Source organism: Chenopodium album, chromosome 21, assembly GCF_948465745.1.
Source record: "Chenopodium album chromosome 21, dcCheAlbu1.1, whole genome shotgun sequence".
NCBI lineage: Eukaryota > Viridiplantae > Streptophyta > Magnoliopsida > Caryophyllales > Amaranthaceae > Chenopodium > Chenopodium album.
Window position 1 is genome coordinate 6742709 of NC_137854.1, and position 142890 is coordinate 6885598.

The 142890-nt window shown below is 33.9% G+C and overlaps 14 protein-coding genes and 2 pseudogenes across 20 annotated transcripts; 4 read left to right on the plus strand and 12 right to left on the minus strand.

Annotated features, from left to right (window-relative positions):
- Positions 1-4524: 4524 nt before the first annotated feature.
- On the minus strand, positions 4525-14380 carry LOC145600259 (phytyl ester synthase 2, chloroplastic-like). The gene is made up of 14 exons (XM_081656185.1): positions 13954-14380; positions 11932-11983; positions 11680-11735; positions 11236-11394; positions 10575-10682; positions 9370-9476; positions 8591-8712; positions 7893-8043; positions 7598-7728; positions 6833-7199; positions 6186-6299; positions 5775-5857; positions 5487-5596; positions 4525-5220 (listed from the first exon to the last, which is right to left on the minus strand). The coding sequence occupies exons 1-14, from the start codon at positions 14378-14380 to the stop codon at positions 5030-5032; spliced, it is 2178 nt and encodes a 725-aa protein (XP_081512311.1). The 3' UTR covers positions 4525-5029.
- Positions 14381-15167: 787 nt separating this feature from the next.
- Positions 15168-22692, minus strand: LOC145601712 (phytyl ester synthase 2, chloroplastic-like). The gene is made up of 14 exons (XM_081657774.1): positions 22306-22692; positions 19978-20029; positions 19727-19782; positions 19208-19366; positions 18900-19007; positions 18658-18767; positions 18282-18403; positions 17962-18112; positions 17666-17796; positions 16929-17295; positions 16476-16589; positions 16116-16198; positions 15829-15938; positions 15168-15560 (listed from the first exon to the last, which is right to left on the minus strand). Exons 1-14 carry the CDS (start codon positions 22682-22684, stop codon positions 15370-15372), a joined length of 2133 nt encoding a protein of 710 aa, XP_081513900.1. The 5' UTR covers positions 22685-22692; the 3' UTR covers positions 15168-15369.
- A 2345-nt stretch (positions 22693-25037) lies between these two features.
- Positions 25038-35588, minus strand: LOC145600221 (phytyl ester synthase 2, chloroplastic-like). Its single transcript, XM_081656125.1, has 14 exons — positions 35100-35588; positions 33776-33827; positions 33610-33665; positions 33151-33309; positions 32342-32449; positions 31354-31460; positions 30539-30660; positions 30105-30255; positions 28749-28879; positions 27949-28315; positions 26262-26375; positions 25860-25942; positions 25608-25717; positions 25038-25470 (listed from the first exon to the last, which is right to left on the minus strand). The coding sequence occupies exons 1-14, from the start codon at positions 35578-35580 to the stop codon at positions 25280-25282; spliced, it is 2232 nt and encodes a 743-aa protein (XP_081512251.1). The 5' UTR covers positions 35581-35588; the 3' UTR covers positions 25038-25279.
- A 3321-nt stretch (positions 35589-38909) lies between these two features.
- On the minus strand, positions 38910-42825 carry LOC145601115 (putative serine/threonine-protein kinase PIX13). Its single transcript, XM_081657057.1, has 6 exons — positions 42534-42825; positions 42003-42340; positions 40589-40724; positions 40376-40515; positions 39882-40005; positions 38910-39761 (listed from the first exon to the last, which is right to left on the minus strand). The coding sequence occupies exons 1-6, from the start codon at positions 42613-42615 to the stop codon at positions 39313-39315; spliced, it is 1269 nt and encodes a 422-aa protein (XP_081513183.1). The 5' UTR covers positions 42616-42825; the 3' UTR covers positions 38910-39312.
- A 2532-nt stretch (positions 42826-45357) lies between these two features.
- LOC145601514 (uncharacterized) lies at positions 45358-47155 on the minus strand. Of its 2 annotated transcripts, none has more exons than XM_081657546.1 (2): positions 46996-47155; positions 45358-46265 (listed from the first exon to the last, which is right to left on the minus strand). In XM_081657546.1, exons 1-2 carry the CDS (start codon positions 47018-47020, stop codon positions 45580-45582), a joined length of 711 nt encoding a protein of 236 aa, XP_081513672.1. In that variant the 5' UTR covers positions 47021-47155; the 3' UTR covers positions 45358-45579. The 2 variants fall into 2 exon arrangements, with proteins under 2 accessions (XP_081513672.1, XP_081513671.1); XM_081657545.1 differs by having other exon boundaries at positions 45362-46354; positions 46996-47154.
- A 1963-nt stretch (positions 47156-49118) lies between these two features.
- On the plus strand, positions 49119-61355 carry LOC145600232 (protein GRIP-like). Its single transcript, XM_081656145.1, has 22 exons — positions 49119-49287; positions 50333-50815; positions 51061-51176; positions 52040-52209; positions 52795-52888; positions 53462-53548; positions 53684-53764; positions 55531-55656; positions 56346-56454; positions 56564-56643; positions 57335-57463; positions 57664-57764; positions 58220-58353; positions 58423-58520; positions 58600-58713; positions 58829-58856; positions 58937-58989; positions 59425-59496; positions 59570-59617; positions 60143-60248; positions 60409-60467; positions 61008-61355. Exons 2-22 carry the CDS (start codon positions 50344-50346, stop codon positions 61110-61112), a joined length of 2382 nt encoding a protein of 793 aa, XP_081512271.1. The 5' UTR covers positions 49119-49287; positions 50333-50343; the 3' UTR covers positions 61113-61355.
- Positions 61356-61958: 603 nt separating this feature from the next.
- Positions 61959-66013, minus strand: LOC145602108 (formiminotransferase cyclodeaminase-like protein). 5 transcript variants are annotated; one of them, XM_081658262.1, is made up of 4 exons: positions 65885-66013; positions 64801-65386; positions 63472-63887; positions 61959-62592 (listed from the first exon to the last, which is right to left on the minus strand). In XM_081658262.1, exons 3-4 carry the CDS (start codon positions 63857-63859, stop codon positions 62078-62080), a joined length of 903 nt encoding a protein of 300 aa, XP_081514388.1. In that variant the 5' UTR covers positions 63860-63887; positions 64801-65386; positions 65885-66013; the 3' UTR covers positions 61959-62077. The 5 variants fall into 5 exon arrangements, with proteins under 5 accessions (XP_081514388.1, XP_081514386.1, XP_081514385.1 ...); XM_081658260.1 differs by having other exon boundaries at positions 65365-65386; positions 65885-66007; XM_081658259.1 differs by having other exon boundaries at positions 65365-65386; positions 65849-66003.
- On the minus strand, positions 64819-65307 carry LOC145600260 (uncharacterized). The gene has a single exon (XM_081656186.1). The coding sequence runs from the start codon at positions 65305-65307 to the stop codon at positions 64819-64821; it is 489 nt and encodes a 162-aa protein (XP_081512312.1).
- Positions 66014-68309: 2296 nt separating the features above from the next.
- Positions 68310-69993, minus strand: LOC145601507 (phosphoserine aminotransferase, chloroplastic-like). Its single transcript, XM_081657537.1, has one exon. The coding sequence runs from the start codon at positions 69919-69921 to the stop codon at positions 68638-68640; it is 1284 nt and encodes a 427-aa protein (XP_081513663.1). The 5' UTR covers positions 69922-69993; the 3' UTR covers positions 68310-68637.
- A 1914-nt stretch (positions 69994-71907) lies between these two features.
- LOC145601688 (G2/mitotic-specific cyclin-2-like) lies at positions 71908-74937 on the minus strand. Its single transcript, XM_081657746.1, has 9 exons — positions 74547-74937; positions 74331-74448; positions 74130-74186; positions 73826-73994; positions 73604-73729; positions 73130-73219; positions 72778-72999; positions 72412-72689; positions 71908-72246 (listed from the first exon to the last, which is right to left on the minus strand). The coding sequence occupies exons 1-9, from the start codon at positions 74584-74586 to the stop codon at positions 72108-72110; spliced, it is 1239 nt and encodes a 412-aa protein (XP_081513872.1). The 5' UTR covers positions 74587-74937; the 3' UTR covers positions 71908-72107.
- Positions 74938-77417: 2480 nt separating this feature from the next.
- Positions 77418-88759, minus strand: LOC145602275 (uncharacterized). Its single transcript, XM_081658459.1, has 15 exons — positions 88587-88759; positions 88395-88476; positions 87498-87608; positions 86288-86385; positions 86117-86200; positions 85863-85999; positions 83985-84057; positions 83853-83898; positions 83658-83767; positions 83098-83205; positions 82964-83014; positions 80978-81039; positions 79359-79671; positions 77929-78961; positions 77418-77692 (listed from the first exon to the last, which is right to left on the minus strand). Exons 1-14 carry the CDS (start codon positions 88647-88649, stop codon positions 78008-78010), a joined length of 2292 nt encoding a protein of 763 aa, XP_081514585.1. The 5' UTR covers positions 88650-88759; the 3' UTR covers positions 77418-77692; positions 77929-78007.
- Positions 88760-92344: 3585 nt separating this feature from the next.
- LOC145600880 (protein FAR1-RELATED SEQUENCE 5-like) lies at positions 92345-95304 on the plus strand (annotated as a pseudogene).
- Positions 95305-95917: 613 nt separating this feature from the next.
- LOC145600261 (uncharacterized) lies at positions 95918-104943 on the minus strand. The gene is made up of 8 exons (XM_081656187.1): positions 103822-104943; positions 101439-103065; positions 98924-100428; positions 98215-98395; positions 98015-98134; positions 97708-97920; positions 96806-96997; positions 95918-96717 (listed from the first exon to the last, which is right to left on the minus strand). The coding sequence occupies exons 1-8, from the start codon at positions 104163-104165 to the stop codon at positions 96292-96294; spliced, it is 4608 nt and encodes a 1535-aa protein (XP_081512313.1). The 5' UTR covers positions 104166-104943; the 3' UTR covers positions 95918-96291.
- Positions 104944-105541: 598 nt separating this feature from the next.
- On the plus strand, positions 105542-111509 carry LOC145602508 (protein transport protein SEC23 G-like). The gene is made up of 3 exons (XM_081658701.1): positions 105542-106443; positions 108034-110224; positions 111141-111509. Exons 1-2 carry the CDS (start codon positions 105784-105786, stop codon positions 109690-109692), a joined length of 2319 nt encoding a protein of 772 aa, XP_081514827.1. The 5' UTR covers positions 105542-105783; the 3' UTR covers positions 109693-110224; positions 111141-111509.
- Positions 111510-112340: 831 nt separating this feature from the next.
- On the plus strand, positions 112341-118547 carry LOC145601921 (protein ANTHESIS PROMOTING FACTOR 1-like). Of its 2 annotated transcripts, XR_014104469.1 has the most exons (12): positions 112341-112524; positions 112659-112732; positions 113117-113217; positions 114206-114306; positions 114380-114446; positions 114526-114625; positions 114723-114836; positions 114932-115069; positions 115322-115406; positions 117507-117556; positions 117844-118060; positions 118160-118547. XR_014104469.1 is itself a non-coding variant. In XM_081658010.1 (11 exons), exons 1-11 carry the CDS (start codon positions 112518-112520, stop codon positions 117985-117987), a joined length of 981 nt encoding a protein of 326 aa, XP_081514136.1. In that variant the 5' UTR covers positions 112341-112517; the 3' UTR covers positions 117988-118547. The 2 variants fall into 2 exon arrangements, 1 of the variants encoding a protein (XP_081514136.1); XM_081658010.1 differs by having other exon boundaries at positions 117844-118547.
- A 5414-nt stretch (positions 118548-123961) lies between these two features.
- LOC145600262 (protein WUSCHEL-like) lies at positions 123962-125490 on the minus strand (annotated as a pseudogene).
- Positions 125491-142890: the final 17400 nt, after the last annotated feature.

The window sequence follows — 142890 nt, forward strand, 5'->3', positions numbered from 1 at the left end:
CCGTGCACGTGATCAGCAACAACAACAACAACAAACCTAAGAAGATGAAGATCAAGAAGCCTGCTGCTAATAAATTATCTTTCGTTGATCATGATAATGATGCTACTAAAGCCTCAATTGTCGAGCATGTGACGCGTATTTTGGGATACAATAAAGAAGAGATTAGCGAAGTGAAAGTAATAATGGAAAAGAAAATGACTCCATCTGATATGGCACCTCAACAAGCACGACTAGCCCTCCCGGCAGGTTCAGATAAAAAACTTGATGCGTCGTTCCTAACAAATCATGAGAAAGAGCTTCTTAAAACGGCGGATATCGAAGTCAACGTCATCATGGGATCGATCGTGTACAAGATGCCCCTAAGTAGATGGAATTATAAAGATAAGAAGAAGAACAACGACGACAACAACAACAACAACAACGAGGATGATCCCAAATTTAAGTATGTTTTGAAGTCGGGGAAAGGACGCGAGTGGCCTAAACTGAAGAAGGATAATGGACTAAAAGAAGATGATTGCATTCTTGTTGCAACGTTTCGACACAACGCCGCTCTTCACTTCATCATCATCAAAGAAAAACCCGTCATGCTGTTTGGAACCGCAATAGGCCATAAATATTATTGATCAATCTCTTGAATCAAGTGTTGTTGTTTGATTATTATTTGTTAGGGTTTAAAATTAAACAATTTATTAGGGTTTTATATTATTTCAGACAATGTTGTTGTTATTAGTATAATTAATTTCTATTAGGTACGCTTGTTGGTTGCATTTAGAGGTTTTCAGTTATGATACTTTTTATCAATTAATTAAGGTTTAGCTTTAGCTTATTATTCGCGAGTAATTAATAGGGGTTTCTTTATTTTTACTAGAAAGTTTGATTAAGGTGTTGTTAATAAAAAATTGCTTCTCAACCAAAAACCCAAGTCTTCTTGTCAATTTTTAAGGGGCTTTCATCGGATTTCACCGGTGAAAAACCCTGATTTTATTTTCTTTTAAACTTTTTGTTTTTAGCTTATAATAATGTCTCCCTCAAAAGAAAAGGGTTTATCTCCTTGAAATAAAAGGTTTTTCCGATCTTGGATGGCTCAGATTCGGGTCACTCAAAAAGGAATTAAGAATGTGCCGAATTGTTATATTTACATTTTTGGATTCTTAGCCCTTCCTTGATTAATTCTTTTTTTTTTTTTTTTTTTGACAAAATTCGTTTTCTCTATCATTAATTGTCAATTATAGATGTTGTATGACTTTAATTAATGAACTTTTAGGACTTCTTTTTTTTAAAAAAAAGGTTTCTTTATTATTATTATTATTATTATTATTATTATTATTATTATTATTATTATTATTATTATTATTATTATTATTTCTAGTATTGTATTTATTTTTTTATGATTCTGACTTTTGTTAAGAGAAAATCCTTGATCGATGTTTTGGTTTCACAATTTTATGCTTGCACAATTTTATGCGTGGAGCTCCATCTCTTATGTCCTCATCCCACTCACAATGATAGTCATTAATGATTGAAGTTATTACAGTGTATACGGAAAATTTCTTAGTACGTAATTGATACTTGATTCCCGGATATTTCAAGATTTTAACCAACTTAAAAAATTATCACCGAGTATTCACTTTTTCTTGGCTAGTTTTGTACGAGTAGTAATAGAGAATAGAGGTTGAAAAGGTCATTTCAATGTGACTCATCAACCTTGGTTTATGGAATGAATTATTATCTGATCTTGGTTTCTTTTATCTAAAATTAATAACGTAGTAACCTTTTCTGTTCAAGTATTGATAGTTAAAAATCTTGAAACTACTATGAAGCTCTATAAAGAATGACTCTCTTGACTCTCTTATACTATGAAGTGCTTGTAATGAACTTTATGGACATTCTTATCGGTGTCTTATGGTTTCAAACCTCCTTATATGACCCTAGGAGTCATCCAATATATTCAGTTCATTTTTTGAAAAAATGTCAAAAACTAACCCAAAATCATATATTATAGCCTACAATTTTGGCCAATTTACCACTTATTTTGACCCGGAAATAAAATTGTCGAGATGCTTACCATGGACCCTAATACACCCCGCGAGTCTATTTAGGTGGGTGCAACCATCCAATACGCCTTTAAACGGTCAATTTACCCGTTCGCAACTTGCACCGAATTCGTGAATTCAAACCTACCACGGACATTTATAACAACATATAATGTTTATATATTGTTCCAAACGGCATTATATGACCCAGAGATGTATCCCCTGAAATCTCAATACTTTTCGCCACCGGGCCCCGTAACCTCCAAAATTCCTCAAAAAGCGTGGATAATAGCCTTCAATTTTGGATATTTTTGACCTTTTTTCGCTCGTAAATAAAAATTGCCGAGATGTTTACCATGGTCCCTAATACCCTCTGGTAGCCCATTTGTGTAGGTAAAACCATCCAATATGCCTTTAAACAGTCAATTTACCGGATTACAACTTGCACTGATTTCAGCAAATCAAACTACACCACGGACATTTATGACAACATATAATGTCATATGTGGTTCCAAACGTCATTATATGACCCCGATATGTGTCCCCTAGAAACTCAACACTTTTCGCCACCGGGCCCCGTAACCTCCAAAATTCCTCAAAAAGCGTGGATAATAGCCTTCAATTTTGGATTTTTTTGACCTTTTTTTCGCCTGTAAATAAAAATTGTCGAGATGTTTACTATGGTCCCTAATACCCTCTAGGAGCATATATGAGTAGGTAAAACCATCCAATATGCATTTAAACAATAAATTTACCGGATTACAACTTGCATTGATTTCATTAAATCAAGCTACACCACGGACATTTATGATAACATATAATTGTCATATATGGTTCCAAAAGTCATTATATGACCCCGAGATGTGTCCCCTACCATCTCAAGACTTTCCGATACCAGGTTTCGAAACCTCCGAAGTTGATAAATAAAACGTGGATAAATAGCCTTCAATTTTGACAAATTTGGGCCAGAAAAAAAATTTGCCGAGATGATTACCATGGACCCTAATACCCTCCGGTATATGGTATAGCTAAATCCGCTAATAATATTTGCAATCGCTTAATCATCAAAGAATAATATCATAATTGCACATATGGCTGAATTTCCATACTTGTCTAGATTAACACTTTAATGGCCTTAAATGTCAAGTCATTAGGATTTTACAGTTTGATCAATTTTGAAATAGAAATTGTGTCAAACCTTTATTTATTTATTTTTTTTATTTGGAGGGAAAATCATGTCAAACCTCAAAATACCAAAGTAGAAAATTTTCTAATCCACATTTGATATATCTATTCAATGTAATAAGTATATATGCATTGCAGTTTCCACGTCTTTTGATTTTTAACAATTGTGATGTACAAGTATAATCTATAGCTCGGCTTTAATCTCTATTTTGAATAAGACCTGTCTCTATTGGGCCTATCATTGTCCCAATTTCTATGCACTACCCTAATTGATTGCTAATATAAGCCTATTTCATTATCTTATCTTCAAATGTTAAAATAGTAATTTTATCTTTTTGGTGTTTTTTTCTTTAGAGAGCCACAAGATGGGGTGAAAACCGATCACGGGATCTCCTAAAATCGGAAGAAATGTGTTAACCACTTGAGCTTACCTCACTCTCTTGGTTTAGAAATGTTATTGCTTGATCATGTAGGAATGACCAGAAAAACTATGTAGGTTCATTTCATTCTAAGGTCCTGTAATAACATTTGGCTTATAGCTTAAGTACTAGTGTACTTCGTAAACACATAACCAAGTTTAACAACAAATTTACGGAGTGCACTAGTAAACCTTAAACCTTAGCTTGTTACCTGCACACTAGACCTGGCAATCCTGACTCGACCCAAATGATCTGACTCGTGATCCGAACCCAAACTAACCCGACCTAAAATGGAGTTGACCCAAATGTGACCCGATGTCCAAAATGACCCGACCCGATTTTAACGCGAATTGATTAACCCGAAGTGACACGATTTCTGTAGTGAATATGGTGAAATAGTTAATTACTTAGTTTAAGGCTTTTTTCTTTCCTTAATAAGTAATAGGTACTCACTTTTTTTTTTTTTTTTTTTAACGATTTTACTTTATTTTTCTAACTATTTTTTGTAAGTGAAATTATTTTGGTGTCTCGACACAAACTTAGCTCGACCCAAACTGACCCAACTGGAATGGACTCGACCCGAATATTGGTCCTAAAAAATTGGCCCAACCCAAAATAACCCGACCCGAACCTGACCCGAATGACATGTTTGCAAGGTCTACTGCACACTACTGTAATTTAAGCATATAAAACAGTTACTTCTATTATGAATGTATATACTACGAAGTAATGAAGTATGACTTAATCTAAGCTCAATATATAGCAGGATTCGAGGACACGAAGGAAGTACAAGAGAACAGAAGATTTGTACAAGTATATCTTTATGGTCTCGTTGCACATGATTTCAGTTTCATTAAGAAAACTAACATAGTGCTTCCAAGTTTCCAACTCCTAAAAACAGTCTACAAAGCCAGACAGCAGAAAAGTAAGAAAACTTTCAAGCTACATTCATACTAAGAGCTCGTATAGAAGGCTGAGTTTCCTTTGGACGATGTAGTTAGCGGCCTTAAAATCACCACAGTCATCGATCAGCAGGAGCTCCCAAATAGTTACTCCTCGACTGAATCTGGCTTGTAAGAGTTATAACTGTCTCCTGTGATGAATGAAACTTGTCGTGGCACCTGAGGCTTGGCATCGTGGTTGACAACATAAAGATAGAAATGAAAAATATTCCTTCATGAAAATGACGGTTCAGGAAGCAAATAAGATACCAATGAATCGTTATTAACCGTTTGTCTGATTTTACATACAATGATACAAGTAGTAAAGGTCCCTTAGCTATTTATTTATTTATTTATTGTGTTGGAGTATACAGGACTGGACCATTGTATGCAGTTCTGTAGATAACATGAATTCTTGTAGTTAAGGAACTTCCATGTATGTAAATAATAACTAATGCTCAAATGTAGGAATTTCAGCCTCGGAACCATGCATGGTTTGGTACAATGCTCGGGCAGCAAGACTCCGGTAGGGATCTTTTTCTCTTCTCTCCTTTAAATATGAGATGCAACGCTCAACATCCGACTTTACTTGTAAATATACTTGGTGTGCTTTCTCTTTGTCTCTCAACTCCTGCTTCATCCCTGTAATACACAGCAAAATTCACATCATTGTATGTAGCAGGATGACTAACAAACAAACCATTAGAAGAAAAGTTGATTAGATAAAGATATAGAGAAGTCAGGAACATAGAGTACACGAATTAAACAACTACTAATTGCATTGATAAATTTCTCTAGTTTCCATGTTATACATTAGCAATCTAAAAACTCGAAAAACAAATTGTAAGGCGCATAAGTCTGTACTGGACATGAGACAGAATCTTTGCATACACTAATCAGAAAGATACCTGCTGTGTCAATTGGTTTGCCAAACATATAATAGAATCGGCCTGGAAGTTTTGGTACAGCTCCTGGAAAATACATAATTTGATTTGCTACTTCCCCTTCCAAGTCAGTCCTATCACAATTAACAAAGGTTAGCTCATGGATGGAGGTTTTTTCAGATATTAAGCCTTTATTTGAGGGCTCATATGTTAGGTAAAAACCGGAGCAAGCTAAGAGAATACAATACCTGTTAGCAGAAGAATTATAAGAAAATTTAATTATTATCAAACCATGATGCGAACCAAGATTACCTTAATTGGATCTGACTAGTTCGTTTCTCTATGGCTTCCCTGAGGTAAGGAAATTTCATCTGGTCTTCAGAGTCTAAAAGAATCTGCAGATATACAACAAACAAAATTCATTCGTAAAGAATATAATACGTGAATTTTATAGATGTAATAGTGAGATAAACATGTTTATGTTGTATAGGTACATCCATATAAAAATCAGGTTGTTGACAAAATGCATACCTTAGTATGCCAGGGAATATGTCATATATCAATATATGTTGAGTGCATATGAATGAAGAATGGATTTGGTGTGAAGAATCATGCATGTATGCTTATTGTTTCAGACTTGATGAACAAATGGATAATCATAAGGTAAATTAGTAAAATTCCAAATGGACTAAGTATTAAGAGTTAAGACAGACGCGAACTAACCTCACAAATATCATCTTCTCCAATAACCCCGAAAGGTATAATCTTTGCTCCAAATCTAGCAGCCATTCTCACAAATTCAGACCTTTCTGGCCAAAATAATTGATATTCCTCACCCTGCATAGTTAATTGTTTAATCGAATTTTATTTATAAAATATCAACCGATACATTCCATTGCCATACAGTCACATGACTACAAAATTCTCTGACTTTGACTCTCTCTCTCAGCAGTGGAACTACAAAAGGTGTTAGTATTACCATTACACTTAGTAATTTAGTATTTATATTGGAGTTGTCTGTCTTCTTATTAAAATAATAAAAAAAAAAAAAAAAAAAAAAAAAAAAAAAAAATCCTTGAGTTATACTCCCTCCGTCTCTTTATTATTGTCCACTTTCTCTTTATTATGTGAGTAATAAATGATAGAAAGTGGACATTAATAAAGAGACGGAGGGAGTATTACTTATAATTCTCTGCTGCCTGCTGGTCTCTACATAAAAGGACAGCTAGTCAGCTATACAAAATTAGCCAAGTATATAAATGGGAAAGCTGCACACTTCTGACATCCATCTAGAGTTTGCAACCTTAAACTTCCACCAAAATGAGCTAGAATTGAGAAAGACGCAATTTTTTATAGAGTAGATACATAACCTTGTCATGAAGAGCTTCACGCACTCCTCCCGGATACAACAGAATGTGAGAACCTGATGAAAGTAACTTGTAGATGTTACTGGCTGAGACCGGAATTGCACCCATGATCCTAAATGAATCGAACAAAGATAAATCCAATACATCTTCTTGCAGCTTTACAAAAAACAAAGGATGTGAAAGAACTCTCAAGAGAATATTTCTTTTTTCCATAAAGTTTCGTACTATAGAAAATGTATCCAAAGCCAGTAACATGTGATTTCCAACTAATACTACAGGACCTTCACTAGGAATTCCTGCAAGGCCTCGCACAATTTTACCATTCTCCAAAGTAGAGAGCATCACCAGTCCAGTAGCAATGTCAAGCCATCTGTGATCAATGATATGATGATAAAAGCAACTATAATCAAGATCCACACAAAATTTTTAAAATCTGAATTCTGAACCATGTAAGCTAGTGTTCCTCATTTGCCCCTTCATTTTATGATACAAGGAAGTATAGCTACTTACACACTCATAGAATTCAGTTAATATCACATATAATTGTGTTGATGTATAGTGACATTGGTGTTCTATAGTGACAACTAATGCTGCACTGATATATTAGGATTTGAAATGTAGTATACTTTGAATTTTTGAAATGAAGAGATTATATGGTAATATCACCTCAAGAGCTTTTCTTTTCTCCCTTCTTGAATTTTTCATATCTGGTGCCATTAGTCATTACTACGTTCACACAGATGATATATACTAAAAAAGATTATTTACCTGAATGAATCAGATAGTTTTTTATATTCAGCGTCAGTGGGAGGCAAGTAGTCGGAAAGATAGTCATGGAATTTACCACAACGATATAGACTTGTACCCTTTATAATGGTCACAACATCAACACCATCTTCCTGTGAATTAAAGCATATTAAAAAGTAAATGTCAAGACTAAACAGAAAAAATAAAAAGGAAGAAAATAATCTTGCTAAGACAAGAGTATCATATCAAGAAGAATAGAATGTGCCATATCAGAATCCAGTCTCAGAACTTCTAAGAAGGGCAAAGTTCAACTAACCAGGAAGAGAAAATGACCAGAATCCTGGATGTTACGAATCTCACACTTTGGCATTTTACCAGTGTTTTTCAGCACACGAATCTCTTGTTTTGGCAAAGCTTCACGAATCTTTTCTGCTTCCTCCAAGCTTGGTAGAAGTTGATCCCTTTCACTGTGATAAATTACAAATAATAAAGCTGAAAAACAGAAAGTGAAAGTAGTATATCACTGTATGACTTTTTAAAAGTACAGTCAAAGTACCATCTTGGCTTATTTGACATCATCTTATTTCTAATTCTCTGCTTCCTAGTATTATTTGCAATTTTGCACATTTGCACAAATACTGAAGTATAGAAAGGTGTGCTATATGCTTGTATATGCATTTGTGAGATATTTGATTTACATACTATACATTTACCAAAAAAAATAAACAAGCTATTGTGGCGTACATCAGGTCAAAAACCAAATTGGTACCATCGCCTCACAAATCTAAATGTGACCAGCACTCCATGTGGTCTGGCGAGGAACGCTCACATTTTAATCAATCTTAACAAGTATTCAAGGACGTTAATTTGAAATCCTCAAACTAAAGATTAGCAAGATTAAAGATATATTCATTCCTTAACTTGGGATTATAGCAAACCAGAACTGCAAATTAAGGAAATCTTTTTAGTTTTTACAGTAACTGATTAAGCTTATGAGATGAAAGTAATGACCACCTGGCAAGAATTAAAATCTGGGCTTTGACAGCATGTAAACGCGAATTAGCAAATGAGCAAGCTGATTTCATCATCTGCAGCTTCCACAAAAGTGTCTCTCTAGGAAGAATATCAGCCAAGACCTACGACTTTAATCATGAATTTCTTACAAGTAGATAAAATGCAAAGTAAAAAATAGATTGGGTATAAAACTCTAAAATATCAATGACAAAACAAAAGGCTTAATTAATCGAAGGACAAATATGTTCAGTTTACAACTCAGACATATGCTCACAATAATTCATTTAAAATTCCAGCCAATAACTGTGACCTCATTCAAGAACTCATTGCTTAGTAAGTATTCACTTGTATAATGATAAACAATAGCATTCTGATACTGTACATAAATGGTACAAATTTCATAAGTAATAAGCCATATAGAAAGACTGAAGAGAATTGAAAATCTAAGGAAAAAAGGTTACAATGATACTTTGTATATAATACGGCGTAACAAGAAAGAAGACATGATAAATGAATAAAGGAGGTTTTGAATTATTATTTTTTTCTCTCCCTTAGTATTCCCAAGTTCCAACACTTTTATTATCCCAGCAGATCAGAAAGGAAGAGAAAGCCTTCAAGCAGAGACACACTGACATGCATAAAAGCTCAAAAGCCTTGATACAACACAGCTCAAAACAAAACAAAACACTAATATATGGATAATATACTGTACATACCTGGCTATCATAAATGTAAAATAAGTTGTGCAATGGAGATTCAATAAGAGTATTGGGACTTACAGATAAGTAGGATAACAGATCACCAAGACCTTGAGAACGTTGTTCCAATGTTGCTTGTCGTTCAAGACCTTTCTCTACACTAGATGAGATCAAATAAAAGGGTTCACCTGGGGAAATTGAAAGGAAATTGTCAGCTGCTTAATTTTTTTGCTAGCCAGATACAATTAGTCTTCTCCTCGTTGAAACAAACATGGATTAGTGATGAAAAATTCTCATGGCTCAGAAAATTTGCTGCACTACACATCATTATTGATATGTGAGTGGTGACAAAGTTATAAACACAATGTTCAAGGAGGGTTATCACAAGTTTTATTAGCAATTCAACTTCTAACCTATGTCCAGCTTGCTATGTTTTATGGAAGTCCAGCTCTCCTCTATTTATATCACTCCTTATAAAACTGTATCATAGCATTTGTTATTCGACATTGCAATGGTAGCCTTTCACAGTTATGAGTTTAGGTCTCATATTTCAGGGAGTGGTACATACCCAGATACCCTGCATTGGAATCCAACAGTTTAGTTTGCAAATGTGAAGGTCAAACTTTAGAGTATCTCTATTTCGGAAACTTGTTGATATAGTCTTTACTAATTATAGTTTTGAGTCTCAATATGTTTCTATACAGATCTACTCCTTTAAGTAAAAATCGTGAGAGAAATATATATTCCTACAACTATTACTCTACACCTCATTTTTTGATGATCTCTCTCTCAAAAAAAAAAAAAAAAAAAAAAAAAAAGAAAAAAAATCAAGAAAAAATCTCCAATGCAAAATCAGGTAACATGGGCACGCTACAATCACTTGATAGATAAATTATTATCACAGAAGCACATATTTAAACTGATACAGCTGCACTGTCCGTTTTGCTGATGATAGAGATTGAATATGTAAAGCTCTACAGTCATCAATCAAAGGTGGACATTTCATTTTCACCCTCAAAATCATATCCATGGAGTAGGACCATTTATATGAGTAACTTAAAGTTGGATTCATATAAAATTACATAGAAAACTAAAGCAAAGGACCATGAACACAATTTATTTAGGACCCTACATACACCTGCTTTACTAAAGAGGTATCAATGGTCCTCTGATTAAAAGAAATAAACAAGGAAGATTAGGAAATAGTATTCAATCTTCAGCACGCATAAACTGTTGGCTTAGATATAAAGCAATAAAAAATCAGATAGACGAAAAGGAAACTAAACCTGTCATAAGGCCGAGGGTGTTTCGTATACTGATCAGAGAAAGCTCATTGGGGATGACTTTCAATAAAGGAAATAGAAGTTGCAGGTTTGATTTGCTATAACATGTAGCTGCAAGACCAATATTAACAATATATTATAACTAGTTCAAGCAAGTAACTGAATAAGCATGGGAGTTTAATTTTCTTTCACCGCAGTAAAATTTGGACTCTATGGAGTGGCAAAATAACAAGTGATTGTAGACTAAAAACGTTGAATACAATTTTGATAATCAAATAACCAGAGAAAACAAAATCAATGTTCTAATCTCCAGGATTTGAGAGATGTTCATAATGTTAATGTAGCTTACATATGCTCCCCAATATTCCTCATTAACCAATGGTCTTTGTTCTAGTCATTTCACTTCAACAATAGAGAATTTCTGCAAATCATGGCACCATACAGGCAGATTTTTTTAATTGATTAAGATTCTAAACATCGACTGAGATTCACATAATGCATCACATTTAGCCAAAGTTTAGCAGATACAATTTAGTGGTATATTTTCTATACAAACTTAATTGAGATCACAAGATTGATGGTAGTTCAGCTCAAGAAAATACATGGGAAATCATTAAGAAAAATTTACAAGTACAGGGCTGGTTGCACAAACAATAATTATTACCAGGATTAGCCAAAATGAGTACAAGATCAATATCAGGATTTCGAGCTGCCACAGCTAATGCAAGACATCCTCCAATCGATTCTCCAACAAGGTAAATGGGTTTCTCAGGGGACCGATGATTCTCTGACCTTACAGTTTCCTCAACCAGCAATACCAGTTCTAAATGAAGAAAGAAAAATAACAGTAGTAAGACAATATTGTCTATGATAACAAACATTAGGGACTTAGGGTTATTACTACAACACATTAAATTAATGTAAAATGGGTTCGACATGAACATATGCTACATTTGTTGAATAGATGTGCATACATAATCATGTAATTTTTTACAAAGTAAAATACACAACAGGATAACAGGTTACAAAACATAAAAAACAGACAATGTACTTGGCATATGTATATAACTAATATACATTCATGGTGCAAAATTGAAAAGAGGTAGACCTTGGAATGGAGTTCGATCCTTGACAGGTATGTGCAAGCACCATACATCAAATATCCTTGACATTTGACAAAGAAGACAATATCCCATTAGTTCGGCGTAATGAACACTTTCTTTAATTTGGATACCAAGATAGACAGGAATGTAGTTAAGCCAAAATAGAATATTTTTGTTGTTACAAAAACAGGTTTGCCAATGAATAAACAGTAAAGTAAAAGGATTGGCAATGAAGTAATGAAGCATGTAATACTCACTTGCCTAGTTTCTGGTGTTGTAAAACAAGTCCACACCCAAGACCATCAATTCCTGTAAATTATATATTTGATCAAAACCAACTTTGAATAAGTAATGAAACATCTAACATAGCAATTGTACTACTAGTAAAGTACCAAACACTATCATTTGACGGATTTCATCCACTTCTCTATTTACCTCTTCACCACCATAACCAAAGTACCAAACTCAAACCCCCCATTTTTCAGTTTTTAACTCTCCCCCAATTTCCCATATAAGGAAACAATTTGAGCATATCTTTCGTCTGGAAAACTTTACCGCGAACTGGGTTTCCCCGTGGTAGATCAACAAACTCGTCGCCAAAGACCCCTAGCACGGGGAAACCCAGTTCGCGGTAGAGTTTGGCGACGAGTTTGTTGAGCTTTGCCAATCCAAAATGTCATCAATTTTTCATCCACCCAACCTATTAAAACCCATTACCACCCGAAAAAATTGAAATTCACATGAATTTTTTCATTCCTCCCCAAAAAACTACCTCAAATTCATGGTTGCATCATAACTGATGAAGACAGTAACTTTCTGCTGCATAATAGTAATCTGGTATGTGAATGAATTGAGGATGTATTCACAAAAATATAATTTGAACACTTTTTTTTATTGATTTGTGTAATTTGTTATTTGTAAGAGTGTTGTGGAAGAGGGGAAGTTTTTGGCGCACTAAATTTCTTGTGATAAAATTGAAATGGGAGGGAAATTACGCTGGGATAATAAGATAAAAGGTGATCTGGGTCCATTGAACCAGATGAACTCATAGAAGTTTTTTTTGGATGGGGTGTTTGGATGGTGGGAATCCGAGTTTAGGGATTAAAAGGTGGGATTGGGATTGAGAATTAATGGATGGAAATTGGAAATATATGAAAATATATCAACACCTTGTTTGGATAGTGGGTGGGAATTTTTGGGGAATAAATAACAATTTTACAAAAATGCCCTTAATAAGATTATTATTTCATTATTTTCATTAATGGCAAAAATGTCATTTTTCCCTAGGAATTCAGTGCAATTCACCCATAAATAATTCCATTCCCAAATTCCTTTTTATTCTCATTCCCACCAAACAAACTAGGCTTATTTTTTCAATTGAGATTAAAATTCCCAATACCACCCTCAATTCTTACTTGCCAAACCCCCCCCCCCCCCCCGAAGGGAAATGAAGTCATGAAAGATGAAAGTATGGATTCATGAAAGTCATTTTTTTTTTTTTTTTTTTTGTAAAAATTAAAGGAAAAATTGAAAATAATAATCTCAACTTTGTTAATTCTACTCAAAGACTTTACCTTCCATTTGCTCATAACAATTTAATTTAACCTCATATTTTAGGAGTTTAATTTGATGTATTTCTTAAAAATATATAAAAGTTTAATTTAATGTAGAGGTGATCAAGGGTCGGGTTTCTCAAAAAAAAAAAAAAAAAAAAAAAAGTGTTTGTTTGAGCCAAGCTTTCGAGCAGAAAGTTATACTTATACGGTTATACCCAAACCTGGTATTTTGAGCTATCTAAACTTTTTTTTGTAAAATTGGGCTGGGTTGAAATTTTGGGCCCAAAAACCCAGCCCACACCCAGGTAATTTTAGGGCGAGGCCAAGCTTGGTTTGATAAGCTTGGATCATGTCTAATTTAATGTGAATTACGGACCAAATTTTTATTTTGTTATTTACCCTCAAAACTAATCAATTAAGGTGGGTAAGATACTAGGGAAGAAATGTTCCTTTGTTAAAGATAATAAATTAAACGTCAATAAAAGGAAGACTTTTAATAAGTACAAAATAATGTAATTACCGTAATCATTTTTAACCCTTAAAATATTATAGATTTATAGACCAACCTCTACATGCGCATGTTTAACTTTATTTTATTGTCCAAAAAAAAAAAACTTTAATTTCACCTTAACAAATACTTCGTAGTACAAATATATAGTTGTGAGACGTTAGTAAAAAAATTGTTACAATATTTATAAAACGGAGAAAGTATTAATTATATACCGGGAAGGTAGAGAAGGAGAGGGGAGTTGTGCATTCTACTCCCCGTCTCCAACGGTGAAAACCAACGAGGCGGTCCATGGCCACGGCCACCTCCACCATCGGATTTGATGAAGAGATTAGCCAATTCAAAATATTCTCTCCAACTCCTCTTATTTTTCTCATCCTCTTCCGTTATTGCACTTACAATCCTGGCTTTTCCATTGATATGATTATTGTTCTTCTTAGCTACCTCTACTTTTACAGTTGGCGTTACAGTTTTTATTGTGGTGGATGTGATCGGCCATGAACTAAACTTACGCTCTGCATTATAGACTGCAGAAACGGCTGCCGGCTGCCGCGGCAAAGCACTACCAAACAACCTCATCACCGGTGTCGATAATAATCCTACACCGGTGACGGGGACGTAGCCTTTGCCGGTAACCGCCATCAATATAAGATAGAGAGAGAAGTAATAAGCTAAGGTAGTGTACCACAGTACTAGTGTAATAGAGTATTACTGCTCTTTATAATTTTTAGTATAAATATTATAGATATAGTAGTGGTGATTGGGAATTAGGGACTACACTTAGTAGAGAGGACCCATATTCGATCCCCCGCAACAATAATTGGGAGGGAACTGGAATCTAACCACCTCCCGAATTCGGATTAGCCCAAAGGGTGACCAGTAAGTGATATATTTGTTCAGAACTGGTGGATAATTTGAAGTACACGACTACTACTCCTAATAATTATGTACATCTGGTATTGGTTGTAACTTGTAAGTAAGAAAGGACATTTTCAATTAATGATTAATGTATCAATATGATTCCTACATTTGCCATAATATTATTTGCAGCCATGTGATTGGAGATGCTTGCGAGCACACGGGTTTTGGCCATTATTATGAAAATTAAATATTTTGAAAATTTACTCAACGACTTTTTTTCTCCATAAATTCAAAGAAGATCAAGAGAAAATAATGAACATTTAGTTACTTCGATTGAGAGTCTCACAAGAGAGCGAGTTGTTTCTGAATTTGTTCTAAAATCTCAACAACCAAAACGTACTCAAGATAAACTCTATCATAATTTTTATAGCTTATATATAACACAACTTAACATAAAAAATTATCAGTGTATGTAAGATAAAAACTATACATAATTGTACTATAAAAGTATAAAGCAAAGATTGAAAACTCAAAAAATTTACTGTTATATGTATATACTTCGTATGACCAATTTTGGAGCTTTTATTGAGAAAAAATTAAAGAATCTATTCACCAATTGTTTGTCTGAATTTACGTAGTAAAGGTCTCCTTATTTCTTGTGTTGGGAATATACAGGATGAATGGACCATTATATTATATACAGTTCTGTACATAATAATACTTGAATTCCTGTAAGTAAGTGAACTTCCATGTATGTAAAATTACAATAACTAATGCTCAAATGTGGGAACATCAGCCGTCGAACCATGCATGATTTGGTACAATGTTCGGGCAGCAAGACTTCGGTAGGGATCTTTTTCTCTTTTCTCCTTTAAATATGAGATGCAACGCTCAACCTCTGACTTTACTTGCAAATATACTTCGTGTGCTTTCTCTTTGTCTCTCAACTCCTGCTTCATACCTGTCATACACAGCAAAATTCGTATCATTGTATGTAGCAGCGATTGACTAACAAACAAACCGTTAGAAGAAAAGTTGATCAGATGAAAAATAGAGAAGTCTGCAGGAACATAGATAGTACATGAATTACACAACCAATAGTTGCATTGATAAAGTTCTCTACTTTCCAAGTTATACTAGAATTCATAAGCAATTTGAAAACTCGAAAAAAAAAGACTGTAAGGCGTGTAAGTTTGTACTTGACAGGAGAACACAAATCAGAAAGATACCTGCTGTGTCAATTGGTTTGCTAAACATAAAATAAAATCGGCCTGGAATTTTTGGTAGAACTCCTGGAATATATGCAACTTGGCTTGCTACTTCCCCTTCCAAATCAGTCCTATCATAGATTTAACAGAGGCTTAGCTCATGGATATTCTTTCGAATTTCAAGCCTTCCTTTATTTGAGGGCTCAAATATTTCAGGTAAAAACCGGAGCAAAATTGATACCATACTTTTAGCAGAAGGATTAAGGAATGTTAAATCTTGTCAAATCAGGATACGGAACTAGGATTACCTTAATTGAATCTGACTAGTCCGTTTCTCTATGGCTTCCCTGAGGTAAGGAATCTTCATCTGGTCTTCAGAGTCTAGAAGAAACTGCAGAAATGCAAAATATAAAAAATAAATAAAAAAAAGTCATTCGTAATGAATACATTCAAGTTATGGATGTAATAGCAAGACAAACATGTTTATGTTGCATAGGTACATCCACCGAAAAGGAGGTTATGCCATATATATGAGTGCATATGAATGAATTTGAGTAAAGAATCATGTATGCTAATTGTTTTAGACTTTTTTGTACAAAATGGATAATTATATAAGGCAAACAAGTAAATTTCTAATGGACTAAGTATTAAGACATACACGAACTAACCTCACAAACATCATCTTCTCCAATAGCCCCAAAAGGTATAATTTTTGCTCCAAATCTAGCAGCCATTCTCACAAATTCAGACCTTTCTGGCCAAAATAATTGATATTCCTCACGCTGCATAGCTTATTATGTAATCGAATGTTAATTACAAAATGTCCACAGAACATTCCATTGCCATACAGTTACTAGACTGCAAAATTCTGACTTATAATTCTCTGCTGATCTCTACATAAAAGGACAACTATACAAGTATAAAAAAAACTGTGCTTGAGTTACTTATAATTCTCTGCTGATCTCTACATAAAAGGCCAGGACAACGAACTATACAAGAATAACCAAGTATATGGGGAAGCTGTATGTTTGTGACAATCGTATGGAGTTTGCAATTTTAAGTCTCCACAAAAAAGAGCTAAAATTGAGATAGACAACAATAATAGAGATACAGACTAGAACCTTGTTATGAAGAGCTTCACGCATTCCTCCCGGATACAAAAAAATGTGAGAACCTGATGAAAGTGACTTGTAAAAGTTGCTGGCTGAGACAGGAATTGCACCCAACATCCTAAAGGGATCGAACAGAGATATATCCAATACGTCTTCTTCCAGCTTTACAAAAAATAAAGGATGTGCAAGACCTCTCAGGATAATATTTCTCTTTGTCATAAAGTTTAGTACTATAGGATATAAATCCAAACCCAGTAACATGTGATTTCCAACTAATACTACAGGACCTTCTCTAGGAATTCCTTCAAGGCCTCGCACAATTTTACCATTCTCCAAAGTAGAGAGCATCACCAGTCCAGTAACGTCATGTAACCATCTGTGATCAATGATATGATGATCAAGGCTACATTCAAGCTCTACACTGTGTTTAATCTAAACCATGTAAAGTAGTGATCAAGGCAATATAATCACTTTACTATACATATATATTTGGAATTCTGTTAGTATCACATAATATAAAATAGTGTTGATGATGTACAATGACATCTAATGTGGCATTGACATTTTATAATGACAAGTACTTGAATCAAAAACTTTTGCTAAAATGTCGTATACTTTGAAATGGATGGTTTATATCACAAGTTCACAACAAAAACTATTCTTTTCTTCCTCACTTCTTTGATTTTTCCTCATCTTTATCTTTAATCTGATCATACAGATATTATATACTGAAAATGATTATTTACCTGAATGATTCATATGTTTTTTTAAATTCAGCGTCAGTGAGAGGCAAGAAGTCAGAAATATAGTCATGGAATTTACCACGACGATAGAGACTTGTACCCTTTATAATGGTCACTAGATCAACACCATCTTCCTGTGAATTAAAGTATAAAAAGGAAATGTCAAGACAATACCAGAACAAAAAAAACTAAACAGAGAACATATCATGACAAGACAAGAGTATCTATATATCAGGAAGAATTGAATATGCCATAAACATGCAGTCCCGAGTTCTTAAAAAGGACAAAGTTCAACTAACCAGGAACAGAAAGTGACCAGAATCCTTGAAGTTACGGGTCTCACACTTTGGCATTTTACCAGTGTTATTCAACACACGAATCTCTTGTTTTGGTAAAGCTCCACGAATCCTTTCTGCTTCCTCCGAGCTTGGTAGTAGTGGATCCCTTCCACTGAGATAATATACAAATAAGAGAGCCGAAAATCAGTATAAGCAGACATGTATAAAGTCTGAAAGTCCCCAAACTAATGATTAGAAATATATTCATTCTTAACTTGGGGTTGAAGCAAACCAGAACTGGAAATTTAGAATATCTATAAATAGACAAAGTGAATGACCACCTGGCAAGAATTAGAATCTGTGCTTTGACAACATGTAAACGGGAACTAGCAAATGAGCTAGCTGATTTCATCATCTGCAGCTTCCACAGAAGTGTGTCTCTAGGAAGAATATCAGCCAAGACCTGCGATTAATCATAATTTTCTTTCAGATAATCTGCAGGTAATATGTAATGTAAAAACTAAACAGGTACAATTTTAAAGGACGAAAGGCTAAGGTTCATTTATGCACAACAATGTTTAGTTAACAACTTAGACATTTAACTGTTGCACATTCTGCAAATTAGATTGAGCATTAATACATGGAAATTTTGTAAAGGACCACCCTTCAAAACACACTATCATAATGCCAAACAAGTAGTTTAGTATTGAGCCTTACAGAAAAGTAGGATGATAGCTCACCAAGACCTTGAGAAAGTTGTTCCAATATTGTTGCTTGTCGTCCAAGCCCTTTCTCCACGATAGATGGGACTAAATTAAAGGGCTCGCCTGGAAGAATTGTCATGAAGTTAATTAGTTATTTGATTTCTTTGCTAGCCAGAAGCTAATTAGTTAACTCTTAGTAGTTAAAACCAACATGGATTAGCAATGAGATAGTTAAAGCTTAAAAGGAAACAACACCTGTCATTAGGCCAAGGGTGTATCGTATACTCATCAGAGAAATCTCATTGGGGATGACTTCCGATAGAGGTAACAGAGATTGTAGGTGTGACTTGTGGTAACTTGTAGCTGCAAGACCAATAAGGCAATAACAACAATAAGTTACTAAAATTCATGCAGGGTAACAGAATAAACGTGAGAAGCTTAAATTCTGTTTCAAAACTTGAGATCACAAGATTTATGCTAATTCAGCTCAATAATTTTTCACATGGGTAATTATGAGAAAAATTCTACAAGCAGAAGCTAATCATACAAACAATAATTCTAACCAGGATTAGCCAAAATGAGTACAAGATCAATGTCCGGATTTCGAGCTGCCACAGCTAATGCAAGACATCCTCCAATTGATTCTCCAACAAGATATATGGGTCTCTCAGGGAACTGATGATTCTCTGCTCTTACAGTTTCCTCAACCAGCAATACCAGTTCTAAATGAAGAGAAAAAAGGTAAGTAGTAAACAACATTGTCTATGATCACAAACCTTACAAAAAGAGTAACATTAATTCCATAAAGACCATAATCATGTTTATGATGAAGTACTCCATCAAAGTTATTCTTAAGCACATAATATTTTTGGGACAAACAATAACAGAGAAATAAAAAGCTTTTATGGGACAGAGGTAGTATAAAACAAACACGATAATAGGCAATATCAAAACAAACAATAACAGAGAAAAAAGAAGCTTTATGGGACAGAGGTAGTATAAAACATAACACGACAATAGGTAATAACAAATTAAACAGAAGTACTGTGCATATGTATAACAAAATAGAAAAAAGGTAAGACCTTGAAATGGAGTTCGATCCTTGATGGGAATGTGCATGCACCATACATCAAAAATCCTTGATAAGGAAGAAAATACCTCATTAGTTCTGCTTTGTGTAATCAACACAATTTATGGAGCAGTACATACATGTTTTGAATTACATATGTATGTGGGATATAGCTACAAGCCTACAACATACTCGCCAATTGAGATGCAAATATTGAAACAATGAAGTAATGAGAATGGTAATTACGAATATTATTATACTCACTTGCAAAGTTTCTGGTGTTGTAGAGCAAGTCCACATCCAAGACCATCAATTCCTAAAAATGATATTTGATGTAAATATTACAAGCATAATTTTAAAAAGGTTATTAAGTAATGTAAGATTAAACATAGCAAATTCTAGGTACAAGTAGTTAAAAGTATTTCCAATTGTATATATAATGGATTTGCAAAATTTTAAGTAGATGATGAAAGGTGGGATAAATACTTGTGGAACAAGCAAGCTGCTCAAATATGCTACACTGCTAATAGAATTTTGAGTATATAAACACAATAACATCATTTATTAAATTGTGTACGCAAGCTTGCTACAAACTTCCCATTAGAGATGATCTATAATAAGAAGATGAGTTTGCCGGTGAGCAAAAAAAATTTATGGATTGAGGTATCTATCATATACGATATGTATATATTGCAAGCAACTAAGCAAGTCCTTATAAGATGTATGGCTTGACGGTAATGCTATTGACTCTCAAGATGCACTATTTTTGAACAATTAATTAACGGCTATTTCACCAAATGCCACTGAGCAATTTAAAAATTCACCAAATGCCATCGGACTTTTCAGAATTCACCAAATGCCACCCAGTTTTTAAAAAATTCATCCAGTGCCATTAATGACCAACGGCCGTTAACTCCGTTAGTAATTAGGGGATAATCATGACACGTGTCATGATATAATTGGACCATTTATCTTAATTCATAATTATAAAAAAAATACAAAAAAAGTTTAAAAAAATACAAAAAATAAAAAAAAATTAAAAAAAAAAACCCAAAATTTTCCCAGCCACCCCCACCACCGCCAAACCCTAGCCCCTCCCCTCATCTCGCCGGAAAACGGCCAGTCACCACCGGAACCACCTTCACCACCGAAACCACCTTCACCACCATTCCCTATCCCTCTGCCCCTCCCTTCACGCAACTCACCTCTCCCCAGCCCAGAAACCGACTTGCCGGAGTCGGGATCACCCGCTATCGCCGACCCCCACCCATTGTTACTCTGACCCCTCCCCTACCTGATGCGCCACCCATCCAATCTAACCTTAACCCGCGAAAACCACAACCAACCTCCACCTTCACGAGCAACGGTTCTGATTCAACCCCTTCCCGACCACCACAGCCTCGAAACCACCCCCTCCCCTGTTTTCCGGCTCCTATAAACCCCATTCCCTCACCTTAAACCACCAAAAATCGACTTAACCCAGAAAACCCGATACCCTAGAAAATGGGATTTCTGGGTTGAACCCGAAACCCAAATGGGTTCTGTAATGTGGCGGTGAAGTGGCGGTGCATCGGGGGTTGAGGATTTAGACAAATTGGCGCGCGTGGGAGCAACGAAGAGAGCTGGGTGGTGCTAATCGTGGCTGATGTGGTGGTGCGTGTGGGTGTAGCAAAGGGGGCAGTGTGGTGCTTGGAGGTGGAGTTGTTGTGGTGGCAGTGAGGGAGCAGGGTTTTTGGGGTCGGGACGAGCAGCCTGGGTGGTTTTGGGGGTCGGCGATGGGTCAGGTGGGGAGCTACATGGTCGGCCGGCCGATTGTTGGTGGTTTCGGTGGTGACCGGCCGTTTTCCGGCGAGATGGGGGGAGGGGCTAGGGTTTGGCGGTGGTGGGGGTGGCTGGGAAAATTTTGGGTCTTTTTTTAAAATTTTTTTTGTTTTTTGTATTTTTTTTTAGCTTTTTTTGTTTTTTTTTAAAATTTTTATGAATTAAGATAAATGGTCCAATTATATCATGACACGTGTCATGATTAACCCCTAACTACTAACGGAGTTAACGGCCGTTGGTCATTAATGGCACTGGATGAATTTTTTAAAAATTGGGTGGCATTTGGTGAATTCTGAAAAGTCCGATGGCATTTGGTGAATTTTTAAATTGCTCAGTGGCATTTGGTGAAATAGCCGATTAATTAATTCAGGGCCTGCAACTTAAGAAGTACTTCAATTATGTAGTATATTGAGGTTTGATTCCTAGACCTCAGGGACATGAGGTGGGGAGTAATGCCACTACAACACTACTCCACCACCTCAACCTTGCATGTATGGCTATATTAGATATATATGTAACGTGAACAGTTTTTTTTCTTTCTTTACACGTTCAAATGAGATAAGATAATAAGACGTAAAAATCAGCTGAATAGAAGACACAATTAAAACATAAATATATGTACATGATACAAACTCTTAAATGGACCTAGTTCACACTAATTTAGTGTGTAGTACTAACATCAGAGACACTACAATTGTTTTTATTAATAATAAAAAAGTCACGTAATAAAAGTCATTTTGGTATTATAAAGGCTAGATCACAATCACATACCAGGCAAGTAGAGAAGAAGAGGAGAGTTGTCCATTCTCTCTCCACTCTCCAATGGCGAAAACCAACGAGGCGGACCACCGTCAGATCCGACGAATAGCTTAGCCAATTCAAAGTAATCTCTCCAACTCCTCTTAACTTCCTGCTCTTCTTCCATCGCACCAGAAATCACGGCTTTTCCATTGATATGATTATCTTCCGGACTTACCGCCACTCCTTTTTTCGACTTCGTGGTGGTTGTTGCGGCGGAAGTCGACCGTGAATTAAGCTTGCGCTCCGCATTGACAGCAACAAGGGCCGCCGGACACCGCCGTTCTGGGGCGGTGCCGGAAAAAGTTAGTGGTGTCGATGATAATCCGGCGACGGCGACGGTAGTAGCCATTGATTTAACATGAGAGAATAAATTAAACTCATTAAGCAGTAGAGAATGCAGATATATACTACGTATATAGTTAAATAATACACTTATACACGGCAAAGTCTACAACACTTTAATTGTGAACTGTAGAGTGTAGAACAGTAGAACATCATTTGTTTGTCAAGTGGTCTTACTAACGAAATTTTCAAATTTCTCTTCAATTCCTTTGATGTCATTAAAAAATTACAACCTCTATACGTTTGGTGCAATTAATTACAGTAATGAATTGTTCACAATTTCTTACACTTGTATGTGACATTGTGACTATAAAAGTATAAATGTTATATTGAGCAGACTAAGGGCCTGTTCTCATTGACTGAACTCAGCTGAACTGAACTGAACTGAAATGAATATTTTATAAGAGAAGGAAATTAGGAGCTGAACTGAACTGAACTGAACTGAACTCAGCTGAACTGAACTGAACTGAATTGAGCTGAACTGAATTGAACTGATTGGAGCTGAACTGAACTGAACTGATTGGAGCTGAACTGAATTGAATAGAGCTGAAATGAATATTTTATGAGAGAGGGAAATTAAGAGCTGAACTGAACTGAACTGAACTGAACTGATTGGAGCTGAACTGAACTGAACTGAACTGAAATTAAGTAAATATGAACAGACCCTTAAGTACGAATTAATGAACCATACCTACTCATGTTATCTAATTTCCGGAAAAATACAAGATCTTCATGATAATCAACAATTTTTTATATAGTGACAAATATTGTAAACAAATGCACAATTTTTTTTAATTGTAATTGATTCATGACTTCATGAGGAAAGCACTAAAATTGCTACTTCAAGTAGCTGTTTGGTAAACCATAACTTCAAATAGTGGTTTTGTCTATAATCTACAAACATATGTTAGTGTCAATAGATCACTACATCGTGTCAAAATAATTGACACCATTTAACTTTTTACACGTACAATTCATTTGTTAGCTTTAATCGGATTTTTTCCTCACTTTGTTTCATAATAATTAACACAATTTGACTTTATTTTTTTTCCATGATTTATACTGTATATTGAATTTGACAATAAGTTTTGAGTAATTCTTGAAAAATCAATTAGTATCATATGTAATATTTTAAATTTGTAATAAAATGAACCTTGTTTTCACGACAACAACCAAAAAAAATAAATAAATAACATTGTAATACTAATCTTTAATAATACACCAACTTTGTTTTATAAAAAATTTATACTCTCCCGTTCCCAAATTATTTATTTATTTATTTTTATTTTTTCTTTTTGTGTTTTGAGAACCACAAAGGCGAGCATGAAAATCGATCCTAGAATCTCTTGGAACCAGGAGGGAAGCTCTAACCATTTGAGCTATCCCTCACTCTCAAATTATTTTCCCATCTGACTTAAAACGGTCACAATCTTTAGAACATGTCTTAAAATATTTATATCTCCATTTTCATATGGGTAAATATTATAAACACTTGATATTAATAAAATATACAATATGACAAATCTAACAAAGTCACAAAAATATGTAATCACTTACAAGTATAGATTACTAGGAATTTATGATCAAAGTTTGACTCAATTATTTGAAGTGGTAAAATCATTTAGTGACAGAGCGAGTATAATAATCAATTGTTATCAAGTTATTTACCTTCTCTCGTAGCAAGGTGTCACTGACTCATTGTATGTCACGAAGCTCAAATCACCTCTCTTCTAGTCTTCTATGATTCTATCACTAATTCACTATCACTCTCTCGTAATTCTTTACATACTACGTATTATTGTTTTCTATTCTCACGCGCAATGCATTGACAGAATATTGATTATTGACCTTTACTCTTAGAAAGTAGAATAAGTTATTTTATGCAAAATAAACATAGAACACAAACCTTTAGAATAAATGCTGGAGAATTAAGCAAGTAGAGTAGTCAAATTGAACACTATATTTGCATAATTTGATCACTATTATGAATGGCACTTCAATGCTTGGCTACAATAACACGTTAAGTAATCTTCCAATTATAATCTGGCAACAGATTATGTTGCCTCTCTTGGATACTCTACTCCGACGCACCATGACCTTTTATGAACAGCAGATTATGTTGCCTCTCTTGGATATTCTACTCCGACGCACCATGACCTTTTATGAACAGCAAATTTTCTTATTTTTTACTTTATAGACAAATTAGGGCACGGTCTTGTGAGAAAACATTCCTAATCTACTCCATGTATCTTATTAAAATATATATATATATATATATATATATATATATATATATATATATATATATATATATATATATATATATATATATTGTATGAAAATTATAATAGACCACAACCTTACTTAACAGTACTATATCTATATTCAAATATAGACAAGAACGAAAACTGATACAACAGTTATATAATGTTTTCATCATAAATTTCAGAACCAATATGAAGTTGAATCTTTTACTCTGTATTAAACAGACAAAGAATTGAGTCACCAATTGTTTGCCGGATTTTTCCGTTGTAGAGGTCCTATTTTGCTGTGTAGGAAGTATACATGATTACTGGACCATTTGTAATCATGTAAATACTAATTATAGCTCGAATGTAGGAGCATCATCCGCGGAACCATGAATGGTGTGGTACAATGTTCGGGCAGCAAGACTCCGGTAGGGATCTTTTTCCCTTTTCTCCTTTAAATATGAGATGCAACGCTCAACCTCCGACTTTGCTTGCAAATATACTTCATGAGCTTTCTCTCTGTCTCTCAAATCCTGTTTCATCCCTGTAGTACACAACAAAATTATATATCATTATAGAAAAGATAACTGACAAACTACTAAAAGATAAGTTGATTGGATGATGAATAGAGAAGTACTGGACATGAGATAGAATCTTCGCATAATCAAATCAGAAAGATACCTGCTGTGTCAATTGGTTTACCAAACAGGAAATAGAAACGGCCAGGAAGTTTTGGCAGAAGTCCTGGTAAATACGCAGGTTGGTTTGCAACTTCCCCTTCCATGTCAGTCCTACCATTAATTTTAACAAAGGTTAGCTCGTAGATGAGCAGTTTGAACGGGGCATGCATATCCTTCCATATTGCAAGCCCTTGTTGTTTGTTTAATGGCTCATATAATATTCTTGTCAAGTCAGAATTAGGACCAGAATTACCTTAACTGAATCTGAGTAGTTCGTTGCTCTATGGTTTCCCTGAGGTATGGAATCTTCATCTGATCTTCTGAGTCTAGGAGAATCTGGAGAAATGCAACCATCTTATATATTACACCGAACCCAAAGAACATTCATACATAAAGAATTCAAGCAATTTATGGATGAAAGTAGCGAGACAAGCAAGTTGTAAAGCTTAAATCAAGGTGTAAGAAAGTACATCTACAGGGAACCACGTCGTCGACAACTTGTATACCTCAGTAAGCCAAGGATCGTGTCGTATGAGTGTGTATGAATGAATTTGCATATAGATTCTTATAAGCTCATTGTTGTAGACTTGTAGTACAGAATGGACAAACTTGAAAGTTATAATGGACAAAGTATTACAAAGGAGCAGAAACTAACCTCACAAATGTCATCTTCTCCAACAGCCCCAAAAGGTATAATTTTTGCTCCAAATCTAGCAGCCATTCTCACAAATTCAGACCTTTCTGGCCAAAATAACTGATATCCCTCACCCTGCATTACTCAACATTTAATCAAATTCTAATTATAAATTGCCACGGAATGTCAACAGAATCATTCCAATGAATCATACAGAAGCAAGACTTGCATCTGCAACTTTAAATTACCAAATTCCAGGAACTACAATAAAGAGTGAAACTTGGCACTTTATAATTTATTACAAAGGTGTTTCTATTCCAAAAAAGAGAGGGGGTTTCAAACATGCAGCATATAATTCTATGTAAATCTGTATGTAATTAGCCCACATATCTACTTGAAAATCAATGTTTTAACTGATAGACATTTGCCAAGTCAATTAGCAGTCTTTGGAAACTAAAGTACAAGGCACATGATTATATAATCACTAATTCTTCTCTTTTTAACATTTTGCTTCTGGCATTTTTAATGCCATAAATTATAAATTAATTTTGAACTTTCAGATGTATATTTGTGTTGATGACTGTAGTAGTAAATAAACAAGCTTTGCAATAGTAGACTTCATTAACATATGTCACAGCCTAAGGTAGAATATTCTCCTGTTAAGGGGGAACTCATCTCAAGTGGAGCTTGTATTATCTATCAGTTTAAGACTGCTTATCAAAGCATATTAAATTACATGAGCAAAATCATCCAAAATTGCACTCTTACTTGCATACTGGATTTCATGGATCATCTAATAGTTGGCTCCTTTCAGATATCATATGTCTAGCTTAATTGGTTTTCTCTTAGGCAGTGCAATAAGGCATTGTATGTGCAGTATTCCTGGGTTGCAGAAAAGTTTTCTACAAGAAACCACTCAAAATCGATTAACATTATTGAGTTACTATTATCTTGGCTGATTTTCGTTATATTTAATAAGGAGCAATGTTAAGTTTTGGTCAATTAGGCAACTTCCATTCATAAGTCTACACAGGTGCAGTTAAGAATGCTTCAATGCATCTATTTTCTAAACTAGAAATGCTAAGATCAAGAATGAAGTCATAATACTACCTCTGTCAATTATTATGTGCACCAAAGGGGTATTATTTGTGAGACAAAATATTGACGGAGGTAGTATAACACATGAGATGTAAATAGATCAATAATGGGGTAGCTAGAAGAAGAGTAAACCTAGAATTTTTTTTCCCAATGTGGTGCAAATTTCTAGGCTCTGCATACCAGACCCCAACTGGGGGCTCTCCTATAGCATTTCAATATCACAGATGGTGCAGTAATCAGTTCCACTATTCTCCCTCAAAGTCCTTTCCAGTGGTCACTCCCCCTCTCCCAGCAGTGGCTTAAAAAAATACAGAATGTTGTAGATGCTCTCTAATGAATTAGCATTACACTATTAATATTACTCTTGGAGTCCTGGTCCTGCTTTTATAAAATTATTTTCTCCTAAGTTACTTGAATTACCTATGAATCCACTTTTTCCATTATAAAAGGTTCTCAATGCAGGTCTTTCTAAAAAGATCTCATTGCTACGTTACCCTAGTAATGGGGGAAAGCTACATACATTTGACATTCATCTTTAGTTTGAAGCCTTAACCTTCCACGAAAAAGAGCTTAACTCGAAAAACATGCAATATTCTAAATAAGACAGAACCTTTTTATGAAGAGCTTCACGCATTCCTCCTGGATACAGAAGAATGTGAGAACCTGAAGAAAGCAACTTGAAGAAGTTACTGGCTGTGACTGGAACTGCACCCATGATCCTATATGAATCGAACATAGATAAATCCAGGGCATCTTCTTGCAGCTTAGCAAAAGTCATAGGATGTGCAAGCCCCCTCATGAGGATATTTCTCTTTGCCATAAAATTTATTACTAGGGAATAAATCTCCAAACCCAGTATCATGTGATAGCCAACATATACAACAGGACCTTCACTAGGAATTCCTGCAAGGCCTCGCACAATATCACCATTCTCCAAAGTAGACAGCATCACCGGTCCAGTAGCAATTTCAAGCCATCTGTGATCAATGATGAATTGAAGATAATTATTTTCAAGATTCACACAGCATAAAACATCTAAACCATATTAATAGAGTTCCTCATCGTTCCTTCCCTATCAAAACATAAGGCAATTTAACCACTTATGTATACATTAATAAATCAGTTTAATTTTAGAAAACAAAAAAAGAATTGCTTTGATAATGTCAATTGACATAATACTCCGTATTACATTGATGGGATGGAATATACCACTAATTTACCGTTGAAATTGTAGAATGACTAGTATACGAAACAAAATGTTTTTGTTAAAATGTCGTATATCTTGTAATGAAGGGGCTATATGATTTATATAACATCGAAAGTTTTCTTTTCTCCCTTCTTGAACTTTTCCTCATCTGGTGTCTTTACTGCTGTTCATTTAGGTGATATATACTTAAATTGATTATGTACCTGAATGATTCAGCTGTTTTCTTAAATTCTGCTTCGGTGGGAGGCAAATAGTCAGAAACATAGTCATGGAATTTACCACGGCGATAGAGACTTGTACCCTTTATAATGGTCACTAAATCAACATCATCTTCCTGTGAAATACGGACATAATAAAAAATTGTGAAGACTAGAAGAGAAAATCAACAAGAAAGAAAAGGATCATGTAAAGACAAGTACATTAATTGCAAGATAGGGAAGTTAAAAGAAGAAGAGACTGAACATTTGGGGTCAGAGGCAAATTTAATACCGTGTGCACAAGACAAAGTGACAAAGGACATGAGTTTCTTCTATACTTTATAGTGAGTTAGTCACATTACCCACGCAATATAAGTGAAAAAGGTAAATGTTTTTTTAAAAAAGAAATAAATAAATAAATAAATCAAACAAACAAACAAAACAGATTACCTATATACTAAATCAATAACTTTTTACAAAGGGTGCAAAACAAATAACCAAATGTTCCTAATTCATAAGAGAGTCGCCAGGATTATCAGGTTAAAAGTACAAAGAAAACTTAATAACCTCTCATCTTGAAGAGACGAGGGCAAAGAATTTCTGACTTCCCTTGCCAGAAATAAAATAAAATACAATAAAACAAGACATAAACGATGGATTCCTTGCTTTTTCCAGGGAGGATGGAGGAGAACAGGGTGACAGATTACTGTCATCATACTGTGCACCTATGTGCGTAAATAATAGAGCTTACACCTTAGAATCTTAGATAGAGTGATATGAACATACATTTTTCCGAAAATGGATTTGCATACAGTGAATTTGCAATGTTTCGAAAATGAGCTTGCATAATTCAGAAACGTATCTTAATATCATACTACCTCCGTTTCTTTTTAGTTGACACGTATTCCTTTTTAGGAAGTTTCTTTTTAGTTGACACGTTTCCTTTTTGGGTAAATTTTTTACCTTGCATTTACAAGGTACCCCACTTGCTTTTTCATTCTCTATCACTCTCTCTCCTCTCCTTAATATATGTGCCTAAATCAAACGCGTCAACTAAATAGAAACGGAGGAAGTACATTTTACCAGGTAAGATAAGCACCTAATATAATAACTAATAAGTGATGGGATTAACAAGGTACTTTTACTCCTGGTGTCTTCAAAGTTCAAATGCATTTTTGTCTCTCTAAAATATTACTCAGATAACATTTCCTCCCCATGAAAATGCCATTGCAATACAAGTATATGTGTCACAACACTTACAAGTATTACATGAATATTTATATTAGGGATTAACTATGTCATACGAGCATCCAATTTTACATGGCGATCCTGAACTTTAAGAAAGGACAAAATTCAACTAACCAGGAAGAGAAAATGACCAGAATCATTGATTTTGCGGATCTCACACTTCGGCATTTTACCACTGTTCTTCAACACATGAATCTCTTGTTTTGGTAAAGCCCCTTTAATCCTTTCAGCTTCCTCCAAACTTGGCAGTACTGGATCCCTTCCACTAAGATAACATAAAAGCTAAAAATCAGAAAGGAAAGTGAAAAGTGGAGGATAGCCACCACGAGTCAGACCTTACCCTGACACAGAAAGGAGTGGTACTTGCAACCAGTTGCAAGAGTTCAATATATACTTGTATTTACCTAGTGCAGACACAAAATGACTTCTCTGAAAACAATTAAACTAGCATGCTTTTCTCAGGGTTTAAGCAAATCAGAACTGGTATTAGAGGAGATCTGTGTTTAAATATCAACAGATTAAGCTTATGAGACGAAAAGAATGACCACCTGGCAAGAATTAGAATCTGAGCTTTGACGGCATGTAAACGCGAATTGGCATATGAGCAAGCTGATTTCATCATCTGCAGCTTCCACAAAAGTGTGTCTCTAGGAAGGATATCAGCCAAGACCTGCAACCTTAATCATGAATGTCTTTTAAGTAGGTAATATGTGAATAAACAAACTGGGTCTCAACTGTTCAGACAAATACATCAATATAACTGTTGCATGTTCTGCAATTTAGATTGAGCACCAATACATTAATAATTAAAAGAAACATGTTCACTCTAAGAAACTTCCAGCCATGAACAATGAGCTCAACCAAGAACCCATTTCTTATTTAGTCGTCGGTTATAAAGAGACAAGAAAATAGCATTCTAATACCATACATGATTGGAACAAATTTTCTTAAGTAATTTGATATTTCAACAAAGTAAAGCCACATAATAAGCCATATATGTAGAGAATTGATATGTTCAGCAAAAAAGATTACAATAATATTTCACATAAAATAAGAAAGATGATATGATAATTGAGTAAAAGGGGTTTTAAATTTTTTTATTTCTCTCCCATAGTCCCCCCCAAATCCCAAAACAACATCCAATATCCCTGCAGTCCATGAAGTAAGAGAAAATCTTTCAGCAGACATGAAGTTATTGTTCTGTAATGTCTTTCCTTATAGTTTAATTTTGGCAACAAGCATGGAAGCTCAAAAGCCTAACAAGTAACAACACATTCAAAACTACACAAATCAATTTTCACAGTGACTCATAGATGTCAGACAATAAATGCAGTGGAGATTCATTAAAAGTATTGAGCCTTACAGAAAAGTATGATGACAGCTCACCAAGACCTTGAGAAAGTTGTTCCAATGTTGTTTGTTGTTCAATCCCTTTCCCCACACTAGATGAGATCAGATTAAAGGGCTCGCCTGAAAAATTGTCAAGAAATTGTCAGTTGCTTGATTTTTTATATATTTGCTCACCAGAATCTAATTAGACCAAATCTCGTAGTTGAAGCCCAATATGGAATAGCACGAAAAAGTCTCATTATTCAGAATATTCACTGAACTGTCTAAAATTAATGATGGGTGAGTACTGAGTAGTGACGAAGTTAGAAGCTCTATCATCAGGGAGCCACATTCTAAAGTTAACCATCAACAACTCAGTTGCTAAACTGTGTCCAGCTCGTTATATTTATGGAAGTCAAGCTCCCCTCTTAAGAACAAGACTATTAAACTGTTGAAAGCTTGCATTTTTTTTTAATTTTTTTTTCTGTATGTTCCATTTCATCAATCGAACTCATGTTCTTGTACATAGCAATTCTTTCATTGAATATCCAGTTTATTACATCCTCTGAGATAAAAAAATTAAAAAAAAAAGACTAAAATACCACATTTTATGTTTTGCTGATTTCTCAAAGTAAAGATTTTAATCAGGTAAAGGTCTACCCTACACTGCTGTTTCTTGAATATATGGAGCACAAATGTTTGACACCAGTCACAGCTGGTCAGCTGGACATTGACATTTCACCTTTATTGTCATTTCTGAGGTGTAGATCCATTAATTATGAGTCACTTAAAGCTCAACCCAATTACTCACATAAAATTATACAAATCTATTACGAAAGACTACAACACAATTTAGTCCGGATCCTGCAACTGCTTTATGAAGGAGGTGTCAGTGATCTTTTTACTTAATGAACAGATCAAGGAAGGAAATATTATCCAGTATTCAGTCTGTTTACAGACTACAGGCATAGAGATGAAGTAATACACATCAGAGAATGAAATAATAGAAAAGGGAACAATACCTGTCATTACGCTGAGGGTGTATGGTAAACTAATCAGAGAAAGCTCATTAGGGATGACTTCCAGTAGAGGTAACAGAGATTGCAGATGTGACTTGTTGTAACATGTAGCTGCAAGACCAAAATCAACAACATATAATGATATAATTACTAATACATGTAGGGTAACAGAATAAATATCAGAAAGCCAAATTCTAGTTCCTTTTCACAGTAGGCTTGGTGGAGTGGCCTGACAATAACCTCCTCTGTGATCAAAGCTTTATGTGAATTATGTCTAGACTTCTCCTGAAGTAAGTAGCCACCAGACAGATAGTATGATGGGTGTACATTAACCTAGCAGCACACTGAAAAGTGATGGTCGACTTAAAATGTTGAATTCAGTCTTTGTAAAGGTTTAAAAGACCCGGATTTTCAAAATTTTGTGAGGACATAACTAAATCAATATTTTAATCTCCTCAGAGATGATTCTAACAAAATATCCAGCTTGCATATTCTCCTTGAAAAAACTCATTGATCAAGGGTCTTAAAAGTCCTGCCATTTCACTTCAACATTAGAAAACATTTGCATGTGGCGGAACCAAACTTTCTGAATAGTCAAATAGATGAAATCATATGGGTAACACTTTAAACGTTGATTGAAAGATTCACAAAATGTGTCATATATAGCCAAAGGTTTAGCTGACAGTGGCATATTTTTTTAGAAACTTGAAATCACAAGATTGATGCTAGTTCAGCTCAAAAATTATTTAAATGGGAAATCATTGAGAGAAATCTACAAGCACAAGCGAGTTACTTAAAACAATAATTCTTACCGGGATTAGCCAAAATGAGTACAAGATCAATATCAGGATTTCGAGCTGCCACAGCTAATGCAAGACATCCTCCCATTGATTCTCCAACAAGATATATGGGTCTCCCAGGAGAACAACCATACTCTGATCTAACAGTTTCCTCTACCAGCATTATCAATTCTAAAATAGAGAGGATGATAATAGTAGTAAATAATAAATTCTATATGATCAAAGAAATTGGGGTTACTATAATACAAAATGGGACAGAGGAGGAATGGGCAAAAAGGAGAGTAGCATACATATAATGTGTTCAACATAAAAAATCTTTTACATTTGTATACAAGATGCATTTCCATATGTTGTTAATACTTGTACAAAACAGGATTACAGGCCACAAGGGAAAAAAAGGCAAAGGTTGATATACACCATGTGTATGTATATATAATTAATGTTGCAAAAGCGAAAGAGAAGGAGGTAGACCTTGAAATGGTGTTCGGTCCTTGACAGGTATGTGCAAGCACCATACATCAAAAATCCTTGACAAGGAAGACAATACCTCATTAGTTGACATCAAATGTTGACAAAAATGTGCAAGCACCATACATAAAAAAAATCCTTGACAGGTAATGGAGCATTTAATACTCACTTGCCTAGTTTTTGCTGTTGTAAAACAAGTCCACATCCAAGACCATCAAGTCCTGAAAATTATACTTGATCAATCCATGAGTTCAAAAGTTTAGGAAGAATAACGTAGGGAAAAATAGTAATGAAAGATTAAACATGACACATTGTCATATAGCTAGTTATATACTTATATAAGATGTGCAACCCTGTTTCATCCGTTTGGTGAACATTGTTTCGGCGAAAAATTAGAGGATTGAGGTGGTTTAGTTACTTTTGTGTTTGGTAGCAAATTGGATGATAGGTTGTTTCTTAATTTAAAAAGGCACTATCGAACTGTCGGATTTGTCTATGATTTCATGGTCCAATCTTAATGCCTCCAGCTTTCTATAATCTAGTGCACTTGCTCTACATAATCCTAACTCATTGATGGCAAATTTCAAGGTTTTTACAAAAATGTAGATCATTTTTTTATGTCGGAAAATTTGGAGCTTTTTCCACATTTCTACAACTTGGTATACCAACCCATGTAGCCGACATACCTTGCTTAAGTATATGAAAAAGTTATGCAGCCATTTTTTCATAAGGATTTTTTCTCTCCTTAAAATGTGTGTCCCTCTCGTTACTCCCTTAGTCCTTTCATTCCCTTATTACGATGAACCCACTTTTTGTGAGAGTTTTTTGGGTCAAATGTAGCCCCAAAAAATAAAATTACAGAGAAAGGTACTTCTCTTGCCTTATGGATTACATCCATTCCTATTTATTCATCTCTATATCTATATCTTTACTTCTGCTACACACTCACAAGTCACAAACCTAGCATGAACAATCAAAATCACCACATAAGCTAATAATACAAAACTTTCACATCAATGTCTCATTCATACTACCAAGCGAGTTTTGTCAAACATCTTCATACAAACAAATTATGCAATTCATATGTCAAATTCTCCTCTAAAAGATTCATTCAAAAGAACCTTTAGTAACAAGTAACGAAATCATAGTCCACTCTACTTTGTGTACTTTTCTTTTCAAAAAAAAAAAAAATGATGATTTATAAATATCCCACCTAGCCTAATCAATGAAACATTTGGTTCCCATAAATTCCCCGAATTTATACATGCCATCCCAACCGTTGCACCCCATTTTTTTTTAATTGCAAGATGTTTTTAAACCCGAATCTAAAAAGAAACAGAGACACGAAGTACTATTGCCACTTATTTTTAAACCCGACTCTAAAAATGTTGCATCTAAAAAGAAACGGAGACACGAAGTACTATTGCCACATGTTTTTAAACCCGACTCTTAAAATGTTGCATCGTATTTTAAACTCGAATTAAACTACATACCAGGCAAGTAGAGAAGAAGAGGAGAGCTGTCCATTCTCTTCCCACTCTCCAATGGCGAAAACCAACGAGGCGGACCACCGTCAGATCCGACGAATATCTTAGCCAATTCAAAGTAATCTCTCCAACTCCTCTTAACTTCCTGCTCTTCTTCCATCGCACCGGAAACTACGGCTTTTCCATTGATATGATTATCTTCCTGACTTACCGCCGCTCCTACCGTCGGCGTTGCGGTGGTTGTTGCGGCGGAAACCGACCATGAATTAAGCTTACGCTCGGCGTTGACCGCAACAACCGCCGCCGGTCGCCGCCGTGCTGAGGCGGTGCCGAAGAGAGTTAGTGGTGTCGATGATAATCCGGCGCCGGCGAGGGACGCTACGCCGGAAGCCGACATGGGGTTAAGGATGAGAGAGAAAGAGGAGAGAGAAGTAGGGAAGTCAATGTAGTAGTCAATTTGAACTTTGAAGTGTGTGTCTTTATACATAAACCATTGTCTAATTTGGGTAATTGGGTCAATTTATAATTGAAATTGGAATTATTGGTTTACACAATGAGTACAATTATTGACAATTTTGTTTGGGTGGATTAATTTATGTACTTACACGATACACGACTACTGTACTATATTTTGTTAATAATAGTGTTTTGCTTTTGATTTAACCATGGAAATTGGAAAATGATGGGACTTCTTTTGCGTATGACGGTATGAGGTATGACAATTGACAAGGAACAACTCATATAAGTTGAAGTATTAATAGTAAATCAAACATTAATGATACTCCGTAGTGCTTAACTAGATTAATGCATGATGCATAAATTTAACCAATTAAATACTACCTTCGTTTCTTTTTAGTTGACACGTATTCCTTTTTAGGAAGTTTCTTTTTAGTTGATACGTTTCATTTTTGGGTAAATTTTTTACCTTGCATTTACAAGCTACCCACTTGTTTTTTCATTCTCTATCACTCTCTCTCCTCTACTTAATATATGTGCCTAAATCAAACGCGTCAACTAAATAGAAACAGAGGAAGTATTGTTTTTGAAAGCAATACGTAACCTACTACAATGATAATACTCGTATTTGATGTAACTTAAATCAATGGTACGAAAGAAATAGAGAAGAAAACAAACCATAGTAGAAGATGAGAATAAATAGAGATGAAAATATTTAGCTCAATAGTCAAAGCTATTTTTGGGGAAAGAGAATTTTTGGGAAAAGAGAAAACAGTAAAATCAGTTTACTTGTCCGAACTCAATTCAAATTAATCTCAATAAAAGCATCATCGTGAAACATCAGCTTTTGATTAGGTGGAATTTTGAGATGATTATATATAGTGTGTCATGTAGAATTATAGGTATTAAGCTATAGCGCCCAATGAGTTTAATACATTTGTTATAAGTATTATGACCATGCAAATTTAATCGTTTTCCATTGTGTGTCGAGTGTCGTGTAACAGCCGAGGGCATTTAGCCCTTTAGAACACAAGTCCACATCACAGATTCACAGCTTTGTGTTAATAATTGAAAGTTTGGAACCAATAATGCATGAAATGAGGCATCAAGACAACAATCTACTTAATTAAGTAATTAAGATTTAAGACTAGAACATGCACGATCATAAAGGGAGTCCATATATCACGAGACAACTACAATATACTAAAGCAAAAGTGTATAATTGTGGATATGGTACTAGCTAGAATGGTTGTTATCAGATCAACTCATACCTGCTGTTTCTATTAGTTTCGAGAATGTTATAGGAATGTGTGCTGGTCGCCGACCTTGCCGTGGTTGGTTTCTAACACTTCCCTCACTTCTGTTCACAAGTCACAACAGTATGTACACTTAAGTATTTGAAACCTGTTACTGGTTCTACTCCCTTTATCCCGAAATATGTCATGTACACAATTTTCAAATGTCCGGATAAATGTCTCATTTTCTACTTTACTTAATTCTGGAGCAGCGTGGAAAGAGGTTGGGACAACGTGATAAAAAGTAGAAAAACATTTTAGCAGTGAGTACCTCAGCTTCACTTCTAAATTTGTTTATGCTTCAATTGCATCTTTGATGAAAGATATCTTTGTGAAATCATGGTAATCTGCAAATAGCTGCAATATTTGAACTCCAAATTGATCAAAAATTACATTCAAATGAGCTTATTATAGTACTGTATCATTTACTAAGACCAAGATCATCAACAAATAGAAAGAAATGCACTTAACACTAAGTAAATTAGTTAGCCCTTTGGACTCGCTTCAAAGAAACCATCTGCGCCCACAACCCCGAAAGGAACGATTTTGGCTCCAAATCTTGCTGCCATCCAAACAAATTCAGGCTGTTCTATCCAGAAGAGCCTGTAAAATTCACCATTTCACCCTACCACCATTAGTCCATTACCAGCTTCATCACTCTGTATGTGTTGCGGTGTTGTTTCTTGTGTACATATATACTATTCAAGTACTTTGTTCGTGAAAGAGAATAATAAATACTCCTTTCACGTAAAATATTTTTAATGTCATATAAGTATTTTAATTTGAAAGAAAAAAGTTGACAGCAACTAAGCTTGGAAGTTCACATATAATGAGTAATAGTTTAGAATGTTTGGAAAAATGGTGACCTATTACATAATGAGTTATTTTCACTGACCATCAGATTTTGTAAATGCCTCTACTTCGTTGAATTAGATGAAAAAAGAATTATCAAAGTATCAAACTATATACATAGTTATGCAACAATTTTATGGTGCTGCCTTACAAGTCCTAGCCTGGGGCCGTCAATATCTGCATATATACACTGCAGAAAATAAGACTAACAGACAGACAGTCATGCTTACAAAAAAAATCAAAAGTAGAAGAAGAAGAATTAGAAGTAAATGACAAAGAGAACTAGAGAAGCAACCAAGAAGATAAAGGAGCAGGGGTAGGGGCTTGGGCTTTGGGTAGGAATCGTTAGTTTCACAGGGGAGAGCTTTTGGACTTGGACTGCAGTCCAACGGGAAAAATCATCTCGGTCCCCCACTCGAACCCAGACCATCAATTGTATCAAAGTATGTCAAGTTGGTGCATGTATAACTTGAGACTTTTACTTATTCTGCAGGCACTCCTCACTTGGTGATGTTCAACTTGTGCTTGATCATCTTCGGATGGCAAATCTGGCAATTCCCCTCCTTTCGATTTCAATCTAACCCGACTATGTCTTTCAATTCCATAAGCAAACCGGCACTGCCAGTCTTTCAATACACATGACCCAGTCGCAGTTGCTGTAGACTAGCTACTGCAGGGTAAATCATCTAACATTACAGATTTACAGGTGCCCTGTAAAATAAGTTGGATAACGCGCATGATCTAGTCGCTGTCGTAGTCACAGTGGTCCACATTTTCTTGGATACAGTGTACAGGTGGATCCTCCTATGATAAAGCGATCAAACTAATAGAATTGATCATAATCATTGGAATTCATTGCCAACTACACAAATTACTGCCACTGGTACCGGTATTTCATTAAAGACAACGATCTGTTGTTAGGGAGAATGACTGGATGAATACATCAATCAATAAGACCTTAATAATTGCATATAATCTCACCTAACCATCGCAACGTAATTAATCTGGTTGCGTTGGCTACCTTTCATGCTCTTTTGAAACGACACGGCAGTTTATAATATCCTTATCAGGGTGATCACAGTTGGTTACACAGCCTATAATTCAAGACTTTTGGAAGAAAACTTGTCTCAATCATGCTTGTTGTGATTAACTTTAAAGTTGCCACTTTGTCATGCTATTTTATATGCAAACAAAACGCTCACAACTAATCCTCTCATTTATGTACATACACACTTACATTCACCAAGAGGTTAACTTACATTCACCAAGAGGTTACCGTGAATTATGATAGCCATAGTGATGACCGTGAATAATAATCACGTTATCCATATGAAAATCACTGGATATACAAAATGAAGCTGAATTAGACTAGGAAATCTAAATAAGATGAACTACAAGCAATCAATTAATATGGCTTGAAGATAAGCAAGGCGCGTAGCTTTTATCTCATAAATTAGCCCCTTATTCATTAACCAAACAATTTACAACATAATTTGACAACATCAACAACAAAAATAGCTTGACACGGTAAACAAATCGCTCATTAACAAAAGAACCCATCATGTATTTCAGGAATTTCATGAGCAAACCTCTGTCTTAGATTGTATTTTGCAGTTTTACCGCTCCTTCGGTGACTGAGATCCCATCTTTGTCCTTGGGTCATGGTGTCGTGGATGGTAAGGAGAACGTCGAGAATTATCAGATTTGTTACCGTTAGATGGAGATTTTTCTCCAGCTCGTCCTCTGTTTTCTTTGACCTTGATGGCTTCAACTTTTTGTAGCACTTCCACTGCCTCCTTCATGCTAGGGCGAGTTCTATGATCAGTGCGGAGACATTTTAAAGTGTGTTGAGCCAACTCAAATGCTGCCTTGAGCGAATATTGACCCTCAAGGCGTGAATCCATGACGATTCTCAGCTTTTTTTTGTTGGAGAGATAAGGCCCCATCCATTCTACAAGATTTTGCTGCCCTTTTGGTCGGTTCAAATCAACTGCTCGCAGCCCAGTTAACATCTCAAGCAGCACAACTCCAAATCCATATATATCACTATTCACATACAAGTGACCTGAGGAACATTGGGTACACAAACTTCAGCAAAATGTGCTTAGCCTTAATCTATCTATCATCAATTCATTATTTCAAAGTTATAAAATCTGCCATGTGTAGAAACACAAAGAAATATCACCTGTTGCAACATACTCTGGAGCAGCATACCCATAGGTGCCCATGACTCTGGTTGTCACATGCGAGTTTCCAACAGATGGCCCCAGTTTAGCTAAACCGAAATCTGATATCTTTGCATCATAATTCTGCAAAATGAATGAACATTACAAGCAATTTCCTGACAACCATAACAATTTAGTAATAACAGTGCAGCTTAAATTTATCCTTGTCAAATACAAGTATATTAACATAAATACATCATTTGTGTGCAGAGATAAGTGGCATATTGTCAAATAAAATAATCCAAATTCTCACATCAGTAGAAGAGATTTAAGATGATTTCTGAAAAAAAAAGTTACACAGCCTAAGTAATGAGGTTATAGCTATACGTTGCTTCCTTTAATTCTCATTGTCTTACTACTTAGTACTTACTAGTAGTTACTACAGAGCATTTAAACATTTTACCACAGTAGCCAAGCTATTATAAAGAAAATAGTATATAATCGTCCACAATACCACATCAAGAAGTATATTTGAAGCTTTGAAATCTCTATATATCACTTTATTTTCTGAATTATGCAGAAAGGCTAGGCCACGAGCTACTCCCAAAGCTATGCTCATCCGCCTGTTCCAGCTGAGTGGTTCGGTGGTATTCCCTATAAATTAAAAGAGAGTTAGCTTTTTCTTTGAAAGCATGGCATTGTCGACAATCAATCTCTTTAAACTTACTTCTGAATAGATGATTTTCCAAGCTTCCTTTCGGCAAGTATTCATACACAAGAAGCAATTCCTTATCCTCCCAACAATATCCCAACAATTTAACCAGGTTGGGGTGGGACAGCCTTCCCAAGAAATTCACCTCTGACTGCAGTTTTTAGCAGAAGCAGCAAGTAAGACACGACCTCAATGGGAAGATTTTCCTGTCAGATAAATTAACTATAAACAAAACCCGATGCATTATGATGATGGATGTCCTACTGATCATCTATTCATCAGCTGGATACATGCACAGAATTTTACCCCTTATATGTAACTATGGAATTCTCTTTTTCATTTTATTAAAACCAAACTGACAAAAAAAAAAAAAAAAAAAAAAAAAAAGGGTAGCATATGAGCAATTTAATGGTTGATTTGAAGCCCTTATACCTGCACTAATAAACTCAAGACATTGGCATCCTGCTTAACCATCTTGGTTCATTCAGTACTTCAAAAGAACAGTACAGTTATTAGCTGCTACAGTATTAAGAAATGGTCACTAATATCTTTTTACATGACTTCCAACATATACATGCGTAATTAGGCAGTAACTATCAGCACTGTAGCAATTCGATTTGTTGAAAATGTCAAATATAAATTCTGATCAGTATTTATAATAGCCTAACTTTTACGATAATGATACCAAGTTTTTGTTCAACTACTGAAGACTAACAAATCAAATTTCAGTCGTCGAGACTAAGAAATGCTGATAAAAAAAAGATATAAAACCACAACTTGAGAAATTAGACCTTAGCAACATCATGCATAAAGAACCAAAGTCACAAAAGAAGGGGGGGACAACACCAACTGCCTCCCCATTAACCTACCAACTATCCAAGAGGTAAGTAACTTCTTTCCTATTTGATGCAAAAGTCCTAACTACAACTTTTACTCTTTACCTCTTAAAGTTTTTACAATTAAACAAATGCTAGTTATACACAATCAATATATCAGATACTATACATTTAAAATTTAACACATAGAAGCATCATCACAAAAAGAACCTAATTAAAAGTCAGTCCTAGGTTCTACTATTCGCCCTCAACGACAACGCTTACTGGTTCCCAACAGTAGCATCTAGAACTCCTAGTGACTGAATGGTAATCATAGTTAGCCAGGCAGCCCCAACAGTAGCATCTAGAACTCCTGGTGACTGAATGGTAATCATAGTTAGCCAGGCAGCCAGCCCAACATAAGAGGCTAAAAGCAGAAACAATAAGCATCAGGACATTCGCTAAACATTAATAACATCACTCGACATGTGATTTTGTCATGCATTCCTAAACTAATATTACGTTCATTTTACGAAACATATCCAATGCTTATAGTTAGCAACCACGTAAATCAAAACCGAAAATTGTAGGATGAAATGAAATGAATTGATTACCTGCCATTCTTCAAAACCCTGCATACTCTCAGAATTCAACTTCTTAATAGCCACAGCATGTTTCAACCCACTTTTAGAAGTCACACTACCCTTCTCATCAATCCAACCCTTGTAAACCCTCCCAAACCCTCCTTCACCCAAAAGTGTTTCAGGCTTAAAATTCTTAGTAGCATTCTTTAATTCTGCAAAACTGAAAATCCTTAAATTGGGTTTTTCCAACAATTCTCCACTGGGTGATGTTTCCCCAATACTAAGCTGATCTCCAAAGGAAAATCCACTATATCCTGAACTACTGCTTTCTGAATACCCTTTTCCTGATGCATTTCTACCTGAAATTCCTGTAAATATCAAAAATCAAAATCACATTTATTTTAATGCAAAATTGAGGGATTAACTTCATATAAACAACAAATTTAAGACCAAAGTTTCAGAAACTAAAAATATCAACAAATTGTAAACACCCACTAAAAAAGATGAAAACTTTTTGTATTTAAAATGAAGAATTGCAAAAGAAAGAGAAAAAGGGAGTACCTGAAGAAGTATTAGGAGTGAGAATTTCAGGGAGTAAATCTGGGGTGGTGGATCTTCCAAAGCAACCCATCAAATTACCCATTTTAATATCTGGGTTTTTTTACTTGAGAATATTGGTTTACATTTGAATTTGTTCTTCAACCCAGTTCTGCAATGGTAGTAGCTGTCACGGAGGAGAGAGAAAGAGAGGAAGAGAGGGAAAATTGAGAGAAAATGTGTTGAAAATTCTTCCTCTTTCTTCTCCTTTTCTCAGGTAATAACAGTATTGCTGTGTAGTTTGTCCAATTCTGAGAATTTGTAGTTAAAATACTCTTCCTGTTTTGTATTTTTGGTCAACTTTAATTTTTGTATTAGGTGTATTTTTTGAAGGAGAATTTTTTTTTTTTTTTTTTTTTTTTTGAAGGAGAATTTAATTTAGCATAATTGTCCTTATCAACTCCTTAAAAAACAAAAGCATTTGATTGCAAGTTGCAAGTAATTCAAAGACTGCATTTGAAAATCTATACTATATTATTGCACATCATTGAGAAGAAGTTATTGACGTTATTGTGACTCGTATTCAAGTCGGGTTATGAGTATGTGCAAGGTGAACGACCGCACAAGGCCTTTGAATGAAAAGATCTAAAATTTAATATTTTTTTATACAAAGTATCAATGACTCAATGCTTCAAAGTTACACCGGATTATTGTCATTGTTAGCATTTGTAAACCTAACTTAGACTCATACTCGTATAAATTTATTTTAGACAACGTAAAATATGCTTTTTATAAGATAAGGATATGGAACTTGTAAAGTCCATACTAACCATATAGATGCTTTAGATAGTAGATTGCAACATGGTGGTATAACTATATAGATTGTGATGCTCCATGCAATTAATTAAGCCATGTGAAATTAATTTTTCTTTCCACTTTGATAGAAGACTATTTTTGTACAATTTTTTCTTCTTAATCAAAGTTACAAAAAGAGTCCATGGCCAATTTAATGCATGTAGTACAACTATACAAGTGGGGTGCACAACTACACACACATGCAACAATAAGATTGTACGGAGTAATAATATATGTGTTTGTGTAGCAATACAATTACTTCTTAAGTTTCCTTTTGTTTGCGCTGATAAGATAAGGTTGTTTTTTTAAATTGTTAGTTGGAGGGTGAGAGAAAAAAAAAAGTTAAAATTGGATTGGATGTAATACAAGTAAGTGTGAGGCGTTACTACGTGAGATTCTTCGGACATAACCTACCGTAAAATTGCTTTTCTTTTGACACTCACGATCCCTTACAAGTTTACAACCATTTGTGATGACCATTGATCAATGAGAAACAAACTTAAAGGGATAGGATAAAAAGAAATTTGGATGAACATTAAGAGACAAACACTACTAGGACAACTTGGTACATCACAGCTCACAATACAGTACATGCACTGGTACAATTGAAGGACATTATACGGAAAAGATAGTTGAAAAGTTAATAAGTCATAACGGTAATTTGGTAGTTACTCCATATGAGATATTTATAAAGTGTAGCTGTGGCAATTAGCAAGTAATTAACTCCATAGATCTAGGATAAACCTAGGTTATACTATTATACTTACGTAAATTAGTCTAATCATGCGGAACATGTATTAATTTTATTTTTAATAAAGCAACAAGACACTAGCAACAATTATTTGACGTTGGATTAAAGTACACTCACATTGATTAAAGTTCAAAAGGCCATTATTTTTTAAAGACGGAATAATCACAACCACAAGACAAACATAAAAAGCCAAAGTTAAAAAAAACAGTAAACTGCTTTACAATTTAAAAAGGTTGTCTTGCTTTGCCCACCTGGGAGGATTAGACAAATATCTTTGGTACTTGCAATTCATGAAAACACTGCCTATTTGGGATAAGTTCCCCTCTTATAAATAGTGTAATCTGTACATTACCATCTCCGATACTACTGGTAGTAATCTGTGAACATAATCACCATAAAACTCGAACGAATCGAATAGAATAATAAATTATGACATTTGAACTTAATCTACATGTACGTGACCATTACTTAATATAACGTACAACACGGAGCAATGATAGCAGACAGGATCAATGGTTGACTGGTTGTTGGTTCTTCGCTAAATTTAATACAGATACATGACATCAAAGTTATGATGAAAATGAGATATGGGGACGGGTTGAGAGAATATCCACACCATTATTAAATCTAGAAACATCGCAGAGTCCTGAAAAGTCTACAGACCTCTCAAACATTTTCTACATTACTAGGCAAGACTTCCAATACTTAGGAATCAAGGTTAGATATAGAGAGGTCTGAAAATTGATCCACTTAAGACCTACCATGATAACAAATACCGTTGAAAATCATAGACAAACCCAATACAGCTGCTTTCAAAGTCGACCAATATACAGAATCCATTACTTAATCTACACCCAAGCTAACTTCATCAAGCTAGGAGCTGTCTAGTATATATATCTCTGTTACAAGTAAGCCCTAATAATAACACGACTACACAAGCACCATGTAGAAATATCAAATAGTAGTCGTGTTCATATTACTTTCACTATGTAAAATACAGAGGTGCTTATGCAATTTAGCCAATGATCCAAGCATATATTATACTCCATATATGTATGGCACAACCGACAACCATACATGTAATGATGTAAAATAAGACAAGGCACCACCATAAGTGACAATTAATATAGCAAGAGGCAGCATCCATGTACCTGTATGGCTGTATAGCTTGTACAGAAAGTACAAGTACATTTGCAGATGTAGTGAAATGCTTACAAAATAAATTTCCAAGGAAAGATGCTGCAAAAATATTTTAACAAGACAGACCATATAAACAGCATGCATAAATCCATAAGTTTTTAAAACCCTTGTATTATGATGCAGAAAACCTAGAGTAAATGACAATTTTGAGGTCTATACTAACAAACTGGCAAAGTACAATTCTATAGGTGATAATGAAACCAAACAGTAAACTCAATCTAGCAACTGAAAAAGCAACTGAAATTCTTAACTACAGTACACTCCTCATTGCCTTGATCTTGACTCAGCTCGCCTTGCTTCTTCAGGTGTTGCGGGAAAAAGCTCTACATATCGTGAACCAATTGTCATCTTATCCTTGCACATGGCACTCTTAGCCTCATCAGAGGATGAAAATTCAACATATGCCTCTCCAGTAGCCTTCCCATCTGCTCGGCTTGCTATGTGGATTTTATCCTCTGCCACCTTAAAACCCCCAAAAAATTTCAGTATGTCTGTCTTGGTTACAGAGAAAGGAAGACCGCGCATCCTAAGGATCTCAGTGTAATCCAATTGGTCCTTGTCCACAGACCTCCTGGAGCGACCTGGTGGAGAGTTTGGGCGGTCATTGTCATAGATTCCTTCGTACTTCACTTCTCCAGCCACAGCATTGTAATAGTCCTGCTTCTTACATCTGAAAACTTCCACATATCTACGACCCATGTTCTGTCGATCTCTGTTCAGGGCAAGGTCAGCCTGCACTGCTGAGGCAAGCACCACAAACGCCTCCCCTGTGAATCTCCCATTCTTGTTGACCAACAAGACATCAACAATGTCCAGGGCAGCAAAGAACTTAAGGATGTCGATATCAGTGCAGTTGTAAGGAAGACCTCTGAGGCGCACCACCGGAAATCCAGAAGGCTGAAAGTTGCTTCCATAGTTGTAAGGCGGGTATCCTGCTTGACCGCTTCCCACTGCGAAGTAGGGATTTGATTCCATCATTCTTTGTCTCTTTGAGCCGACCTCGTACCCGTCCGAAACCCCCCCGCTTCCCAACATTGCCCTTTTCATACCCAACAAAGAAAAAAAATCCCCCACTTAACCTGTTAATATAACCAAACCCAACCCAGAATTTCCTAGGAGTAATACCTAAAGTCTGAATCCCATAAATAATTAAAAACACAATTAAAAATAAACAACCTACCCTCTTCAAGAACACAAAAACATGAAATCACCGAACCAAGCAATGCCAATCAACAATTTTATAAAGCCCCAATATATTTTTACCAAATTAGGGCTAAACGAAAAAACCATCTAACCTAATTAAAATTCTTTTCACAAATTCGACTCCATTTGAATATTAAGCATACGTTCTCATACCAAAAAAAAACTAGTTCAAACATGGTGGAATTCGTATAAAGAGTCAACGATAATCCAAAGAACAAATTAACCAACAATAGTTCCAGACATACAGCATCACATAATTAGAATTAAGTGTATCGATTTCACGTAAATTAACATAAGTGTGAAGCCAAATCAATCAAATTCGACACAAGCAAAACCCTAAAATCATCAAATTCGACACGAACAGAACCCTAAATCATCAATTCGACACAAACAAAACCCTAAATCATGAAATCATATCATATAATAATAAAATTAAAGAAAACGAAGCAGAAGAAAAAGGGGTAATTGAGAGCATACCCTCTAGAGGCGTAGCCAGAACCATAACCTGCACCGTAGCCTGAGCCGTACATCGTGTTCGTAAACGTTTTCTGGGTCACCCAAACAGGGAAATCGAGAGAAAACCCTAACGAAGCGACTGATTGTTTCTTTGGTTTCTAATTTCTTTGATTTGTACGGGCCATCAGGGTTAGCCTCTGCTGTTTTATAAGTAGCCCATCAGATCTGTTCGGTTCATTTTATTGTACTAGGGAGTCGGGTAGGATTGCAGTGGGTCGGGTCAAATGGGAGGTTTGGCTGGTGATGAAGCGGGGATGTATAAAAAGTGTACCCATCATAGTTATGGACTTATGGGGTGGATATGGATCTTAAAATAAACCCGCCCCGCTCCAACACCGTTTCATATCCACCCTATGCTAATTTTTGTAAAGGTTGAAACATGAAGTGTCTAGAATCTAAATGCTGAGTATAATAATATAATCAAAATGAAATGTTAAATTAATGACATAACACGGTATGGATTCCGCCAAGTATATTGAAATTAGAGATTTGTTAGAAATGATAATTTTTTCATATTATTGTGATATAATATGGCATTATAGTAGCGGGTATGGGGCGGGTTTGAGGTGGGTATGGATAGTTGGTGGAGCGGAATGAATATTAGTTTATACTCGGTGAGGTGGGTATGGATGTGGGAATTGTACCCTCCATGGGTGGTGGGGCAGGGATGGGTATAAGATTTTTTGAAACCATGGGTATAAGATTTTTAGGTTGGGATGGATGTGGAGGTATTATCCTTCTTTACACCCGCCCCACCCCATTTTCCATCCTTAATGTCGAGTACTATGTGATTATCTAGAGGTTATAGAAAATTTAAGTTTGACCGGATCTTAACATTATTTTTCATGCTCAAACTCGTAAAAATGTGATTTTTTTTCCGGACCGAACTTGAGTTTTAAACTAAAGCCGCTTTATTTCCAGGTCGAACTAGCGGGGTTGGGCCATACTTGATCACCTCTAAATTATCTCAAGAGTTAAGTCTTAAACCATATAGATACAAGCATACATTAAAGTGTCGTTTGGTTGACAAGCAAAGTATGGAATATGTGGGAAGTCGAAGTTTTTAAGAATTGAAATTCTTTTGTGGGTTTTGGTTGACAAATTCATGAGAAGCATAAATTCTTATGAAATTCCACTTTCTATATAATAGAACGGCTTACCAGTAGTAACTCAAACATTATTTAGCATTTTCTAAGAAATCCAATTACATGAGAAAATAAAATTTCAAGATTCAACCAAACAAGTCTTAAGAGTTTTTTTTGAAGCAAAAAGAGTTTTGACCATTTAAAAAAGCTATTTTGAATGTTAGATGTATTGTTGAGTTGAAAGAGCTTTTAATTGTGTAAACATTGGAAACAGTTACTCCCTCCATCCCATAATACTTAACACAATTCCCCTTTTCACCCATCTCAAAATACTTGACACGTTACCAAATAGACAAATATGAAATGAGACCACATATTCCAAAATCCAATTAAATCTCACAATTTCTCTCTCCTTAGTCCTTACTACCCCACCTCTTCACTTGTTTTCTTACAATATAAGAATACAAAAGAGATTCTTTTGAACAATTTAAAAATATTTTAAATGAACCACTTGTAGATTTTTTATAGTACGTGTCCACCTTAGCGTCCCGAGTATTCTTTTACGTAAACAACTAATTACGTAACTAGCATTAGTTAGTCAAAATATCTAATGTAAACAACTATCAGCTAATAACAAATCAAAATAGTTAACAACTAATTGCCGAACAAGACCAAAACAAAAATTTATCTGCATTTAACGTCAGGCCAACCTTGATTCTCACTTTTAATATACGGAGAATTTGGGATGAGAATCAAACCCCTCTCACAGGCGTGGAAGGAGGGTTTCCAACCACTAAGCTAATCTAGATTCTCACTTTATATACTCAAACCCGGTTCTTTTTAGCTACTCTGCTCTGCTGAGCCCTACCGAACCCTATTTTGTCCTGCTCTGCTCGTAGTGGCAGTATGTAGTTATTGTCATCGTAGACAAAAGAAAACATTGAATGAGCATTAATGGAGTAACTTTTTTCTGTTATATTACACAAACTGTTACAGAGTTTAAAAAAAAAAAAAACACATATTCATCCCCACCAAAACAAAGCTGTTAAAAAGTAGAATTTGTCTTCATTTTGAAGCGCGAAGAAATAACAGGAGTTCATCAGTGCGAGATCCACTGATCCACTCAATCTTACTGTCAACTTTTTCTCGATCTCTCTGATATTTTCAGGTAAGTCTTAATTTCCTTTTCTTTTAGTGGATTACTTTCTCATTAATCAAAGCTATCATTCAGCTTGTCGATTGCTTTAATTCGATTTGATTGATTTTGCGGTTGATTGATCCCTTCAATTTGGTGATTTCGACTCTTTTATAGCTGTTAAATCGATGTCAGAGGTTGATTATTGAGTAATTATGGGCTAATTTTGCCAAAATCAAGCCAATTTTGCTGGCCAAGGTTTCAATTTGTTGCTGCATTTAAGCAATTTACAAATTAGGGTTTTTAATTACTATTTGGTGGATGATAGATTAGTTTGATGATTTTAAATTAGTAATATAGTGTGATTATATACTTTGATTTTGCCACAATTTACCTGTGGAATAAGCTATGATCTGAGATATTAGCTTGAGGAACTCCATAATAGTTTGAGGAACTTATGTGGGGCTTCAATTGAAAATAAAATAAAATTGAGAATCTTAACCCAGGCGTCTGATTCGATCTTCAGTATGCGAGATCAGGAAATGTCAAGGTTTCAATTAGCTTGGTTACACAACCTACATCTCTAAGTGAGCGGATACGGTTAGGGAAGGGGAAGGGGAGAAGAGAGCATTTTTGGATTTGTTATTTCGCCGTAATAGTTCTGTCATCTGTGTAATACGTAGTTACTAAAAGCATTTTCTCTTGTTTATTCTCTTACTATTATCATTATCTGTTGATGTGTGGTATGCATTGGTATATGGTACTATTACACATTGATTATATCATCTTTGCTTGAAATTAATTATATTATTAGGATGCTAGTTCGATTTACTCTATGAGAATTTTGTTTCCGAGTAGAGATGTGCTGCATATATTTCTATTTTAAATTGTTGGAAGTGGAATAAGGAGACTGTCAAATGTGTGCTGTAAGGTTGGTATTGTAATCAGTTTAAATGCTGATGTATAGATAGAAACTAGTGTGTTATAAATTAGCTCTATGCTTTCTTCGTTTAACCAACTCTCAAGGGGTGTCTTTTGTTAAAGTATTAGATATTGACTACGAAATTGGGTATTTCAGAAAATAGGTCAATGTTGAACCAGGAAGAGGATGTCAATGGAATGATAGAAACAACAGCAGAGGATGATTTAAAACTGGTTAAACAATTGACCGAAATGAATTCTGATGGATGTCATCCCAGGGAGAATGGGGTCTGTGATCTGGATGAGTCTGGTTCTATTAGTACTCATGATCAGCTGGTCCAAATGGTTGTCGAGCTCAAGTTTCAAAATGAGTATTTTAAGTCTCAGATCAAGGGCTTGCACATGCAAAATATAGGCATAGAACTAAATGGATCTTCCCAGCAAAATCAAAAGGCTGAACAAGACAATGCAGCATCAGATAATGTAAAAGTATTACAGGAAAAGATAGAGTCCTTAGATAAGGAACTGCAGGAAGAAAAACAGACTCGGAGTGCTGCAGAAGAGGCACTGAAGCACTTGAGAGAATCATATTCAGAGGCAGATGCTAGAGCCCAAGAGTTCTCAGCTAAGCTTGTCGAAGGTCAGTTATTCCTTTCCTTTCCTTTTTAGTGAAAATAATGCATTTATGTGTGACTTGGAAGTTGGAACTGCTCTTCATGTTTAAAAAAAGAGGTATGACTTTAGATGTGGGCTTTCTTATAGGGTCTGTTATTTACCCTTTGACCTTTAGATCTGAGTCATAGTATGGCAACTATGTAATATCTGAAGATAAATTGTTAGATGTGGAAGCTATATTAATTTTTTTTTTACTGTTTCTGTTTGCAGCTCAACAAAAGATGGAACAAGAAATCAAAGACCGAGATGATAAATATTCTGAGCTTGATTCCAAGCTTAGCAGGCTTCACAAAAGGGCAAAGCAGCGCATTCAAGATGTTCAGAAGGTTAATTTGTTTCTTTTAAATATACTTATAATCAAGAGATATGTTCCTTTTGGACTTCTTTCAAAAAGAGATATGTTCAGTGTATTCTCAGTAGAGTACTTAAATTTCTTTTCTGAATAGTTAAGAAATTAATTTACTTTAAGCGTACTAAGAGGGTGTTGACTGAGATAATCTTGAATGTGGTTGGCTGTTTGAAATCGTGATATTGGTTGTGGAACCACTTTGGGCAATGTGGATAGTCAGCAAGTTTGTTAAAACTTATTTTTTTTTAAACTTCATAGATATCGTATCCCACAATGTTGATTTCTTAATTTTTGTATGTTTACATCCTTTTTCTGTCATATTGAGCTTGGTAAAAGAAGTCGATTATTCCATGGTAGCTCATTATGTTGATTATTAATGTACAATAAATAGTGTAAAGAAGAGGATCAAATTTAAGATATTAGGGACAAGATTGACGATTTCACAAGCTTGTACAAACCACAAACAATCATCGAGTAAAAATCTGGAGGCTTGTGGGGTTCTAGGTGTGGGAAACCTTACCCCTATGGCCCTATTGCTCAGAGACCATTGAGTAGATTTTTAGGGAGAATGCAGAGAAGATTACTAGATCACTAACCCTTTCATTGGGTCTTTTTCAAAAAATCTGTCTTAGAGCTGAACTTGGAATAAGAAAAGGGACAAAGCTTATATGGGCTTTTTTCCTCGTGGCAGTAAAAGCATGGGGAGTTGGTCCTTTCAATATGTTTTTGACGGGCGGGTACAGCTTTTTTTATCGACAATTCTAGCAATAAGTTTTTTGGCATTTCTTTTCTTCTTCAGGAGTTTGAATATTATACTTGTTTATGTTTTTTAAATTTTAGGAAAAGGATGATTTAGAAGCACAGTTCCGTGATGCAAATGAAAGAGCTGAACAAGTGTCATCTCAACTTTTAGCATTGCAGCAAGAGCTGGAGCGCACGCGACAACAAGCTAAAGAAGCATTAAAAGCAATGGATGGGGAGAGGCAGCAATTAAGAAGTGTGAACAATAAGTAAGATCTTTCTTTCGAAAAAGTAAATAAATAAAACAATAATTAAGATCTTTCTCAAAACTTTTGAGTCAACTATATTATAAAATTCTAGATATGTATATATATGATATATTCTGTGAGCTTGACCTTTGACATCCTGTGAAGATATATCTGCTATTAGCCTGTATTTCTTTTCAACCTCTGTTTCTTTTTATTCAGGCATTACCCATTTAGAAATTCCATGTATAAATGTATAAAACCTAAACCTTAATTTAAAATTTTCACGAATGCCTTTAAAGTACAAGTTAATGAGGTGGAGGTATAACTTATAATTTAATCTCATATGGAAACTTTGTCTTTTAAAATTTTCCTTGGTTTTTCATCTGGTGTGGTCTGGTGAAAGGTAAGAAAACATAGAGTTGGACCTCCAAATACCCCAGCATATTGTTGCTTTGTATAGATGTTTTATACTGAGGGAGACAAAATGGGTTATCTGAAATGGGATGGGCCTAATTGTCTTCCTTGCTTTATTTGTTTGCTGTGAAACGATTACTATTTTAGCTTTGCTTGTATAAAATTGTTAATTTGACTAGCTATTACATGCAGGCTTCGAGATAACATTGAAGAGCTCCGTCATTCATTGGAACCCAAGGAACATGCTCTTGAGGCACTGCAACAGTCACTTTTGGAGAAGGAACAGGTATATGATTAAATTTCTGAGTTATGCAAGGTTGACCAGTTCTTAACTTCTCTTGTACAGAGATGCAATTTTTTTTTTGTTGAAATGCAAATTAGTCTATCTCTGTGCCTTAATATGCTAATTATTCAGAGCTCAATGTGTAGTTTTGTGCTTAGAATTAGATGTTAGCTTGATCATCTATAAACTCCATTTTCTGCAGCCTTATCATCAATGGATGATTTCTATGCACGAATCTCAACATTGTAGGTCCATTCTTGGGTCAATTGTAGGATTAACATTTAACAGTAGGGTTCTCAATCCTGTTATGACTTGGTCAGTGATTTGGTGTTATGCTTGTAATATTTTAAGTAGTCATCTTTCGATCAATAAACTGTAGTAAATAATTGTGTACTTTAACCCCAGCAATAGCATGAAGAATAAATTCGTGTGTAACTGTTGTTAGCTGTTGTTGCTTGTAGTCTTGTATCATGGTCAAGCTGACCATTCCACATTGTTCCTCCTAGCAAAATGGTTTACTATGCTGTAGATCTTGGAAGCATCTGCTAATTTATTTATTGAATTGTACTCTTGTAGATGTTGGAAAACATGAAAGTATTATTACAAGCTGCTGAGGAAAAACGGCAAGCTTCCATGGCTGAGCTCTCATCCAAAAATCAAAAGGTGATTCTAGTGTGAAATTGCTTTGATATGTCACACTTACTCTAGTCCATATTGATGTTTCTTAGACTCCCCTTACTTTATAATATCTATATTTTTGTGCTACTCAGATTTTGTCGTTGATCTGATTCTATTTAGCATGTAGAAAGTTTGGAAATGCAACTTGCTGAAGCAACATCTGATCTTAAGAAGGCTGCAGAAACTGTCTCTACTTTACAGGTAAAATTTTGTTTAAATTCAGCACCTTATTATTACCTATCTATGTTCTTGTGGCAAGTTCAAAGGTTTAGAACCCATTTGGCCTCCCTAGAATGATAAATATGAATATTTGCCAATACTTATTGGTTTTCCAGCTTACCAACCCATTTTTTTAACCAAACTGTAAAGGACTATTGTAATAGATTGGCTTTAGGAGGGGTACTTTCGGAAGTCTAGAATTACTATTAGGTCTTGGAATAGAGGGAGGATAGAAAGAAGAGGGTTGGCAGAATTTTGGAATAATTCCTTAGGAGAGTTGTGACTTCAAGTCACTCATTAGAGAGTTGTGAGCTAAACTCACTATAGAGCTTGATAGGCTAAACCTATCGATTGTGTTAACCGTTATTTATGTCAATTAAAGCCTCAATCTTTCTTCTCTATTTTACCATTCTATAGCTTTCTTCTCTGTTATTGGTTGTGTCAGTCCATAACTATATGTATTGGCTGATATGGAGCCGATATACCAGGGCTTAATCTCAGATGCAACCACAATAGCATTAATGATCTTACTTTTGTGGGCTTTGCACCTAATGTTAAAAGTAGAGTAGGGTAAAAAACCTTAACAATGTGGTGAGCCTAGCGACATAAGAAGATAATTTATAGTCTGGAATTTCTGGATACAACTAATACAAGTCCAATACAGGTGTAAAGGAGAATAATATGGACAAAATAATCATTTTATGAATGTGTTGCATAACCAGATCATCCCACGACTAGGGTTGTAATGTCTAAAAGGCGGGTGGTGGATTCCCTTTCTCTTTCCCAACCCATCACAACGTCCTATATTAATGAGTATTTAGTGAAACAGCAATGTCCTACAGAGTTTATTGCTGTTTATAGAAAACAGTAATACATAAAGTTTGTTCCCGATTATCGGTTTATCACATTAACAAATACTGTTTGTCCCATATTTCATCCTTCCCATATGGCTATTCGATTTCTGCCCTTCCACCCCCCTCTAGTTGAGATCATTTAGTTCTCAGTTCCTGGCACTAGTGACCAATTTCGGCGTTTGCACTTTAATTAGTTTATTTAATTGCACACGTCAAAATACCATGGAGGGTTCAGCGAGGAAGAGGGAGACCGAAAATGACTTGGTTGCTAGGAGTTAGGAAGGAAATGAAGTATATGACTTTGCTCATTTGCACGAGCATGAGGCATTTGAATATTTGATCGTAAGGAATGAAGGAGGAAGATTTTAGTGGATGACTATACGGAATAATCATTTTTGGTTCATATAGCCAACCCCATTTATGGGATTAAGGCTTTGATTGATATGTTTTTGAAATTAATAAAATACTAAGATGTAGCAGAGATTTTTTTAATTATCAATTTTTGAACACTAAGGTCTTATATGATACAAAAAAGTTATGTCTTGATTACAAGTCTATATTGCTAAAACATAAGTTAAACTGCATTTGATAAAACTAATATATTTATAAAAATCATGAGGTTGAATTTCATTGTAAAACCTTTTAAAGTCATATTTTATGCACCCCCCCCCCCCACCCCCCGCCACCAAAAAAAAAAAAAAAAAAAAAAAAAAAAACCAAAAAAGTTCCACCAATATAGATGAATAATTTGACATTGCAGATAATAAGCTTCTGTAATGCATGACTTTCTCCACAATTGGGAATTGCATGTGTGATTCAAAATCCTTTTAATATAGGAAGAGTTTTAAGCCATTTATTTGCTGTTGTTGTAATGTCTGGCAATTAACTTTTCAGGAAGTTGTTGCTGAAAAGGAATCAAGAATAGCTGAAATGGACACTACTACTTCTGGCGAAGCAGCTAGACTGAAAGCTGTTATTGAGTCTGTTAAAGGAGAACTTGTTCATCAAAAGCACGAGCATGTATGTATTTCTTGTTAATTTTAAGTTGTACACCATCTATTGTATGCCTTTAGGCTCACTTACGCCAGTAAATGATTGGTATACGCACCAAAATTTAAGAAGCTGCTGTACAGGTCAAATTATCTTATGTTTAGTCTGTTAGTAGAATCTTGGTTGGAATAGTGATTGACAACACATTAATCATGTCAGGAACCGCACTAGGTTTCTCTTATTCGATTTTTCTTGCAATGTATTTGTTGGCACGGTCATTTTCGTGGAAGAGGACATATACCTCTTGCTTCTTGTTGTTACTTATGTTTCCAGCTTTTGTAAAAATGGTATACCTCATGATATCTTTTGACAGTCTTTTTCTGTATAGATAATTTGGACCTTGTAATGCCAAATTTCTCAAAAAAAATCAGTATCCTTTAAAACTTGATTTTTTTTTCCCCTGCTTGGATGGTTTTCTCCAGTCTCCTTGTTGGTTTTGCATTGCTGTGTTGCTTTAAGCTATGCACTTAATGTCATGATTTGTCGAAGAGTTTCCCTGTAGTTTGTAAAGCTATTGTTTAAGATATTGAATGCTGAAATAGTATTCATCTGGAGCTCTTTTAAGAGGTTTCTTAAATTTCCAATATTGTCCTTTGATTCTTGCACTGTCTCTACAACTTTTTTGATGCTGCCAAATTGGATTGTCGTTATGAATTCAGGAGAAAGAGAAAGAGAGCTGGGAAGCAACCTGTGAAGCCCTCAAAGCGAAGTTAGAGACTGCTGAGAGTAGCCGCGTGCGAGCTGAGATTGCAACTGTTAAAGTCAAAAGTAAAAATTAATCAATACACATCTTATTGCATGACACATCTCATTGAATTTAAAGAAAAGCTTGACTGCTTGAGTTCCTGAAGCATCCCTGTTTTTTCTGTTTTTCTAGGTCAGCTTGAATTGAAATTGTCTGAACAAGCTCAATTGCTCAATGATAAAAATGCAGAACTGGCAGCCTCCAAGGAACAGGTACCAACTACCAAAATTATCTTTTACATGCAATAGCAAATTAGCAGCTTAGCAAGGCTGGCGTGTTTCTCTTTGTGTCTATAAATGTTGCGTGCATTGGCTCTCTTTTAACTGTTGAGTTATAAAGAACCTCACATGTACCTTAAGAAATGGAGTCACATGAATTCTATGATCATGGGCAAATCACCTTTGTTAATGTACTTTAGCTGAGTTTCAATGTTCTCCTGTTCTGAAATCTGGATTTGTAAGGTTGGATGGTCTTTTCTAGTTTTTCATTTGAAATGAGGACATTTTTTTAGAATTACATGGTTTAGATGTGTATAATCTCTTTTGAACTATATTTGTGATGTTTAGATTGTGGACCGCAATAATTCATTATAATGTATGATTAGGCATATGGTTACCTGTGGAAGTTTCTTGTCTTCAAGTGCATAAAGAAGCTTTTTTCCCCATCAGCTTAGCTAATTTGCATTTGGTTTTGAAGCTAGGATCATAGTTGTAAACATTACAATTTGTGTTATGCCATTACCACCTGCTCCATTGTTCCATTTATTTATTCATGATTAATTGTAATATTTATAAATTTGTAATCTCCCTCTTTTTACTGATGTCTTGATGCTTTTACATTGTATATTTGCATTTGCAATCTATTTAAATTTGTTTTAATCGCATGTTTATCATGTCTTTGTAGATCAGTCGACTAGAAGCTGAATTTTCTTCCTACAAAGTCCGTGCTCACTCCCTTCTTCAGAAGAAGGATGCAGAGCTAGCAGCAGCCAATGACAATGAACAAATCAAAGCTCTAGAGGAAGCATTGAAAGTACATAATCTTATCACGAATATCCATTTCCTTTTTTGTCCTCTTCGTTTGACTCCCTTGCACTCCTTCCTTTCTAGTTTATTATGAACATTTGGTGGTACAGTTTGGTCGTTGCGTACTACAAATAGTCATGGACCTTGTTGCTTAATGTGAAAATTAAGAATATTTTTCAGTAACCTGTGTGGTCCTTTGCCGTACAGGAAGCTGAGAATGAAATATCACTGGTCTCTACGGAAAGGGATAAGGTTGTCATTGAGCTTCAAGCTGCTTTGGCTAAATATGATGAGGAACTTTCAGCAAGGTTCTAATTTTTGTTATTGTTGTTGTGGTCATCATGTTGTGATTAAGCTCTCTTTATTGATTACTTCTGTTTATGATAATATACGCCTTCTGAGTTATTTTGTTGTGAAGTTTAGTGGTTTATTTCGATTACTAAAGAGGTACTTGTAAATTTACTAGAAAACCAATATAAGGATGATGCTATTTAGTAAATCTTCTACTAAAGTTATTCTAAAGAGTATACACAATATAAATATCAAGAGTAGGAAACTGAAGATATCTTTTCCAATTTAATGTATCAGACTATGGTGAGCAAAGACTTAGATTGCTGTTAGCTAGATATTACATATTAGTATTGGTTATCATGACATATCTTTTTTTGGAATAGGCAACACATGCCAGGACCATAAAGTTTTCAATTAATCAAATACTCCTTTAGTAGCTATTGCTTTATGTCTTTATGTGTCTACATTCCAGGGATGCTGCTCTTAAGAATGCTGAGCAGCAGACAAAGAACTTAGAATCAAAGCTTGATTCACAGGCTGTACAGTTTCAATTAGAGAAAGATGCTTGGGAGTTGAACCTACGGAATTTGGAAGAAACATGGAAAGGTAAGTTTTTAATGCTTGCTCCACTGTAATTTATCAACGCAAGATTTTATTTAAATTACAAAATTACAGGAAAGTATGAAGCCATGAAAGCGGAAAAGGAGGCATCCAGCGCGCCAGATCTGCAAAAAGAAATGGAAGAGCTCAGACGTGAATATAAAAAATTGAAAGTACGTTTTGTTGCTGGTTGTCTTGTCATTGAATGATTTACTGCATACTTCACTGGCTAATTATACTCCCTGTTTGTAGGAAGAGCATGATTCATTTCGTGATCTTGCTGATAAAATGCTTGAGGATAAAGACAAAGAGATTTCAAGGCTTTTGAACAACAATAATCAGCTGCAACGGTCTTTGGAACACAAAGTATGTTCTTTTGATGTTTACTTGCAGTTGTTATTTGGGCTTGGATTATAACTGCAACCTGTTGCCCATTATTTGTAGTCGATTTTACTTTATTCAAATTGTTTATTCTTTTCAGGAAGGTGGTGGTGATACTCAAGGGAAAGGTACACACATAAAACTATTACTTATTATCAAAAGATGCAATTTTTCAGGGTGATTGCTTATTTTTCCTATATTGTATCAGCTTCACATAAACAAGATACCTTGAGCACTTCCTCTGCAGAGCAGCAGATTCTGGTATTCTTTTATACCTTCCTTCTCTTTTCTTGCTACAGTATGCATTATATCTTCTTTAGAAGCAAATAATCAGTTAATCCTAACTTAAACATCTGATAAGTGTTTGTGGATAACTGAGGTTTTCAAGATATGATAATCACTTACATTAGCTCTGTTTCAGATGCATACACGATTTTACGTGCATACTTTTGTCAGTGTTTCTATATTAGTGTCATCTTGTAACCTTTTTTCTTTAGTTTGGTTCCTTGTATGAAATTTTGTTTGTTGAACATTATTAAATTGAAGTAGAATAGCACTTTAGAGATAATTTCAATGTATGCGTGTTCCTTTTAAGAAGTTCCTACAGGCTGCATTTATGCTGAATTGAAATTTTTGTTGCGCTTGTGTAGAGTGGTTAGGAAAGTTATTTGCTAATTCTCTGTTTTCTCTCACAAGATGTTGGCTAGGCAGCAAGCCCAAAGAGAAGAAGAGTTATCTCAGTCTCAGCGCCACATCCTAGCTCTTCAAGTGGGTATAGTTCCATCATGAACAATATTAAATTTAAAATACCACTTGTCTGATCCTTTTTTTCTATACTCAGGAGGAAATTGAGGAGCTTGAGCGTGAAAATCGGCTTCACAACCAACAGGTAGGTGCCTTGATCAACTTGATCCCTTAGCAGCTGGACTCGTTTCTCAGTAATTTAATGAGACTAGTGCGGTTATCTTTGGGGGTTGGGGAGGTGGGAATTTAATCAGTTTTATTGATGTTCAATGAACGATGGAGTACATTGTGATTACTAATTTACATTTTTTTTCCCCTTACCTATTTGGTTCAAATGATTTCTTATTGATGGATTAGATTCTGATCTAAAACCATCTGTAGATCTTAGTTGGTCATGGATGGTTAATCCTAACTCATTTACGTGTATCTTGTTTTTCTCAACGACCACATGGGTGGATCTATCACTCTTCTGTGTTCATTACATCTTCGATACTGTTATTTCTTCCTAGATTGAAAGGTCAGCTGTTTTTGTGTGGTGACTAGTATCAGTAATATGACACTTTTGATCCAATTGCTCAGAAACTTCTTTCTAGCTGATATTAGCTCTGATGTAGTTCGAGACAATTGCTTTTCAGTGAAAGCCTGAATCCCTAATAATTTGTGCTTGCAGGTTGACATGTTGAAGGAGGAATTACGGAGTATGGATAGAGCGCGGAAGAGGGAAGGGGTGGATATGACCTACCTTAAAAATGTTGTTTTGAAGCTTCTTGAAACTGGTAAATGCATAAGATGTAGCTTAGATATTGAAACATCTAGAGTTCTATTTAGACAAATATATGTATGTTTTTTTTACTTCTACCTCATGGCAGGCTTGAATTATTAATTGGTACCGATGAGGTAATTATAGCATAACCTTGTTGAATTTCTCTTGCATAGGTGAGGTGGAAGCCTTACTACCAGTAATTGCAATGCTTCTGCAATTCAGTCCTGATGAGGTAATTACTTTTATTTACCTAGTTAAGTTTTATGTTGAAAGTATTTTTTGCTGCCTTGACTTGTAAGAAAGGTGAAGGTGATCTTCGCTGCTTGTTTGCCTTTTTAATGTTTAAATCAATCTGTTGGTCTGTCCTAATGTTCCTATGTGTGTTTATGTACTACGTATATTGTAATGTATATGCATGTACATGCATATTTTGTTTGGCTATTTTGATAAGTTGTGATGGGCGTAACTCGTAAAAGATTATAAAATCATTATGGTCACTTGTTTTAAGCTTGCAGCAGTCATTGTTTTTCTCCTTTTCACTTTCTGCAGTTCTGCTCCTATGAAGACAATTGTGATACTTTTTCTTGTTACAGTCTTTCAGTTTGTTAATGCCTTTGACATTGTGACAATTTGATTACTAGGCTATGTTTTTCTTCCCTTTGCATACCTCACTTATATCTGTATCTTTGCTGCTCTGCAGAAAGAGTGATATTTGGATTGAAAACTATGTAAAAATCTTCTTAACTTTCTTCTGCTCTATATCTGCTGGTAGGTGCAGAAGTGTCAACAAGTTTATCGCAGTTATGCAGAAGCATCACCTAGCTCGGAAAATGATGTACCAAGTCGCTCACTTTTCTCTAGATTCTCTTTTGTCTGACTGTAGATTTTTAATCCAAAGAGGCTTCTGGCCGTGAACTTCACTTACAGAGAATCTATTAAGCAGGACACTGAGCTGCAAATTTTTGTCTATTTTTAAATTTTATTATGTAAATCATCTTTCTGTAACATCAAAATTCTTTATCATTATTGCCATGGCATATGGAAACTTACTGTAAAAAAAGAACAACTGATTTTTATACATCATATTCAAAGGGAATGGAGAATACATCACTAGAGGATAGATTTTCTTTGCAAAATAATTTCTTCTCACCTTATATAGTTAATGTAAAAAAATTGCTTGTGCGGTTTGTTTGGAATTTATAAGGCTTTGTTCACTTCACTTCATCTTTTTTCAGGATCATATTATTTAATTTTGTTGGAATCAGACCAAATAAAAAAGAAATGTTTCGTTTATTGATAGAAAAAAATCAGATCAGATGTTGGAGTAACGTTTAGAACAAAAGAATTGCAAACCAGTCAGTCGATCACTGAATCCACTATTACAGCAAACTAGTTCAAAGAGCAATGATCCTTGACATCTTTGATTTGCATGCCTAAGAAAAAAGAGGATGTAAAACTCATGATATAATGCATTCCAAAGAGCCTGTGTTTTGCACGCCAAATATTCATGAGGATGAAAAAAATCCAGAACACTAATTATGCTACTCTGAACAGTCTGAAAATAAAGGACACCAAAATTGATCCAAGCCAAAAGAAAAAGTCTATTTTACATATCTAGTCAGGCATTTAGCAGGAGATGAAAACAAATAATATTGATTAAGAGCACTATGCACCCAAATGAGTTACGTAGCATCGTAGTAGTAACACAATTAGTAGACTCAAATCACAGCAAAAACAGAGAGATTTGAAATATGTTGTATTAAAATTGGAAGTCGTTTTTCTTGAGAGTATGATCCATCAAATAAATCTGGCACCTTTACAGAGATAATCCTACTTTAATGGTCAAATAGATGTATCTCCAGAATCCAAGAAAGCATTTATAATTTGTTCTTGTGAAAAGTCAGTAAAGTAACCCTTTCCGGCAACCATACCTTCTTCCCGTGCAAGGCGCTCAACTTCAATTTGAACTTGATCTCCTCCAACCTTGTTCGGTTCCAGTAAATTGCAAGCAACCTCGATGACTTCTTCTCCATGAGAAAGTGCCATAGCTTGAACTGATGGAAGTCCACCTCCTCTTTCACTAACGAGTTTGGCAATTCTACGAACAGCTGAAAGATTGGTGGAAAAGATTGGGACGTTGTAGTTATCTACCCATCTTGTACTCCCTATTACAACAACGCCCTTAGATAGGTCAGCTTGATTTGGCCCTTCATCTGGATGCAAAGGCAAAGTCTCTGAGCTCAGCCCTCCCGCCCAGATATTTCCATTAGTATTAGGCCTAAAGTAGCCAAGCTCTCTTCTTACTGAATCAAGAGTTTGTCCTTTTTCATGTGCTGCTCCATATAAAAAGGCAGGAACTGCAGCTTTCACATATAAATTGCATAAGAAAGATATAAAAGTCCAGATAAGCTTTAACCAAATAATAGTCCTCAACTTGTCGTGGGGAAGAAACTGCTAGCTGTGTGTTCAATCTAATAGCTAAAACTGTCAATTGCAAATCTTGGCTATTGTCAATAGTTGTTAGTGCCAGTCGCACAAATAACAGAGCAACACTAAAGTAATAGGAATCTCTATTAATTTGCAAAGAATGTGCTTAAATTCAAATTTCACATATCCATAGAACTTCCATTCAGTATGATTTACATCTAGGATGAATCGGCATGTACAAGGTGCTTGAAAATCATCACAACTATACTAAAAGAAGAGGCTTGAGTGGCACCCATCTCTTAAGAGCTCACTTTAAAAAACATGATTCATAACCATGTCCTTTAGAAAGACTTAGCTACTTTCACTGTCAGATGAATCCTGCTTAAAACAAATATACTCCCTCTGTCCCCTATCCATAGCTTCAATTCCCACTTTGAGATGTCCTAATTGTCCCCTCTTTTTTTTTCCCAACAGCATCATCTGTACCCAAATGTTTCTTCGAGAAATGTATAGAACTTTAGTGCTGGATGAAAAATTAGGAGCAAGGATGATGATAGCACACAGCTTAATGAGGTATGAAAATAGAGCGAATATCTGAAAGGTACCTTAGACTACCACCTTTCTAGAAACAAAAAGCATAACTAGACAATAGTGAGGCCCTACCATGAAATCTCTTTAAGCTTATAACGTGAATATTATGACAATCTTAACATCAAAACTCACAATTGGTTCTGTTTTCAACTCAAAACATTAATGTGAATCCTACAAATTTTACCTCTAGTTTATAAAGCTAGATGAAGTAAACAAACCTTCAAGTTTGGTGCCAACATCTTTGGCCAAGGACCTTGCAATATTAGCTGTCTGCTCCAAAGAAGTACTGGCCAATGGGTGAAAACAGATGTGATCGACAACTCCCAGACGAGGATGGCTTCCACTGTGCATGTTAAAGTCAATTGCTTTCAAAGCAGTGCTAACCATTGCAAAAGCAGTATCTTTTAGAGGGCAATCCAATGAAAACTTTGGAGGTAGCTTAGAGACAAGAGTGTAGCCAACTCTGTTATAAGTTTCATCTTCAAATTTATTGACAACTTTAGTATCATGCACAAGCTTGGCTACTCGTTCAATAGACTCAAGGGCAGCTTTGTTGCGACTTTCAGATATGTATAGTTTGCAACAAGCCAGTATCATATTTTTCATTTACTCCTTTCCCACTTATCTTCCCAATCTACAGGAAAGATAGAATATCAATGTTAGCTTTGCAACTACTATATAAAGATCCTGATCAAATTCTAGAAAGGACCACAAACTCAGGATCCATTTTTATCAACATATTTCATTTCCATGCAGCCTCTAGCTAAAAAATAATAGCATCAACAACTAAGTTTTCTGCTAAATCAGCTGATATCCACACAATTTTTACACTAGCATTGAACTCTAGCATAGTAGCATGAGGTGTCAAATATTCAGGACACCTCTGCTATCGCAAGCAAAAGAAAAGGCAATAAGATAACATGTGCAGTCGATGACCAAAAATAGTTGTGAATAGATGAGCCAAGATGATGGAATGTTGTTTAAAGATATATCCAGTGTAACATACATATCCTGCATCAAGCTAAAATGATCAAGCATAAGCAAGAAAAAAGTGACTCCACATCCTATGACCCATAAAAATGACATTGCTGATTGCCCTGCTGTAATTATCTCATTCGATAGACCACTCAAAGGTTAAATCTCAAATCACATGAAAGATTTGAACTCATCTTCACAAAAAGCATTTAAAATTCAATTATAAAAAAACCATCTAACATGAAAAGACAGTGAATATAATGAGAGTCGAATTCCTCATACAAAAGTTCTCATGTATAGATTCATTGAATTGAGCTTTCTTACACGTTTATGAGCATCAAACCAGACAAAGTATTCTGCTCCATGTGCTTCTAAATAAGTACTTCGTATCAACTTAAGATAAGCACCTTCTACCATATCAAAGCAATACAAAAATAACTTTAATTTTCCTAAGATAACATAGTCATGGCCCTACTGCTACAAGGGTAACAGTATGACAGCCAATATAAAGAACATTGAGAAAAAAATCTTAACTCCAAGTTGCATCTAATGTAACCATCAACCAAGAATACCTTGCTCATGCCCAAAAATCAAAAATCATGAGAATCGGACATTTTAGGGTACCCCTCGTATTCCAATTTAACTCCTAAAGAAGCACAAGTAGCCCTAAACTTCAACCTAAGCTCTTTTAAAATGTCATCTTTGCTCTCATCTTCATGATCCATAAATGGGTACTTCTCAAGCAACTCCTGAATTTGATGGATACTCTTCTGGACCCGAGAAGAGAAGAAGTTGGGTTCAACTCGAATCACAGAGGTCCAAACATCAACAAGACCACGGTAAAACCCGAGCTCTTCACCACACTCAAACCCATGTTTAAGACCCACTTCATAGCCCTCTTGCCTGCCCAAGGTAAGACCATCCCTATACCCATCTTTGTAGCCTTCTTCAATATGAGATTCTTCCAAGTTTATAGAGGAACCAAAAATATCTTCATCATTTACTTTGTCATTGCTCCGAATTTCGGGTTTTGGAGGTTCAGTTTGTGGGGAATCGATACAAGAATCAAATATATCCATGGGATTTGTGAGAAGAATAGAAGTTACTCAAATTAGTGAGAGAAAAAAGAAGGGTACCTGTTAGATTGAGGATTTAAACCTGTACAACAAAGATGATCACATAATTATCAATACACAGTTACACTCTAGATAATTTAACCAAATTAACAAGGAAATTACATTCAAAACTTTAAGTAATTAATTAAAAATTATCTATTATGATGCTGAATACCATAAAAAATGCTAACTATAAAATCCATGAATTCATAGCTAAATTCAATTGATGATGCTAATTATTCATAGCTAACAGGCAAACAATCAAGGGTTTTGCAACACAATAACAACCAAATTTGACTCAATTAACAAATTAAATTCTTCTATATGAATAGCAAAATTCTAGCAATCCAGTATTTAAATTATAACCAATAATGGTTCAATAATCAATCCAACTTAAAAGAGAAGAGAAACCTCAATATATTTCAAGTATATAAGTTGTATCAATTAAATTATTTCCAAAATTACATCAAAACTTCATTTTTTTATAAAAAAAATATAATCTAACCTGAAAATCAGCGAAAAATTCAGATCACAGTCTTACTTTATCGTTCAGGTGTCGTCCGATAAGAGCGAAACTCACTAACTCAGAAGCTGCTTCTATGGAGGAGGGAAAGCTAAGAAGCCCCTTCAATTGAGTGTACAGGAGAGAGAAAGTGGGAAAAAAAAAAAGGAAAAAGAAAATAAAAGGCAAAGAAAGCTGACGTGGCATTAAGGAGGGCAAAATGGTAAAGCACTGTTTAATTTGTGGCCTTGGGACTTCTTTATTAGGAATTTTATTTTATTATTATTTTTTTTAACGTTAAGGAGAGGGGCCCTAATCGAACCTCAATCCTCACAGTTTTTTTGGTTCGGTATTTACGGATTACAGATTTAGGGGCCGTTTGGTTCGCTCAGGGGAATCGGAATTGAATGAATCCAGGGAATGAAGGAGAAAGGAATGAGTTGACCCTGATTTAGCCTGGTTGTTTGGTTGTGTCCATGAAACGGAATGAACTGTTCATTGATTCCCTTTGTGACTGTTTGGTTCAAGCTAGGGAATCAAAGTATGAGTTTTTAAATTCCTTTTTATTTTTTCCAATAATAACCTATTATTATATGATAAACCTATTTTTTCATGAAATAAAAATTGAAGAACTGGTTATGAAAAAAAATATGATAAACCTGTATCATATTTTCTTATAATATGAAAAAAAAAAAAAAAAAATTAAGCAAAAAAAATTAAAATACAATTCCAAATACATATTATATCCATATCAAATTAGCAAATTGTCGTCCTCCCCAAAAATTGTATAACAGCAAGCTGTTGGTCTTCCAAAAAAAAAAAAAGTTGAAGAAAATACCAGTTCGTCCTCCCCAAAATTCAAAAAAAAAAAAAAAAAATTAAAATACAAACCTTGAAGAAACAAGCAGCAGTAAACATCAATTACACACAATAGTTCAAGAATAATAATTGTAGTTTCTTCAACAATTTATGAAAAAGAAAAAAAAAGAGTTGATTAAGCTATAACACTTGAAGAAAAAATCAGGAGCATGAAGTCGCCGGCCGTTGTACCTTGTCTGTCGGAGGTCGTCGCCAGTGCAAGTTCTCCGGTCTCTGCTGTGGTGGCCGGAGGTCAGACTTCAGGTGACGGCTGTGGGAGTTTTTAGGGTTAAGAGAAGAGAGAGACTGATGGAGTGATGGGTAGTGAGGGGGGAATGGGAATGGGAATGGGAATGGGAATGGGAAAGTGTAGGGGGGGGGGGGGGAATGAGAGTAGAGGGTTTTTGGGTTAAGTCAAAAATAAAAACGGGTAAAGGGAATGATAGAAATTGATAAACAAACGACAACAAACGGAATCATTCCCATTTCCTTTCCTGAAACCCCCCAACCAAACGCCCCCTTACAGTAGACACTTTAAGAGTGAGGGGGAAGGGTAAGAGATCCCCACCCTCAAATTGTCTCTAATGGGGATTAAACCCCCAACCTCAAGGTTGGAAGGTACAATCTTTCCTACTAGACCAAGCTTAACTTGGTACTTCTTTATTAGGATTTGAGGTTTCGGCATTTGAAAGAAGGGGGGAAAAGTAGTGGTCTTTAGTTAGCAACTTTTTTAAAGCAAATGTGATTTGTATCTCTTTAATCCTAAGCCAAACATTAGGAGCATCAACTCTTGTTTAACACATTTCTGACTACTGAGCAGTGAGCACAGAATCGATTACTATATTGATTACTATATCGAAACTCATCCTACATATCCCGTTGGATTATTTGATGGATCAATCTTGAATATGATACCAAGATGTAGTACTCTGTAGTATGGTTTGCAGAAAGTTTCTAAGAAAACATGTGTTTCAGCTAATTTTTACTCCTTTGTACTTGTGAAGAACTTAGGGAACAGTATAAATGGAATGTTGCTGTAATTCCAAAGTAATTCCTAATTCTCATGCTAAATTCACAGTATCATTATTCTAAACGGGGCGTTAACTACTACAGACCATCAGTCCATCAGCATGGCAGACGAGACAGGGTTAAAAATGAGCATATCTGATCAACAACTTTCTCATTTTCCATTCCTCCCTCTTTTAAATACTTCTACAAATATTCCTCAAATAAAATACAAAAAGTCCTACAATAGTTTAGGCAAGGTTTTCAATTCTTAGATGTTATTGCCACTAGATTTTAAGCTCTGCCGCCTAAGTCCAAACCACCACACAACAAAGGTCACAAGCAATACATAAAAAAGCTCAAGGTGCATTGAAGCGATTGGGATCCTTCTGTGCTTTTTTCAGTTTTGTCCCTCGACATAGGCCTCGTCAAAGCGAGGAGCCATGGTGCACTTCGGTGCACCTCTCCTATGCCATTAGGCCAGTAAAAGAGCTTGACCCCTATTGCCTTGAGCCTTCTTATCAATGGTCAGAACTCACAACAACTTATCACAGTAATCTTAAGCATAACTAACATAAAAAAATGCATATGAGCACAACACTTCCCAGCAATAATAGTAATAGTAATAGTAATTCTCATTAAGTTGTGCTTAGTTTCATAGACTGCATACAATGTGATACTCCTATTATCTAATGAGCTGCATAGCAGTAAAACACTTATTCATCTAGTAAAAAAGGCTCTTGTAATTTGGCCATACAATACTCAAAAACTTGCTTCTACCACTACAAATATACTCCATGATTATGAAGTACTCCGTAACAAGCAACAAACATAACAAACCAGGTAAAAAATAAACTGAGAGAAACAAACACTCAGATATTCTGCTGCAAGAAACTGCCAAAATTAGACCAAACCATTCCAAAAAAAATCTAAGCATGTTTAGCTTGGAATTCCTTCATAAAAGCAACCAACTTTTGAACACCAGCCAAAGGCATAGCATTATAGATTGAAGCTCTCATCCCTCCAACAGACCTATGACCTTTAAGAGCCACCATCTTCTCCTTAGCAGCTTCCTTAATAAACTCGGCTTCGAGCTCCGATTTTTCAAGAGTAAAGGGTACATTCATCAATGACCTCACTGATTTCTCAACTGGGCACTTGTAAAACCCATTGCTCTCATCAATTGCATCATACAGTACCTGAGCCTTAGTCTTGTTCTTCTTCTCAACCTCAACTAACCCACCTTGGTTCAACAAATCCTCAAAAACCAACCCACACATATAAATCCCATAACAAGGGGGAGTATTATATAATGACTTATTATCAGCATGAATCTTATAATCCAGCATAATTGGAGTCATTTTCTGGGCATTTCCAATCAAATCATTCCTAACAATAACAATTGTAACCCCAGATGGACCAACATTTTTCTGAGCACCAGCATAAATAAGCCCAAATTTGGTTACATCAACAGGTTTAGAGCAAAAATTGGAAGACATATCAGCAACCAAAAACCCATTTGGATTAGCAGGAACAGGGTAATCTTTAAACTCAACACCATAAATAGTTTCATTGGCGCAAATATGCAAATACCTTGCGTGCAAGTTTTGCTCAAACTCAGACCCATCAAAATTAGGGATTTTTGTATAATTCCCAGATTTCCCAGACCAAATGGTGGATACTTTAGCATACTTGACAGCCTCTTTAGCAGCTTTATCTCCCCAAGACCCAGTAACAAGGTAATCGACCGCATCATCGGAGTTGCAGAGATTCAAAGGAATGGCGGAGAATTGGGTTGAAGCACCACCTTGAAGAAAGAGAACAGTGTAATCAGACGGAATATTCAAAAGGGTACGTAGATCTGACTCTGCTTTTTCAATAATGGAGGTGAATTCCTTCCCACGGTGGCTCATCTCCATGACACTCATGCCGGAACCTCGCCAGTTGAGGAGCTCGGATTGCGCTTTTTGGAGGACATTTTCAGGGAGGACGGCGGGGCCGGCGGCGAAGTTGAAGATGCGATCTTCGGATCGGTGGTTAGCCGGGGATTTAGTGGTGGGTGTGGTGGTTGTTGCGGCGGTGCAGGTGATCTTGGAAATGGGGGTTCGGATCTTGAAATTGAAGGGGAGGAAATGGGTTTGTTGGTGGGGTTTTTGTGGGGTGAAAGGGGTTTTGAGGAAGAGGGTTGTTTGTGCGTTGGAGGTGGCTGCCATTGTTATGGAATCGAAGGTGTTGCAGAGAGAAAGAGAGGAAAGTTGGTGGGAGAAATGTGGGAGGCAAAAGTGTGGGAAAGTCTAGGCTTTATGCGTAGGTAAAAGGGAGGCTGCGCTTGTGTTGGGGTAAAGGTAAAGCCCACCTTTGCTTGGGTTAGAAGTTAAAGCTTGTAATTAGAGTATGTAATCCCCACCTAATCATCCCACTAATCATCCAATGAGTCCATTTTTTGTATTTTTTTGTATACTTTGTCCGTTCTACTCCTTTGACTATAATTTCTTTTCACTACAAAGTTTCATAATATAACTTTTGTTTATAATGTTAAATAATCTTTAATTATGTAAAAGTAAGGTCAGATTAGTGCATCGATATGTATACAAAGTTTGACCTTGTCGGTTATTTTGGGACAGAGGGAGTACCTACTGACTGATAAGTACTTAAGTAGACTTGGTTATTAGATAGGGCATCATAATGGGTATTGAAACAAGGTTGAAACTTTTAAAGTTTTTATTTATTTATTATTGGACGTGACATTTAATGTGAAATAGATAGAGTTAATACAAGAACAAAATGTTAACCCAATTTAATAGCAAAAAAAATACATGTATAATATGTATTCATATATACTTACTTTTATCTTTCTTCTTCGTTCCTTTTCATTGTTTGTTTATTAGTATGTCCATTATCAACCCATTATTAACATGTGATCCGATTAGTCTGACACTCTGACCTGCTTTGACCTAATAAAAGTTAACCCTCTTTTTGACTCAACCCATTATCAAACCGCATCGACCCTCATCTGGACCTGCCCTGCCTAATAGTCAAGTCTAATGGTAAGCAGGAGATGCGTGGCGTTGTGGTGGCGTGAGTTTTATAAGCTCATATGATGTGAATGGAAATAAGGAGAAATCACGTACTTCTAAAAGGAAACATTAAAATAACAAGGAAGTAGTTAAAAGAACAATAAATAAACGGAATTAGGGTTATTAAATTCATAATATGCAGAAAAACAATAAAGCGCAAGGGTATGAAACCGTTATGAGTGTGATACGCATGTGACACAAATTTAGGTTAACATTAATTTAGATACGAAATCACTTTTATAAAAAGCCAAGCTTGACTAGAAAATAATAGAGATCATTTATGTATCAAATCGAATATTTATCTTAAAAATTCTTTCATTATTTCAAATATATATCTATATAACACAATTATGATTTCAACACTACTCACATCAAGATTGAAGTATCGCGTCGGAGTGTGAATGGTAGATGTTATTTATGTATCAAAGCAAACATTTATTTAAACATTCAAAACAATTAATACAACACTAATTACACCACAATTGAAGTATGTGTAGGAGTGTGAACTTGTGTTCATATTTTCAAGCCATATTTCACATATTTAATTCAGGTAAATGTTGTTATCAATGTTGTTAAAATAGTCTTTGATGTTGATTGAAGTAGAGCAAATTTGTTTGGTATACTCCTCAATATTCAAATCACTTGATGGTCTTCATCAATATGGTTCTTTCGATTATTATACTAACTTAATTCCAAGCCATGCTGTGGGACATTCTTCACCAAATAAATTTATATGAACTTGTCAGAAATCTCAGAATATAACAGTATTAACTTTTGTCAGAAAATGCATAATTTTTCCTCAATAACTTTTTAACAGAATTGAAGAAATTCTTTGGGTCTATAAGATTTGAATTTTAGGTAAAAGAAACCTTTTTTCTACTTCAATGAAACCTTCTTCATCCATCTTTATCTACTTTTAGGTCCCTCAATCTTGTACAATGGTAGTTCATTCAAACTTTGCATAATTGTGTAACTTGAACTAGTATTTCACAATTTAATTCTTGTCGATCCAAGAAAGAAAAACAATAAAGAAACGAGACAAAATCTTTAATACGGAGTAGAATTTAAACAGTTGAATCTGTATTTATTCAAAAAATTGAATATGAAATACAATGTGGATATGTTTGCAAGAAACATAAACAAAGGGTGGTAAATATTGTCAATATCAATATCCTAAAAAGCCAATCAAGATTATTAGCCATATTCTACACACCCCTTCTCAAATAGAGATTAAATGAGTAGTTTTCAAATGTCATTTTGTTGTAATTACCAAATTTCATTGTATAGTCAGTAAACTATACAGTAATCCTTTCTCATTAGACTCAATTGTTGAGGAGAAAGGTTGCTGGGTTAAATTTTGCTGCATAACCAAACTTTGATGTTGAATATTTCCTATGTACCCCACTTAGCTTTCCTGTTCCTGCCTTTTGATGGAAGTTCACCATCAGCCTTGAGCATTCCCTACAATCCCATAAAGGTCAATTAGAAAATCATCGCGAAAATCACAAATTTAAATAATAATCATGGTAGGGACTCTATGTTACTAGAACTTGTGTTTCGAGTTGAGATGAAGAGTCCGAGTAACATATTAAAAGGTAAAAGCAGATTTGAAAAGAAAGGACTTACAGGAGCTGGTCTTCAGTGTAGTTTGTGTAAAACTCACAGGTCTTGCTCCACTGTTTAAATCCATACAGACTACACTGTGCTGTATACACTGCAGCAGCAGCTAACAGTGAAGGTGGAAATTTGATCATTTCATACTCCACTAAAGAAAGCTCAATCAGATAAAAGCACAGCAGCTCAAGCTTCTTGTCAGACTCAGCAGCCTTCAGATATCTTCTCAAGAAAACATATGGGGTTGGCAAAGACATGTTGAATTGCAATGTGTTGAGCATTATTTTCTCCTGCAAAACAATGAAATCAACATTTTAATCTACTTGTTATGTTCCTAAATTCGGTTAAAATTCGGGTTTTCGAGGGTAATTTATATACCATTTCAAGAAGATCTTCTCTAGTATAAGCTTTATCAGAAATAAAGATCAAATCTTCAACAACAGGTACAGAAACTTCTTCATATTTGCAAGCTAACAGCATTGCAATCAAACCCACTAGTTGCAGCTTCTTTCTCACCATTGTATGTTTAGCTAGGAATCTATCTATTAGATGTACTGTGAGAAATAAGGTCTCATCCCTAAGTTCAAATTTGTAATGTACCTGTGTATAATTTCAAAATTTTGATTAGAAAACTATACAATAAAAGTCAATATATAATTGCAAATTCATTTAATGTTACTTTATATTATATACAGTCATAGGAAGTGTAAATTTTATACATAAGTTTTACCTCAACAAGCCAGTCAATCAGTATAGCCCTCATCTTTTCATTAATGTCAAATTGTTGTGACATGTAATCTGGTGATACACAGCTGCATCCCTGCAAGGTTAGGAACAAGCTTAATTAGGTTATAGTAGTTCATTAATTTCGATATAGGCAACGTAACATGGATATGTGTTCAAGTGTGAAACCCGGCTGATTTTTGAAAAGTTTCCATACGCTCATGATCCGACACGAATACATATTAAATTACATATGTTACTTTTTAAATTCTATAAAAACCTTTCCATACATTATTCGCCAATGTCGGATTGTTGATAATCCAAGACGAGTACTTTTAAATTCTATGACAAGTAAAATTGATCTTTCCATACATTGCCCATCCACGTCGGATTGTTGATAATCCGACACGAGTACTTATGAAATTCCATACATTACTTTAACAATTCTATGATACAACATTCAAAATTGATAAAATATTACCTCCATTTTCTTATAATAAAGGTAAAGATCATCAATGTAGTCAGTAACAGCAAGAGGATTTTTTGAATCACGGCCATCAATGTCCAAGATTGGATCTTCAAATATGTCTTCCATCTCAACCTCTTCCTGTAATTTATTAAAATTCCCAGTAAACAAAATTATTATTTTTTTTCAAATAATTAACCAAAATTGTACCAAAATTAATATTAAATTAATGAATACCATCTCATTAATCTGATTTTGTGCTGCAGATTCAGACTTTTCCAATGACATTGGCACTGGCACATCTGTAATTGTCTTACACTCCACATCTATTATTTTAACATCTTCAATAACTTCACTTGAATTTTGAACTTTGATTTCTTGTTTATTATTTTCAGCAGCAAATTTCCTGATAAAAATATCTAAAATCATCAGAAAAACTCAAGATTTTTGTTTTATTTTATTTTATTTTTATTTTTACTTTTTTGTATCATATCACATTAATAAAAAGAAAAATTGAAACTCAAACATAAATAAATTATACCTTGTGACTGGTCTTTGTACAGGATTGGGGATGTTTTCATCAAAAATCACACATTTTCTGCAAATAAAACAAGATTAACAAAAATTAACACAAGATTTTGACGAATAATTCAAAACCCATAATTTTTTATCTTTTTTTTTTTTTTTTTTTTTTTTTTTTTGTTTGCAGAATTTGAATGAGGAGAGAGAAAATGAGAATTACTGTGAATTGGGTCTTTTGTTAACAACGCAGGGATAAGGCTGAGATCCAACCAAATTCTGATTAATCACACTTAATGCTCTTCTTGTTCTTTTAGCTTCATGCCCAAATTTTCTGGGACCTAATACAAATTCAACAAAATTCAAAACCCCACTTCAAAAAACAATTAATATCATCTGTTTAATCAATCAAAACGAAAACAATTTCAAACAAAATTACCTTGGAAATTGGGAATACTTTGATTTTCATCGTTAATCATCTTTGCTAATTATAATCTCAAGATCTAATTAATCTCAATCAAATAACAAAGAATAAATCAAACCCCAGAAAAATCAAACAAAACCCCAGAAAAATTAACAACAACCCCAGAAAAAATCTTAACTATTTCTCTGGATTATGAACAAAAATGAACAAAAAAAATCTGAGGTATAATTAGTTCATTTACTAATTATACTCTCTTTCTCACTTTCTCTCTCCTCTCTCTCTCTCTTCTCTCTTTCTCTCTCTTGCTCAGTCATTCAAGAGCTCAGGTAAATAAAGAAGAAGAAGAAGAAAACAGAAAAAGGAAAGAAATAAAATGGTTGCCTTAAAACGGAAACAACGGAAAAATTGTCTGGAAAATACACGAACCTAAACCCCCTTAAATTTTCAAATACAACGGCTAGTGAAAATATATGGCCGTTGGATGAACTAAACCACGCCTTCTTTTTTCTTCTTTGATGTGAGCTAGCCTTAGCCAACGGTCACATAAATTGGCTGGCATGTGACACATACATTGCACCCACGTGACCCGGCCAGGCCCGAATAATCATACTTAATTGGAAAATAATGATATTGTATTAGTGTGTAATGTGTATACAATATGATTGGGTTTTTGATTCTTGATTTTGATTTAATTATTTTATTTTATTCCTTTTTGGTAAGATAACATACGCTCTTCCTACTTTCCTAGTGCAAGAGTCATACGCTCCTATGCACTTTGTAAAAAAAAAAATTAAATTTTTTTTTTGTTTTTGGGTTTGAGAAAAAATAATGTGAGAATCATATTGATTTTGAAAGTATAAAAGGTAATATATCTCATTGATATGGATTATGAATGAAATTATTGGAGCTTGATTTTTAGAAAGTTATCTTTAGACAATCTGTTTTGATTTAGATTAGGATGTATGTGGTGTGGTGAGTCATTTAGTTGTTTTGTACATTTATTTGATGGAATTGGATTAGCTTGTAATTAATTGAGTTAATGGTAATAAAGGTGGTGACAACAGATTGTAAGCTTTGATGTTAAGCTAGACACGTCTAGTGAAGATGTATAATTTCGATCGTAAGTAAAATGGTCGATAACGTGGTTGCAAATAAAAAAATAAATTAATATGTAAAAAGTTTTACCAGTTTCGAATTGCATGCTTTAAATGACAGCGCTAACGTACTATTGACAGCGCTAATTGATTTGATTGCATTAATGAGTTAATACAACTCTTAATATTTATTAAAGTCGTCATTAGATTTTATTGCCCATAATTAAATGTATACTTGTAAAAATACATGGTTTGAAAACGGTTGCATTGCAAAATATAAAGAATGTAACGATATTACTCTAGTTGATTTACTTGCATTAGAGAGTTATCAAAATTACAAATATTTATTAAATTCGGCATTAGATTTCATTTTTATTAATTAAATGCTAAAATTTAAAGACGGTTGCTTAATGCAAGGAAATTAATGTGAGTAGTACTAACAGGATATGCGCATTTATATTTTTATTGCTCTCTAAACATCTAATGCAAAGGATAACAATCCATATATAAGCTAATCGTCAAGCATTTATGAACTTAAAAGCAATTTTCATTTTTTATATGTACATCCAGCTTTACATTGTATATGCTACAACTGAAATTATCTAATTGCTTAGAGTTTTTGGTACCTCTTGAACACATTGAACCAAAAATAGCCTGGATTGTATATCTTACATGGCATAACTAGTTATCTTATTTACGTAATTGTACAAAAGAGCTAGTCAATTTTGCTAATTGAAATGAGAAAATTAATTTCCCTTGATTTTTCTATCTTGCACAAAACTTTAAAAAATTTGTCAAGCTATGGCCTATGGGTAATAAGAACAACGCTGATTTGTTTATAGGTGCGAATAAACAAAACTACTCTGTGCATTATTTGTGCGAATGAGCAAATTGGGACAATCAATTGTATTACTGTAAAATATGCATTTGAAAGCATTTTATTATTCGTCAGAATTAAATAATGAATTTGTTTCTTACCCCTACTCTGCTAATCCTGTTTATTAACTAAATAAAATGTTGATCACTTGATCATAAGCCAATTCATGAACATGACTCCACAAGGTAAGATTTTACAATATTAAATATCCAATTAAAAAATTGTAATATATGATTTGTCAGAATGTCAGCCTATACCAAATAATCATATGATCCAAATTCCAAACTGCATCACATAAAATTGTCCCAAGTTGCTAAATATTTTAAACTAATTGGTAATAAAACTAATTTAGCAAGAAAAATCGACAATCCAGCTTTTTAGTTAATAAAGTTTAAAAATCAATTTTGTAAAATACATACAATTATAAAATTTCTACATCCTAAATAGTTTTGTTGGTAAAGTTTGAAAATCAAATGTGTTTTACACCATCACCCTTCATGACTATAGACAAAATATGCATAAAAAGTATTTCTTCAGAACAATTATGATTTTATGAAAGATCCACATTGAACCTTTTATACAACTAATTTATATCAAATCATTATTTTAGCATATAATTATGATAAGACAGATAAGAGCCATTCTGAAATCACAAAAACTCAAAATTTATTATTCGTGGACAAATTGAACTAAGTTGTATGAAATCAAATATTTGAAAACATACAGTGACCTTAGTAGACAGTTTCCACACAATTTTAGAACTAGATAAAGTAGTATGCTTTTTAACTAGTTTGAGAAAGGGAGTTGACAATATAATTTGAAAATTATGTAAAAGCACTAAAGTCTAAAGTGAAAAGCAACAATAACGTATCTTTATAATTTTCCACAAATTAATTTTCATATGTGCCTTGGTGATTTACATTGCACCATTTACTTGGTACATGTTCCTTCTATGCCAATGCACCAAAATGATTTACACTGATGCACTATTCACCTATCGCCGTTGCTTGATTCCGTTAACTCTAACTCATTTCACTAGAACAAAACTAATTTACACATCTTTGTGTCTAGACAAAAACTAAGAGAAGCAGCTTGATTTCTATTTCCCCTTCGCATAGCAACAGGCTGAAGACATGGACTGAACAAGAAATTGGTATTGCAAGGTGGCCTTCCCCAAAGCCTATAATGTCCTGCACCAACAGCAAACAAATTTACAGGAAATTACTAGAATGATTCCATAGAAACATTAAGGAGAAAGAAGAAGATATACAATGGCATCTCAGTAAAAGAGAGACTCCAGAATCTACAAAGGGGCACCAATATTACACAACCCTGTCCCACTTTCCGGAGAAACCCTAATTTTATAACAATAATATATAATCTCCCCCACACACACAGGTGAGAGAATAGAAAAAGGTATACAAACCTGTGTCGTGATATAAACTCTTGAGCTCTGAAGCATTGGTGATCTGAAGCATTGGTGATCGATCATAGAGCATGTCAACTCATTTAAAAATGCTCGACAGTTTTGGTATTCTCTTTTTCTTGTTAGACCCTTTTTGACATTGCTTTCCTGCGGCTGGCTGCTTTTTTGGTTTACGGTAAGGCTTGCTAGGATCCTTATCTCCTTCGAAAAGGTTAGAGAGATTTAATACATTCAACACATTGACAGAAGCCTGAGTTTTGTGCTGTTTTAATATACTGGATGCATCTTCTAGCACATCCAGCATCTCTTCAGGAACCTCAGCATCCTGTTGGTTCTCTGTTGTGGGAAAAGTCTCTAGAACATTAAGTATCTCGTTTGGATCCAGTGTTTGGAGCTGTTTTGCCATTATGGGTACTTTTTTTAGCATGACAGGGATCTCCTTTGGAATCTCGGCTTCTTTGTGCTGTCTAATTTCCAGCTTAGAATCTTGCTGTGGCATCTCTTTCGGCAGTGAAAGAAAATTGTTGACATCTTTCACCACTTCTTTCTTATGCTGCTGCTTTCTTTTTGCTATACTTTGGCTGCTTAAAATTTCCCCCAACTGTTTATTAACAAGCTCCTGTGGAGCATCTGTGCTCTTGCTCTGCTTCAGTTTCTTAGTACTTTGTTGGTGCAGTTGATCATTAGGACCATCTGTATTACGCTTTGACTTGCCCTTGCAAATTTGTGTCTCATGTTTAGGATCTTTTGAATTTGGCCTCCCTAGCTCCATTTGCTCAACTTTTACTTTAGATTTATGGAAGCCATCTTTCTTCTCTGAAAGGAGCTTGGGCCTAGAGTCAGTAATCCCACCCCTCATTGTATCCATAATAACTTTGCCAAGAACAAATCTGGTCTCTGCTATGTCCCCCTTCCCAAGCAATTCGTAATCAATGCCATAACAATGCCTTTTCTTCTTCAGATACTTAATGTTGCCCTCCAGCACGTCAAAAATTGCAGTTGCTGCTTTACCCGCATTCTTTGATATAAATACCTACAGACTCACAATGAACAGGAGATTTTAAAAAATGCCTCTGAAAATATCTGAACAACTAGAATGGGAGCATACTGAATATTTTACTTTCTCTGTTCTTTTCCAGTTGACACAATTTAACATTTGGCATTGACTACCATTTGAGACTTATAGTTATGATGAAACATAATCATGTAGGATCTTGATACAATATTTTCCTATTTATCAATGTAAGCTTTCATAATATCAAATTTAAATAATTATTTACTTATTGATAATTAGATATATCAATCATTAAACTTGTGCGTTGGCAAACAGGATATAAGAAACGTGTCAACTTGAAAGGGAATGGAGGTAGTATGTGGTGTGTAAGAGTGGCAAACGCAAGCTAGTGTAAGAGAGATTCTTAATTTCTTACCGCAGCAGGACATGGAGATGATGGGTAGCGAGCCATGATTTTACGAAGAATTTTGGAATCAGTCAAAGCACCAATAGAGTCGAGCACAATTGAAGCAAATTCAGAAACTCTCTCTGCAAGTTCCTCTTCTGCCACATCATCAAAGGAATTTAAGATCTCTGGCGTAAAATTAACATGCCCTCCAGAAAGTTCTCTGGCAGCTTTTACACCTTCGTCCCACGTGCCATGATACAGAAGAGATGAGAAGGTCCAAACTACAAAAGCTTCTTGAGGATTATTGACCAATGCAAGGTGGAAAACCAGCAAGCTTATCCTGTTGCACACAAAAGAGGCATTTACATTTCAGATTGCATTTTCAAGTTTTCAACTCACATAATGATTTATCCCTTTCAGTCAACAATTATACTTCCAGCTTTCAGCTGTATTGATAAGATTCACTATATTAGATTTATGTTCATATCAGCATAAGAAAGCTAGCCGTGTCCTCTCTTCTCCTTCTCTCTTTGTAGTCTTTCACTCTTTTCTCTCTCACTCCCGCAACCCACAGGCGCACTCCCCCACCCCTTCTTTTCATGTCAACAATTATACTTCAAGCTTAAACAAGGTAGAGGGAGACCAAAAATGACTAGGCTACGTAATGCGCATGTTTAGATGGATATGCTGGAATACTCTGAGAAATAGAATCAGAAATGAAGTTATTCGCAAAAAAGTGGGTGCTGCAAGCATTGCAGACAAACTAAGGGAAAATCGTCTGTGTTTCGGGCATGTAAGACAGAGACCGCAGGGTCACCGGTAGGAAGAGTAGAAGAGTGGGATCATGGAAAGCTTAACCGAGGTAGAGGGAGACCGAAAATGACTTGGTAGGAAGGATTTAGGAAGGATATGAAGCAAGTGGATTTGCATGATAATGCGGTATTTGATTGTAAGGGATGGAAGAGGAAGATTTTTGGGGATGACTATATGGAATAATTACTTTTGGCTCATGTAGCCGACCACACTTATGGGATTAAGGCTTTGATTGATTAAATTATACTTCCAGCTTACTGTAGTATTAACAGAGTTTACTACAAGATTCAGATTCATATCAGCATAGGTTAGCCATGCCACCCCTCACTTCTCCTTCCCTCTTTCCCCTCAATCCCACAAGCTTCTCTCTCTGCGCAATTTAAAAACACCTTATTGCCTGACCCAATCACCATATCTTGTCTTAATTTAGCCCATTGCGCCACAGACCCTTACAAAAGCACTTCGCTAAAAAGAGATTACTGTGCAACCTAATCAAGTAAATAAGACAGACACCAGCAAAAAGCAATTTATATTGAATAGTTCCATCTAAAAACAATATCAAGTTAAATCTACCAGACTAGCAGGAAGAGCCACAGACGAGTAAGCAGTGCCAATCACTCTCCTGTGTATATTATTTAATTTCTCCAGCAGTGCCAGGTACAAAACATTTACCACACATGACAAAAGAACAAAGAGAATATTTTCCTGTTTAGCACCTAGCAGCAAAGGACATGTTCCAAATTTATTTAACTACTTCTTAAGAGCCAGAATTTAGCAAAGATAACCAACCAGTGGTGTATAGAAGCCAAGCATTTAAAGAGATACTTGCTCACCATAGGACAGAATCACAGGGTTGGTCACATGAAATCATGTCATCCAGATTAGAGAACAATTTCTGCACAGGAAAAAGAATGTCAAATAAGAAAGAATCGCAAAACATAAATAAAAATCTAGAGAATTCAAATCACCAAAGCTTCATTTCAAAGACTAAAATAAGGTCAAATACGCAATCATGTGGTGAGTATAAGAGATGAAAATTAAGAGAGAAACAATATAAGTATAGGTTCTCCGCAAATGATTTAAAGAGGGAAAGAGGAGACACAAAATAAATCAATATCTGTTCAAAAAACCTTTTCTAGGATCGTAGCCGTCCGAATTTATCCTTGGTGTGATACAATCTAATTCAAGTTTAACTTTGAGTCAAGGGCATTAATTTCTTGGCACCAGGATAAACAAGCTTAACATCTATCCTGTTAACAAGGTCAGCTGCAGTGCTGCACATTCATTGCTGAAAGAAAAGCAATGATACTGCTGGACAAACAAATCTCGTGTAGGTGAAATTTCATCCCTTTTTCACAACTTAATTCATAAATCAATCCTCAACCGCGCTACAGAGAAACTAATTTGATCATAATGTGGATTTTTTTAGGAACCTTTTATGTATCTATGGGTTTGTTTCCTATTCTTAGTATAGTCGGTTGCCTAATTCATGTACAATTAGGTTTCAAGTAGAGCTCATCTTCTCAGAGCTATATCTATTGTAGTGCTTCCACAGATTAATGCAAGGTCAATTGACATATTTTTCCTAAAGCTTATCAGCTCAACTAGATAATACCAAGTCCTCATCAAAGATATCAACATCTTTCTACTGATGGTGTAGTCAACATCACTACCAATAACAATCCTTCATCAGCAATTTTTGCACCTCAATATGTCAGCCTCGGCCTCAATATTTGACCCCGTCCAATTAAATTTGAACTTGTAGCAACCATTTTATGTCATCATCATACTTGATTAGCAAAGGGAAAACCCTCCCACTGACCTCTCCAGCATTACTCAGCCTAACAGAATCCTCAACAGCCGGTGCTTTTATATTAATACGGAGTAATAAATAATCTGATCATGCTTCTAAATGTTGATTTAGCCATGTTCTTTGTCAGAAATGGGTACCTATTACAATTGCAGAAACTCAAACTCTCTCTGTTGAATATTTCATTTGGAGCTACCTAAGGCCATAGAAAATAAGTTACACTATAGGTGTAACAAGCAGTTTCTGATTTTTAAGCTAATTGTCCAGCTAATCGAACTTCGAACTTTTGAAAAAGTTGTTATTGTTGTTTTTATAACTCCCTCCGCCCTCCGTTTCCTACTAACCGCAGTTATTGTTGTTTTTATAACTCCCTCCGCCCTCCGTTTCCTACTAACCGCAACACTTTCTTTTTCATTTGTTATCTATTATATATTAATTGCAACAATTCCTTATTTGGTAAGTATCCACTAATATCTTATTATTTTTCATCCCACTAACCCCGCCTTGCACAAATATTTTATCTTCTCTAAAATATCCCCACTAACTATAATTTATATTTTAAAATCCCTCTTTAGTCCCCACCCTAAAAAAATTTCTAATACTTTATGCCCTCCCTACTATTGAAATTATATGAAACAGAGGGAGCATTGCTTTTAAATTCACGTATCAGGGGAAAAAAAAAAAACCTTATTGTACTTATTATTTAATATTTCAGATTACAGACTATGTCTAAATAGATTACAGACTACGTGTACATTTTCTTAAAAATTCACATTATGCTTTCAAATAATTGTACAACCTAGGATAGCTTATTTGTTGCATAAGATGGAGTAGTATAAAGAGCAACAAGCATAAAAAATTAGCATAGATGTATTGTATGCATAAGTATTCAAATGTACAAAGATGTTGGACTATCATGTGATGTTCATTGTACCTAGCACTAATTACAAACCAGAAAAGGAGAGCAAAAAATGTAAAGCCCATATTTCTTGCTCGATTTTATACATACCATCAACATTACAGGAGTTTGTCCAGCAGATTGATCAGCAAGGTAAGCAGCCTGGAAAACATGCAAATAATCAGTCAAATTCACTCTGACAATAAATATAAGAACCGCACACAAGTAAGTTTTTATCTACTTACGTGAAATGGAAGGAAAATCTCAAGAATTTTAAACTTCTGAAGAAGGAGGAAGGAAGACTGAGAAGCACCATATGACAGCATATAATTCATCTCCATCATTAACCTGGCCTATGAAATCAAACAGTCAAGTTAAACAATAGTCCCAAATAAAAAATCACCGAAAGACAAGTTTAGGAGAAATTTTCTATCAGATTAAAATTACCATGGATTTTAACAATGAACCGTCTGCTTGATTTAAATTGTTTTTATTCAAAAAAAAATATCAACAATTCCTTTGCAATGAAAGGTGTTTTGCAGGAAGAGAAGTACATTGATGATCGGATGCCATAAAAAATTTAAACAACCCCTGTGTCGACACAAAAAAGGACAATCAATTTGATACCGCAACTTTAATCTCACAACAATCTACTTAAGATGGAAGGTGAGAATACAAAAATCCCATATTAGAATTATTTTTGGCAAAAAGTCACTTTACTAATTACTATAATTCTTTTAAAGGCATAAAGTTGAAAGAATATGCCAATGATCCAATGCACAGGGCCAAATTCCTTTATTAATACCTTATCCAGGGTTTTAACAGAAAGATAGAGGTTTTCTATTGCTTTCTCTGTCTCTTTAGTGAACGAGAAACCTAAACGAGCAGCAATTCTTAGTCCCCGCAAAATTCGTGCTGCACAACAAGATGTGAACTCTTATTCAATGATGGTTGTTATGTTTCAATAAGATATCAGTTTACTAAGTATTGAGTAAATTACCGCAATCTGCATGGAATGATGATTGTGCAGGGGCTAGAGTCCGTAGCTGAGATGATATATTTAGGAAATGAATTAATAACACAGAACATGACGGATGAAGATGACAACTTCAAAAAATACAATATAAAGTACCTTCATGGACAACAAATCTGTCATTCCATTGGTATAATCATAAATTTTTTGTGCAAATGGATCATAGAACAAACTGCAAACGATCACAAGAAAGATAAGTCGGGGAGTTTAGCTATCTCTAAACATCCATGCAAGAGTACAGACACTTAAACAGCATAGATTTATTCAAACAATAACAAAAAACCAGAATCTTGCATGTCAATATACAAAACAAATTTAATAGAAACCAAAGTGAGAAGAAGAAACTATAGGCTTGGGTAAGGGTGCCAGCAGTGTTTGAACGCATGCCTAGACACTAGAGCCTAAGACACTTAGAAAGGCCTGACAAGGCATTTCGATGAGGCACCAATGAGACAGACTAAGGCGCAAACAGATGTGCTAAAATGGGCAAAAGGACACATTGAGGCACAATAAGGCACCATGGCTGCTTTAATTTTATTTTTTCCGCAACCTGATTCTACACACAGAACCTTAGGTTTTTAGAATTAACCTCACTACATTGAACCACATGCCTTGCGCCTTTACTTTGCACTTAGGATCTAAAACCCTACTGCCTTCGTGCACCTTTAGCATTTTCAAACACTACATGTCATACATGTGCACATATCTTGTGTCCAACTTGCCTTAATCCAAGATTTTGGCATTGTAACCAGACTGCAAGAAAGGGATAAAAAAAAAAAAAAAAAAAAGAGAGAGATATGTACTCTACTTAAGGGGCGTTTGATTGAATATATTGCGAATTTCTCAAATCTATTCTTAGGGGTATTTTGATTAGGTTACATCACTTTATAGTTTATACTAGTATTCCAGCAGTCGACAATATCCCTCTGTGAGAAAAAGAAGAAATAAAAAACACCAACAAGGAAGTAGATAAATATCTCTCTCTTAAGCAGTCGACAATATATATACATATAAAGCACAGGGTATGCAAATAGTGTGCATTAGATCCGCCCCTACAGCCTATGATTACTGATGTCCAAAAGGGTGAAGAGCCAGAAAAAAAATTGATGAGAATAAGTCAATAAATTTAAGAAAAAACTTTTGAAGAATCTGTTTCTCCACTATTGAGAATTCAGATCCTGGTGATCTCAGCAATTTGGTGCCCACAACTCTCTTCCATCTTGTTTGTCCAAACAGACTGTACCCAGGGCTTAACTCTTTCCATTCCACATAGTAGTTATCTCAATTATTTTGCTTTGGATGCCTTATTGTCATCAAGCTAACATTCAATCTTCTTTTCTTAGAGTTTGTAGTCAAGTATTTTCTAAGAGAGGATGATGTAGATAACAAGAGAAAGACGAAAACATGAATTGTCATTTTCTTGTATTGTAATCTAATTAAACTAGTTTGTCACATTCACATATTCTTCAGAGACACTAAGATATTAGATTTATGTTCAGGACATCCGACTGTAGAATTAATGAATCATAGATACCCTAAAGGAACTTTATCCCAGATTTAAGCACATATACAAGGGCAAGGTACATTAAGCAAAAATGCTCTTTCATAGCTCTATGATACCTTTGGTGAAAAAAAGTTCAGATTGTGATAGGCTTGTATATATTTAATTGAAAATTCAAAAATATACTTGTATGACATCAGTGCGGGCAAAGCCCTCTTATGGGTATTAAAATGTAATTCAGTGTCCTCAGCGACCAATTGCTGCACTTATGTAGAGTCTGTGTCAAGTTAAACTATTTTAAATTACACGCTATCAACAGCTCAACACTTTAGCATCAGAGGAAGCTCAAGTCGTAGTTGACAGCTGAAATAAACCAAAGCCAAGCTCCTTACATAGAAGGTAACTTGTCTTGACATGGATTTATCTGGATGTCCCGGAAAGTTTACGTAACATTGAGAAAAAGAAATGAATACTACCTGTTGATGGTAAAATCTCGGTGCAAGGAATTTCTCCAACGCATGAGATCCTTTTCATCATAACCTTTCGGCATCTTAGGCAGATGAACTTCTTCTTTCTCTCCATCCTGGCTAGTCACTGTTTCAAAACTAGATACCTGGAGACCAAAACCATGCAACGAGATAGTACAGACAGCCAGACAGGACCACTAACACTCAAGTGGCTATTTTAAAACACAAACATCCTCTGGAAGGCGAGAAGTGATATTACAAACCTCAACTTCAGAACCCCTGACATGAACCTTACATATTGGAAACCTTCGGCCCACTATAAAAGCACGATGAAATTTTTTCTTGATCTGCAAGAAAATGCAAATGGAGAAGTTACTAATAAATTCTTCATGAATGAATCACAAGTATGAGGTTAATACTAAGCATCACATCACCTGTCGGAGACTTGCTGATGTGACTACATCAAAATCTTTGGGGATTTTGTTCAGTAGTAAATCTCTAACACATCCACCAACAAAGTAAGCATCATGACCTGCAGATTAACGATGCCTTATCAATAAAGATTTCCCAATGTACATTAGTAAAAAAGTATTGAATCATGACTGTTTTGAAACAAAAGTACAAAACAGTCAAGGTATATTTCCCAATTCCCACCATCTGAGTCAATGTTCATTATTACTCGGACCTACTTCTTCGTTTCATCTCAAGTACCCATGTCGGACCCTCGACACTTGGACGTGGGTAGGACACTTGGACACTTCATTCTTGTTCAAACTTATGGAAAATATTCACAAAAAAGCCGAGTTGAAACTCGGACACATACCCGTGTCGGAAATGGTTTCCGAGTCTGAGTAACATAGATCCAAGTTCCTATTATCCTTTCAGCTTTGACTCTATGCGTCAAAACTTTCGAATAGTTATTGGGCTCATACCCACACTTACGTTCAAGCATTCTCCCTTATTCCTCATACTATACTATAAGCTCTTATGATAGCTCTCAGCCATATTTTTACCACATTATTCGAAGATGGAACTGATGGGAAATTTTTTATTAATTTCAATTTTAATTTTGAACTGAAAAGCCCCCAAAGTTCAATTTTAATTTTGAACTGAAAAGCAACCTAAGAGAGATTCTATCTTGTGTACCGAAAGAAAAGGGGTTTTAAAAAAAAAAAAAAACAAGTGGTGATCAATGAAAAGCCAATAGCTAAGAGAAAGGATGACAAGTACAGTATAGCACAACAAGCCAGCCATGAGGAAAAATCAAAATGTGGCACGGAGAGAGAAATTGAAGATTTCTAAGTGATTGCCCAAGATGTCAAATTCCATTTGTTACCAATCCTTCCATATTAAATCAGTATGATAGTAAGGGCCTGTTCTCATTGACAGAACTCGGCAGAGGTGAACTGAGCTGAGGTGAACTAAACTGAATATTTTATAAGAGAAGGAAATTAGGAGCTGAGCTGAGGTGAATTGAACTGAATTGAATTTTAACGTATGAGAACAGGCCCTAAGTAACAAGTTAACAACTCATATAAGCATGAAAGGCCAACTAGCTGAAAAACTAACTACTAATATTGCCTTATCTAATTTAGTCCATTTAAGACCAACAAACAGATTTGTACAAGCAATCAAGAGAGTAACCTTCACTTTGTAGAATCTTAACAACAGTCTTTGGTCCATATGGTATCATCGACAATGGTAATCCTAGTTCCCTTGCATCCATCTTTTTCCATTTTGAAGTGTCAGCAACATCTGTAAACATGGTGATCACATAAAAAATTAATTCATCGATTAGCTTTGTTTTTACAATTGAAAGTACACTCATTATCAACAAAAGTAAAGCCGCAATCCTCTCATGTCTTGTTATGACGGATTGACGAATACAAAAAAGATTAGCGAAGAATATATAAGAACACACATGTTTGCATGGTTCACTAACAATGGATACCTACGTCCATGGGCAGGTGAAAGAAAGTTTTATTGATCTTGAGAATAGGCCCAACTTGTTGATCATGGGGTTATTTGTAGATTGTAGGGAGCAAACAAATTCAAGGGGTACCCATCCCCCAATCATGAGTTCTGGCAAATGGACATCGAGGGGTACCCATCCCCCAAACACAAACGAGAAGAAACACAAAATCACAGGCTGCATATTTATAATAAAGAAAACACGAGCTAGAGACGTTTAGAAAAATTGGGACAACAAAAGATGGATAAAAACCGATTTAGACAAAAAGCAATCTCGCAAATTATTATTATGGACAGAGAAAATCCTCCCAACTTGAATACTAATATCATTCACCACTGTTTCTCAGAAGATACATACAGCATATCAAAATCTAGCTAACTCAGGGCACAATGAAAACCAAAAACATAACCAACACACCCATCAAAATAAATCAAAAGGGTCATAATTCTAGATTACTAGGAAGTGGAATACCCTATAATTTAAGCAAAAATGATGCATCTATAAAGCTTGAGAAATAAACACATACACATTTTCAAATGCTGAAAGCTAGAGCTAAACCCAGAAATTACCAGAGGCAACCATTGCTTTAGGACCCAACTCTTCAAAAAACTCAGCTTCTGAACCCTTTTCAAGGACAGTGTGACAAAACCTCTGAAACAAAAAGGTAAACAAAAATTACAAGCATGAAAAATATAACACCCAGAAAGTGTTCGACGAAATGCCTCAAAGAAAATAAAAGGTATAAAGAGAGAAAGAGTAACCAGCTGCGGAAAAAGGCATTTGAGCCTGCAAAAGGAGGGTCTTAATTTGAGAGATGCCGCCATAATAATGCTAGACTCATTTGTGCAGAAGAACCATTTGAAGAGAGGAAGAAGGAGGTGAAAACCCCGCGCTTAAGAAGAAAGAGACAGAGTATGTTGGCTGCAACGTTGCTGCTAATTATTGTCTTTTGAAGCAAGTTTAGTTTATTAGGTCTCGGTAAGAAAGGAAATGTGAAGATTAAAACAACAATGATCTATTCCGCCAATTTCTAGATTAAAAAAAAATAATAAAAAATAAAATAAAAAATATGAAGTACATTGTACATACTTTGAATTATAATGTGTTATGTTGGAATGATTATTATTGTCATTCATTTTCCTTCTTTTTAGTGATTATTGTGATCATTACTCTTGAAATTTTATATTAGAAGCAGATGTCCAAACTTTGTTTTAGGGTTTCTCGAGTCTTGATATTGTCAAAGCTTTCTTGCCAACAAGAACAACTTATGAATGAAAGGTCACATATCCAAGTGACCTGCTTGAAGACTTTACTTGGTGATAAGTTGATCTCACTAGGTAAGGTTATACTAGCCATGATCAAACAGTTTCAGTCCTCATTGCTCTCTTTCTCTTTTGAAGTATGTATCCGCTCCTTGGTCTATAAGGAGGCTTTAATCTACAACATGCCTACCCAACCCCAGTTATGAAATATTGTTTCAATTGTTGAAAGCTGTAAAGGCTTAAATGTTAAAAGCCATGTAGTGGTAAGCTTTAGGTTTTGTATTGTAGTTTGCAAACTATGATTTTATTAATACAATTTGCTATTGTAAAAATAAATAAATAAATAAAAAATAAAAAATAATTATAGTATTTGAATGAGCAATTTTCTATTGTTCGACAACACACAGAAATATATGATGAACCCGAGATTATGATGCGCATTATGTTTTCGAATTAACACATACTTATGTAGTAGTTAAGAGATATGCTTTTCCAGTAAATTCCAAACTAAATACATGTGTGATAGACCTATCCACGACAATTGAGTAGAAATTTCTTATAAAACATGTTTACTTTGAAAATATTTAAACCGGTGCATATTCTAGCAATCGACAACTCATGAACCTATTGAATCACCTCATAGGATGAGTTTGATCATTCCCCTTCCTTTCTGATGAAAACATGCATACTTCTCCTTTCTCTCTATATATTTAATGAAACTCAACCGCCACCATCAGCTTCCTCCGTATTCCCGTTGGTGAAGTAACATTCCTTACGATGTCCCCTTCCTTCTCAGAAACCCATCACAACACTGATCAATCGATCCTATCTTTTAGGGTTGACTATGCCCTAAATTTCACCATTTTCACAAGGTTTTCGTTTTATTTGACGCTGAAGCTATCGAAGATGGTGGGGTTGTTAGTGGAATGTCGGTCGAATGTGGATGGAGATCGGGTAAGGAAGGAGGAAGAAGATTCAATGGTGTCAGTGAAATAACAAACTCAACACATTAATCCAGCAACACATTAAACAATAGTTCTTTCTATTTTACGAATTTGCCATTAGATAAAAAAACACGTTTATAACTCCGAAAATCATCAAAATTAATACTCGGTACTCCGTATTAGAATTTGCGGCCTTGCGGGGCACTCTAATTAATTTCCAAAACGGCGCCTTTTTGGTGCAGCAGGCCACATGGTGCGGCCTGCTGCCATGTCAGCGAAAATAACGGAGCCAACTCGCGCAAAACGGGATTGAAAATCACGCGCTACCTAAACTAAATGAGTACAAAAAAGACGCGCAAAAATCCCAAAACCCTAAAACCCAGATCGCTCATTTATTGCGGCGAAACTCATTCTTCCAGAAGGGTGACAAAAACGAAGAAAATTCGATCTGAAATTCAAACATATTTATTTTCCAGAAATTCAAGAAGAACAATGGCAGAAGAATTACCTGATTCGCAAGAATCAATAGAGATAGAGGAAATTGAAGATTCATTGATGAATCTCGAAATCCAAACCAATAATAAGGTATTGGATCTGGAAGAATTTGAAGAATTTGATGTCAACAACGACATACAAGGTAAAATCTACATTTTATTTATCATTTAATAAGTAAAAAATATGAATGAACAAGTAATTCTATGAACAAGTAACCCGGAAATAAAATAGGGTTTAACAAGTAACCAATATAATATTGTGTGGTTACAAGTAATACAAATACACCATAATAAACCTCTATAATATACTAGGATTACAAGTAACCCCTATAATAAATGTGTAATAACAAAAAACAAGTAACCTATATAAACATTATGATTACCAGTAACCAGTATAATATACTACAATTACCAGTAACCCATAGTCCCTTATAATATACTAGAAAAAACAAGTAACCCCTATATTATACTACTAAAAACAAGTAATCTCTATAATATACTAGTAAAAACAAGTAACACCTGATTATATACTATGATTACGAGTAACCCTGATTCACTATAACAAGTAACTCTAAGACAAAAAACAAGTAACCTATATAAACATTATGATTACCAGTAACCAGTATAATATACTACGATTACCAGTAACCCTTAGTCCCTTATAATATACTAGAAAAAAACAAGTAACCCCTATAATATACTGGTAAAAACAAGTAATCTCTATAATATACTAGTAAAAACAAGTAACCCCTGACTATATACTATGATTACAAATAACCCTGATTCACTATAACAAGTAACCCTAGTGGTTTCTAACAAGTAACACCTATAATATATAAGTAAAAACAAGTAACCTGTAACCTCTATAATATACTAGTAAAGACAAGTAACCCCTGTTTATATACTAGTAAATACAAGTAACCCTGGTTCACTATAACAAGTAACCCCTGTTTATATCATTAATAACTAACAAGTAACTCCCTTGACAAAAATTGTAACAACAAGTAACTCTAAATTAAAAAGCTTACAAGTAACCCTATTGTACTCTAACAAGTAATTTCATATAATATCATCAATAACTAACAACAAGTAAATCTACTTTTAAACTTCTAAGTAACCCTAGTACTTTCTATCAAGTAACTTTTCCAAAACAAGTAATCTACTACTTATAAAAGTTTACAGGTAACCCAACTGCACCATAACAAGTAAACCACATATTATACAAGAAAAAATTATACAAGTAACCCTAGTGCAACAAGTAATCCTGTATATAACATATTGTATATTCTTAACTTTAACTTACAATATGCAGAATTGAATACAAGTCCAGGAGAAACAAGTCATAGTACATTGACAGAAGAAAGTGGAAATCAAGGTGAAATACAATTGGATGATATTGCAGGAAGTTTACTAGGTTTTACGGCCTCAACTTTGGATGAAATATATGAGCAATATAGGCTTCATGCTACGGTTGTAGGATTTAGTATAAGACATTCAACAACAAGATATACACAAGGAAAACACAGAGAAATCAAAGGAAAGGATTTTGTTTGTTCTAAAGAAGGATTCAGATGTGTACCAAAAGCTAAAAAAACACACCCTCCACAAATTGAAAACAAAAAAAAAAAGAACACATCAAGTGCCTGAAACTAGGACAGGTTGTCATGCATTCATTAGGGCAAAAAAAAACAAAGAAGGAATGTTTGTAGTTGAACAGCATGTTATAGCACATAACCATGAGTTGACAAGAAGTGTTTGGCAGCATTTACATAGATCAGAGAGAAAGATAACAGAAGAAAAGGCAAAAGTCATTGATTTAATGGCAGACAGTGGGTTAAGACCAGCAGATGCATATAGATTAATAAGTAGTGAAGCTGGTGGAGAAGAAATTGTAGGACATACTCTGACAGACCACTATAATTACATTTCAAGGAAGAAGATGAAAGAAATTCAGGGAGGTGATGCACAAACTGTAATAGATAAATTATACAAAAAGCAAGCAGAAGATGAAGATTTCTTTTTCAGGTAACTCATACATTTAATACCAGTAACTAAAGTCCTTCTTTTGAAACAAGAATTTACTACTTTCAGTTACTCTTATCACCAGAACAAGTAACCTCTGAATTTTTTTTTTCAGATTTAAGTTAGGAGGTGGTGAAAATGAAAACAAAGTGACTGCTATTTTTTGGAGAGATTCTGAAATGAAGGAAGATTTTCAAATTTATGGAGATGTTGTTGTATTTGATACCACATATAGGACAAACAAATATAATCTTATTTGTGCTCCTATTGTTGGTCTCAACAATCACTGGCTGAATGTAATGTTTGCCTGTGCTTTTATTGCTGATGAGAAAAAAGAAACTTTTGAGTGGGTGTTAGACACTTTTAAGAAGTCTATGGGTGGTAGTCAACCTGCTTCAATATTCACAGATCAAGACTTGGCAATGTCTAAAGCAATTGAAAAAGTAATCTCTGAACTTATAATCCCAGTAAAATAAATTATTTCAAGAATAAAGTATAATATATTTTCACTCTTGTAGGTCTATCCTCACTCAAGACACAGATTATGTATTTGGCATCTTATAAAGAATGCTGTATCAAGGTTTGGAGCACTGAAAAGAGATACATCATTCAAAGATGCATTCAACAAATGTCTTTCAGGATGTGTGAATGAGGAAGAATTTCAGGTAACCTCTATAACTATCTTATAAGTAACCACAAAACAAGTAACCATATAATATAAGTAACTTCAGTGATTTCTAACAAGTAATCTCTTATAAGTAAATCTAGTGATTTCTAACAAGTAACCCCTGATTCACTATAACAAGTAACCCTAGTGGTTTCTAACAAGTAACACCTATAATATACTAGTAAAAACAAGTAACCTCTATAATATAATAGTAAAGACAAGTAACCCCTGTTTATATACTAGTATATACAAGTAACCCTGGTTCACTATAACAAGTAACCTCTGATAATTTTATTAATAACTAACAAGTAACCTCTGATAATTTTATTAATAACTAACAAGTAACTCCCTTGACAACCTGCTTTTGAGTGGGTGTTAGACACTTTTAAGTAACACATATAATACAAGTAACATCAAAACAAGTAACACATATAATACAAGTAACATCAAAACAAGTAACCATATAATATAAGTAACCTAGTTACCTTCACTCAAATACAAGTAACTATTACATGTATCATAATACAAGTAACCATTACATGTAATATAATACAGGTAACCATTACAAGTATGAGGTTACTTGTAATGGATCTATGGTTACTTGTATAATGTTACATGTATAGTTAACAAGTAAACATTACATGTAATATAATACATTAGATTCAGGCATATATTTCAATTAATCTCAAAACAAGTAACCATATGATAAAAAGTAACCTAGTAACCTTCTCCCTAATACAAGTAACTATTACATGTATCATATTACAAGTAACCATTACATGTAATATAATACAGGTAACCATTACAAGTATGAGGTTACTTGTAATGGACCAATGGTTACTTGTATAATGTTACATGTATAGTTAACAAGTAACTATTACTTATAATTATAATTTAATACAAGTAACCATTACTTTATTTTTATTTTTAATTATTTGTATTTTTAATCAAAGACTAACTATTATTTCAAAATATAAAATTACAGACATGCTGGGATTCAATGATTGCAAAATACAAACTTGAAAACAATAAATGGTTCAAAAGGTTGTATGGTTTGAGACAAAAATGGTGTACAGCATTAAGTAAAGACTTTTTTTTCTGCTGGTATACTATCATCACAAAGAAGTGAAAGTGCAAATAATGCAGTTGGGTTTAAGGCGAACAAAAACACAAGCCTGACAGATTTCTTCAAAATTTTCAATCAAACAGTGAAGAGGTGGAGAAAGAATGAATCAGATGCTGATTTTAAATGTTCAAATTCAAACCCAACTTCAAGTATTCCTTTTATTGGATTACTTAAACATGCTTCAGAAGTATACACTCAAACCATTTTCAGATATTTTGAAACAGAATTCATGTACTCAATAGGATGCATAACCTATCATCATGCTACTGTGGGAGATTTATACTTTTATCAGGTTCAGATAGAGTATGATGAAAGTAGCAGACAGAAGGTTACATATAACAAAGCTCTAAATAGAATAGCATGTTCTTGCAAGAATTTTGAAGAAATTGGTTGGCTTTGTTATCATTGCATAAAGATCTTGCATCATCATAATGTGACAAGAATTCCTAACTTCTACATTTCATCAAGATGGTCTAAAATGGCAAAAGCACATGTCTGGAAAAAGAAAGATGATGCAGCTGAAAAAGAATCTCAGGCTGACAAATTAATGCCTTGGCGTCACACAATGGCAAGAAGAAGCTACAATCTACTTATAAAATGTCAAGAGCACAAAGAGACAAGAAATTTGGTAGAAGAACATTTCAAAATTATACAAGAGAAGGCAGATGAATTCAAGAAGGAATTGCAAAAGAATAAGGAGAAGGAAACCTCATCTGATCAACAGGAAGCTACAAGTAATCAACAGCAAACTTCAACTGATCACCAGGAAGAATCACCAGAAACAGAAATCCCTGCAGTCTTGGATCCAAAAAAAGCAAACACAAAAGGAAGAAGCAAAAGAATAAAAGGGCACTTTGAGAAAGGGAAGCAACCTAAAGCAAAGAAAACAAAAGCAATGCAAGCCAAAGGAAATTCCAGAGAATTTGGAACAATAACTCCAGTTTCAAACCCAAAATTATTTTAAGTTTTAACTATGTGATTGATACATACTGTAATTCTAGATTACAGTAATTAGACTATTTTATAAATATACATACTGCAATCAGACTCTTTTTGATCATATATATATACTGCAATTAAACATGTTTTATAATACAAGTAATAGTTATTTTTTAAATATACATACTGCAATCAGACTCTTTTTGATCATATATATATACTGCAATTAAACATGTTTTATAATACAAGTAATAGTCATTTTCAAATAACTAGTAAAAACAAGTAACCACCAAAACAAGTAACATACAAGTATTCACTAGTATATAATTAACCTTCCTATTATACATATAAGTAACAAGTAACTTTCCTCCCTTAGATTATTCATATAATACAAGTAACCTAACAAATACAAGTAACCCTGCTCCCCCCTCCTATTATTCATAAAAATACAAGTAACTCTTACTACAAGTAACAAATACAAGATTATTCATATAATACAAGTAACCTAACAAATACAAGTAACCCTGCTCCCCCCTCCTATTATTCATAAAAATACAAGTAACTCTTACTACAAGTAACAAATACAAGTAACCCTACTCAATCCTTTTATTCATCAAATTACAAGTAACCCTCCTCCCTCCTATTATTCATAAAAATACAAGTATAAGAACATTTATAAGTAAGCTAACTTTTACTACTAACTAAAACAAGTAAATCTTATAATTTGATAACCTTTCTTAAAAACATATATCAAACAAGTAACTGCATGTCATTAATATGTAACTTTTACTACTAAGTAAAACAAGTAACTCTGATAAATACAAGTAAAATAACAAGTACTAGAACTGTAATAATGTATATATAAAAATGAATAAAAACAGTATATATCCTACATATTACTACATACCACTATATTAAAAAAAAAAAAAAAGGACTGTAATAATGTATATATATAAAAATGTAAATACAAACTCGACTAAAAGTTTCCTAATTAAAATGATTTACAAATTCCTTACTTATTCCTTGAAGAACGCCTTTGAGCAGCCTCCTTAAAAGGAATAGCACCTTTCTTTTTCTTCGCCTCTTCTGCCATTTTCTCAACAGCAATAGTTGCAGCAACCAGTATGTCTTCTTCTGTCTTATCCTCTTTTTCTATCCCAATGGCATCATCTACTTCTTTTTCAGAAAACAATTTTTTTCCTTCACTAACATTTTTTTTCTTTCCTAGACTTCTCTTTTTGCTTTTAGATAGACTAGCCTTTTTAGCTTCCTTATTAGCCTTTGCGATTTTTTCATTAAGAATGACTTCAGAATAAATCTCTTCATTCTTATTAGCAAAATCAACCAAACTTTCTAAAACATCTTCTCTTCTTAGATTCAAATTGCACAATACCAGAGATGCACATATTTCTGCTCTAAAACGCCGTCTCTCCAATGCCTATAAAATAATATATGATAAAAAAAAAATTAAAGTAATTAACATAAAAATAGAAAACAGAAATAAATAAAAATAAAAAAATGTTTACCTCAGTCAAACCTTTACATCTAAAAGGTTTCCCTTCATATGTAGCAGAATGGTACAAACAAAACACTCCACAATCAAATGTCTCCACAGCACACTTTTGAGAGTCTAGTGGAATCATACGAATGTCAAAATTCTTCACAGCTTCTCCATTATCATGGCCTTTAAGAACCAAATATTTTGACATATACAGCCTCTGCAAAAAAAAATAATCAGTAAACAGAACAAGTAACAGCCAACAAAACAAGTAATCTAAAGACAAGTAACCTCAACCCAAAACAAGTAACCCCAAAACAAGTAACCCAAAGACAAGTAACCTCAATCCCAAAAACAAGTAATCTATAAAACAAGTAATCCATATAACAAGTAATCCCAAAAACAAGTAACTCATAAAATATATTCCATATAACAAGTAATCCATAAAACAAGTAACTCATAATAAGTAATTCCCAAAACAAGTAACAATAGCAAGTAATTCCATAACAAGTAATAAGTAACTCCCATAACAAGTAATTCCCATAGCAAGTAACTCCCATATCAAGTAACTCCCATAACAAGTAACTCCCATAACAAGTAACTATAAGTAACTCCCATAACAAGTAACTCCCATAGCAAGTAATTCCCATAACAAGTAACTCACATAGCAAGTAATTCCCAAAACAAGCAACTCCCATAACAAGTAACTCCCATAGCAAGTAATTCGCATAATAAGTAATTCCCATATTGAAAAACTAAAAAACAAGTAACAAGTAACTCATATTGAAAAACTAAAAAACAAGTAATATACCAAAAGTAACCACAGAACTAGTTACACTAAAAAAAGTAATCCATTTAATAAAATAATAAATAAATGAGCAAAAAAGAATATAATAATAATAAATAGAGAATCCAATATTGAATACTTACTATGTACCAAGTGAGGGTATAATACTCTGTGTGAAATTCATCAAAATTTGTTGAAATTTTCCATTTTTTTGCAGCAGCTTGCCCTTTTTTTGATTTGCCTTGTACTTGGACTTGCATTGAATAAGTTCGATTATCCAAATAGTCAACAGTTTCAGACATGAAATTTATGACAACAGTAGAATAATGTTGTCCATAGTAGATTGGTATGAAAATCTAAAAGAAAAAAAAACAGAGAATTAAAAAAAAACAGAGAATCAAACTAGTTATCAAGTTAACCTCTTAAAAATTAAGTGAACAGAACACTTACCAACACAGCATCAAACAATTCACAACATTTCACAGATTCCATCCACATATCCCATGCTCCAAATACTTCATTCTCATATAAGCATCCTTCTCCATTATATAAACAGCATAAAAGAGGCCACTGTATAAAATATAAAAAATAGTAAATATAAATAAATATAATTAAATTTTGAAAAATAAAAAAAGTAGTAAGCAAATTACCATATATTCACCACCAAAAAAGAGTCTTGGATTGTCATTATTTTGTTTATAAACCTCAACATAATTCAATAGGATAAAAAAACAATCCAAAATTCTGCTTGACATCATTTCCTTCTGAAACAACGTCAAAAATTCTTCTCGAGGTAAACTGTAGAACTCATTAAAATATACTAGGAGTTCCCTGTTCAAAAATAATCAAATAAGTAACAAACATAAGTAAGTGTTGAAACTGAAACAAGTAACTGCTGAAACAAGTAACTGCTGAAACAAGTAACTGTTGAAACAAGTAACTACTGACACAAGTAAATGCTGAAACAAGTAACTAATGAAACAAGTAACTAAAACAAGTACCTGCTAAAACAAGTAACTCCTAAAAAGAGTAACTAAATAAACAAGTAACACCATATAGTAACAGATACAAACAAGTAACAAAATAAAAAACAAGTAACTCCATAAACAACAAATATATAAAAAGTAACAAATATAAACCCAACACAATAAATAATCACATATAAATAACAAGTAACACCATGTAACAAAAACATATATCAAACAAATAACACAATAAGTGATACAATTTCAGAACATGCAACAAAAAAAACCATTAAACAAATTATGAGATCTTGACCGTTCCAAAGATTAACATGTCAGACAGTTAAAATAAAGTTATACTTACATAAATAAAAATAAAATAAAAAAAAAAACTTACGAATCAGACAGTTCTGAATAATTCTGAAGAAAACAATAATCAGCAACCATCAGCCGTAAACTCCTCATTCTTGATACTCTCTTGCAGTTAAGCCTCATAAATTTTGAGATTAACTGTAATTTATAACCACCATACGCACCACAGTTAATATCACAACTTATAAATTCAGCAGACTGTACAGCATTATCATCAGAAATTATATTCTTCTCACCATCAGGCCTCCCTTCATCATCCCAAAATTTCCTAAGAATCTTGTAAGATTCTTCAGGAGTACAACCAGCAACAAAACATGTCAACACTTCTTTTTTTTCTTTCTTTTCTTTCTTTTTTCCTTTTGGCTGAGTAGAATCCTTCTTTTTTTTTCCAGAATTTTTTTTCTCAGGATTTTTTTTCTGAGGTGCTTTTTTTTTGGGATCAGATGATTCTTTCAAGGTATCAACAGGCTGTTTATTAGAAGTAGCATCTTTCACAGAAGTCTCTTGTTGAGGCGCAACTTTGTCAGAGGCATTAATATCATTTCTTTGCAACTCTCTAAGCTCATGAATCCATTCTTTGGTTGAAAGATGAATTACTTCTTCAGGAGGATCTTGATTAATTACACTTTGATGAATGTTATCATGAGACGAACCATCAAAAACTCCTTGATCCAGAATAATCTCAGTTGGATTAATCTCAGTTGAAGCTATTTCTTGACTTGAAATCATAGCCAAACTTTCAAGACTTTGAAAAATATCTTGAGTTGATCCAACTTCAACATTCTCTTGACTGGATATTAAAACAATATCTTGGCTCGATTTAGCTCCAAAATTTCCTTGGCTACTTGTCAAAACAATGTCCTGACTTGAAACCACAGGACTGTAAACAACAATAGCTTTGTCATTTGTTTTACCAACTTCTGCATTTGAAGCAGAATCAACAGAAACTCCAACACCAGAACCTTCTTGTACCACAGCAGCAACAGTTCTTCCTTCTTCAGAATCATGAACCCCAATTTGTACATCAGCAGCAGCAGATCTTCCTTCTTCAGAATCATGAGGGGCATTTTCATTAATCTGTTCTAGATTAATAGAATGAACGATGTCCTCAACTACTTTTCTTTCACGAGAAGCACCCAATGGATCATCTGAACAAGGGACTTCTTCAACTGAAATTGGTTGAGCAGCAACATCTTTGATAAAATCCTGAAACCCACCAACAGGTAACTGACTTGCAATTGGTTCATTTTCAGGTTCAGGGCAAGCAAACAGTTTGAATGAAGGCATGTCATCAACAACTTTCTTCATTTCAATGTTTTGTTTCACAATCTTATCAATTTGATCCCAGAATGACTGATCATTATATATTGGATCTAATTGTGATAACACAGGAGATTTTTCCTTTTGAGGTTGTGGAGAATGTACTTTAGCAGGTTTCAATTCTTGCTTCATTGATTCAATGTAACGCTCAAATTGATACGACATTAACTTCATGTCCCTCTTCATGAACATGTAATTCTTTTCCACATCCTGCAATTACATCATAATAACAAATTAATAAAAAAAACAAAGTAACCAAAATAACATCATACAAGTAACACAAAAATAAGTAACAATAAAAATACTATACAGCAAAACAAGTAACCCATAAAATATCTATGCATTTTATATAACCATAAAAAAAGTAACACTCATATATAAAAACAAGTAACAATAAACATATTGTAAGCATAATAAATAACTCCTATTAGATAACAAGTAACTAATTATAAACATGTAACCCTTATGCACCCATTATAAGTAACCCGTGATTACATTACAAGTAACAACTAATTATAAAACAAGTAACCCCTCTACACTTTAAAAAGTAACATGTAATACCTAAACAAGTAACCTATAACAAGTAATGCCTAAACAAGTAACCTATAACAAGTAATGCCTAAACAAATAACCTATAACAAGTAATGCCTAAACAAGTAACCTATAACAAGTAATGCCTGAACAAGTAACCTATTAAAAAAAAATACCTATAACAAGTAATATCTAAATAAAAAAAACAAGTAACCTATAAAAAGTAATACCTAAACAAAAAAACAAGTAAAACACAAAAAATTATGAAAGTAACATGTAACCTATTCACAACATTTAAGTAATCCTCTATAAAAAAAAAACTAGCAAGAAAACTACTATTAATAAAAACAAGTAACACCAAAGAAAAAAACTATTAGGAAAAACAAGTAATATCAAATATAAAAACTAGTAATAAAAACAAGTAACAACAAATATAAAAACTAGTAATAAAAACAAGTAACAACAAGTAAGAAAACTATTAATAAAAACTAGTAATAAAAACAAGTAACAACAAGTAAAACTATTAATAAAAACTAGTAATAAAAACAAGTAACAACAAGTAAGAAAACTATTAATAAAAACAAGTAACTCCAAATAAAAAAACTAGTAATAAAAACAAGTAACAACAAATAAAAAACTAGTAATAAAATCAAGTAACAACAAATTAAAAAACTAGTAAGAAAACTCACATTATTTGCAATTTGACAAATTTCTTCATTTGTCTGAATTTCTGAAGGAATTTGAAATGCAACAACACGAGAAGAACCAGCAATATCCAAATTTTGCACAGCATCAACACTAGCAGAAACCGCTCCATCAACAACTCCGGCATCCAAATTTTGCTCAGCATCAGGACTTGCTCTATCTTCAACTTCGTCATCAGCTCCAACATCTTCAAATCCTTCATCTTCATCATCTTCATCTTGATCATCAAGATCATCTTGAACTGAAGAAGGCATATATTTCTCAACTATCTTTTCAAATTCAGAATCCTTCACAGTCATTCGTCTTTTTTTCAATACATTCTCACTGTCATTCTCATCCTGAGCCATAACAGAAGGATTGTACTTCTCAATGATTTTCTGAATCACATTTTCATCCCCAGCCAACTGTTCCTTAGCATGACCAATATAAAAATCAGCCTTCTTTAAGAAACGCCTTCTTTTGTATTGCTTTTCTTTTACTTCCTGTTCAGCAACACCTTGTTCAGCAACATCTACATCATTTTTTCTTTTCAAACTCTGTTTCTTTTTTTCTTTTTTCTCTTCATCTCCATCTTTTTTTCCTTCCTTTTTCTCTTCATTTTTCTTTTTTGAAATCAGACTTTCTCTCTTTTTTTCTTTCAAATCTTTTTTATTCTCTTCCTTTTTCTTGTCAACAGATTCTTTCTTTTTTCCCTTCTTTTTTTCTTCTTTTTGATTCCCAACCTTAACCTTCTCAACAGACTCAACCTTTTTTCCCTTCTTTTTTTCCTTCTTTTTTTCTTCTTTTTCATCTTTTTTCACAGGCTCATCTGCAGCAATAAAATCAGATATAGGATATGTATCCTCATCAAGAATTCCTTGACCATATAGTCCATTTTCCTTTACCAACCTATCTCTAAATGTTTCATCATTCCAATGCCTGATCAGGGGCAGTGAGCTATTAACAGAAAATCCTTCCACTTGAATCCTATGAAAATAACAAATCTGAAGTAACAAAATACATCCAGGCACATACTTTTGTGTAGCAGAACAATTTGCCAATTTGTCACACAAATCATCCAAGACATATTGACACCAGTTGTACTCCTTGATCTGCTTAGTATCCTCCAAAGCAAAAACCAATTTGAAGTCAGCTGATCTATTTGATGTTGGAGCAAGTAATGTAACCATTGAATACATGACAAAACATTTTTTAAATTCATCATTCCCTTTTTGCATCTCCTTGTCATTTAACATCTTATTCAACAAAAGAGGAACAGATATATCTAATGATTTAGACCCATATAACTTCCTCCAATTTGTCTTCAAATCAGAATGCTGCCTTTTAATAGAAATAGGAACAGATGTTGCTCCCATTGGTATCTTAAATACATCATGAACATCAGCAGCTGTAAGCTGAAAACTCTGTCCATTAGGCAAGTCAAGCTTACAATTTTCAGCATCAAATGAACTACAGAGCCAACGAACCATTTCTGTTGGAAATGAATTCAATTTAATCAATTGTAAACTCCCAAAACCAATAGCTTTTACAGCATTAACTTGATCAACACTTAATTTCTTAAACAACTCCATAACACCAGCAGGTCTACTACGCAAAACAATTTCATCATCCCTAAAACAAAAAAATGAAAATAAAGTGTAACATTAAAATGACAGAATAAGTAACATCATAAAAAAAATAAAACCTTAACAAGTAACACCCACTTTTATATAACAAGTAACACCTACAATCTTTAAAAAGTAAACAAGTAACCCATAAAAGATTAAAACCTTAACAAGTAACACCTTAACAGAGTACTTAACATGAAACACCTTAACAAAGTACTAACCTTAACAAGTAATACCTTTATTACTTTTATATAACAAGTAACACATACAATATTTATTATACAAACAAGTAACACCTAAAAAAATCTATCAATAAATTTTATATAACCATAAAACAAGTAACAATCAAATAAGTAATCTTCATATAAAACAACCCTAACAAGTAAAATTTATATAAGATCTCCACCACAATCTACAAATAAACAGTAACACCTTTAATACTTTTATCACTGCTATACAACATGTAACACTCTAACAATTAACACTCTAACAAGTAACATTCATTTAATACTTTATCACTCCTATACAACAAGTAACACCTATAAAACAAGTAACCATTCACAAATAACAATAAACTCAGACAAAATTAATTCAATAAATTAATATTAAGCAATAAAAAAGGTGGCAAAAATATAATAAATAAAAAAACTCAAATTCAAATAAATAAACTCAAATTCAAAAATATATTAAACAATAAATAAAAAAACTCAAATTCAAAAATATAATAAAGCACAATTAATTAAAGAAGAATATTTCATACCTCTGGCTACTTTCAACTTTTACAACTTCGATAACTTGACTAGAAGTTGCAGCAGGTTTACGACCTCTGCGGGATCGTCTACTCACAATTGCAGGTTTAATCTCAACATCAGGTTTATCTTCTTCCACATCATCCATAGGATTGACATTATCAGAAGGTGGCTGACCAACATTCTCATCAACTTCTTTTGTAATTTCAGCATTCAAATCCACAACATTCAAATCTTCACCCTGCTCTTCTTCTAAATCATCTTCATTAAGAATATCCCTACCCCTTTTCCTTAGAACTCTACCAACTTCAACTTCTTTAGATGGTTCATTCAAATTAGCATTTGATTCCTCCATAACTACTTCAGTAGGTTTATTCAAACCTTGACTTTGTTCTTCCTGTGTATCATTCAATTCTTCTGTTGAATCAACAAAATAATATCAGCAACACTTCATAAATAATTCCAAGAAACAACTAACAACTGAAAATAAACTATCAATCAAACCATATCATATAAGTAATCCTCTATATACCAAACAACCTAAAAAGTAACACCTATAAAATACATCCACTATAACCAGTATAACAAGTAACACCTATAAAAAAACATCCGTTATAACCCCTATAACAAGTAACACATATAAAATACATCCATAAGTAACACATATAAAATACATCCATAAGTAACACATATAAAATACACATAACAAGTAACACCTATAAAATACATCCATTATAACCCCTATAACAAGTAACACATATATAATACATACACTATAAGAGTAACATTTACAAGTAACCCTCATATAACAAGTAACACATATATCATTTACAAGTAACCCTCATATCAAGTAACACTCATATAAGAATTTAATCAATCACAACATATTCACTCTTATATAACAAGTAACAACTACGAAAAAATGAACCATTCACAAAGTAACAACTTAATTAAGCATCTCCAACAACAGAACAAAGTCTAAACCTAAAAATCGAAAAAATAACAACAATAACAATCATAAGAATACAAGTAACCTTTAAAAAACAATAAATAAAGAAATAAAACAATAGAAAAAGAAATAAACCAACAAATTAAACATGTATCACTTCAAACAATTGGGCGAAATACATATAATCAACAAATTAAACACTAGCAAAATATGACGATAAAAAATTGGGCGAAATACATATAATCAACAATCGCAAAAACAACAATAATGTCAAAATTCATGAAAAAATTACGACAATAATGTCAAAATTCATGAAAATATAAAAATTAGGGTTTAAAAATTACCTGATTCAGAAACTTTCTGACAAGAAGATGATCGTTTCTTACCCTTAGGATGAATAATCTTCAATTTAACCATAATTCGAAAATGTAATAATTTTAAAGAAAATTTAGAGATGAGAAAGAGAATTTAGAGAGAAAATTAAGAACAAACGAAGAAAAAATGGCGGTTGATTAGACTTCCATGTATAATAATGGCGGTTTGGGGAAGTGGGAAACTGGCATCGTTTCAAAAAAAAGAAAAAAAAACTGAAAAATTCAAATAAAACGGTTGAATATGTAAAATAACGGGGAACGAAATGGGCCCGTTATTTTTTTATTCAAAGTCCGTTATTTTTTTGGGCCTTAATAGAATGGGCCCGTTATGTATGCTGGCCACACCATGTGGCCAGCCACATACAAAAAGTTGTGTTTCCAAAATTGCTCACCTACGCATCCGCAGATTCCGCACTAGCGCCCTGCTCTGCTCTCACTCAAATCCACCCAACCAATTCTCCGACGAAATCCCCATTTTCTCTCTCATCCTTCCACCGATGCCGGCGGCATACTCAACAACGACGACAACCCCAATTCATTCAAGCCGGAGGTCTTGGAAATCACTCTCACCACCACCCAAAATTGATTTCCCAATTCGCAAAACCCCAATAAAGTAAAAGCAAAATCCAAATTAGGGCAAAAAAACAACAATGGATTTCCTAGAATTAGAAGGAATTGAAGGATTAAGATGGGCATGGAATTCATGGCCGACTTCGAAATCCGAGGCAACTTCTCTGGTAATCCCACTTTCAATTATGTGTACTCCATTAGCTTTAATGGAGTCTTCTGAGCTTCCTGTGTTAGAATATGAACCCTTGATTTGTATCAAATGTGGGGCAATTTTGAACCCTTATGCTCGGGTTGATTATCAATCGAAGATTTGGCATTGCCCTTTTTGTCATAATAAAAATGGGTTTCCTAAATCGTATGCTGGGATTGGTGAAAATAATCTTCCTGCTGAACTTTTTCCTACTTATAGTGCTGTTGAATATCAGTATCAGTTTAGTAATTTAGGGGGTGGAAATGGGTTGTCCTCTTCCTCTTCATCTAGCTCGATTCCGTCGATGTTAGCCGGGGCGGTTGATTCGAAACCCGGGCCGGCTTTCGTGTTTGTGGTGGATCTTTGTACGCCGGAGGATGAGCTTAGGGCGCTTAAGAAGGAGTTGTTGCATGTGATCTCTTTATTGCCCGAGAATACATTGGTGGGATTGGTTACTTTTGATTCAATGGTTAGAGTTCATGATTTGGGGTTTGCTGATTGTAATAGGGTTGTGCTCTTTCAAGGTAGCAGAGATCTCACCTCAACTCAGGTAAATTTATGTTTATCTGCTGCTACAAATTTCACTGAATTATCATTCACTCTGATTTGTTCCTATGTTTAGCATTGGTTGGGAAACTAATTAATTGTTCTATTTAAGTTAATTATGTGAATTGCTTGTTTATTGAATCATGGGTGAAAGTCGGTGACTTGGAATTTTGTTTTGTTTTCTATTGTTCTAGAGTGATGCCTGGACTTTTTTCTTCAATGATGTACCTAAAAGATTATGACTAGAGTTTTTTTTAAAAATGTTAATCTCCTAGATGGCTTCTGAATAAGTTGAATATGATTGTATCACTTTTATGACGTTGTCAATAGGTCTCTGCAGTATTCAAATTACCATTTTTACACATAAAGAGTTGGGTTTGGAAACTGTAGTTTAGAATTGGGAAGCTTTAACAGCTGTGCAGTTTACTCGTTTGGCTTATATGGTATGAGGTTATAAATTAAGAGAATGGTAGGTGTTTGTGTGTAGTTTGGCATGGAGTATCCCATGTGAATGTAAACTGCAATGTATCTCTACCTACAAACCTGTACTTTCTTTCATACATTTCCTTGAAGTGGTTATGATTAATGCAAGAGTTTGAAGAATCCATACCTCATTGGTGATGACCTCTATCAAGGTTCCATCTTTTGCAAGACGGGGGTTAGGATTTAAAGGCTTCCCCTGCAGCTGCAAAGAGGTGTCATTGACTATAGTGTCTATGGCCTCATTTGTCCATTTGATATCTTGACTTACTTCTCCTCTAAAAAAATAATTGTAGGACACTTCAGTGCGGAAATTTATCTATTTCACTGTAATAAAAGTTTGGAAATTTTGCTCAATATGAAAACTTTTGACTTTGTCAAAAAGGATCGAAGTTCCTACTTTTAGAGTGTTTATAGAGAATAGTGAGTAGAATGTAGCTCTGTAGGGTTTTAAGACAACTCTTTTTGGTAATTTCAAAAGAGTAAGAAGATCTCATGCATGTTGTTATAATAGATCTCAGTCATAAGCAATCATATACCTTTTCATGCGTGCAGCAAAATTTATTAGAGAGAGAGAGAGAGATAGATTCTGCCCTTTTCATAATTCTAGCTATCTAGTTTTAAGATATTAGATCGTGTCGTGTGGACTACATTTGGAGTATTCTTATTTGTTATTAATTAAAGTGACAAGGAAGAATGCATCAAGAGGATATCATTTTTTATGATTGAGATCCTTTATCAATATGTGTATGAGATCCATACATCATATTGTTGTTTCCACAAAATAGTTTCATCAAAACCCTGCAAGCTTTTGCATAGTTAAGGCTTAAGAGCTTATGCTGTAGCTTCCTCGTCTAGGAGTGTAGCAAAGTAAAAATGGCCTTTGTGTGTCTTTCAGGTCACCTGATGATGGATAATGTAGAATCTATTGCTTATGTTCAATTATTTACAATTTAAGCTTCAGAAACTGGTAGTCCAGTGGCCTATGGGAAAATGTCGACAATTGAAAGTTGCATTATGTTACTTCCATCTGAATTCGTGTTGGTGAAAGCGGAATGAGCTATTTAATAATTTCATTTCTAAGATTATTTCTTATGTTATGTATCACCCTCAGATTCAACAACTTCTTCAATTTCCAACCATGAAACAACCTTACCTTGGGAAGACCACAGTTGTCCAAAAGCAAGGCTTTCTGTTACCAGTGTCAGAATGTGAATTTATTGTCACTACAGCAATTGAAGAGATATGCTCTTCAGGAATTGTTGCTCGTGGTCATCGCTCTCTGAGGGCTACTGGAACTGCAATATCTGTCGCAGTTGGACTCATAGAAGGATGTTCAGTGAGAACTGGTTCCAGGGTTATGGTCTTTACATCTGGGCCAGCAACTATTGGCCCTGGCATTGTAGTGGAGTCTGATTGTAGCTATTCAATAAGAAATCACCGAGAGCTGATAAATGGTCATGCAACCTTTTTCGAAAAGTCTTGCAGTTTTTATAAGAAAATCACTCAGCGATTATGTGATGCTTCTGTAGTTCTTGATTTGTTTGCTTGTTCTTTGGATCAAGTGGGAGCAGCAGAGTTAAAGGCCCCAGTTGAAAGGTCAGGTGGATTTATGATGCTCGGAGAAGTATTTGACTCAGATCATTTTAAGAAATGTTTACATCACCTATTTAAATGTGACAACAATGGGAACCTGAAGATGTGTTTTGATGCATCTATTGAAGTGGTGACAACTAATGATGTAAAGATTTGTGGTGCCCTAGGTCCATGTGTGTCTCTTCGGAAGAGGAATAGTCTAGTGAGTGACAATGAGATTGGGGAAGCTTCTACTAAAGCATGGAAATTGTGCTCTCTGACAAACAAGACATGCATTGCGTTTTTCTTTGAAGTTAATGACAGTCAGAAAGTTGAACCTGGCTCTGCATTTTTTATTCAGTTTATTACCCGTTACCGATATGGAGCAACTGGGATCCGGAGAAGGGTGACAACTGTAGCAAGAAGGTGGGCGGGGAAGAATTCACCGGAGATTTCTGCTGGATTCGATCAAGAAGCTGCAGCCGCTGTCATGGGCAGGCTTGCAATTGACAGAGCAGAGAGGCATTTTGTTAGAGATGTCATCAGGTGGCTGGATGATAATTTAATAAGATTTGCTTCCCAGTTTGGAGACTACATTCAAGAAGACCCGTCTTCATTTCGCCTTTCATCAAACTTCTCTCTGTATCCTCAATTTATGTATTATCTAAGAAGATCCCAGTTTATCAATGTATTTAACAGCTCTCCAGATGAGACAGCTTTCTTTACATTGATGTTGAATCGTGAAGGAGTGGTTGGTTCTATGATCATGATTCAACCAACACTTTTCCAATATTCATTTGAGGGCCCACCTATTCCGGTCCTCTTAGATATTTGCTCCGTGTCTCCTGATGTAATTTTGCTTTTTGATTCATACTTCTATGTTGTCATTCACTATGGCTCGAAGATTGCACAGTGGCGGAAACTTGGTTATCACAAGGACCCCAATCATGAGACTTTCAGAAAGTTGTTGGAAGCACCTGAACTGGATGTAGATCAACTTATTACCGAACGGATGCCAGTTCCTAAAGTCATCAGATGTGACCAGCACAGTAGTCAGGCTAGGTTTCTTCTCGCCAAGTTGAATCCTTCTGTTACCCATAATACAAAGTATGCTGACGGCTCAGAAATCATTTTGACCGATGATGTGAGTTTGCAAGTTTTCATGGATCACTTACAAGAATTGGCAGTGCAAGGATGATGAAAAATTCATAATCATTCCAGGTTTCTTCTCCTGTTTTCCTTGTATGAATCTGCCTTTTTTTAATGAAAAAAATCATCAGATATGGTGCTTGTCAGAGAGGGGAATTTCCTGTTCATTATTTTCAACCATTGGGAAAGGAGAGGACATTTGCCCTTTCCTTCTTATGTATCCAGTGATTTGATTGTTAAATCAGACATTCAAATATACCATACCAACTCATTTTGTAAAAAAGCCTTCAGGTATTGCACTCATAAGGCGTGAATAGAATATTATTCACTAGTTTTTCATTTTGGGTTCAGGTACAGAAACTGTATTGGTTCAAAATAGGCAAAATGCTTAGAATTGACATTTTTCTCTCTTTTTTGGGGGCACACCACAAGGCTGACTATTTGGGTATGAAGGTATTTTTATTTTACCCATTTGCCGACTTCTTGTCATCCAGAGTTTCGGATGCAGCTATTGTCAATCCATGAATTGTGTATGAACCTGATGCAGCTGCCTTGGGATTGTATTACTTTATTGGGTCAAGGTAATTACTTTTGTGCTTAGATATATTGATGTAGATTTACCCAACTCATTTTTAGTTGCTAAAGGAACTTGCATGCTGAAATGTAGAACATCACAAGGCCAAGCCCTCATATCTGGTTCTTCTGAGAGTTGTATATATGTCTAGTTGTATCTTCCAGGTTATGGTTTAGCATAATAGGGGTTATAGTTAAAAATGATAAGAAGGCAAATACAATTTTTTATTTCCCTCTCTTTCTTTTATTTTGACTAGGGCAGCTAACGCGCGCGATGCGCGCGTCATAGCTAGCCATATCTTGAAGGTTTTTTTGGTTTGGCTTTTAAATCACAAAATTAGTTAAATTAACAATAAGAGAAAATATGTAATCAACTATATTTAGGTGGTATAAATGTTCAAGACAACTAACATTTATGAAAGCATAAAAGTACATAAATGTTTTAGAGGGTATAGTTGTCTAAACACTATTCATTAAAATAGCATCTACATATTAATGAGGGTATGTATGTAAATACACATTTTGAAGGGTATAATTAGCATTACACTATTCATAAGAGTATGTTTCTACTTTTTATAAGGTAGGGATAAAAGGGAGAATATCTGTGGCACTGCAAATGTGTATAATTTAGTTGTGATTGAATGCTGCAACGTGTATAATGTATTTCCTTCGTCCCACAGATAATGTAGGAGGAGGACCCATGGATGTGGGGGTGGAAGGGGGAATTGACAAAAAGAAAGTTGGTGGGTAGCTGTGGGTTCCAACTTTAGTGAAAAGGTTGAGAGGAAAACCATACCAGATTATAGCTGTAGGATGGAGGGAGTGTTAGGCACTCAGCTTTGCTCATGATTCTTACAGTCATACTAGATTGCTAGTAGAAATTGTTGCACTTACTTTCGGAGTCTTGGTCGTTTTATTTTGCAGGGGACAGGGAAAGTAATTGCATTGGCACCTCAGTTTCAGTTCTCATGTCGTTTCATTTGGTGCATCTCTGTATCAAGTGGCTCAAAAGAAGACTGTGCGCCTGCTCATGTCAAAATGCAATCTAAGCTGTATATTCGTACAAATTAATGTACCAGTTCCCGTTTTGGATCATCTGGTGATACTCCAGAGTTTATAGAAGCTGTTCATTATTATTTATCTGAGATGGATCTTGTAATCGCCCAAATAAGTGTGTTTTTTGCCTTTTTGGTTCCCCTTTTGATTTACTCAATTTGTTCTTCAGTTTGTGGAGAAAACATCTGCTGCTATCAAATCTTCAGGCTATGTTTTTTTTCCCCTATTGTGTCCTTACCAAATAAGGAAGTGTTACAATCACTAAACAAAAAATGTTGTGATTAATATGAACGGAGGAAGTATTATTTAATGAAGTCATCCGTCTTATCAAATAATAAAAAATTATGTAACAAATTCGTTATCGAGTCATGTGTAAGCCGCTAATTGAGGAGTATAAAACCACATTGAGGGCCTTTTTGGCATTGTTTTTTTTTTTTAATTATTTATTTTTTCAATTTTCGGTTTTTTTTTTTCACCATATTCTTACTCCAGCCATTTGATCGATATTCCAAAAAATTAAAAAAAACAAATCGACACTTTTAAGGAAAAAAAAACTCAATCCCTCACCTGTCGTGGAGCGCACCCCCTCTCTCTCAATGCCACCATGCTCAGTCTGCAACGCCTCCAATGCCGCCTCCCAACTGTGGAAACCTTAAGCAGCAGCAATCAATTCCTTTATAGAGGCTAATTTGCCCTAATTCATTTTTTTTTAAAAAATTAAGGTTTATTTACGCTGATTTGATTGGCCTTTTAGGTAAGGTAAAACTATTAATTTGGGTTTTGTACATACTTCGTATAATCGATGAAACAATAAATTATTTTGTAAATAAGTTGGGATGGACAGTATATCCCTTTATCTTTACCCAATACTCATTTTTTGGGTCAAATTTTGACTGTAAATTACCGTTCATTTATAAGAGATATACATGTGAGATCTTGTTAAATTCATCTCATTACATATTTGATTTATACGAAATATTACAATTTTATAATTTTTACCTGGACGAAAATGAAGATATATATATACTCCGTAATTCATTTGAACATGAGCAGAGCGACAAACGCAAACACAAATGGTAATCGAGTCGGACGCCGAGCTCCCGCCAACATGAACCCAAGTCTTATAACTGTAGCTCAACCCCATTAAACCCCAAAATCAGTTGACGACTTTGATTAGGGTTTTGCTGGATTCTCAATTAAAACCCTCATCATTCATCTTCATAGAATTCTCTAATCCCCCAAAATATGGCTGGTATTTCGTCTTAATCCCTAATTTTTATGTTCAATTTCAATTAATGTTCGCTTCGTTTTCTTCCATGTTTGATGATTTTTGCAATTCAACTATCATTTTTTGCTTAATTGCTGCAATTTTAATATCATTTGCAGAAGATAAAGTGTCGTTGGATTTGACGGAAGAAACTCTTCAGAGCATGGAAGTCGGCATGGCATTCCGCGATTATGTAATGTTTCTCTTTCACTCCGATTATAATTTTAAGAATTTGTGTTATGATGAATTAGTTGATGGATTGGCGAATTTGAAGAATTTTGAATGATTTGTTGTTGCAATTGAGGAACTGTAATTTATGAGATTAACGTTGTAAGAATTAATATATATACCATTTAAAATAAAAAAATTAATGTATATACCAGTCATGCAAACACTATTAAGCAAGGATTATTGCTGTTTATCTGTGTATTAGATCGCCTTTCGTAGTTTCTGCTAATTATAGCGTAGTGAGTGTAGTTGGTAATGGCATATTTTAACTGAATTGGTAGTGTGTTTGATGTTTCATGGTCAATCTATGGAGATGATTTAATATTTGTAGTGGTAATCACTGTTGCAGAGTGGAAGAATCAGTTCAATGGACTTCCATAGGACCTCGAGTTACTTGGTCACTGCTAGTGATGATGAATCGATCCGATTGTATGATGTCGCCAATGCCACGTAGGTGTTTTGATTCTATGTCGCCAATAATTGTAGCGGTTATCACTGTTGCAGGGTGGAAGAATCTATGCTTGCCAAATAAAGATGCAACTATTTTTAGGGTTTACAATTATCATTTCCTATTTGTTCTGCATTACATTGACTCTATGTCTCTTTTTGTTGTTTACAATTGTCATTTCCTATTTGTTCTGCATTACATTGACTCTATGACTCTAATAGTTGCTTTATCCCAAACCTACCCCCAAATGTAAGGATTTAGATGGTTTTCCACAATGATTGTAACTTGTGAAAATCAGGTTGGACGACTAATGATCTTGTAAACTTTCATATTGTGTGATGCAGCAACTTCCATAGGGATCAACATATTCCGAACCTGCCTTTAATTATGAGCACGACTACATTTGATAGCATTGGGCAGTTGTCTCATGGAATTAGAGTAGAGTGACTTTATTGCAAGAGAGAAGATTAAGCAACATTTTATGTTTAGTTTCCTAATCATCCAGCAGTGCTCTGTAATTACCTGGAACTTTGAAGTAATGTCTGTTAATAAATCACAACAGAGAACAGCCTCATTTACTTGATAGAAGGCGAAAGGATAACAAAAGATTATCTGGTGTTTCTGAACGTGTTGTAGAGTGGGTTCTTTAAGGGAAAAGTATCCAGAAAGAACCTACCAAAAATAGAAACAAATAGTGAATTCATTCCAAGCATACCTCCTAATAGTCTCTACAATGATACAGTTTGGCTTCTACACCATGGTCTGTCATTACTTGTGAATCTTTTGAATTAAGCTTTATAACTTCATTGCAAGAGAGAAGAGTGGTGGCTGATTGATATAGGCAATTGTTAATGTTTAGTTTTTTTAATCATCCTGCAGTTTTCTTTAATTATCTGGAACTTTTTGTTTATGTTTTGCTGTTATCATGCATAAACTGGCTATTTCATTCCGATATACAGAGATTATTCAAAACTTTGCTTTTGTTTTCAGATGTTTGAAAACCATCAATAGCAAGAAGTATGGAGTTGAACTTGTGTGCTTTACTTCTCATCCTACAACAGTGATCTACTCGTCAAAGAATGGCTGGGATGGTAATTTAGCTTGACTCTACATCTCGTTAATGTATATGTTCAAGATTTATAATTAGGTATAATTTGTCTGCAGAGTCACTGCGGCTTCTCTCCTTAAACGACAACAAATATTTGCGATATTTCAAAGGTCATCATGATAGGTATTAGTTCCTTGGGTCTCCATATATGTGACTGATTTTACTTTTCATGATGCATGTTGCCTGACAATACTCCTTTCAGGGTCGTATCCCTAAGCTTGTGTGCTCGCAATGAATTCTTTATATCAGGTTCTCTGGACCGGACTGTTCTTTTATGGGACCAACGGGCTGAGAAATGTCAGGTAGGATTGTTGCCTGTGTGGCTCTTGTCTAAATTAGGTATTGTTTCCCATGCTTATCTGGTGAATGATACCTAAATTCTTTTTTATTTTATTTCAGGGTCTTCTACGTGTCCAGGGAAGGCCTGCAACAGCTTATGACGATCAAGGATTAGTCTTTTCGATTGCTTCTGGAGGATATATAAGATTGTTTGACACTCGCAAATATGAAAAGGTTTGTGCTTCATGTCCTTGATTTGCTTTTCTAAGAAGATGTGGGTTCCTTAGAAGGTGTGTTTGATCTTTGATGGCTGATTTCTTGTTATTCAGGGCCCTTTTGAAATATATTCTGTTGGGGGAGACTTCTCTGATGCCAATGTAGTCAAATTCAGCAATGACGGGAGACTTATGCTTTTAACAACAACCAATGGATTTATTCATGTGCTTGATTCATTCCGTGGTACCCTTGTAAGTTCCTTACCCCCAATTATTGTTTTATAAGTAAAATAAAAATAAACATATGTCTATTAATCAACTCTGAAAAGTTCAAAACAATTAGGACAAGTTGTCCTCTAAATATAAACCAAAATTACATCTTAACCCAGTTTTTATTACCTTCTCAATTGAGTATGATTACAATGTAAATTATAGGGTGTTACTCTGAAAATCTTTTTTTTTTTTTCCCTAATTTTTTCCTGTGTCTTTTGATGTTATATCCAGTTATGCTCATTTAATGTAAAACCAGTATCTACCAATTCGACTTTGGAGGCCTCGTTTAGTCCCGAGGGAATGTTTGTCATATCAGGTAATACATGAAGTTTTTTTCTCTTTTAGTTCCTAGGATGGCTTGATTGGCAATTTTAATTAGCCACCTTTATTCTTGTGATTGGTCCTTCAATTTATTATTGGGCACCCTCTTTTTTGTGGAATTATGTGCATGTGTCTGTGTGGGGTATAAACTTCTTTGAAGACTGTCAAGCCACCCATATGACTGTAAGATAGAGGATTAGCTTTTTGGTTTTCTTTTTTCAGATGTACATCGTGGGCGTGTTGTGGGTAGAATTAGGGTGACTTTGCTGCTCCATTGCCTCCATATGACTAATGGAATATACTCAATGACCCAAAATTTCATGAGATCATCTTTGACCCACCAAATGTGTCCCATACTCCCATGGGCCATGGCTATCAATTGCCTAGGCACCTAGATATCGTGTCACAGTTTCTTGATTAATGATTATGCTTCAGCTCCAAAATGTCAATCACACACAAGGGCGAGGGCTAAGATGGATAAAGTGGCGAGGTTGAGAATGTGGGTGATGAAGGTCATTACCATTCCTGCATTGATTTCATTCTGATTCTAAATATGAATTTTGATCCAAATGGCCCCTGAATTTACATTATAAGTTTGTCTGAATTTTGCTTATCTAAACCTCTTTGATACCAAAGCATCAAGGCCCTAATATTTCCTTGTCTTTGCTTTTCGACCAGAGATGTCAACTGTTAAAATTATACATCATGTGATCATGGTAAAAAACCTTGGGCCTTAAAATTAAGCTAGTAAGTTTATCATTAATGCTGAAATAGAAATGAAAAAGTAGACCATGACGCAACTCAGCATATACTGGGGAATACTCGGTATCCTATTTTACTAACCATCATGACTTTCTACATACTTTTGACCATCTGATATAGACATTTGGCATTGTTTTAGCATCTAAACTTATCCAAAGTACTTTGGTATCCCTAATCCAGGTCAAGTGTTTTCCCATTCTTTTCCTTTTTGACTGCTACTCTTAACTTCCTCCATTTTAATGCCCTAACCAAAAGCGATGTTTATCTAAGAATAGAGGGGCTTCCAGTCTTTGATAATTTTTCTAATGCTCTGGGCCTGGATTGCCACCAATTTACCCTGGTCTATATATATTTTTTTCCAACTTTTATTGTATTTGCTAGTTTCTTATGCATGTTGCTCTTTTCAAATATGCTTTTTTCTTTGATTCACCATGCACTTTGTTTCCTTTTCTTACAATTTTCTGAGCTCTACTTTTAGTATAGTATGTCCTGTTATTGCATATTGTATATGGGTTTGTTCACTCTTGTTACCATAATCCCTCTATTGATACCGTCTTTTGAAATTTTCATACTTGTCATGGCTGTGAATTCCTTTCCCTAATCCTTTTATAACTATGGCTACATATCTTTTGTCTGTCACCTTGAACATTCTTTCCATCTTGTGTTATCAACTAATTATGTTGGATAGTGAAACAATCATTTGGCCATCATAATTGTAATTTGTTTCCCGGTTTTGATGAGTTGTATGTGTACCTCTGTTTTCTTGCATCATTTGATATTCTTTCTAAGAAAATTTAGAATAAGATAGTGCAGAAATTTTGTGATCATCACATCACTATCTTGTCCCTAATGTCCATGCTTTGGAAACAAATTCCTTATCCCAAATGTGCATGCCAGCCATGCCTTGGCAACTGAACTGTTTACAACAAGAACAAATAACTCAAATTGATTTTTAGATTGTTATACACTTCTACTTAACTGTTAGACTCCCAAATCACTCAAGTGGAGAGAGCAATTTTCTTGGTAGGAGGTACATTGTCAAGGTGATTTTATGAGAAAGCTGGACAAATTTTAAAAGTTCAATGAATCCACTGATCTGGATGAATTGATGTTAGAAGTGGTTGTGCACAAAGTTGTGTAACTTATGTTTCATACCTATGTAGTCCCTAGTCCTGCCATTAGTGGGATCCTTACTGGCCTTTTGTTTGCTTACTTGCTTTTGATGTGTTATAGTTATAGTACATGCTGCTATCGATTTGGAAAGGATTGAGCCTTGTTCAGTTTGTTTATGCTAAGTAATTTCCAATTTGGTTTATTCCACTTTCTTCTGCAGGTTCAGGGGATGGCAGTGTATATGCATGGAGTGTCCGTAGTGGCAAAGAGGTATGGAGTATTAAATAGTTCTTGTTTTAGTTTTCTTACCTGATTGAAGGTACTATCTTATATTTCTGAATGATAAAATTTGAGGAAAAGGTGTTACGCTGGCTGCTTGGCTTTCTTGTTCTTCCTTGGCCATTTGACATCTTATAATCCCTTGTATTTGGATACCTAAGTTTGCATGAGCTAGAAATTAGGTGGTGGGAAACTGGTGATTTGGCAGTCATCATTGTGGAAGGACATCTATTAGAATTTGTGATTAATAATGTTTTATGAATAATCTCTCTCTGTAGGTGGCAAGTTGGATGAGTACCGAAAAAGAGCCTCCTGTAATAAAATGGGCACCAGGAAACGTCATGTTTGCCACTGGATCCTCTGAGCTATCTTTTTGGGTTCCTGATTTGTCTAAACTGGGAACTTACGCTGGAAGAAAATAGCATTGAGACTAACCATGGAACGGAATTAATGCGGGAAGAAATTAGCCATGAGACTATCCATCAAATGGTCAAAGTTAAGGATTTATTCTTATTAGACATGCAGCTTGTCTAGTCAACTAGAAATGCAGCTTGTTCCATTAATCATGATTCATGATGGAATCTTTCCTTGTAGTGAGTCTGCTTCAACAACCTGTGTTCACGACTCATGGATAAGACAAGTCAGAGTTACTATGAATTTGAACCTTCTTAAGGAGAAGTGGTGATACTTTGGCTGCATGCTGCTGAATTCATGTCCCTGAAGGAAGAAATGGTCATTTATCCAGGTACTAACGTCGAGAACTCTATTATAATCTTATTTGTCGAAGAGTTCCATGTAACATCATAAATATACTCTTCTTTGATGAACTATATATTCATGATTTAGCTCATTAATTTTCACCCCTAAATTGTAACATATTTTATATGTACTGTATAAATCTCCTACTCAGTGGAGCTTTCTGTAACATTTGTGTGTAACTTGACTGTTTGGAGGGTTTTAACTTGATAAATTTGCACTTGCATTCCCTTTGCTTAATTTCACTTAATACAGTAAAAATCACCACTTTTATTCACAGATTGGCTATTGTAGACTTATAGTATGGAACTTTAGACTTATATTCATAAAATGTTAGTTCTCATCCAGTGAGTTTTGTTTTGGTCTTGTTTTTTTTCCAAGGATAGGTAGATAGAGCTCATTATGGGTGGTCCGCCTCGAATAATATGGAGTATGGACTTAGATTATTTGACATGTATATGGCCATCATTCAAGTTGCTGGCCTCCAATCTATAGAAAGTGCCACCACTAAATTTTTTTGGGTAGGTAGTGAAGCTGGCATGGCCGAGAATCCTGTTAGTTTAAGCCCAAGAGCCCAATTCCCTCTCCATCTTTTTAACCCCTTGGTGAAAATGAACTCTGCGCCACAGTAACGTAAAGGTGGTTTACATGTACCATCCTCCATCCCTGATTCTCAAGGAACCTCTTATAAAAGGAAAACCATTCAGATAAAGAAAGAAGAGCAAGGCGCAGTTCGGGCAAAACGAATAATATGGGAAAGCTTACGTTACATAGTCCTGATGCACATGCACATAGTCTGAAAGTACAAAAATAACTTATGTAATGCACACAACAGAGCATGTACCATGTACAACTTACACAATGATGGTTGTGTGCATTTTGAGGGGGGTTATATTAGTACATAAAACTTGAGAAGGGTGAATTCAATAAACCAACCATGCAAAAATTACAAAGTGAATCCCTAAAATAGGCATATACTACAAGTTGCAGTAGTAAGCTTATGGAAGCAAAGCTTTCATGAAAAAAGGCGTGATGCATGTCACGCTTCATTTTGCTAGTTTAAGGACATTACGTACTTACCCTCTGAAAAAGTAGCCAAGATTTCCTTTGGATCTACAACTAAATTCCCCTACTAAGGGGATTATTGTCTTTTTAGTTACCCTTATTCTCTCTTTCTCTGTCCTCTCTCTCTAACAGTAAGTGCTCTAAAAGACATTAGGGGTCACTCCTTGTAACAAAAGCTGGAAATTTTGTCAAACCAAATCAAGGAAAGGCATCCATCCAAAATCTTCTTGATTGGGACCCCACCATCATCATCATCATCATCATCATCATCATCATCCTTTTCCTATCTATCTCCTTTCAATGTTATATGGTGACCCCATATGCTTTTCACTATTGGAAGTACGTAATTGTGTTGAAGAGTTTTGGGTTTGTTGAATAATCCATTTTTTTTTGTTAATTTGTGTAATTGAGCTTGAATGATTTGGTTTGGTTGTATGTGTGTTTACCTTTCTAGACTCGAAAACAAGTAGTCAAGTACGTGTTGAGTACTGGTTGCTGTGGTGGTCGTAATAGCGGTGACTAGTGAAGTATTATATGACGACAATTTGATAGATTTCATTCACTACGGTCTAAAGTTGTGGATATTTCGCAAACAAATATCTAAATCAGTTTAACCTTTTTTGAAGTAGACCTAAAATCAAATATTGTAAAGATTTCGATGCTAATGTCTGAATAAAGAAAAACTTTGTTAGAGTCATTTTACAAGTTGAGTATTTCCGTAAAAGATTTTAAACGTAATGTGCTCCTTTTGAGCGCAGGCGTGACATGGGATGCCTAGTAAACATTACCCATATAGGAGCACTTCATTTCACTTCAATTGTCTTGTAATAGAGTTGTAATTAAGCTTCTAATAATCCATAGAAACACCAATGGGTAAATTTCACTGTTAAGTAACTTTAGAAGTACAGAGAATTTTGATATGGGGATATTAATACGTAGTAATAATAATTGTAGCTAAGAAATTCGAGGATACTTTAGTGGATAGGGAAAATCTCTAGCAGTTGGAATGGTAAAAAAATTGATGGTACAGACAGACAGACTAATAATATGCGGCAATTTCTAAGAGAAAAAAAGGTTCACAAACTTCAAAACCCACAAATTTAGTTACCTTTTTATATAATGAATAACGGCTGAAATAATGTTTGTAGTTGTATTTGTTCTTCCCTTTCATCATTAGAGGGGAATTTCTCGAGGTTCTTTCTTTCTCTCTCCTTTATAAAAAAAGAGAATTATTAGGACAAGTAGGACTGAGATTTTGTAAATGTGCAGGCAAATATCATATCAAATTGTACCCACTTTGATACCCACATAATAAAAATAAAAATAAAAATGGGGGAGTATTATAATAATTCCATTTACAAATTATTCACACTATGAATCTAATTGTATAACTGTATAAGTAGCTAGGGTTCACTTCCCACCAATTTACCTTTTTGTGGGGTGTTGTCTTTCATCTCTAGTCTCTATTCCACGTGCACATTTTTTTTTTTATCTTATCTTGTTATTTTATTTGTTTGTGTACGTATATGTGAATCAAATTTGATGTTTTTCTATTATTACATTATGTGTAAGGTATTATATATGAGTATATGTGAACCAAATTTGATGTTTTCTATTACATTATGTGTAAGGTATGGAGTCTTGAGTTGTAGGGTTCGAATCTCATCAAGTGAGAATACTTGGAGGTAGGAATTCCCTTATCTTACCCCCTATTTTCAAATAAAAAATTGTGATGGTTGAGATCTAATTTGAGTTAATTCTTGAACTTAAAATAAAAAATGTGAAAGAGGTACTTTAAGGTGTTCCTTCATCTTGTGTTGCAGGTCTTCTAATGTCCTCTTTTAACTTCAAAATTACGAAGTTACGGAATATATATATTTATGTGCATATGTGTACTGTAAATAATGCATTAGAAAATTATTATTATGTTATATTTCAAAGATAAAGTTAGGCTTTGTTTCGTTTGTTCAATCAAGGAAAGATAACTGCAGATTAGACTAACAAAAATAAATTATGAGAAGTTAAGTTCAAAGAAATAAAGATGGTTTAAGTTCAATAATAACAATTAATTAAGCTCTAGGAAGTTTAAATTAGTTTAGCATGGAAACAAAAATGTTCATTTTAATCATACACAATATTTAGATAAGTGAAAATTAAGTGAATGTTATGCACCTTTAAATAAGAATATTGGTGACATTTGTGTGTATATGCATGCATGTGTGATTAATGTTGATTTACATCCTTAGGATAGATTATTTTGTTCCAAAATCATCAACAACTCCCTATCTCCCAACATATGTGATCTGTTTTTAAAAGTTTAATTAAAAATAATGAAAGCTGCCCACCTCTTATTAGATCCAAAAATTGATGGAATCATAAGGTACAACTGTATCAAGAAATGCTATATCTAATTTTTGTATTTAAGGGTGGTTAGGAGCAAGAATATGGCTCCTTTTAATTTAATATATAATTCATGTTAATAAACTATTTTTTTTTTCGAGGAAATGTTAATAAACTAAACTTTTTCCTCAATAAATCTAAACATGACCCCTTTTTTAAAAAAGTGTTTTCATGTTAACAAATTAAACTTTTATCTAAACAAATTTAAATAAGATACAAAAATAAATGATTGGCCGTATGAATCACAACGTGGAGCTAAATGAAACATCATGTATTGGTGATTTGATTTGAATCTATCTGCATGAATTTAGTGTGTTTGCAGTTTTTTTATTTTTAAAAATAATGTTGCTTTGGCTGGTCTGATCATGTCAAGCGAGATGATATCTGAGCTCTCATGTTCTTACGCGTCTAGTCCCTACAAACTTGGAACTATATATATGCATGTTGGAACTTGCTGGGAGCATTGCTTCTTCCCTAATTATTATGTTGATGAGTATTTTTTGCACTTTAATCCTAGAGCTTATTGAAGAGGGAACTCCTTTGTGTTATCGGATTCGAAAATTGATCGTATGATCATCCAATTTTCTTACTCCGTGTAGTATTTTATGTACGGAGTAATATTTTGTTATACATGTGACTATGTGTCTATGTGAGTACATATCATCCTTAAGTGATACATGGACTTTTATTTCTTACTTGTAGTATTGTTCTCCTTGTGCGTGGTACATAACATCAAGTGATGATAAAATTTAAAATAGTACGTAACACTTTTAGGGATTACAATTTCTAGGGCATTAATCCATTTTTCTATACCACTTTTTTTAGAACAATTTTACTTGTGGCGAGCATATAGATCCCATTACACGTGTTCTTAACGAGTTGTGAGTGATATTTTGATGAACTAGCTTAAGTAAGAAACATTAATTTATGAGGTATTCCTAAAGTTTAATGAAATTCACAATGTTTACAAAATTTGACATTTTGTGCCCCAAACATCATGTTTTGTTTTCTAACACGTTAGTATACAAATTTGGACTTCCCTTACAACATCATAAAGAAAACACGAAAAGGTTTCATACCCTTAATAGCCTTTGCATTAAATTAGGTTGAGTCATCACTTGAGTGTCTTAACATTCTATTGATAAAACACAGAATAAATTGCACCCTCTATCTGAAAATTTATGCACAAATTTAGTTAAACTAACTTTAGTCAGGAACATCAAGAATAAGGCCGGTATAATAATTTCTATTGTACAACCAAATGTACTCCACTTATAGGATTATAAAACTTTGATTTATTGATTGTACAACCAGATGTATATACTTACGCCCAAAAAAAATATCGTGGGTTATTAAGTATGGCAAAATTTATTAAAAGTGAATATTTTGTGGATATATTACATCATATTACAGCTTGGTAATACACTAATTACCTAATGGATTTCCTTGTATATTAAAATATATATATTGTGTAGTTTTACTAGTATTAGTTTATTATGTTGCATTTATTGTATGAAGAAGACACATAACAACAAAAATTCATCTTGTTATTAATTAGACAGTGAGGGAGTTGTTTTTGTTTTATTTATTTGATTGTTGAGGCAGAAAGGATTTGTAGGGCTAGTTCTGTTGTGTAGGCTTTGAGGTTCTGAAACAGACTTAACAACAGGTCATGTGTACTTCTTGTTGCACTGTTTCACTCAGATACCAAGAGAAAGAGACACTCACATACAAAGACCCATCACTCATTCCTAATGTCCTTTTTTCTTTGATTTACTATATAAACATACTAACTCCGTTAATTATTATGTGCGAGGTACGTAGTAAATTAGATTAGCATAAGATCATAACTATATAATATACTCACTTGGATTATGATTAGAAATTTAAGTACATCCTAATTACGCGGCAAGCTTAATTATAAGCTATAAGAATACTAGGGTCTTGTTTAAAAGGGCAATATAACAAGGAAAATGTACATACACCCTCATAATTAAAGACCACTACCTAGCTAAACTACTCTTAGCTTACTTAAGATATGACAATAATATAGTGATTATGATGGTTAGCATTAGACTAACTAACTAACTAACTAAAACTTACAATAATTAATAACTAATTAAGATTAGACAGTCAATGACGTACAATAACACTTCTTAAGAGTCATAATACTAATTAGATATTTGGTGAATAATAGCCATAGCCGTAGGAGTTGAGGCTAAGCTCAAGGGAGGTGTTGCCACCGCTACCATTGGACCATCGATATCCACCGGTGTAATACCCGTCAGATGGAGGCTTAATGGTGTAGAAGCCGTGGTCATGGTCGTGATCGTGATCAAACTCTTCATTGTGCATAGGGAAGAGAGGAAGGGTCTCTATCTCTGGTGTGTCTGTCCCATAATGATCTTGGTCAATGTAAGGATCTTCGTCGATGGTTGATATCTTGTCCAGTAAATTTGCGTAAGATGCTGGTGCATATGGACTGTAATTAGCTCCTACTGCAGTCCACTGGTTCACATGATTTCCTCCATTAAACATACCTCCTGATATTGAACAGTCCTAAAAAAAAAAAAAAAATCCAGTCAAAAAATGGATATATAAATATATATAGGGCATAGATAGTATAGTATCTAATTTAGGTTATTAATTTTTAGTATTAAGACAAAACAAGCCAACATTATTGTACTAGTACCCTTAATTGTGTTTACATACATCCTTCATGAAGAACTGTTAAGATTTCGGATTTAGATTTTGCAGGATCAATATGGACCAAAGATAAAGAGTACTTTAAAGTACTTATACTTTTATACACATATATATAAGAAATTAAAGTAGCTAATTAATAATTAAATAATATTTCTTGTACTAACATGGAGGTTTAGGGCAAAAGAGGTAAGTGTACTTACCCTAAACTTATTCTCCATGTTAACAGCTCCATACCCAAAACTCCCCATCAACTGTCCACCACCAGGGATCACATGTCCATTTGATGAACTCGAACACGAAACCCCTGTAAATTATTCACAAAACACCCAAATATGTCAACATAACTATATTTCACAATAAAAATAAATAAACTGCAAAATTACAAAAACAGCAACAAAAATGCTTCAAAATGAGCATCTTCATCATGCATATTACAAATTTCACACAACCACATAACAAAAACAATATACTTCTAGTTAAAACATTTTCTTAAATAAAAAAAGTTGTGAAAAATATTTACCAGGATTATTAATGGTGCAAGGGTACTTATTAGCATGAAGAGTAATATCCTGATGATCTTGTTTCCAAGTAAGACCACCATTTCTGACGAAATTATTATTTCTACCAACATTATTACTATTATTAGTAGTAATAGTATTATTAGTAGCGTTGTTAGTAGTAGGGGAGGTAGGAGTAAGCCTCTTCTTCTGTCTCTCCCTAGCCTTATGATTCTGAAACCAATAGAAGACGTTCTTGCCTTCGATCTTGCCATACCGCCTTAGCCGAGCACAAATGCTCTGAATCTGATCAGCAGTCGGTGACCGAACTCCGTTGATGTAGTAAAGCTCCTTAAGAAGCTTAATTTGCTCTGTTGTTGGTGTCCATCTTGTGCTACTTTGCCTACAAAGGTAGTTGTTGCTTGTATTAGTAGTGTTATTATTACTCATTTTTCCACAGTTTAAGCTCATGCTCATCTCCTCTTGTTGTTGTGATTCCATTTTATGAATGTTTTTAAATAAATTTGGAAGAGTTTTAACAAGAATTTGTAGTTATATTTATTTGGAGAAGATGGTTGTTTTTAGAGAGAAGTTTATGTTAGAGAGAGAGGGAGTTGTAGAAAAAAGGAAGGGACAAAAGAGGTTTGTAGAAAGACTGAGGGATCAGAGGATATATATTGCTTGGGTGAAAAGTTATGGAGAAGTTTGATTTTAAGAAAGAGAGAGAAAATGAATGAATGAATGTTTTGTATAAAGTTTCTCTATTTTAAAATAGCAAGTCACACGGTAATACAGAGAGGTTTCGACTAATCTGGATTTAAGTTGAGTTAGACTTTAATCAGGGGAAAGTCTCTCCCAACATAAGTTGTTGTATTTCTATAGTTTGACCTAAGACGCCCTTTGATTAAAATGAAACAACTGATTTACCAGTGTACTCGGTGATTCTAGCACTTTTTTTTTTTTATTTTTTTATTTTTATTCTTTGTTATATGTTGTGAATTTTAGAGTTTTTTTCAGTAGGGATATACTCTTTTTATTTTTTATTTTTTTTTCTAATTTTTTTTTTCAACCATGTTTAAGAAACTCAGTAACTGTTTTTTTTTTAAAAAAATAAATAAATAAAAAACAAAATTAAAGGTGGTATGAATTACTCAGAGTTAGGGTGCATTTTTCAATAGTAATCATTGCAGTTTCAGAAAAGTGAGTGCAAATAATTCTAAGTGTAACTAAATACTTATAAATATTTATATATTTATTTATGTTCTGAGAGAAATTAAAAGTTAATAATAGTGTCTACTGTTAATAATGATATTCATGTATGTGTAAGTGTGAGTTCATGATATGTTGATGATGATGTCTTAAAAGGTTGTTTAATTAATTGGACAAATCAGAAAAATGAAAGTAAGTAGAATTTGGATTTTCTGATGTTTTTATGACATTAACTTTGTGAGGAGTGAAGTGAGTGCCATTTATTGCATGTTCTCGTATGTACTTTCAGGATTTTAATGAAAGATGCATTTCAACATGGAGTATTTTATTTGAATCCCATGATGTTTGTTTTCTGGTTTGTTTGATGTAATCTTGGTCGTGGGAAGTCTCAAAGATTATTTCAAGCATTTTTATTTTTATTTTCACAAAAAATTGGCTTAGGTTTAAATGTTTAATTGTGTGGTTTTTATTTTTAATCTCTTTCTCAAACCGCAAGGAAAATTGGTGTTCGTTATGTAGTGGGAGTTTTCATTGTTATGTATCTAAAACGTTGGATGGCCTTTATTGAGGAGTGAAAAATCCGGCATGTGACTTGACCCATAATCCCATATAATTCCATATCAAGCCGAGTCATGATTGGGTATCCATATAATTTAGGTGGTTGTGTTATGTCATATATATATGTTGTCGATTTGGTTTTGTATTGCATATATTCAATACTCAATACTCCTTGATACAATGCAACCTATAAATAAAAATCGATTCTCAACCAATTCATAAATATAATAATGTTATACTTGTTGCTTAATTTCCATATGACTTATAGTTCTGATTCTATAGTATAATTTATACTTTTGTAAGTAGTTTGCCTGTACTTCATTTGATAATACCTCTTTATCATTTGCCACATACAGTCCCTTAATTTTTTATTATACAATTAAGGAAATATTTTCAATCTTAAGGTGAAAATCAGGACTTATAAGATATACTTCAATTAATAAGTTCGGAAATTTTAGGGTGAAGGGAACACACCCTTTATGTGATTCATTAGACCCGTTCTCTATAAAGAACGTATCCCCTCTCAAATCTTTAGGAGAATATTAATTTTATACCTGCTGAGAAATTAACTCACGTAAACTAGTGTTACATTTTTATGAAATGAGCATACAACTATACTAGTAGATGGAGTACAAGAAAAGGTATGGGTCCTGGTGATCTCCATAAAGGTTTCTATTCTCCACTCCTTTTAGAGAGGGCTTTTCGACCAATTAAAAATGGATATAACAAATACTACCTCCATTTCTTTTTAGTTGACACGTATTCTTTTTTCGAAAGGTTCTTTTTAGTTGACACGTTTCTTTTTGGGTAAATTTTTTTACCTTGTATTTACAAGCTACCCCACTTGCTTTTTCATTCTCTATCACTCTCTCTCCTCTCCTTAATATTTGTGCCTAAATCAAACGCGTCAACTAAATAGAAACGGAGGAAGTACTATAGATTGCATGATTTTTATATTTATTTTCTTTTATGTGGGTAGGGTTGAGACTTGAGAAGAGTTCAAAAATGTTCAATATGTAATGTTTATGGTTGCAAGAGATCAATTCATCATTCATTCATGAGAGTACTGATTAATTTTGACAAGAGTTCAAAAGTTGTGTATCAATTTAGGTTAACAAATAAATACGTAGTATATTAAGAGATAAACTTGACTACTTGGGTGTTGAGTGGAGAGCACATAAAAAATAGTATGTTGGAATCAATATTATAAGACCCATAAAAAATATCCAACCTTAATTCTATCAAAAAATAATTAAATAAAGTAAAATAAGTAATAATTTTAAAAATATGCTGGGAAATAAAAATCTTTGTGGATGCCAACTAGTTTAATTAGCTATAATGTTAGGGATGGTAAACAAGATATGGGTTCAAATTCCTTTCACATCACTGCTTTTTGCGGCTCTCTTTACACACACAAACAATCAAACAAAATTAACAAGTAATCTTCTCAAATTCACACAACCCTATCTATGAGACTCCAATACCCCTTGTAACTTTATCTATAACTCCAATACCCCTTGTAACTTCATCTAAAACTCGGCCTTAGAGAATTGCTCATGCCTCATGCAGTTATGCATCTATAAAGCAAGAGCAATGATGGATCATCAAAGGATTGTTAGTAATAACCAACAATATATAGGTTATCTTATAACCAACATCTACCAAACAATACAATAATACATGTATCAACAAAGATGAGTAGATACATACTGTAGAGTAATTAAACATTGGCATACAAAGGTTACTTCCGCATAACATAAATTACTGAAACATGATTTTTATGTAGTACTTAAGTACTTTATACTTTATGTCAAAAAAAAAAAAAAAAAAAAGTACTTTATACTCATTTAAATCTCATAAACATGTACCTACTTTGTGTAGGTGTTGTACGGGTAGACTTTAACACTATAAATTGCGTAATTTAAATCGAATTCTCTTAACACTATAAATCGCGTAATTTAAATTGAATTCTCCTCCGAACAAAACTATTTTAATTTAATTCCAAGCTTCACTCCTTGAATGTTTGGCTATAATAAATCAAGTAGGTCTGAATCTTAAAGTTAAAATGAAGAAAAGAGATAGAGGATCTGAAGATGAATAATTGTAGAACAAAAATGCCTATTTTCAGGATATCAGAGCTACCCACCATTCAGTCTATACAGTAGACTCATATTAGTAATTTGCCTATTTTTGTTACCATTTTTTATTTATAGCTTCCATTATTCAAGTCGGCTACTAGAGGGTGGTCCAGCCACTCAAGTTATTAACTTGCATGACTAAACCCTGCCCAAGTTCCAATATTAATTCATCATATATTATGCATTTACAATTTGCATAATGTACATACCAAAATTTGATAATGACTATGAGGTAGACTTATATGTATGGTAAATGAGTCATTTAGACCACATCTGGTTCACATCAATTTAATGTGTGTTCATGATCGGGTAGTACCTTATCGATTTTGAGACTTTGTATATACTCAAATTCAAAAAAATCTATTGCTCAATAGTTTAACTTGAAGATCGACCTACTTTGATTATAATTGTATCATTTTTTTAGGATGTTATCAACTTCTATATGAGTAAACTATATGGTCGAATACCTTTGGTTTACTTCAATACGTAGTATATTAATTTGTTCATCTTACAGCTTCTAACAATGCATGTTACATTGAGTCATGCTTTGGATCTAATATACTACCTCCGTTTCTGAAAGTTCGACTCATTTACTATTCATGTGGTCAAAATAAATTAACTTTGACTATACATGTTATAGTTTGTACAATAGAAATAAATTAGCATGAGGATCTTATTAGTTTCCCATACTTAATAAATTTTCAAATATCAACTTTTTATAATTTTTACTTATACATAGCTGAAAATATTCATGGTCAAAGATATTGAAAATCGTGCAAATGCAAAGTAAGTCGAACTTCAGGAACGCAGGAAGTAGTTAAGTTTATTACCATAGTTCTCTTTCACCATTATACGTATTACGAATAAATTTTGGCTTGTAAGTTTTCATTTTGTGTGTGTGTGTGTCAAAGTAAAATCATGTCATTGTCATAGTGTTTTTTAAAAATCATTGAAAATGTGAAGAATACAAAATAGATCTAATAGGGTTATATGAGTTGGGCCTACCATCGGCCCACACTAGAGATTGATTCTAGTGAACTTATATCTTGATTCTTGAGTGCAAAGTACTGTATGATTTAGAGGAGGTTAGCGCGATATACTTGTATAGTTGTATGGTATCAGTGTCACAATCATCTCCTTACTTATCTCTTGATTTTGTTGTCTACTAAAATATTCAACTCATATACCAATTTTTGGATCTATAAAAAAATGCATCAAGCTAAGAGACATATACAACACAATTTAAGTCATGATATACTACCGCGAAATTAATTGTCAACTACTACAGTATGAAAAGTGCTATATAAATGACACAAGTTAAAAAAGTGAAATAAAAAGGGTTACGGAGTAATAATTTACTCACTTTTACACACTTTAAATTAAAAATAAGAAATAACACTTTATTTATACAACTACGAACATAACACACATTGTAACATTGGAAAAATTAGTAATAAAATAAAATTAAAACAAAAAACCTTAATTGATAGGTCGGTCCAACCAACCAATTCATTATAAAGTGGTAAATTGAGAGATATTGTTATTTGATGAGAATAATTAAAATAAAATAAAATAAAATAAAATAATAATAAAAAAATAAAATAAAAAACATGAATCAAAGTAGTCCTAATAATAATTACTAATGAGAAAAAAGGCAAGTGTAACAGAGGGAAAGCGGCTGGCTCAGCCACCCTCTTGATGATTTATGACTAATGAGGTAAGCACAAAATTAAAGCAATTCATCTCATTATTTGGTATTTAGAAATTTATGCAATTTCCAAATCCAAAATCCTTTGCTAGCAAATCAAAATCTTTTAACTTGATCATGTGACAATCAGTGTGATAGATCGATTTGAGAGGTGCTAACACATTTTCTATTTTACTCCCTTCCTTATCGTTTTAGGACAGGTGGATTTTTATCTTGGAAAATGAACTTATCATGAATCCATCTACTTGTGAAACAAGACTTGCTTCATATAAGGTATCTAGCAAGTTAAATTTTTTAAGGTAAGGAGAATAACCCAACTTTAGTTTGGTAAGCCTCGTGATTTTTTCGAACTAGACGGTTTGAATTAAGGGAAGTGGAGATAAGAAGATCACACTTACAAATGCACTCATTTGATAAGATTCAAACACAAACTATTGAGGCGTATGTTACAAGCTTTATGAATGGAGTCAAGTCTTATTTGATAGGTGTTCCGTATTTGGTAGGAAGCTGAGATGTGCATACTCCCATATTAAATGTATACTCAACACATCAACATCAATTAAGTACGTTTTAGTTTAATTAGTACGGAGTAGTATGTAAGATTTAAATTGAGTCATGTAGTGAATAGGTGATCAATACCAATTAATTGTGCTTTTTTTACCAATAAAGTGTTGGCTTATTACATCCCTCTCAAAGTCTCAAGTGTTTGTGGCCCGTAAAATTCGAACTAAAACAACAGAAGGATTGAGGTACTTTTTGTTATTACTAAAATCATTAAATTAGGATTTGAATTACTGTGATTATAACATGTAATCTAGGTTTTTTTTTTTTTTTTTTTTTTTTTTTTTTTTTTTTTTTTCTCTTCTCTTCTAAGACACATTTACTAGTTTATATAGTTTATACTTTATACGAAATACTACTTTTCTTTGTGTCTATAAATAATATTCTTTAATCCACATAAATTAATATACGAGTAGTTACAAAGCTTATAAAATAATTCTCCTTGTTGTGTGATACTTTTGTAAAAGTTATCTAGATAGACCATACTTCAAGGTAGTATATGAAAGCAACGCTTTTTCTGGTATAGTCAGCCATACCGTGCAGCAAGCTGATACACACCAAAACAATAATCGGATAAACCCTGCTCAAGTAACACCTGGTCGAGTAATTCCAGACCGAGTAACCTCGACCACACAACCCCTGTCTTAGTAACCCCAACCACACAACCCTGAACAAATAACCTCGCGCATATCATGTAGCCAACCACATATGAAAATTTGTGATATGTAAAAAAGGAACGAATGGTAGTAAAATTATAGTAATATAAATAATAACTAAATAAAGTTAAAACAGGCAGAATGGAGATAAAAAGGAGTACGTACTGGTATTGTAAATGCAATGAAAGTGAAAGCAAAGCAAAAGAGTGATGATGGTAGTGTCACAATCAAAGAAATTACACAAATCTCTGAAAAGTTGGAGAAGTGCAAAGCTAGGGTATGTAGGATTGTAGGATGATGAGAGAGAAACACCATCAGAATTTTTAGGGCTTAAAGGAAGTATCATATAGTCCTCAGGTTGAATTCAACACAACCTTCCAATTTGCCTATTTATATTTAAATTACCCCCCTCTAATTCACAACATACACTACTATTTTAATTTTCTACTCGATATAGTACAACTATCTTTGTACAACTGATTCATCAATAGCCCCGACCTTACACGCTCCTACTTGAAAATGTGCGTGTTTAGACAACTTAAAACGTATTTAATTTGTTGTATTTTTTGTGTCAAAGTTTGAACCAAGCTAACTCGAGAAACTTACTTTGACTAAAAAAATACAACTCAATTTAGCAAATTTGGACATATTTAGGTTTGAACTAGAATTTTAAGTAGGTCTATGCAAATCCTTCTCATGGAGATATAGCATACGAAAAAAAAATTAAAATATTTTTGTTATGATACCTTTACTACCTAGCTATCCATTTATTGTAATATTATTACTCCATATATCATGTGTTTAATTTATCATTCTTTAATTTAGTTGTTATGGTTGTGTTAATATGATTGTCATAAGAAATCGTCCGGTGTAGAAAAAGGGACATAATAAGATAATCATACCAACACAACAAATCAAGCCTACAAGCTTCACTGTTAGATCTTGGTTGTTTTTGTTTATGAACACAAAATTTATATTCTAGTTATATAATTTCTTCCATATATATATATATATATATATATATATATATATATATATATATATATATATATATATATATATATATATATATATATATATATATATATATATATATATACATATACATGGAATATAGGGTCAGCAGGTCAGATACTCGGATTAAATAGCTAGATATATATGTAACGGTTAGAGGAGAGCTGAGTTCAGGGTTTGTTATTAGATATGTACATCTGATCTCCAACAATGTAGTTGAATGATACTATGATAGACCAATTAAGATGTATGATTAAATCGTGAAGGTTAAGGTTTGGTTAAGGTCCTCCTTATCATAAAACTGAATAAAAGTTAAAACAGATATATGCTTAAACATTCTTCATTGTTGATTTTAAGTTAATACCCTTGTTTCTTTTTGTTTGTTCATTTTGATTACAATGGTTAACTTTTAAAAAGCTTTGACTATAAAAAACTAAATATTATAAATATCAAACCATATTATGTCGAATCTTGTTAAAATAGATTTGAAATGAATTCTTATAGTATCAACTTTTAATATTATCTACTCACACATTTTTTTTTTTTTTTTTTTTTGAGGGAAATCTACTCACCCATTATAATTGTACAAATTTGTAGTAAAAATAAAATATGCATTAAAGATGATAAAAATCAAAATGTACTCTGTAACATATAAAAAGAAATGGAGGGAGTAGTTAAAGGGAGTATATAAGTGTTGAATTAGGAGGATTAAATAATAATAATAATAATAATAATAATAATAATAATAATAGTAGTAATAATAATAATAATAATAATAATAATAATAATAATATTGGGGGTTTAATTAATTACATACAAGTTCATTATTAGGGGGGCTAAGGGTCTGTTCTTTTCAACTTAATTTTAGTTCAGTTCAGCTTCAATCAATTCAGTTCAGTTCAGCTTCAATCAGTTTAGTTCAATTCAGCTTAGCTCTAATCAATTCAGTTCAGTTCAATTTCTGATTTTCTTCTCTCATAAACAATTCATTTCAGCTCTATTAAGTACAGTTCAGTTCAGTTCAGCTCCAATAAGTAAATCAGAACATACCCTAAGAATATACTCGTATATATGTACAATTGTACCCACAAAAAAACTACGGAAGTATAAATAATCCATCCATATTTTTCTATACAATCATTCCATATATTCCTGCTTAATGTTGATGACTTTGAGGCACTGGCATTGTTAAAATAGAAATATTTGTATCTTTGAATTTTTCCATTTACATATCTTGTTCTTAGATATGGTCTTGAGTGTGATGATGGGATTCCTTTTATCTGGATAAGTGGTACATTTACTTAGATCTCCTCCCTCAAATTTGAACGTATCAACGTAAGTAAACAACAAAATTTTACTTCATGCAAAATCCTGCAAAAATTTAGACGTTCAATTGTACATGAAGTACAATTACAACTCACCAATCACCATAATATATAAGGCCCTATGTAGCTCACTTTATTCATTCCACTTATTTGAAAAAAATATAAAAATAATATTGTTAATCTGTAACAAGTTTAGATAAGACTATAAGAGTTAATAAGATACCCAAGTTTAATTTAAGGTATACTCGTGATAAAGTAAGCTAAGTACATTTATGTAAGTTCCGCTAAGATCAAATAAGTAAATAAATCATGTGAATAAAAAGCTCATCATAGGGTATGTAATTTTAATAATTTTTCATTTCAACTTACGGTAAGCGTTGTTCATTTATGCTACGTAGTATTAAATTTTCCTAGAGTGGCGACAAACAATCACTCATCGAATAGTCGTATTTATCTTCCATGTCATATTTATCTTCCACATAGCAAAGTATGCTCTCCCATCGCAATAAGTTAACTTTGATTATTGCTTACTATGACATGCATGGTTCAATCATCAATTCAATTATAAAGGAAATGATAGCTAGGTTTGGAAAGTTAAGCTCACTCGTTAAGCTAAGATTTGGAAATCCTCAGCTTGTGCATTATGCATTATTGTGTGGGATCAAACACTACTTATACAGTTATACTTGCAATTTTGCAAAAAGACCTGAAATTTGATACTATACGTATAATTCAAAAATTGTTTCCTCCGTTCCTTACTGTTTGTTACGTTTAAAATCTTTTTATGAGAGAAAAATGGTCAAAGCGTAACAATCAATATGGGAACTAGGGAAGTAATAATGTAATGCTCGTGATTGTTGCATTCAATGTTGGATAATACGAGTATTGGATAAACTTTTTATTAAGCAAATTGAATATCTGGTAAAGAATAGTAGGGGAAAAGCCTAGGTTCTGTTTTTCATGGGCTGAACTCTTTCATCAAGGGATAGGTTGATTTGTAATTTGTATACACTAGACCCTAGTGTAGGTACCACACCCTACACCCCCCGTCTAAACGTTTAACAATCTCCCTCATATACCCACTTTCTACAATTGTACAGTAAAAATCAAACCACCATTTATCTTTTTTCACTTTCTCTCTTCTCACCCATTTTCTGCATTTTCTCTCTCTACACCCATTTTCAGCATTAATCCAAAATTTTCAACAAACTTTGCGACAAATTATCCAAAAAAGTTGTTCAACTGCTACATAATTCAACAAATCAAGGTCGAAATTCAAAGGAGTAAGTGATTTTGTTCATATTTAATTCGAAAAAGAGTATAAAACCTAATTTTTATAATTTGTTGCAGTTGTGTTACAGGAACATTTACTGTTTTTAGTTTTAAAACTAGTAAATTGAACAAGTATATTTTGAATTTTGAGTATGAAGTATTTAATTTTTTTTTTTATTGCAGTATGAAGGAAATAAGTTCAGAGAAGAACATCAAAAAAAATCTGGAGAAAAGTAAGCATTAATTAAATTAGTTCGTAGTGTTTTTTTTTCAAAAAAAAAAAAATTATAAATGTTCATTTTCATTTTGATAAATGTTCATTTATATATTAGTATACAATCATTCACATGTTAATAAATGATTAATACAAATATTTATTTATATATTACTACATAGTCATTATAAAAATCTCCTATTGTAGATCAAAGGCTTTTAAAAGATATTAAAACTTATGGTATAAATGTTAACATTTCTACAATTCCGAGGTAATTTATGAACATATATTGAATTATAAATGTTCATTTGCATATTTGAATCTATTTGAGTTTATATTTGACTTTATATGCTAAAATAAAAAATGTTCATTTTTATGATACGTCATGCACATTTATGAAATGCATAAATATTCATTCATGTGAGTTGAGAACTGACTTATGTATACTATGAAATCTTTTGATCATATATGAAATTCATAATGTTCATTTACATATATAGTAATGTAAATCAATGTAAGTATTATACTATAATCTTAGCTATTTTTATTGAATAACTAATAAATTATATCTGTACATTCTTCAATTTTGTTTGCAGAGCGAAGGAAACCGTTTCAGAGAAGAGAAACAAAGATTATAGTTCGTAGTTATTTTTTTTTATTATTATTATTTCTTTAATTTTTTTTTTATTTTTATGAATGTTCATTTATATGTTAGTATAACGTCATTCACATTTTAATAGATGATAAATGTTAATTTACGTATTGATAAATGTTCATTTTCATTATATATAAATGTTAATTTACGTATTGATAAATGTTCATTTTCGTTCTTATTCATGATCAACAAGTAAATGCATTAATTTTAAAATGAATATGTGCATATACTTAAAAGTTCATTTTTATACTACTAATTAAAGCACCCAATTATATCATGAATTAGTTATTTTTAACAAATTTAATAAGGAATTTCAATAAGAGTGTGTGCTATATTGTAGTTTCATGGAAATGATTCTTACAATTACAATAAGGAGTGTGTGCTACCTTCAAAAATTTTCAATAACAAGTACAAAATTATAAATTTTATACATTTTTCATCTATAATAATGCTCCTTAATTAAATGTTCAATTATAAATAATTGTATGTTCATTTACAACTATTAATAAAATATGTTCAGTTTTGAAATATTATATGTTCAAAATGACGTCACTTGGGGAGGGGGGTGTAGGTAGCAGAAGCTACACCGGGGTGTAGTGTAAAATTTTCAGTTGATTTGTGCAAGTTTAAAGATGAATCAGCCCATGAAAAAGGCAGCATCTTACCATGTGCTAAAGCTCGTTGTTGTTTTTACTTATTTCGTTTCTTTTTAATTATGGTTACTTCTAGCACGGTAATACTAATAATATATTCTCTCCGTTTTAAATTAGATTAAATATTTTGACTTTTGACACTATTTATAAATTTTATTTTGACTAATATTTGTGATTTATAAATATAAAAAAAAAAAAAATAGTTATTAGAAATCTTGTTAGATTTATTTCAATGTGTACAATAGTATACTTAAGGAAATGTTCGATTGAAATTTTGCATTTGACAAACATACTAAAAGAAATGTATCATCTACTTTGGGACAAAGGAGGCATGTTAGTGTGGCTTCCTTTTGTTGATTATCCTTAAGGAAAGAAAAAAGTAGTCGCTTGGGGCCATTAGATCTATTTCAATGTAATCTTTATAATTTTTGCTAATTGATAATAGAAGAGTTTTTTTTTTTTTTTTTTTTTTTTTTTTTTCCACACATAATTGATAATAGAAGATAATGGGCAATTGAGGCTTAAAAGGCATCTCAATTAAAATGAAACTGATGAACTATGATATAAAAATTAAAACATAAATAAATAAACTTCGATCATTTCACAAATATTTTTCATTTCTATTACTTTGTCACATATTATCACTAATACATACTTCGTATATAAGATTGAAGCAAGTTCTCAACCTTTTAATATAATCGAAGATTCGACCTTTAATCCTTAATTTTTACTCTAAAAAACTGAAACAATATAACATAATATTATATTACACCAATAGACTTCTCAATGATTAGTAATTCCACATCATCCCTAATGCCAAGAACTAATATTTTTACATAAAATAGCATTTTGAGATAGAGAATTAAAGATCAAAGGAGCCCAAAAATAGGAATAAAAAATAAAAAATAAAAACAAAAATAAAATAATACCCCATCAATGTTGTAAAATAAATTTACATAACTGGTAGGGAAATAACCACATCCACGTCACTAACGGTAGATCCACGTGTATTCACATGATCATCATCACCACCGTCGATTTCATCATGTAATCTTTTACGATCGGACGGTGAGGAAGAGGCTGATTTCTTCTTGATAAACTCTATACAATCCGCCAATGCTTCATTATGGTACGGATCATATAAGTAACATGATCTACGTACACTTTCATGACCATGATTATTATTACTACTACTATTATTACGACGATAATCATGATTATTAGTAGATAATCTAGATGATGATGATAATGTTGCTGAAGAATTAGAAGAAGAATTGTTGTTAGCTTTGGAGAGGGCGGTAGCCATGATTAACCTAAACACGGCCTCTCGGAATCTATCTAGCAGTGAGGATGACCCCGGTGGTGAAACCCGGCCGTTCGTGGTGGTGGATGATGTAGGAGAGGTGGAGGACGCGGTGGTGGTAGGTTTTGTGTTTAAGGGAAAACATAGATATTGAGTCTTCATAGTATAGTATAGTATATGTTGAATAATATGTGTAATAATATTGTGTACTTTGGGTTGTAAGTTTATGCTATATATGTAAAGGAAATAAGGAATCAAAAGGTATTATTTTGGTGTGTTATATAATGAAACTTATAATATGATATATTATTAATGGGAAGGGAATATAAGAGACAGCTCTCCTTATGTATAGGTAGTGTTGTTTAATTTGTGACTTATAATGAGGAGGTTTGACTTAACTGTGGAGTATATTTATTGAATTCTGATTATTTGTGTGATTGGCTTCATGTCATTACGAAATTAAGTGTATTTAAATTATACATTCATGTCATCACATGTGATAATTAACAACTTGTAAGCTTTTACTTATTAAGAATTAATCACAACTTATTGTTGATGAGACTTTGACAGAAAACTGTCATAAGAAATGATTGCGTTATATTGCATTTTTTAAGATGCAAAACATTTTAAGTTTAGACTGCGATAATTGTTTAGATTTACTGTAGTGTGGAAAGGAAAACGTATATTTTCCCAAATAAGAGGAAGAAATTCGTTTATAACAGTATCATTACAAAGTTTAGGGGACTGGAGCGGGCTACACAAATTAAAAGATCTATGATGGAGAAATTGACTTTCTAAAGTTATTGCTATGTTTAGGTACTAAAATATTATGGTAAAATATTCATCACTTTAATTCCCATGTACAAAATGGTGAAAATAGATTATCTAATTCATCAATCCATTTAGTCATTTAGATGTTCTAGTACTATAATTATTAATCAAATATAAGTTTTCATCTAACACACTAACTAGTACTCCCTCCGTCCCTTAATACAATGCCTCTTTAGTATTAAACTCTTTTGAAACAAAGATGTCCTGAAATACTCCGTATTTTTTTATGTTCAAACAAATAACAAATTTCTGTATATCCAATATAAATCAATTATAATTAAAAAATGTAAATGAAGTATATGCATGCATGAGATTCAACCAACTCTACCTTCTTTCAATTTTAACTCCGTATAATTATGGCCACCACCTTGAATATGAAATAACCGTATCTTCGGCAAGAAAAGCTGGAACTTTTAATCTGGTCACAAGAAATTCAAATGAAAGACACCGCCCTATTTGATTGTCTTCTACCCAAGTGTGAGTACGTGACCACATTGGTACGTAATATAATAAAGCCCGCAAATTAAAAAATTCGACGTTGAGGGTTAATTCAATGTGTGGTTCCTACAGGCGTGGGTACCTTGCATCGTACAACCGTTTCGCGAAAAGAACATATATATATTACACACATGTAAAGAACATACCATAGTAATGAAAAGAACATACTATTAAATAGTAATGAACATATATCTAAAGTAAAAAGAACATATTTATATTTAAAAAGGGTGAAAAGAACATATATTCATGTTCTTTAATTGTCAGTGTAATGTACTTTTATTTGTGATATAATGTTAATTACTTATTGTGAAATGTTCTTTGATTTTTTTTAAAAAAAATTTATGGTGAATATATATACATAAATAATGCTCATTACATAATATTTTCATGTTCTTTATAAATGTTACGGATGTTCTTTATTTTTTTTTATTTTTTGACAAGTGTCGGATGTTCTTTAGATGTATAAAAAAAACATAAAATTGGACGTTCATTACTTAACAGTTATATGTTCTTTACAAAGCAGCTTTATGTTCTTTAAAAAACTGCTACATGTTCTTTCCGCGTTTTTTTATTTGTACCTTACTAAGTACAAGCTGCTGTACCTTGCACTAAAATGAGTATAGGATCGGACACGCACACAAAACGGATACGCAATACTAGGTGACCATTGCATGTCGCATAAAGAAACACCTAATGCATATCAAAGGTTATTCATAGGTGATTAAATTAAGCCAAGCCGAGGTTAGTTAGCTGAAAGAAAAGGTCATTCACATGAGTGAAGATAGTAAACAAGTTGACTGATTATGTAAATCACGTGTTTACATGTGCAACTCCCCTCCATTTATGTATTTTCATGCCTACGCATTCATTGTTATTCAATTAAATTCAACCGAACCTTTATTTTGGACCATTTAATATTTTTAATTAATTACTTGAAAATTGATCGGAGAGAAAGAGACAATATGATTTATTAAATTAATTCCTAAGCTTTAATTTAGCTAGTTATCATATGTCAGAGGACAAACAAATTAAATCATTTACTTGATAATCAATTATTGGTTAAAGTATTAATAATAAGAATATGAATTTAAGCAAGTCAGCATATTATAGTTTAAAAAATAATAATAATAATAATAATAATAATAATAATAATATAATAATGATAATGGTGTGTCTGACTTCGTTCCTGGTCGTGTTGTGTCTACGGCGGCTCAGCGGAAGCGGGACAAGTATGGGGCGCGTTGCAGGGCTATTGGCTACGGTTTTCTTCCTTTCTCCTTTTCTTCGTTGGGGGAATTAGATAAGGATGCTATTGCGTTGCTGAAGCGGGTTCAGGCGTTTGCTAAGACTCAGGATATTGGTGCTCGTGCGGCAGCTCACATCTTCAGCAGGATCGGGTTCGCTATAGCTAGAGGGGTGGGGGCCCAGATTGTATTTCTGCTCCCCACTAATTTCTTGTAAATTGATTGACTTTGTAGGTTTTTTCTAATATAATAATAATGATAATAATAATAATAATAATATATAAAAAAAACCAGGCCCCACCCCCTTCCCTAGCAAGCACTCCACCCCATCGGAACCCCCCTTCCCCTTCCCCGAACGGCGGAACCACCTACCCAGACCTCCTTGCCGCCGATGAACGTCGATCAGGTGGCCCCCACCTTTGAAACCCTCCCCCTCCCCTCCATTGCCCCTCGAAATGGCCCCACTCTACTCCCACAATTGCCACCCTCGAAACCTTTCCCCTCCCTTCCCCCACCCCTGAAATCGTCCCACATTTTTAGCCTTTCTTGTATTTCAGAATTTAATATACCGACGACAACAGGCACATCTTCATAGCTTAAACCTAATTTCTTTATCACTTGGCTATTCTCATACTGTTCTTGAGCTTTGTTGTTAGTAGCAACCTCTCTAACCAGTGCCAAAAGCTTGCCCAAATTGTGTATTAAATTTTTCTTTCTTTCATTTAACATAGTCTCCACATTTTCTTCAAAGGTAAAAGATATAAAATCTTCTACTTCCTTATTAAATCGAACCCCTTCCATAATGTGGATAATGACCAAAGAAAAAAAAAACAAAACTTGTGAAACTGATCCAAATCCAAATAATTTTTCTTTTCTGCCTGTAAAAAGTAATGTAGCTGGATTACTGCATTTTCCAATGTTTTAGGTCCCACCTTAACAGGCCGTGAGAAATATAATCATAGCTGATTTTTGGGGAGGGAACCCAATTTTTATCCTCTCTTATCTTGCATGATAATACAAGTCATCCATTTTGATTCCCCATGTAACTTCAATTGTTTCCCTTATAAAGTAATACAAAATTATTTATCCTGATTTTGGTTTGTCAAAGACGGTATGCCTTGAACCGATTCTATCCCCAATTTTGTTCTAATATCACGAACAAAATCACGAAGGCCTTGTTTAGCAATTGGATGTTGGCTGTTGGCTGCTGGCTGTTTAACTTGGCTTGTTTGACTGGCTGTTAGTATTGGCTGTTTGTAGTGGTTGTTTGACTATTTATTGTATGTAAACATGTTTGGTAAAATCAGCTGTTAGATATTGGCTGTAACTATGAAAAACAACCTTAAAGGGCATTATTATGTATTCTTATACATTTATTATCAGTATTATTAATTATTAATTATTAAACACTAATACAAAATATTAACTACTAATTTATAATTACTTATTATTAATTATAAACTACTAGTTATTAAGTACTAATTACTAATTATTAAGCACTTATTATTAATTACATATTACTAACAATTGTTAATTACTAGTTATTTATAATTAAGTACTAATAATTACTAATTACGGAGTACTAACTGTTAATTTTTAAGTACTTCTAACTACTAATTTACTAATAATTAAACAATAATTATTAATTATTAATTACTAATAATAGACTATTAATTACTGATTATAAATTATTAATTACTAATTTTTTATTACTAATTACTAATTATAAATTATTAATTAATAAGTATTGATTATGAATTACCAATTATAAATTATTAACTATTGATTATTAATTATTAATTACTAATTATAAATTATTAATTACTAATTATTAATTACTGATTACTTATTATTAATTACTATTTACTAATTATTAATTATTAATAATTAATTATTAATTAATGATTATTAATTATAGATTAATAATTATTATTAATAATTATTAATTATTAATTACTGATTATTAATTATCAATTATTAATTATTAATTATTAATTATTAATTATTAATTATTAATTATTAATTATTAATTATTAATTATTAATTATTAATTATTAATTAT

Excerpts from the sequence above, each read along its gene's own strand:
- LOC145600259 (XM_081656185.1), bottom strand. The coding sequence starts at position 14,380 with ATGGCGGTTACCGGCAAAGGCTACGTCCCCGTCACCGGTGTAGGATTA. Across the intron at positions 11,395-11,679 it reads GGATCGAACTCCATTCCAAG|AACTGGTATTGCTGGTTGAG; the intron begins GTCTACCTCTTT and ends TTCTTCATTTAG. Across the intron at positions 6,300-6,832 it reads GTGAAGCTCTTCATGACAAG|GGTGAGGAATATCAATTATT; the intron begins GTTATGTATCTA and ends TTAACTATGCAG.
- LOC145601712 (XM_081657774.1), bottom strand. The coding sequence starts at position 22,684 with ATGGCTACTACCGTCGCCGTCGCCGGATTATCATCGACACCACTAACT. Across the intron at positions 19,783-19,977 it reads CAACACCAGAAACTTTGCAA|GATTTTTGATGTATGGTGCA; the intron begins GTGAGTATAATA and ends TTCCTTATCAAG. Across the intron at positions 18,768-18,899 it reads CACCCTTGGCCTAATGACAG|GCGAGCCCTTTAATTTAGTC; the intron begins GTGTTGTTTCCT and ends CAATTCTTCCAG.
- LOC145600221 (XM_081656125.1), bottom strand. The coding sequence starts at position 35,580 with ATGTATAAAGACACACACTTCAAAGTTCAAATTGACTACTACATTGAC. Across the intron at positions 33,828-35,099 it reads TCTTCTTCTCTACTTGCCTG|GACTTGATGGTCTTGGATGT; the intron begins GTATGTAGTTTA and ends TATAATTTTCAG. Across the intron at positions 25,471-25,607 it reads TAAACCAATTGACACAGCAG|GGATGAAACAGGATTTGAGA; the intron begins GTATCTTTCTGA and ends TGTGTACTACAG.
- LOC145601115 (XM_081657057.1), bottom strand. The coding sequence starts at position 42,615 with ATGGGTAATTTGATGGGTTGCTTTGGAAGATCCACCACCCCAGATTTA. Across the intron at positions 40,725-42,002 it reads AGGGTTTTGAAGAATGGCAG|TCAGAGGTGAATTTCTTGGG; the intron begins GTAATCAATTCA and ends TAAAAACTGCAG. Across the intron at positions 40,006-40,375 it reads CAAATATACTTCTTGATGTG|AATTATGATGCAAAGATATC; the intron begins GTATTGTGGACG and ends TTCATTTTGCAG.
- LOC145601514 (XM_081657545.1), bottom strand. The coding sequence starts at position 47,048 with ATGTACGGCTCAGGCTACGGTGCAGGTTATGGTTCTGGCTACGCCTCT. Across the intron at positions 46,355-46,995 it reads TCTGGCTACGCCTCTAGAGG|GGCAATGTTGGGAAGCGGGG; the intron begins GTATGCTCTCAA and ends GGGTATGAAAAG.
- LOC145600232 (XM_081656145.1), top strand. The coding sequence starts at position 50,344 with ATGTTGAACCAGGAAGAGGATGTCAATGGAATGATAGAAACAACAGCA. Across the intron at positions 55,657-56,345 it reads TTCATCAAAAGCACGAGCAT|GAGAAAGAGAAAGAGAGCTG; the intron begins GTATGTATTTCT and ends TTATGAATTCAG. Across the intron at positions 59,618-60,142 it reads ATCGGCTTCACAACCAACAG|GTTGACATGTTGAAGGAGGA; the intron begins GTAGGTGCCTTG and ends TTGTGCTTGCAG.
- LOC145602108 (XM_081658262.1), bottom strand. The coding sequence starts at position 63,859 with ATGAAAAATATGATACTGGCTTGTTGCAAACTATACATATCTGAAAGT. Across the intron at positions 62,593-63,471 it reads TGTTGGCACCAAACTTGAAG|TTCCTGCCTTTTTATATGGA; the intron begins GTTTGTTTACTT and ends TGAAAGCTGCAG.
- LOC145600260 (XM_081656186.1), bottom strand. The coding sequence starts at position 65,307 with ATGGATATATTTGATTCTTGTATCGATTCCCCACAAACTGAACCTCCA.
- LOC145601507 (XM_081657537.1), bottom strand. The coding sequence starts at position 69,921 with ATGGCAGCCACCTCCAACGCACAAACAACCCTCTTCCTCAAAACCCCT.
- LOC145601688 (XM_081657746.1), bottom strand. The coding sequence starts at position 74,586 with ATGATTAACGATGAAAATCAAAGTATTCCCAATTTCCAAG. Across the intron at positions 74,187-74,330 it reads AACAAAAGACCCAATTCACA|AAAATGTGTGATTTTTGATG; the intron begins GTAATTCTCATT and ends TTTTATTTGCAG. Across the intron at positions 73,730-73,825 it reads AAAATCAGATTAATGAGATG|GAAGAGGTTGAGATGGAAGA; the intron begins GTATTCATTAAT and ends AATAAATTACAG.
- LOC145602275 (XM_081658459.1), bottom strand. The coding sequence starts at position 88,649 with ATGGCGGCATCTCTCAAATTAAGACCCTCCTTTTGCAGGCTCAAATGC. Across the intron at positions 86,386-87,497 it reads TAAGATTCTACAAAGTGAAG|GTCATGATGCTTACTTTGTT; the intron begins GTTACTCTCTTG and ends GTTAATCTGCAG. Across the intron at positions 83,015-83,097 it reads AGATTTTCCTTCCATTTCAC|GCTGCTTACCTTGCTGATCA; the intron begins GTAAGTAGATAA and ends CATGTTTTCCAG.
- LOC145600261 (XM_081656187.1), bottom strand. The coding sequence starts at position 104,165 with ATGGAGGAATCAAATGCTAATTTGAATGAACCATCTAAAGAAGTTGAA. Across the intron at positions 98,396-98,923 it reads TATTCAGAACTGTCTGATTC|GGAACTCCTAGTATATTTTA; the intron begins GTAAGTTTTTTT and ends ATTTTTGAACAG. Across the intron at positions 97,921-98,014 it reads AATTGTTTGATGCTGTGTTG|ATTTTCATACCAATCTACTA; the intron begins GTAAGTGTTCTG and ends TTTTTCTTTTAG.
- LOC145602508 (XM_081658701.1), top strand. The coding sequence starts at position 105,784 with ATGGATTTCCTAGAATTAGAAGGAATTGAAGGATTAAGATGGGCATGG. Across the intron at positions 106,444-108,033 it reads GAGATCTCACCTCAACTCAG|ATTCAACAACTTCTTCAATT; the intron begins GTAAATTTATGT and ends TATCACCCTCAG.
- LOC145601921 (XM_081658010.1), top strand. Across the intron at positions 114,626-114,722 it reads AACGGGCTGAGAAATGTCAG|GGTCTTCTACGTGTCCAGGG; the intron begins GTAGGATTGTTG and ends ATTTTATTTCAG. Across the intron at positions 114,837-114,931 it reads ACACTCGCAAATATGAAAAG|GGCCCTTTTGAAATATATTC; the intron begins GTTTGTGCTTCA and ends CTTGTTATTCAG.